The 122,171-nt window shown below is 44.0% G+C and overlaps 1 protein-coding gene across 1 annotated transcript; it reads left to right on the top strand.

Moving 5' to 3' along the window:
* The first annotated feature begins 4,114 nt into the window (after window positions 1–4,114).
* LOC126473748 (alpha-amylase 1-like) lies at window positions 4,115–86,437 on the top strand. Its single transcript, XM_050100998.1, has 11 exons — window positions 4,115–4,342; window positions 18,307–18,458; window positions 32,196–32,364; window positions 49,461–49,576; window positions 59,141–59,271; window positions 68,559–68,681; window positions 71,639–71,763; window positions 78,765–78,981; window positions 79,248–79,363; window positions 81,277–81,432; window positions 86,192–86,437. Exons 1-11 carry the CDS (start codon window positions 4,154–4,156, stop codon window positions 86,330–86,332), a joined length of 1,635 nt encoding a protein of 544 aa, XP_049956955.1. The 5' UTR covers window positions 4,115–4,153; the 3' UTR covers window positions 86,333–86,437.
* Window positions 86,438–122,171: the final 35,734 nt, after the last annotated feature.

The raw sequence follows: 122,171 nt of genomic DNA, 5'->3' as shown, positions 1-122,171 counted from the left end.
AGTAGAATTACCTATAAATATCGTGAACTTCTTGTCAAGTTCTAATTAGGTTACTCTTTTCAGGTTTGGTAACACAGTAGTTTGAAAGCTGATGTTATTTTCGGTGAAACTGCGTATCTGTGTTCTCTTAAATCGGAAAAGAAGAGAATCCAAGTGTTTGAACGTGGAATTGTTTGATGATTTGTAAATTAACTGGCTGAATAAAGTAAGAAATGAGGCAATGCTCCACAGGAACGGTGACTGAAGGAATATGTGCCAGTAAAACACTTATTACAAGAAGGAACATATATTTGTACAAAAAGACTTCGTGGTACTAGAATAATTGAAAAGCAGCTACAATCACTTAGTAGCGGAAAGGCTTAAGGACCAGATGAGGTACCTATAAGGTTCTATAAAGATTATGCGAAAGAATTTGCTCCTCTTCTAGCAGTAATTTATCGTAGATCGCTTGAGCAGCGAAGAGTACCTAAAGACAGGAAAAAAAGCGCAGGTCATTCCCGTTTTTAAGAAAGGCCGTAAGGCGGATCAACACAATTATAGACCTATATCGTTGACGTTAATCTGTTGTAGAATTATTGAACATGTTATATGCTCAAGAATTATGACGTTCTTGGAAAATGAACAGCTCCACTATAAAAATCAGTATGGATTCTGCAAAAAGAGATCCCGCACTGCCGTTTAATGAAAAAAAAAAAAAACCAGATTACGGAGTGTCGGAGCAGACCTGCGACTGGTTTCAAGACTTTCTTGCAGATAGAACTGTACGCGTCGTTCTTAACGGAACAAAATCGACAGATATAAAGGTAATATTCAGAGTACCACAGAGAAGTGTGATAAGACCGTTGCTGTTCACAATATATATAAATAATCTAGTAGGAAGCATCGGATGATCTTTAAGGCTATTCGATGATGATGCTGTTCTTTATACCAGAGTAGCAACGCCAGAAGATAGTAAGAATTTGCAGAACGGCCTGCAGAGAATTGATGAATGGTGCAGACTCTGGCAGTTGGCCCTGAACGTAAGTAAATGTAACATGGTGCGCGTTTATAGGAAAAGAGGTCCACTACTGGACAGCTACACGATTGATGACAAACAGCTGGAGACAGCGTCTGGCGTAAAAATATCTAGGCATAACTATCCAGAGCGACCATAAGTGGAATGACCATATAAAACAGATAGTGGAAAAAGCAGACACAAGACTCAGATTCATCGGAAGAATCTTAAGGAAATGTAGCTCATCCACGAAAGAAGTGGCTTATAAGGCGCTTGTTCGCTTATTCTTGAGTATTGTTCATTTATCTGGGATCCCCCCCCACACACATTGACCGCGAGGAGAAAATTCTAAGAGCCAATACAGAGGCTTACCGACAGTCATTCTTCCCACGCACTATTCGCGAGTGAAACACTGTTGGAGGGATAAAATAATGGAACAGAAAGTGCCCTCCGCCACACACTATTAGGTGGCTTGATGGTGTAGATGTAGGAGATGACAGATATCGCATCATACCCAACGAAGTATCGAAGATGCTGGGTTCAAGTACTAGAGTATCACAAACTGATTGACACTGGAAATGTGATGTTCATAAAATAAGGCAGAAACCTAAAGATACTCGCTAATCTGCATTGCCGAAGTTTTCCAAACTACAAAGACGAAATTGGCGAACACAAGTTTAAATATGTTTGTTGTTGTTGTGGTCTTCTGTCCTGAGACTGGTTTGATGCAGCTCTATCCTGTGCGAGCTTCTTCATCTCCCAATACTTAGTGCAACCTACGTCCTTCTGAATCTGCTTATTGTATTCATCTCTTGGTCTCCCTCTACGATTTTTACCCTCCACGCTGCCCTCCAATGCTAAATTTGTGATCCCTTGATGCCTCAGAACATGTCCTACCAAGCGGTCCCTTCTTCTTGTCAAGTTGTGCCACAAATTCCTTTTCTCCCCAATTCTATTCAATACCTCGTCATCAGTTATGTGATCTACCCATCTAATCTTCAGCATTCTTCTGTGGCACCACATTTCGAAAGCTTCTATTCTCTTCTTGTCTAAACTATTTATCGTCCACGTCTCACTTCCATACAAATACTTTCAGAAACGGCTTCCTGACACTTAAATCAATACTCGATGTTAACAAATTTCTCTTCTGCAGAAACGCTTTCCTTGCCATTGCACATTTTATATCCTCTCTACTTCGACCATGATCAGTTATTTTGCTCCCCAAGTTGTAAAACTCCTTAACTACTTTCAGCGTCTCATTTCCTAATTTAATTCCCTCAGCATCACCCGAGTTAAGTCGACTACATTCCATTATCCTCGTTTTGCTTTTGTTGATGTTCATTTTATATCCTCCTTTCAAGGCACTGTCCATTCAGTTCAACTGCTCTTCCAAGTTCTTTGCTGTCTCTGACAGAATTACAGCGTCATCGGCGAACCTCAAAGTTTTTATTTCTTCTCCATGGATTTTAATACCTACTCCGAATTTTTCTTTTGTTCCCCTTACTGCTTGCTCAATATACAGATTGAATAACATCGGGGAGAGGCTACAACCCGGTCTTACTCCCTTCCAAACCACTGCTTCCCTTTCACGTCCCTCGACTCTTGTAACTGCCATCTGGTTTCTGTACAAATTGTAAATAGCCTTTCGCTCCCTGTATTTTACCCCTGCCACCTTTAGAATTTGAAAGAGAGTATTCCAGTCAACATTGTAAAAAGATTTCTCTAAGTCTACAAATGGAAGAAACGTAGGTTTGCCTTTCCTTGATCTTTCTTCTAAGATAAGTCGTAGGGTCAGTATTGCCTCACGTGTTCCAACATTTCTACGGAATCCAAACTGATCTTCCCCGAGGTCGGCTTCTACCAGTTTTTCCATTCATCTCGAAAGAATTCGCGTTAGTATTTTGCAGCTTAAACTGATAGTTCTGTAATTCTCACATCTGTCAACACCTGCTCTCTTTGGGATTGGAATTATTATATTCTTCTTGAAGTCTGAGGGAATTTCGCCTGTCTCATACATCTTGCTCACCAGATGTTCCCCCCACATACATCTCGCATATCGACCGCGAGGAGAAAATTTGAGAAATTAGAGCCAGTACAAAGGCTTACTGACAATCATTCTTCCCACACACTATTCGCGAGTGGAATAGGGCTGGAGGGATCAAATAATGATACTGAAAGTACCCTCCGCCACACATCATTAGGTGGCTTGTGGAGTATGATGTAGATATAGATGTAGGAGATGGCCGGCAGCTGTGGCCGAGAGCTTCTAGGGGCTTCAGTCCGGAGCCGCGCTGCTGCTACAGTCGCAGATTCGAATCCTGCCTCGGGCATGGATGTGTGTGATGTCCTTAGGTTAGTTAGGTTTAAGTAGTTCTAAGTCTCGGTGACTGAAGACCTCAGATGCCAAGTCCCATAGTGCTTAGAGCCATAACAGATATCGCATCATATACAACATAGTATCGAAGATATTGGGTGCAATTACTAGAGTATCACAAATTGGTTGACAATGGAAGTGTGACGGGCATAAAACAAGGCAGAAGCTGATCTTGGAAAAGAGACACTGGCTTATCTGCACTGCCGAAGCTGCCCAGTCTATAAAGACGAAATAGGCCAACAGAAGTTTAAATGAAACCAAGCATATTTCTGTACACATGTTAACGGCCTCGGAAATTACGAAACTCACGTCTCTAATTTCTAGTGTAATGTCTCAAAATGTGTGAGTAACTGTAAACAATCTGCCGACTAAAGACAATCCTGATAACCTAGCGGTCAGCCTCTGTTCTCCAGACAACCGGCACTTTGCTTCTACTCACTGCATCCGCTAGTAGCGGAACAGCAGCTACTGGAAACAGGGGCCAGTGCGCGAGAGCCGTAGGAGAGGTGAGGGAACAGGCTGAACAAATGTTTGTCCAGGTGTCACGGAGGACGAGGGACTGCATGTAGAGCAGCCGACGCTCGCCGCGTGACAACAGGGGCAGGCTCGTCGCGAAAACAAGGCGGATCCGCCGTTCCCCCTGCGCGCACGGCACCGCCTCGCGCTGCGATTGGTCAGGAGGGGGGCGGCGGTCCGGCGCGCTATTGACAGACCTTCGCGCGTCGGTATAAGAAGACGCGGCCGCGGGCAGAGGACGTCAGCACCTCGGGAGCCCGCCAGCCAGCATGCAGACACCAGCGGCCCGTGGAGCGCTCCTCGTGTTGGCCGCCGTCGTGGCGGCCGCCGTGGCGCAGAAGGACCCCTACTGGCTGCCCGGCAGGACGGCCATGGTGCACCTGTTCGAGTGGAAATGGGCCGACATCGCCGCCGAGTGCGAGAACTTCCTCGGCCCCAAGGGCTTCGGTGGTGTGCAGGTGAGTCGCGGGTTGCCTAAACGACTCCTCACAAGGAGTACGACTCGCCGTTAAGGTTCAAATGGCTCTGACAAGGTAACCTCCCCATCGCACCCCCCTCAGATTTAGTTATAAGTTGGCACAGTGGATGGACCTTGAAAAACTGAACACAGATCAATCGAGAAAACAGGAAGAAGTTGTGTGGAACTATGAATAAAATAAGCAAAATATACAAACTGAGTAGTCCATGTGCAAGATAGGCAACATCAAGGAGAGTGTGCGCTCAGGGGCGCCGTGGTCCCGTGGTTAGCGCGAGCAGCTGCGGAACGAGAGGTCCTCGGTTCAAATCTTCCCTCGAGTGAAAGGTTTACTTTCTTTATTTTCGCAAAGTTATGATCTGTCCGTTCGTTCATTGACGTCTCTGTTCACTGTAGTATGTTTAGTGTCTGTGCTTTGCGACCGCACCGCAAAACCGTGCGATTAGTAGACGAAAGGGCGTGTCTCTCCAATGGGAACCGAAAACATTTGATCGCAAGGTCATATGTCAACCGATTCCCCCACAGGAAAACACGTCTGATATAGTCTATACGACACTAGTGACGGCATGTGCGTCACATGACAGGAATATGTTGTCGACCCCCCTAACTTCTACACTTGGCGAATGGGTAAAAATATTCTTCTACCTTCTACCTGTTTCTATATTTGTTTTGGTGTAACGTCCCCATACTACGGCGCAGTTACCTCGCATCGGACGGACGGACAGATAATAATTGTCTGAAAATAAAAAATCACAACTTTTCACTCCGGGGAAGACTTGAACCAAGGACCTCTCCTTCCGCAACTGCTCACGCTAACCACGGGACCACGGCGCTCCCGAGCTCACATTCTCCTTGATGTTGCCTATCTTGTGCATGGACTACTCAGTTTGTATATTTTGTTTATTTTTTTCTTAGGTCCACACAACTTCTTCCTGTTTTATCATTTGATGTATGTTCAGTTTTTCAAGGCCTATCCACTGTGCCAACTTATAACTAAATCTGACGGGAGGGGGGGGGGGCATGGGGAGGTTCCCTTGTGATCATTATGGGACTTAACAGCTGAGGTCATCAGTCCCCTAGAACTTAGAACTACTTAAACCTAACTAACCTAAGGACATCACACACAGCCACGCCCGAAGCAGGATTCGAACCTGCGACCGTAGCGGCCGCGCGGTTCCAGACTGAAGCGCCTAGAACCGCTCAGCCACTTCGGCCGGCCTCGCCGTTAATGGGTCCTCAACATTTTTCACGTAACACTGAGTATTGCGAAATACATTTGACTATCTGACTATGCTACTGACGGTTTTTCGCACTATATCGAAGAAACCTGTAGAACTCCAAAAATATTGATGCACATTTAGCGGACTGATGGCCTCAGATGTTGTGCCATAGTGCTTAGAGCCATTTTGTTGCTCGTTTAATCTACAGGATGTCCCAGGAGGAATGGACAATATTCAGAGATACGACAGGAACGACCATTCGATGCAAGAAAGTCTTATAAACACGGACTCCTAAATATGTACCTTAAAAGTCTTAATCTTTGATACTATGACACAATTCTCTTCTACGGCAAGCTCTTTGCTTTCCATACTTTGGGAAGAGATAGCATGGGCCAAAAGAGAATAAAAGGGTCCATATACCACGGGCTCTGAAGTGCATACCTTAAGAGCTATGACCACTTGCTCATCTTCGCACAGTGAAACACTTTCTTCTGCTGAACAACTCCTCTTAGCTCTTAAGGTGTGCATTTTATAGCCGACGTTTACTAGACTTTTTTCCTTCGAATAACAGTTCCTGTCATTTGCCTAAATATTGACGATTCCCCCTCAGACACGCTGGCAATACATTTCACCTTGTAGTAGTGATACTGTGCACTGTCGATCACCTCCTGTAGAAAGTGGGAGAAATTCAGTTCGCCCCAGACAAATTTCAGAAAAGAACTGGAAAGGCTGAATGAGAAAATATCAGAATGTGGGTTGGGAGACATACTGGGTAGCTGTAATTACGGTGCATCTACTGACAGAGGTCCAGTCTGGGCTGTAATTATCGTATAGCAGCGAAACTGGTAGATATGTTAACATGTTAATACGCAATCTGTTTACATTGGAAAAAGCAGTTTCAATTTTGGCCACTAGGTGCAAATCTGGCGCTGTACAGCATCTCGTCGACGAGTCCGGTGCTCGTACTGAACAAATTGTGTAAGTGGCAGTTAATAATGAAATCAGCATTATTTCTTTCTCACTTCTTTGACCTTTACTGCCTGCGGCCTGTTCCTAATCCATAGCATATAGAAACATTTCTGTATGTCTTTCTTGCATTCACAGCACCAGATTTGCACCTGGTGCCCGAACTTGGAACTGTTGTTTTCCAGCACGAATCGGTTCCGCCTTAACGCGTTAAAGTATCTACCAAATTCCACTTCTATATGATAATAACAGCGCACAGTTGATCTCTATGAGTATCTCCACTTTAATTGTAGCCACCCCGAATATGAATGCACGATGTGGTACTTTGTAGAGGTGAAAGTTCCTGAATGGTCAGGAAACTCCAAATACTTCGTTGTCGGCAACAGCTTTAGAAGTTAAGGATCATGGTGGTATGAAAGTAAGCAGACATGTTAATTTTACTTGTATCAGTTCTACGAACTGATAAATAAGATGTCAGTTATCCACTGAACAAACATTTTTATTTTTCTGTGTCAGACTTAAGATCATGTAAGTTTTCAATCAGCATGATTTTTATATTTCGTTTGCAACAGTCGTAACTGTAGAGGAGTCCGCCCCCGGTAGCTGAGCGGTCAGCGCGACAGAATGTCAATCCTAAGGCCGCGGGTTGGATTGCTGGCTGGGTCGGAGATTTTCTCCGCTCAGGGACTGGGTGTTGTGTTGTCCTAATCATCATCATTTCATCCCATCGACGCGCAAATCGCCGAAGTGGCGTCAAATCGAAAGACTTGCACCCGACGAACGGTCTACCCGACGGGAGGCTCCAGTCACACGACATTTACATTTAACTTTAGAGGAATATAAAGCACACGTGCGTCATAATTTACGCCGTTCACTTGTTTAATTTGTAATTAATTGTTGTTGTTGTTGTTTACAAATGTGTGCTTCCTTGAAACATTCCCTGGCCCATTGGAACGTTCACAGAAACCAGCTTGTCGGCTCGCTTCACGAGTTAGCATAATTTCTGCTTGTGTTTCGCAAGGCAAGCAAATCAGTCGCAACACACGTCGATATTGACGAATGACGACTTGTTCCATTCTTGGCCTGGTACTTTCCCGCAATATTCAACTTTTAAGCACAATTTTTTTCAAGTTTGCTTAATGGCACTCTTTAACTATTGGCTAGTAGAGAGTGGGGAAGGCTTTCTCGCATGCCGAAGCTGTCACACAGATTAATGTCTGTTGCAAATGCTATCGTGGCAAAGTGTCTACTTCAAGGGCAGATGTTAGTCAGGGCAACTGGGAGTTTTCTCAGTATATAACAACGACTCTTGCCTATATATTTCAATTAAAGCAATAATGCTTTCCTTATTCCAATGTGGAAACATCGGTGGTAACTCAAAGACACTTTCAGGTTATATTCCATCTGAGCACCTCCCTAAGATGGCCGTGCTTGCGGTGAGGCCCCGCCTTCCACGCTGTGACGTCAGACAGTGACAGGTGTGTTGTGAAGACGGTTCCATCACCTCGTGCCAAATAGGTACCAGCCAATTAGCTGGAGGTGTGTGTGATATAACAAACATACAGAACGTCTCAGGATGGTGGAAATACCATGTCCATTATAATTATCCGGGCTGTTATGCCATGGTCGGTTGATGAATTCTGTGTCAATTCCCAACGTTTCGTCCCCGTCTGGGGGAGACATCTTCAAGGGGTTCTGTAGCTCGATGGAAGGTCCAACACACCCACTGGCTCGCTACTGACTGACTGAGCCAGTAGTGAGCCAGTGGGTGTGTTGGACCTTCCATCGAGCCACAGACCCCCTTGATGATGTCTCCCGCAGGCGGGGGCGAAACATTGGGAATTGACACAGAATTCATCAACCGACCACGGTATAACAGCCCGGATAATTATAATGGACATGACATTTCCGACCGTGAAAGTCTACATCTTGGTGGAAATACCCCTCACTGCGGCATGCATGAGGTAATGACAGTTTTGGTCATCACGCAAAGGAGCTCTAAGTGTAGTGAGACTGAATGCCGCCTGGTGGTATCGTCTTTGACGCGATGATGAAGGTACACAACATCTGATAAAAAAACATTCGAGTATTCCTAAATCGGTACTGATGACTAAACGTCATGAGAGGAGGAGACGTCATAAAAGGAGGTGGGGGCGGGCGGTATTGGAGAAGCTCTAATAGCAGAATGGGTTCATCAGCAGACCTCCGTGACTTCAGTCGTAGATTAGTGATTTGACGTCACCTGGGTAAAAAATCGTGCTGAAACATTCTAACCCTTCTGAAGCTGCCCAAGACGACTGTTTGTGACGTTACTGCGAATTGAAAGTACAAAGGATCATCCACGGCTATTCCAAGACCTGCCAGACCCCCTGTACTGATAGAGACGGTCCGTAGAGCATCGCGGAGGGTACTTGTGAAAAATCGCATGAAATCAGAGGAAGGAATCACTCTTGACCTTCGAAGTCTACCAATAACGATTGTGCGGAGAGAGTGAAAAAGAATAATGTACAGTGGTCGAGCAGCTGTTCATAAGCCACATACTTCTGTACTAAACAGACACTGCACGCACTGGACAGTGGGTAACTGGAGTCGTTAAGAGAGACGAATCACTCTGTGCGCTGTGGCAATCCGACGGAAGGGTTTGGGTTTGGCGAATGTCTGGACACCGCTACCTACCATTGCGTGTAGTGCCAACAGTGAAGCACTGAGAAAGTGGCGTTACCGTATCGGGGTGTTTTTCTTGACTGGATTGTGAAGTCCTTGTTTCGCTTAAGAAAACGCTGGAAGGCGAAGGATACGAACACATTTTACAACTTTTGTGTGCTGCGTACAGTTTAGGAGCTATCTGGAAACGGTAATTGTATCAGAATGTCAGAATGAAAACCCACTCTGTCGCAAGCTACTACCTTCTCTGATTTCGGATTTTGAGGAAGAGTAAGTTCAAATGGCTCTGAGCACTATGGGACTTGACTTCTGAGGTCATCAGTCACCTAGAACTTAGAACTACTTAAACCTAACTAACCTAACGACATCACACATCCATGTCCGAGGCAGGATCGGAACCTGCGACCGTAGCGGTCGCGCGGTTCCAGACTGTAGCGCCTAGAACCGTTCGTCCACACAGGCCGGCGAAGAATAAGTTGCCTCTTCTCCACAGGCATTCTGAACCTCATTGAAAGTATCCTCAGCACAGTTCAAGCCATAGTTAAGTCGATCAATGGAAATATTCCATATTAATGTCCGGAAACTTTTGATCAGACAGTATACAAGCGCAGCAGACACGAATAAGTACTCATTCTAGCGATGACAAAGGCTGCAAATGGGGAAATGCACTGACATAAGCGAATCTGATAAATGGAAAGTACTTCTCGCACGGCGCCTGCGAACGACCATCTTGGAGATGTCGAAGCTAGTCGGCTGTTGGAGTGCTACTGTTATGAGCATCTATGGAAAGACGCTAAAGGACGGCGAAGCCAATAGAAGGTGACAAGGTATTGGAGGTCCACGCCTCATCACAGTATGTGCCAGTCAAAGAGCGGTCAGATCTGTAAAAAGCAGGATAGGCGGCGATCTGTCACCGATTTGTCCACTCTGCTGGTGTAGACAGAAGCGTTTCGAAGGTTACAGTGTTGCTCATGCTGCCCAGAAGAAGACGTCTCCTGCATGCTTCCATGTTGACGAAACAGCATTTGTCTATTACGAATGCGGAGGGTACAGGGTCATCGAGACTGGACCGTGATTCAGTGGAAATGTGTCACCTACTCTGTGAATCATGTTTACTTGTTATACTAGGTCGATGGTCGTGTGCATCCAGGCAAACATGCACTGTGTCATGGACGCAGGTCGATGGGGCAGTAATGTGCTATAGGGGACATTCACCTAGGTTGTCAAGGCATCAGTCGTAAAATTGGAAGCACCATGACAACTACGGACTATGTGAACATTACTGCGGACCAGTCGTAGCCCTTCACCCTTGATGTCTTTCCTGATGGCATCTTCCAGCAGGATAACCGTATCATAATGCCAAAATCGTGCTATAGTGGTTTGAGATGCATGACAGCGAGCTCGCATTTTCACTTGGCCACCAAATTCACCTGAACTGAACTCGATGGAACACAACTGGGACGCACGCTGCCATCATGCCCAAAATCATCAGTCCGTACACATGTAGTGCTATATACCTCTAGAAACCTGCCATGAACTTCTCAGTTTCATTTCACACAGCACTGGTCCCTTATTGCGTTCCAAAGGTGGACCAGCACACTATTAAGGAGGTGGTCGTACTGTTTCAGGTCATCAGTGTAAATATGCAGGCATTAGTGACCACTAATATTGTTTATAAAATCTTCTGAGTCGTTATGCAGCGACATATTCCTGTTCGCACTTCTTCGATGCTCGTACGTTTCGATTCCTCTACTGGAATCTTCATCAGGATTCTACTCGTGCCCCTGGATGGTTGAACACAGTCGAAAACCAGTGTCACGCCCACATACGAGGGCTGGAACTTAATTAGTTGCAACTAATTATTCACAACCGATACAAAAGGGTTACATGTTTGTACCTGTTACTGTCCTTCAAAGTAGTCACAGCGTTGTGTAGTACCCGTTGCCAGCGAAGTGGAAGGCGTAGTATACCGTTAGCAGAGCCTGCTCTGTTGATGGTGCGAATGGAGCGGTCTACTGCCTGTCGAATATCTGGAACAGTTCTGAAGCGAATTCCACGAAGTGGTTCCTTCATCTTAGGAATCAAATCAAAGTCTCAAGGAATTACGTCCGGGGAGTATGGTGAATGGCACAGTACTCCCTAGTCCCATCGACCGAAGAGAGCACCCACAGCTTGCGATGTATGCGCCCGCGCATTGTCGTGCAAAATGATGGATGGATTGCGCAGAAAGGGTCGCCGCTTCCTTCGCAAAGCTGGTCACCGGTGATGTTCCAAAAACGAACAGTACTACTGTGGACTGACGGTCTGCCGTGGAAGAACGTAATGCGTTAGGATAACATCATCACAGTCGTACACGAGGATCACCATAACTTTCACTATACTGGGGCTCTGACGCACTGTCGACTTTCGCGGCGACCCATAATGACGCCATTTCTTGTATTGGCGTTTCAGTTTTGGCTCGTACGATGTGGCCCATGTCTCATCCAGTGTTACCATACGGCGTAAGAAAGCCTCTCCTTCGCGCTCATAGCGCTCCAAGTGCGTCTGAGCAGAGTCGTAACGCATCCATTTCTGCAGTTCCGTCAAGTCATACGGAACCCATCGTGTCGCAATTTTTCGCGTGCCCAAGCGTTCCTTCAGAATGAGAAGCACAGTCGTATGTGCTAATCCAGTTTCGTGGGCAAGCTCACGAATCATATGGCGTCGATCACTGTCCACTAACGCGGCAACAGCATGCAGTTCTTCTTCAGAGACGCTAGGATGACCTGCTCGATGCATGTCTGCCACAGTTTGCCGACCTTCGTTGAAGGCTTTTACCCAACGTGCCACTGTTCTGTGCGGCAATGCCGATTCCTCGGACGCCTCTTGAAGACCTTGATAACACCGTCGTGCTGTACGACCTCTGGCACATTCAATCTTTATCCAACTCCGTTGTTCCTGTCCGCCCCGACAGCTGAGTGGTTCGGTCAGAGAGCTGGTTGGCCTCTGTAATAAAAAACTGAGTGGAAGGATCAACAAACGAACTTGAAAGGATGTCATGTGACGTCCGCAACGACCAAACGCAACGATCAACAACGGAAAAAAAAGGATTGCAGTGTTACGGGCCCTGGTTCGATTCCCGGCTGGGTCGGGGATTTTCTCCGCTCAGGGACTGGGTGTTGTGTTGTCTTCATCATCATTTTATCCTCATCTGGCGCTCAGGTCGCCCAATGTGGCGTCGAATGTAATAAGACCTGCACCAAGGCGGCCGGACCTGCCCCGTAAGGGGCCTCCCGGCCAATGACGCCAAACGCTCATTTCCATTTTTTACGTTGTTCCTCTTTCGAAAACATAGTGACACCGTTACGTTAGATCGCTCGCTCATAAGTTACTGTGTTTCCCTCGATTGTGAGCGCGCCGGTGACGTAGTACGGGCGAGTCCTTTTGCTCGGAGGGAAGATAGGTATGTCAACAACTTGTGCTATCAGCGACAATTGTAGATTCCGTTGCATAGTGTCTCAACAGCAATGTTGCCATTATTTAAGTTCCAACCTACGTATAAACGGTTGTCACAGCACATGGAATATCGATGCTGTCAAATATTGAAGAAGCTTGACAGATAATATGACACAATCCCACATCTCAGAAGATTTTCCCATCGATATGAACGATATGCTAATGAACTGTAGATTAAAACTGAAGAAACTGCAAAAAGATGGGAATTTGAGGAGATGGGACCTGGATGAACTGAAAGAACCAGAGCTTGTAGAGAGTTTACGGGAGAGAATTAATGAACGATTGACAATACAGCAGAAGAAGAATGGGTTGCTTTAAGAGATGAAATAGTGAAGGTAGCAGAGGATCAAGTAGGTAAAAAGACGAGGGCCAATAGAAATCCTTGAGTAACAGAAGAGGTATTGAATTTAAGTGATGAAAGGAGAAAACACAAAAATGTAGTGAACGAAGCAGGCAAAAAGGAATAAAAACGTCTCAAAAATGAGATCGACACGAAGTGCGAAATGGCTGAGCAGGGATGCCTAGGGGACAAATGTAAGGATGTAGAGGTGCATATCGCTAGGGCTTGTAAGGTGCCAGGCAAATCCAACACCTTCCATGAAAACCCTGACATGATAAGCAAATCCAGTAGTACGTCACATAGCTCCGAATAAATCGTGACATTAAATTAACCAAAGTAATACGAATAACGAGTGAGCAATTGGAATACCACAGACTAACACAAGAATGCCTAAATGCATGTCATACCTTCCCACCGTGAGACAGACGCAGTTCCGAGGGGAGAAACGAGAACAAAAGCCGAGAGCAGAACCGTGTGAAGCTGGAAGGCCCTACGATAAGGGACTGACGGACACCCACGTCGCCAGCTAACTGCTAGGACCACATCACCCGCAAGTTTTAGCGTGAGACTTTTTCGCGTCTCTGATACGTCAAGACCACCCCCCCAGCCAATCTTAAAAGCTAGAGCCCTCCAGCAGAACGGTATAGATCTTACGATAACGCTAAAAGGACCTCACCAGCTGCAAGTTTTAACTTGAGGCTTTTTCGCGTCTCTGTTACGTTGCAAACTTTATAAACATTGCCCCACCACGAAAAGTATAACGTTTCTCATTGGATAGACAGAATTTTTGTAGGCAGAGCTTAAGGTTAACATTGAGACCCTGATTGGTCAGATGAAAACACAGCCAGATAGTTTTTTTTTTAAACCAATTTCGGTAGATTGTAGTAAGGAGAAGTTAGGACAAGAGTTGCTTCCGAGAGGGCGAGCTGGACGGAGCTGTGCTGGCCGCCGCCCTCTGACGAACACCGACAAGGTAATGAACGCACGCGATGCCGGATTTTTGAGCGCATAAGGCTTCACTCAGAACTGCAGAAGTCTCATCTATTACATCCCCTTTACGTAATACTAGTGTCGATCGTCAATTAAAGCTCATGGTGTTCACATTTGCCACTTGAAGTAAAAATCAAGAAACTCGATGATTTTCCTGTTATATAGTTATTGAGAAGCCACATCAGCCACTGTAATTTACGACAAGTTAGATAAGTAATTAAAAAGATAATTGAGGGTCACTGTAGACCATTTTGATTGTTTTCTCTTTTGTGAAACTTAATTTAAACCTAGATTATGGATGTGATATGGCATAGGTCATCCTTCGATCCATTGTAGAACTTGGAAACCCATTCAGGGAATATTCGTTCACATTTTTGTTTAATGCAGTCGGTTTTTACCATCCTGTATTAAAACATTTCCTTTTATCAATAGTGCAATTTATAAACAATGTTTAGTGAGTAGAATAAAATTTCCAATGGTAAACTTAACTGCTTTGTTGACGTTATTTTACCAGCTAACTAAACATAGTAAAGCCTTGAACCCCTTCCACTAAATTTGGTTAGTATTAAGAGAATGTAGATGAAGATGAAATGGGAGATATGATATTGCGTGAAGAGTTTGACAGAGTACTGAAAGACCTAAGTCGAAACAAGGCCCCGGAAGTAGACAACATTCCATTAGAACTACTGACAGCCTTGGGAGAGCCAGTCCTGACAAAACTCTACCATCTGATGAGCAAGATGTATGAGAAAGGCGAAATATCCTCAGGCTTCAAGAAGAATATAATAATTCCAATCCCAAAGAAAGCAGGTGTTGACAGATGTGAAAATTACCGAACTGTTGTTGTTGTTGTTGTTGTGGTCTTCAGTCCTGAGACTGGTTTGATGCAGCTCTCCATGCTAATCTATCCTGTGCAAGCTCCTTCATCTCCCAGTACCTACTGCAACCTACTTCCTTCTGAATCTGCTTAGTGTTTCATCTCTTGGTCTCCCTCTACGATTTTTACCGTCCACGCTGCCCTCCAATGCTAAATTTGTGATCCGTTGATGCCTCAGGACATGGCCTACCAACCGATCCCTTCTTCTAGTCAAGTTGTGCCACAAACTTCTCTTCTCCCCAATTCTATTCAATACCTCCTCATTAGTTACGTGATCTACCCACCTAATCTTCAACATTCTTCTGTAGCACCACATTTCGAAAGCTTCTATTCTCTTCTTGTCCAAACAATTTATCGTCCATGTTTCACTTCCACACATGGCTACACACCATACAAATACTTTCAGAAACGACTTCCTGACACTTAAATCTATACTTTATGGTAACAAATTTCATTTATTCAGAAACGCTTTCCTTGCCATTGCCAGTCTACATTTTATATCCTCTCTACTTAGACCATCAGCAATTATTTTGCTCGCCAAGTAGCAAAACTCCTTTACTACTTTAAGTGCCTCATTTCCTAATCTAATTCCCTCAGCATCACCCGACTTAATTCGACTACATTCCATTATCCTCGTTTTGCTTTTGTTGATGTTCATCTCATATCCTCCTTTCAAGACACTGTCGATTCCATTCAACTGCTCCTCCAAGTCCTTTGCAGTCTCTGACAGAATTACAATGTCATCGGCGAACCTCAAGGTTTTTATTTCTTCTCCCTGGATTTTAATACCTACCCCAAATTTTTCTTTCGTTTCCTTTACTGCTTGCTCAATATACAGATTGAACAGCATCGGGGAGAGGCTACAACCCTGTCGCACTCCCTTCCCAACCACTGCTTCCCTTTCATTCCCCTCGACTCTTATAACTGCCATCTGGTTTCTGTACAAATTGTAAACAGCCTTTCGCTCCCTGTATTTTACCCCTGCCACCTTTAGAATTTGAAAGAGAGTATTCCAGTCAACATTGTCAAAAGCTTTCTCTAAGTCTACAAATGCTACAAACGTAGGTTTGCCTTTCCTTAATCTTTTTTCTAAGATAAGTCACGGCTGCAAAATACTAACACGAATTCCTTACAGACGAATGGAAAAACTGGTAGAAGCCGACCTCAGGGAAGATCAGTTCGGATTCTGTAGAAATGTTGGAACACGTGAGGCAATACTGACCCTGCGACTTATCTTTACAAATGCTAGAAACGTAGGTTTGCCTTTCATTAATCTATTTTCTAAGATAGAGTTAGAGAAAGCTTTTGACAATGTTGACTGGAATACTCTCTTTCAAATTCTGAAGGTGGCAGGGGTAAAATACAGGGAGTCAAAGGCTATTTACAATTTTTAAAGAAACTAGATGGCAGTTACAAGAGTCGCTGGGCATGAAAGGGAAGCAGTGGTTGGGAGGGAAGTAAGACAGGGTTGTAGAGTATCCCCGATGTTATTCAATCTGTATATTGAGCAGTCAGTAAAGGAAACAAAAGAAAAATTCGTAGTCGAAATAAAAACTTTGAGGTTCGTCGATGATTTTGTAATTCTGTCAAAGACGGCAAAGGACCTGCAAGAGCAGCTGAACGGAATGGATAGTGTCTTGAAAGGAGGATATAAGATGAACATCAACAAAAGCAAAACGAGGATAATTGAATGCTGCCGAATTAAATCGGGTGAGACTGCGGGAATTAGTAAATGAGACGCTTAAAGTAGTAAAAAAGTTTTTATATTTGGGGAGCAAAATAACTGATGATGGTCAAAGTAGAGAGGATATAAAATGTAGACTGGCAGTGGCAGGCAGAGCGTTTCTGAAGAAGAGAAATTTGTTAACATCGAGTATAGATTTAAGTGTCAGGAAGTCGTTCCTGAAAGTATTTGTATGGAGTGTAGCCATGTATGGAAGTGAAACGTGGACGATAAATAGTTTAGACAAGAAGAGAATAGAAGCTTTTTAAATGTGGTGCTACAGAAGAATGCTGAAGATTAGATGGGTAGATCACGTAACTGATGACGAGGTTTTTGAATAAAATTGGGGATAAGAGAAATTTGTGGCACAATTTGACTAGAAGAATGGATCGGTTGGTAGGGCACATTCTGAGCTATCAAGAGATCACCAGTTTAGTACTGGAGGGCAGCGTGGAGGGTAAAAATCGTAGAGGGAGACCAAGAGATGAATACACTAAACAGATTCAGAAGGATGTAGGTTGCAGTAGGTACTGGGAGAAGAGGGAGCTTGCACAGGATAAAGTAGGATGGAGAGCTGCATCAAACCAGTCTCTCGACTGAAGACCACAACAACAACATGTAGGATTTTGTAAGAAACTGTCGTGTTGGTTCTTCCTGTGTCTAAGTGTGGTGTACGTACTGTAAGACCTTCAGTACACACAGCATCAGATTATCCGACTTGTCGCTCTATGCGAGTGTCAGCAACATGTCTCGTGGTCTTATCGTGGCGTGTTTATCTTCTGCCGTTAGGTCAGGCGATAGAAATGTCACTTGCACACTTGAGTAGCAGATTGACGGTGACCAACTTTAAACAGAACTTGATTAATTTTCACATATATTTATTAAAATAATAACAAGCATGAAAATAACTGAACTTGGTTCTGGATGCTGTTTGCAATTGACAACCTGAAGTTCCTTTGGTCGTGGTACGTTAATCTTAATCTCACATATCTCTGATACTTGACAAAGTGTCTGTACATTTATCTTCATGGCTATGTACAGGAATATGATAATCTTATTAGGCGCAGACTGAAACTTGACTGCAGACTAATGCAGACTGATGCAGACTGACTAATCGGAGGTTTGTACACTCGTTGTAATACCTCGAGCGTTCAGGTGTCACTGCGCGAGTGTGATCCGCGAGGAGAAAAGGTTCTACGTTAGCAGCAATCTCATTGGATGCGTGGCATATTAATACGCGGATCGGCGGAAGCAGAATTTGGTCCGTCTCTAAGACAGCGCCATCTCGTAGTGCGGAGACGGACGAGCGCTGCGCCTGCGCTGTTGTGCTTAGCGGGGCGCGCTGTAGTGGGAAAGTTGTGTACGCGCTGACTACGCGGAACTATGTACACAACACTAACATTATTCGATGTATGATGTTGAGTGGAAATTTTTATGGAGTGTGTGAAAGTATTTAGTGTAGAATCGATGGGCTGTAAGAATACGATGTTCCATTTCGTACACTGACGTTCAAATGAAATATGCGAACCTTTTTTCGATGGTCAGACTGTCCGTACAGTGGATTCATAGATCACCTGACGGTATCAACTCTCTGCACACCTGTAAGGATTTCTAGAGTCAGCGATTGGCCGCCTCTTGGGCAGCGCTGTGAGAGGTGGTCGGTGTGTTGCAGGTGTCGCCCCCTACGGAGAACCTGGCCATCACGCAGCGCAACCGCCCCTGGTGGGAGAGGTACCAACCCGTCTCCTACAACCTGGTCACGCGCTCCGGAGACGAGGCCGCTTTCGCCGACATGGTGAAGCGCTGCAACGACGTAGGTGTCAGGTAAGCGCCTACTGTGCACCGAGCATCTATTAGACTGCATCACGTACGTCGCATTTCTCTCTGGAGAACATACAAAGAAAGCCCAGCTTCGTTTATTTTACGACACGAAAAAGTCTCGAGTTTCTCTGTGGATCCCTATACGCAAAAACGTATACTCCTCCATGTTTTATGCAGCGTGACAGTTATTGAACTACATGGAAAAAAAGGTAAACTAGTTACAAACTACGGCTTACTCACACTTTTTCAACGTACACTACTGGGGATTAAAACTGCTATACCACGAAGATGACGCGCTACAGACGCGAAATTTAACCGACATGAAGACGATGCTGTGATATGCAAATGATTAGCTTTTCAGAGCATTCACACAGGGTTGGCGCCGGTGGCGACACGTACAACGTGCTGACGGATCGTGCAGCCACGTCTCGATTCCTGAGTCAACAGATGGGGGCGTTTGCAAGACAACGACCATCTGCACGAACAGTTCGACGACGTTTGCAGCAGCATGGACTATCAGTTCGGAAACCGTGGCTGCGGTTACCCTTGACGCTGCATCACAGACAGGAGCGCCTGAGATAGTGTACTCATCGACGAACCCGGGTGCACGAATGGCAAAACGGCATTTTTTCGGATGAATGCAGGTTCTGTTTACAGCACCATGATGGTCGCATCCGTGTTTGGCGACATCGCGGTGAACGCACATTGGAAGCGTGTATTCGTCATCGCCATATTGGCGTATCACGCGGCGTGATGGTATGGGGTGCCATTGGATACACGTCTCGGTCACCTCTTGTTCGCATTGAGGGCACTTTGAGAAGTGGACGTTACATTTCAGATGTGTTACGACCCGTGGCTCTACCCTTCATTCGATCCCTGCGAAACCCTACATTTCAGCAGGATAATGCACGACCCCATGTTTCAGGTCCTGTACGGTCCTTTATGGGTACAGAAAATGTTTGAGTGCTGCCCTGGCCAGCACATTCTCCAGATCTCGCACCAATTGAAAACGTGTTCTAAATGGTCCGAGCAACTGGGTCGTCACAATATACCAGTCACTACTATTGATGAACTGTGGTATCGTGTTGAAGCTGCATGGGCAGCTGTACCTGTACACGCCATCCAAGCTCTCTTTGACCTAATATCCAGCAGTATCAAGGCCGTTATTACGGCCAGAGGTGGGTGTTCTGGGTAATGATTTCTCAGGATCTATACACCCAAATTGCGTGAAAATGTAATCACATGTCACTTCTGGAATAATATATTTACCCAATGAATACCCGTTTATCATCTGCATTTCTTCTTGGTGTAGAAATTTTAATGGCCAGGAGTGTATAAACATCACTACAGATATTCAGATTTAGGTTGTGACATGTTCGATGTGCCTGCCATCATTGGCGATCATCTGACCCAGACAAATGGCGAAATTCTGTACGACCCGCTGAAGTATCGGAACATCAGTGTTGTCGATGACCTCTAGAATGGCTGTTTTCAGGTCAGCAATGGTTTTGGGGTTATTGCTGTACACCATATCTTTAACACAGCCCCGCAAAATGTAGACGCGTATGTTCAGATCCGGAGAATATGGCGACCAATCGATGCCCGCGCCAGTGGCCGCTGGGTACCCCAGAGCCAGGACGCAGTCGCCAAAGTGCTCCTGCGGGATATCAAAGACTCTCCCGCTTCGATGGGGTCGAGATCCGTCTTGCGTGAACCACATCTTGTCGAAATCAGCATCACTTTGGACGATAGGAACTAAGTCATCTTCCAAAACGGTTTGGTAGTCACCGTGCCATCAAGGAATATCGCACCGATTATTCCGTTACTGGACACTGTACACAACACAGTTACCCGTTGGGGCTGAAGAGACTTGTCGTGAATTCCGATCATGCCCCGCGCCCAGCTGTGCAGTTTGAACGTCTAACGCAAACTGTTCAGAAGTTTAGACGATGTTATTTCATGTAGTATAATAATTATCACCTTTTTGCTACTTTGTTATCTTAACGCTTAATCTTCCATTTCATTTAACTAGAGTCCATATATGCCTTGAGTCCCTAGTAAGAGCATTGTGCAGAATTACTATGTTACGACGGGCCCTTCAGCCAGAAAGCATTCATGTGCTCAGGAAAAACGACTAATCACTTTAGCTAATATACAAAATTAGTCTGACCACTGACTGATAACCCTTATAGTTATTCTTTCAAGTTCTATCATTATTCATTTTCATCATGTAACTGAACCACAGAAAATATTGTATGTCTGTGAAAACGAATGTTGGTGCTTTGAAACCAGCTTCGTCTCCGTTTGCTTGTTCTTTCTGCTATTTTTCCAGTTTTGTCGAGCACACTATGTATAATGCACATTTTATTTTCGTTAAATTTTGTCTCGTCTTCTACGTGAGACTGTAAATCGCTCCCATGCTTTGTCTTTAAGATTTATATAATCTCTGGTTTCTATGTATTCCGTCTTTTTTAAAGAACGAACTTTCCTCTTTCTGATACAATTGGGTCACGGGAGAATACAGCGGTTAGAATCTCAACTTTTCACTAGCGGACAGATAACAGTACCGTTTTTAAGAAGTTTTGTTCACTTGGTTTCTATTTTGACCTCAGATGAGTAGAAAGATCTACGTAATCTTATGCGACTTGAACTGATCGATTTTGTCTTACGCACAAGTTGCTGAACAATACGAAAACATAACAAATGACTCCTCCCCCCCATGAACCATGGACCTTGCCGTTGGTGGGGAGGCTTGCGTGCCTCAGCGATACAGATAGCCGTACCGTAGGTGCAACCACAACGGAGGGGTATCTGTTGAGAGGCCAGACAAACGTGTGGTTCCTGAAGAGGGGCAGCAGCCTTTTCAGTAGTTGTAAGGGCAACAGTCTGGATGATTGACTGATCTGGCCTTGTAACAATAACCAAAACGCCCTTGCTGTGCTGGTACTGCGAACGGCTGAAAGCAAGGGGAAACTACAGCCGTAATTTTTCCCGAGGGCATGCAGCTTTACTGTATGATCACATGATGATGGCGTCCTCTTGGGTAAAATATTCCGGAGGTAAAATAGTCCCCCATTCGGATCTCCGGGCGCGGACTACTCAAGAGGATGTCGTTATCAGGAGAAAGAAAACTGGCGTTCTACGGATCGGAGCGTGGAATGTCAGATCCCTTAATCGGGCAGGTAGGTTAGAAAATTTAAAAAGGGAAATGGATTGGTTGAAGTTAGATATAGTGGGAATTAGTGAAGTTCGGTGGCAGGAGGAACAAGACTTCTGGTCAGGTGACTACAGGGTTATAAACACAAAATCAAATAGGGGTAATGCAGGAGTAGGTTTAATAATGAATAGGAAAATAGGAATGCGGGTAAGCTACTACAAACAGCATAGTGAACGCATTATTGTGGCCAAGATAGATACGAAGCCCACGCCTACTACAGTAGTACAAGTTTATATGCCAACTAGCTCTGCAGATGACGAAGAAATTGAAGAAATGTATGATGAAATAAAAGAAATTATTCAGATTGTGAAGGGAGACGAAAATTTAATAGTCATGGGTGACTGGAATTCGAGTGTAGGAAAAGGGAGAGAAGGAAACATAGTAGGTGAATATGGATTGGGGGACAGAAATGAAAGAGGAAGCCGCCTGGTCGAATTTTGCACAGAGCACAACATAATCATAACTAACACTTGGTTTAAGAATCATGAAAGAAGGTTGTATACATGGAAGAACCCTGGAGATACTAAAAGGTATCAGATAGATTATATAATGGTAAGACAGAGATTTAGGAACCAGGTTTTAAATTGTAAGACATTTCCAGGGGCAGATGTGGACTCTGACCACAATCTATTGGTTATGACCTGTAGGTTAAAACTGAAGAAACTGCAAAAAGGTGGGAATTTAAGGAGATGGGACCTGGATAAACTAAAAGAACCAGAGGTTGTACAGAGATTCAGGGAGAGCATAAGGGAGCAATTGACAGGAATGGGGGAAAGAAATACAGTAGAAGAAGAATGGGTAGCTTTGAGGGATGAAGTAGTGAAGGCAGCAGAGGATCAAGTAGGTAAAAAGACGAGGGCTAGTAGAAATCCTTGGGTAACAGAAGAAATATTGAATTTAATTGATGAAAGGAGAAAATATAAAAATGCAGTAAGTGAAACAGGCAAAAAGGAATACAAACGTCTCAAAAATGAGATCGACAGGAAGTGCAAAATGGCTAAGCAGGGATGGCTAGAGCACAAATGTAAGGATGTAGAGGCCTATCTCACTAGGGGTAAGATAGATACCGCCTACAGGAAAATTAAAGAGACCTTTGGAGATAAGAGAACGACTTGTATGAATATCAAGAGCTCAGATGGAAACCCAGTTCTAAGCAAAGAAGGGAAAGCAGAAAGGTGGAAGGAGTATATAGAGGGTCTATACAAGGGCGATGTACTTGAGGACAATATTATGGAAATGGAAGAGGATGTAGATGAAGATGAAATGGGAGATATGATACTGCGTGAAGAGTTTGACAGAGCACTGAAAGACCTGAGTCGAAACAAGGCCCACGGAGTAGACAATATCCCATTGGAACTACTGACGGCCGTGGGAGAGCCAGTCCTGACAAAACTCTACCATCTGGTGAGCAAGATGTATGAAACAGGCGAAATACCCTCAGACTTCAAGAAGAATGTAATAATTCCAATCCCAAAGAAAGCAGGTGTTGACAGATGTGAAAATTACCGAACTATCAGCTTAATAAGTCACAGCTGCAAAATACTAACACGAATTCTTTACAGACGAATGGAAAAACTAGTAGAAGCCAACCTCGGGGAAGATCAGTTTGGATTCCGTAGAAACACTGGAACACGTGAGGCAATACTGACCTTACGACTTATCTTAGAAGAAAGATTAAGGAAAGGCAAATCTACGTTTCTAGCATTTGTAGACTTAGAGAAAGCTTTTGACAATGTTGACTGGAATACTCTCTTTCAAATTCTAAAGGTGGCGGGGGTAAAATACAGGGAGCGAAAGGCTATTTACAATTTGTACAGAAACCAGATGGCAGTTATAAGAGTCGAGGGACATGAAAGGGAAGCAGTGGTTGGGAAGGGAGTAAGACAGGGTTGTAGCCTCTCCCCGATGTTGTTCAATCTGTATATTGAGCAAGCAGTAAAGGAAACAAAAGAAAAATTCGGAGTAGGTATTAAAATTCATGGAGAAGAAATAAAAACTATGAGGTTCGCCGATGACATTGTAATTCTGTCAGAGACAGCAAAGGACTTGGAAGAGCAGTTGAATGGAATGGACAGTGTCTTGAAAGGAGGATATAAGATGAACATCAACAAAAGCAAAACAAGGATAATGGAATGTAGTCTAATTAAGTCAGGTGATGCTGAGGGAATTAGATTAGGAAATGAGGCACTTAAAGTAGTAAAGGAGTTTTGCTATTTGGGGAGCAAAATAACTGATGATGGTCGAAGTAGAGAGGATATAAAATGTAGGCTGGCAATGGCGAGGAAAGCGTTTCTGAAGAAGAGAAATTTGTTAACATCCAGTATTGATTTAAGTGTCAGGAAGTCATTTCTGAAAGTATTCGTATGGAGTGTAGCCATGTATGGAAGTGAAACATGGACGATAAATAGTTTGGACAAGAAGAGAATAGAAGCTTTCGAAATGTGGTGCTACAGAAGAATGCTGAAGATTAGATGGGTAGATCACATAACTAATGAGGAAGTATTGAATAGGATTGGGGAGAAGAGAAGTTTATGGCACAACTTGACTAGAAGAAGGGATCGGTTGGTAGGACATGTTCTGAGGCATCAAGGGATCACCAATTTAGTATTGGAGGGCAGCGTGGAGGGTAAAAATCGTAGAGGGAGACCAAGAGATGAATACACTAAGCAGATTCAGAAGGATGTAGTTTGCAATAGGTACTGGGAGATGAAAAAGCTTGCACAGGATAGAGTAGCATGGAGAGCTGCATCAAACCAGTCTCAGGACTGAAGACCACAACAACAACAACAACAAATGACTAACTTCAAATTAGTGCCTATTTTATCTTCGAAATATTGAAAGAAGGAAAACTAGTTTTCTCATTTCTAAACCGGCTTTACAGGCGTTAAAGTCCACTTTTTCCTTTGTAATGCTGAAGGGTCTCTATATGAACCTCTTTATCAGTTTGTTTAACATTTAGTTTAATGCACACACCTCAGGCGCCTCAGTTCTGGGCGCAAACTGTAAACCATATGAAAAAAGAGACGGAGCAGCTGAGAGTGTGTATAGTGGCCACAAGGTATATTAGCTTTATTTCACTTCACATTTCACTGAGATTTTTGGTAGTTGTCGGAGCCCCATATGCATATTCATTACGTATACGTGCAGTATGTCAGTATATACATCCTTTCCTCCTCTCACCTGATGAATGAAAAATATGAATGAGAGCGTAGAAGGTACATTTCACTATCCAGATCTGTGGAGTAAAAGTAATCTGCTAGTGTGGCAGAATAGCCAACCCTACGAGGTGCACTCAAGTTCTAAGGCCTCCAATTTTTTTTCTCCGGACTGAAAAGAGATAGAAACATGCGCATTGTTTTAAAATTGAGGCCGTGTTCATTGCCAATACGTCCCAGAGATGGCAGCACCGTATGGCAGATGGAATTTTACCGCCAGCGGCGAGAATGAGAACTGTTTTAAATACTTAAAATGGCGACGTTTTCCTTACTTGAACAGCGTGCAATCATTCGTTTTCTGAATTTTGGTGGTGTGACACCAATTGAAATTCATCGACAGTTGAAGGAGACATGTGGTGATGGAGTTATGGATGTGTCGAAAGTGCGTTCGTGGGTGCGACAGTTTAATGAAGGCCGAACATCGTGTGACAACAAGCCAAAACAACCTCGGGCTCGCACAAGCCAGTCTGACGACACGATCGAGGAAGTGGAGAGAATTGTTTTGGGGGATCGCCGAATGACTGTAGAACAGATCGCCTCCAGAGTTGGCATTTCTGTGGGTTCTGTGCACACAATCCTGCATGACGACATGAAAATGCGAAAAGTGTCATCCAGGTGGGTGCCACGAATGCTGACGGACGACCACACGGCTACCCGTGTGGCATGTTGCCAAGCAATGTTGACGCGCAATGACAGCATGAATGGGACTTTCTTTTCGTCGGTTGTGACAGTGAATGAGATGTGGATGCCATTTTTCAATCCAGAAACAAAGCGCCAGTCAGCTCAATGGAAGCACACAGATTCACCGCCACTAAAAAAATTTCGGGTACCGCCAGTGCTGAAAAAATGATGGTGTCCATGTTCTGGGAGAGCGAGGGCGTAATCCTTACCCATTGCGTTCCAAAGGGCACTACGGTAACAGGTGCATCCCACGAAAATGTTTTGAAGAACAAATTCCTTCCTGCACTGCAACAAAAACGTCCGGGAAGGGCTGCGCGTGTGCTGTTTCACCGAGACAACGCACCCGCACATCGAGCTAACGTTACGCAACAGGTTCTTCGTGATAACAACTTTGAAGTGATTCCTCATGCTCCCTACTCACCTGACCTGGCTCCTAGTGACTTTTGGCTTTTTCCAACAATGAAAGACACTCTCCGTGGCCGCACATTCACCAGCCGTGCTGCTATTGCCTCAGCGATTTTCCAGTGATCAAAACAGACTCCTAAAGAAGCCTTCGCCGCTGCCATGGAATCATGGCGTCAGCGTTGTGAAAAAATGTGTACGTCTGCAGGGCGATTACGTCGAGAAGTAATGCCAGTTTCATCGAGTTCGGGTGAGTAGTTAATTAGAAAAAAAATCGGAGGCCTTAGAATTTGAATGCACCTCGTATAGAGCACGTACCAGGTAGCAAAGATGTTTCTGTTCACCTTGGACGAAGCTCTTGTACAGGTTGGCAGCACACAGTAGGGAGCTCTCTGGGCACTTGTGGAAGAACTGAACGCGTTGGTTCCAAACGAGTTCGCTCTATAGAGTTACGGGAGATGATCCATTTTTGTAGATTTCACCTCAACTCAAAATTAACTGCTCTAATCGCTCGTCGCTTCTTGAGCGGTATACGGAATTGTTCTTCATAATTTCGGAACATTATGAGCAGTTACATTTAGCCGCTCATATTATGCAGAATTTTTCTTTGTGATGATCACGTATTCGGGGCTTATAAGAATCGCTACATGTCACAGTTACTGATTTTCGGAGTAAAACTTCCAAATTAGATTCAGAGCTTCTTCTATGGTGCGATTATTAACAGTTCATTCTTATCGGTGAATTCTTTTTCTTTTCCTTTGTGCACTCAAGACAGGGGAATTACCGTTTGCCAACCATGAGCACGCTGGTGAAGTTTTTCTTCATTCTTATATTGGTCCTAAGTTTGTGTTATATGTGTATGTGTGCATGAATGTAGCGACGGAAAGATTCCTCTGACCTTTCCATAATGAATAATGAATGATAAATCATACAGGGGTCTCCAAGATGCAGTTGTAAATGTGACTTTTTTAATGCAGCTGAGAGTGTTACGAAGAACAGCAACCACCACTCATTGATTAGTTGTTTACCTCAGTATTTTGTTCAGCTCTCCTTGAATAAACGTGATATCTTCACCAGAGCACATGCGTACGTATTCCCTCGCAATCTTCCGTTTTACGTCCTACTGCTGTCCCTTGTGCAACAGATAAATATGGCCAAGTAATTTATTTAATATTTATTCAACTATCTTAATTGCCGCAGATCTTTCAGCGACAGATACCCTTCAATGGTGTCGCGGAAGTATATTTTGAAATATACACTCCTGGAAATTGAAATAAGAACACCGTGAATTCATTGTCCCAGGAAGGGGAAACTTTATTCACACTTTCCTGGGGTCAGATACATCACATGATCACACTGACAGAACCACAGGCACATAGACACAGGCAACAGAGCATGCACAATGTCGGCACTAGTACAGTGTATATCCACCTTTCGCAGCAATGCAGGCTGCTATTCTCCCATGAAGACGATCGTAGAGATGCTGGATGTAGTCCTGTGGAACGGCTTGCCATGCCATTTCCACCTGGCGCCTCAGTTGGACCAGCGTTCGTGCTGGACGTGCAGACCGCGTGAGACGACGCTTCATCCAGTTCCAAACATGCTCAATGGGGGACAGATCCGGAGATCTTGCTGGCCAGGGTAGTTGACTTACACCTTCTAGAGCACGTTGGGTGGCACGGGATACATGCGGACGTGCATTGTCCTGTTGGAACAGCAAGTTCCCTTGCCGGTCTAGGAATGGTAGAACGATGGGTTCGATGACGGTTTGGATGTACCGTGCACTATTCAGTGTCCCCTCGACGATCACCAGTGGTGTACGGCCAGTGTAGGAGATCGCTCCCCACACCATGATGCCGGGTGTTGGCCCTGTGTGCCTCGGTCGTATGCAGTCCTGATTGTGGCGCTCACCTGCACGGCGCCAAACACGCATACGACCATCATTGGCACCAAGGCAGAAGCGACTCTCATCGCTGAAGACGACACGTCTCCATTCGTCCCTCCATTCACGCCTGTCGCGACGCCACTGGAGGCGGGCTGCACGATGTTGGGGCGTGAGCGGAAGACGGCCTAACGGTGTGCGGGACCGTTGCCCAGCTTCATGGAGACGGTTGCGAATGGTCCTCGCCGATACCCCAGGAGCAACAGTGTCCCTAATTTGCTGGGAAGTGGCGGTGCGGTCCCCTACGGCACTGCGTAGGATCCTACGGTCTTGGCGTGCATCCGTGCGTCGCTGCGGTCCGGTCCCAGGTCGACGGGCACGTGCACCTTCCGCCGACCACTGGCGACAACATCGATGTACTGTGGAGACCTCACGCCCCACGTGATGAGCAATTCGGCGGTACGTCCACCCGGCCTCCCGCATGCCCACTATACGCCCTCGCTCAAAGTCCGTCAACTACACATACGGTTCACGTCCACGCTGTCGCGGCATGCTACCAGTGTTAAAGACTGCGATGGAGCTCCGTATGCCACGGCAAACTGGCTGACACTGACGGCGGCGGTGCACAAATGCTGCGCAGCTAGCGCCATGCGACGGCCAACACCGCGGTTCCTGGTGTGTCCGCTGTGCCGTGCGTGTGATCATTGCTTGTACAGCCCTCTCGCAGTGTCCGGAGCAAGTATGGTGGGTCTGACACACCGGTGTCAATGTGTTCTTTTTTCCATTTCCAGGAGTGTAGTAGGACGTGCTGAAAGATAATGCATCAAAATTTTTCATGTGGAAACCCTTAAAGCTTTTTAAATAAAACAAACTTCATTAACATTCTACGCCTTTATTCTTCATATCGAGATACATATTTCTCAACATAGCCACCTTGGTGCCGAAAACATTTCTTGCGGCAAGAGGTCAATTTGTTGATAACGCCAGTATATAGTGGATGAATTCGTTGACAGACCCACAACCTGACCTCTACTTGTACCGCTTGTATCACTATGAAAGTGATACCCCCGAAGGCGTTGTTTCAGTTTTGGAAATACTGCACGTTATTTTTCACACGTTGAGATTAGCACCACTGTTTACTTCTTTACGAGCACAAACAACACAGTGTCGTACATGACTGATATCGATGATATAAACAACGTACATAGCTTTCATTTTTCTACGGATTTCAATCGGAGGCACGTTTTCTGCGATTAGCACGCTGTTTTTACACACCGACATAATTCTGTTACACGCCGACATGTTACACGATACAGTATGGAGCCACCCAGCGGCAGCGGTTTGCAACTTGTGTCAACGAAGGGGGAAAGTCGATCAAGTAATACATCAAGCGATGTTGAGAAAGGAAAAATAAAATGAAGATCAACATTTGGCTCAGAGACACATTCAAGAAGTGTTGTGGACAGAAAGAAAAAGACTTTACTATAAGGTGCTCTGACTTCTTAGTATCGAAAATTCTTGTATATCGGGCTTGCTGAACAAAGAATTTTCTCTCGGGATTATCTTCATCCTACTCCGTACAACAAAGGTGAATGGAAAGGGAATGTCAATCAAGTAGCCTCGTATCTTATCACAGTCTGGAGTTTGGACGTCGCTCATCAGAGAACTTATTTTAATAGTAGCGTACCCCTATTTCTTTTGTTCCCAGAATGTTGCCATTAGACCAAGAGCAAGAAAGGAATATATAAAATCCAGCCGGTTTGGCTGAGCGGTTCTAGGCGCTACAGTGTGGAACCGCGCGGCCGCTACGGTCGCAGGTTCGAATCTTGCCTCGGGCATGGATGTGCGTCATGCCCTTAGGTTAGTTGGGTTTCAGTAGTTCAGTAGTTAGGGGACTGATGACCTCAGATGTTAAGTCCCATAGTGCTCAGAGCCATTTGAACCATTTGAAACTGTAAAGGGCGAAAACAAAATACTTTCTGCTTCCAATACGAGCATCCTTTACCAGCTCATCAAATTCCCACCTCTCCTCACTCAAACTGAACACCGCTAAATAATCTGCACTGTCCGTAAACTCGACAACGACAGTCCTAGTGTGTCCCCTCTCCTTAGCAACCCTAGTGTGCTGCCACGCCTCTACCTACACATTCCACCATACCCTTCACCTGAACAACCTCCACAACCTCTCACAGATAAATTTCAACCGTCTTCCTCTTCCGGGCCACGAACTCCGCCCCAACATATATCCGTCCTACCGACTCCAATCCAATGCTACCCTATCCATACCCTCCCCAATGGCTTCCTCCTCCTCCCCACCACCTACCACACTCCATCCTTTTCTCCTTCCGTGCCACCCCCACCCCCTTTTCATTCTCCAGTCTACAACTCGTTGGCCTCTCTACTTGTCCTCTGCAGCCATCCCTATCATTGTCAAAACCTCTTCCCAGTTCACGAACCTCATCACCACCACCCACCCATCTCTCTCCATACCACACCTTCTTTTCCTCTACAATCTACCGTCCCAGAGCAGGTCCTTTTCCAGTTACAGTGGCAATGCATGTTGCTCTGTTTTTAATGGCCAGTGTCCCTTCTGTCGTGTTCAGAGTTTTTCCACTATTATTTTTCAATTTTTTTCCTGTTCAAGTGTTTCTCACGATTTTTAACTGTGCTATCTTCCCACATTTTAATCACTGTTTTAAAACGATTCATGCTGTTGTTGTTGTGGTCTTCTGTCCTGAGACTGATTTGATGCAGCTCTCCATGCTACTCTATCCTGTGGAAACTTCTTCATCTCCCAGTACCTACTGCAATCTACAACCTTCTGAATCTGCTTACTGTATTCATCTCTTGGTCTCCGTCTACGATTTTTACCCTCCACGCTGCCCTCCAATGCTAAATTTGTGATCCCTTGATGCCTCAGAACATGTCCTACCAACCGATCCCTTCTTCTAGTCAAGTTCTGCCACAAACTTCTCTTCTCCCCAATACTATTCAGTACCTCCTCATTAGTTATGTGATCTAGCCATCTAATCTTCAGCTTTCTTCTGTAGCACCACATTTCGAAAGCTTTTATTCTCTTCTTTTCCAAACTATTTATCGTCCATGTTTCACTTCCATACATGGCTACACTCCATACAAATACTTTCAGAAACGACTTCCTGACACTTAAATCTATACTGGATGTTAACAAATTTCTCTTCTTCAAAAATGCGTTCCTTGGCATTGGCAGTCTACATTTTATATCCTCTCTACTTCGACCATCATCAGTTATTTTGCTCCCCAAATAGCAATACTCATTTACTACTTTAAACGTCTCATTTCCTAATCTAATTCCCGCAGCATCTCCCGATTCAATTCGACTGCATTCCATTATTCTCGTTTTGCTTTTCTTGATGTTCATGTTATATCCTCCTTTCAAGACACTGTCCATTCTATTCAACTGCTCTTCCAAGTCCTTTGCTGTCTCTGACAGAACTGCAATGTCATCGGCGAACCTCAAAGTTTTTATTTCCTCTCCATGGATTATAATAGCTACTCTGAAGTTTTCTTTTCTTTCCCTTACTGCTTGCTCAATATACAGATTGAATAACATCGCCGGCCGGAGTGGCCGAGCGGTTAAAGGCGCTACAGTCTGAAACCGCACGACCGCTCGATCGCAGGTTCGAATCCTGCCTCGGGCATGGATGTGTGTGATGTTCTTAGGTTAGTTAGGTTTAAGCAGTTCTAAGTTCTAGGGGACTTATGACCACAGCAGTTGAGTCCCATAGTGCTCAGAGCCATTTGACCCATTTTTGAATAACATCGGGGAGAGGCTACAACCCTGTCTCACTCCCTTACCAACCACTGCTTCCCTATCGTGTCCGTCGATTCTTATAACTGCCATCTGATTTCTGTACAAATTGTAAATAGTCTTTCGCTCCCTGTATTTTACCACTGCCACCGCCAGAATTTGAAAGAGAGTATTCCAGTCAACGTTGTCAAAAGCTTTCTCTAAATCTACAAATGTTAGAAACGTAGGTTTGCCTTTCCTTAATCTAGCTTCTAAGATAAGTCGTTTGGTCAGTATTGCCTCACGTGTTCCAATATTTCTAAGGAATCCAAACTGATCTTCCCCGAGGTCGGCTTCTACTAGTTCATAAAGACAGTATTTTATTATTTGTGTTTCACCCATTCGCATCACCTTCTCAATTATTTTAGAATTCATAGTACTTGTGTCTCCTTGTTTTTCCGTTTTTAGCATCTGGTTGAAGAGGGGGTTATCTGTACCTCTGCCAGCTCCGCCCCCCTGCTACATGGAGCGAGGGGGCATGAAATAACAATACAGAAAAAATTACTTTCTGCAGGATCTACGCTGACGTCATCCTGAACCACATGACGGGTACCTGGGACGGAGAGGTGGGCACTGGGGGGTCAATACCCGACACCGCTGCCTACAGCTACCCAGACGTGCCCTACACCAAGGACAACTTCCACCCCTACTGCCTCGTCAACAACTACCAGGACGCCAACAACGTACGTAGCCTACTGATTACGTCTTCTCTGTAAAACGAGTCGCCAAAAGGCATGCAAAGCGTTGTTTCATTTGAAGAGGTGCACTCTATGATACTTAAACTTTGCGGCTAGTGCACAAGTGTGGACGTGGTACCCGAAGAGTGCAACTACGAACGTTGGTTGATAATTGGTGTAAGACGCATGGGTCATAGCATATCGGACGTTACACAAGAATTCGGGTTTGCGAGGCCAAGAGCATCTTAGGTGGATCATCAAAATCGCAGCGACAATGTTTCTAGCCGCGTAAACCGCCATACAGGGCGACCACAAAGTGATTTGACGAACGGACGAAACGTCGCCTGCGTAGAGCCGTAAGGGGCAGTCGACAATAGACTGTGCCTCAGATTTCCTGCGTTTTGAATGTGAGGCGTCAGAAACCCTTTTATAGCAGGGCTATATGGAGGCAAATGCACTGCATAGGTTTCAGCAGCCGAGGACCGCCATCACATCCACTACATTCCGTGACGTATGGCCACTCAGAGTACTTCAAAAACGAGTTCTGAAACCTTCTAAATACAAAAATTATTAATTCAAGACTTGATTTCTCTAAACATTCGGATAATGTTACTGTAGATCATTCACGTACCGATTCATATAACAATCAAGTCGTGACTTCACCTTCCTTTCAATATAGGAGGGTAAGTCAATTATTATCTGCAATTTAGTTATATTTTTGTTTATTTTGGAAGTACTGTCGTTTTACGTTGATGACGCATGCTTTGTTTATTTGTTGTTATATCTTTACAATTTTCAAGCTGCTAGGTTAGTTTCGTTATCGCTGCCATGCTGTTAATCATGGCTGCTCCGCTGTCTGTTTACACCAAAGAAGAGTAATCCTTTTCTGCAGTCGGAAGGCATATCAGGGGCCGAAATTCATCGAAGACTTTAGGTACGTACGGGAACAGTGTTTTGCCACAAACGAATGTCTACGAATGGACTGAAAACTTCCGAAATGGTCGCACAAGTGTTACGCACGATGAAGGAGCCGGACGACCGTTTACCGACACAATTCAAGAAACCGTTGAGCGTTCACGTGAAATGATTCTCTTGGACTGACGATTAACTATAGACGAAGTGGCACATTGTCTGCAAATTAGTCGTGGTTCTGCCTAAGAAGTCATCCACAACAGACTTTGGTTTCATAAAGTTTGTGCAAGATGGGTCCCAAAATAACTCACACTGTTGCATAAACAAACGCGCTTGGACATCTGCAAAAAACATTTGGATCGCTATGGTAACGAAGGGCCAGGCGGTGTGGCCGAGCGGTTCTAGGCGCTTCAGTGTGTAACTGCGCTGCTGCTACGGCAGCAAGTTCGAATCCTGCCTCGGGCATGATGTCCTTAGGTTAGTTAGGTTTAAGTAGTTCTAAGTCTATGGGACTGGTGGCCTCAGATGTTGAGTCCCATAGAGCTTAGAGCCATTTGAACCATTTTTGGTAACGCAGGGAACAACTTCTTAGATAGGATCATTACTGATCCATCATTACGAGCCGGAGAGTAAATGGCTGAGTATGGAATGAAATCATCGAAATTCGCCGTGCAAGAAAAAGTCCAAGATCCAACCGTTCGCAGGAAAACTGATGCTTACGGTATTTTGGGACGCACAAGGTCCAGTACTGGAACATTATGGGGAAAGGGGCACAACAATAAACAGTGTACGTTACAGTGAGATGCTTATTGCCAGGATAAAGCCTGCAATTCGAAGCAAGCGCCGAGGATTGCTGTCAAAAGGTGTTGTGTTGTTGCACTACATTGCCCGTCCGCATACTGCTGCCTACACCGCTGAAACGGTCCAGAAACTCAAATTTGAAGTTCTGGATCATCCTCCATATAGTCCAGCTGTTGCCCCTTCTCACTGTCACTTGTTTGGTCCACTCAAACGGGTATTAAATGGCCGTCGATTTGCCTCGAACGAAGCAGTGAAAGAAGCGGTGCATTCTTGGCTCGCAGCTCAAACGAGAACCTTCTTTTATGAGAGCATCAGGAAGCTTGTACAACGACGGAACAAGTGCGTTGAAATGCAAGGAGACTATGTCGAAAAATGATGTTCTTGTAAGTTTCCTATATGATTACAATAAAGTTTTGTAACTACTTTGCGGGTAATAATTGACTTACCCTCGTGTGAAGTTGAAATTCATTCTAAGTTATCGGATAGTCAGATTTAGAATCAATAACTGCCTCTTAAAGGTTTTTTCTCTCTTGTAGGTTCAAATGTTCATTCATTCACTTCAAATGGGTTTAGACGCAAAAGTTGACTTTCGAGGACTGTCGAGTATTTAATACGAATTACAGCTCTGTTAAAATTAAAATTTCAGTATGAGATTTTCACTCTGCAGCGGAGTGTGCGCTGATATGAAACTTCCTGGCAGATTAAAACTGTGTGCCGGACCGAGACTCGAATTCGGGACCTTTGCCTTTATCGGGCAAGCGCTCTACCAACTGAGCTACCCAAGTACGACTCACGCTCCGTCCTCACAGCTTTACTTCCACCAGTACCTCGTCTCCTACCTTCCAAACTTTACAGAAGCTCTCCTGCGAACCTGGTAGAGGGCTTGCACGTGAAAGGCAAAGGTCCCGAGTTGGAGTCTCGGTCCGGCACACACTTGAATAGTCTCATTATACGTAATTTCGACAGTTGTATTTAATGCTGCTGTTGCACTGTCTACTGTAAATCTTTTGTTCTAATTTGCTGTTGACACAGTATACTGAGGTGACAGAAGACATGGAATAGCAAAATGCACATATGCATATGGCGGTAGTCTCTCGTCACCATCATCAGTTTTCTGCTATATTAGCAGGTTCTTTCCATCTCCATTTTCTGCGATCCCTTGCTTCCTCCTTAAGGCTGCTGTATGTTGTACCGTGCATCATGTCATCCAGTATCTGGAATCTCTTCCTTCCTCGCTTCCTCTTCCCTTCTGCATAACCTTCTGAAACTGTTTTTATCAGTCCGTCATTCTTTCTTAATATATGCCCAATCCAATTTCTTTTTCTTCTATTTATTACATCTAGTAACTGTCTTTTTTCTCCCACTCTTCTCAGTACCTCTTTATTTTTTCCTCTGTCCATCCAACTTATTCCTTCCATCCTCTGCCATGTCCACATCTCTGTCTTTCTTCCTCAAAGTCCATGTTTCAGCGCCATACGGATGAACACTCCATACAAGACATATTGTGAGTCTCTTCCTCAGTTCTCTGTCGAGACCGCTGCAGAAAATTCTCCTTTTCTTATAAAATGCATCTTTTGCCACGTGTATCGTGTACACAAGGTATAAAAGGGCAGTGCTTTGGCGGAGTCGTCATTTGTACTAAGGTGATAAATGCGGAAAGGTTTCTGACTTTGAACGCTGGATGGCAGTTGGAGCAAGACGCACGAGACGTTCCATTTCGAAAGTTTTTAGGGAATTCAAGATTTCGAGATGTCATGTGTAAGCCGAGAAAACCACATTTCCGGCAGTGGCCGACGGCCTTCACTTAACGACCGATAGCAGTGGTGCTAGCGTGGAAAATGGTTCAAATGGCTCTGAGCACTGTGGGACTTAACTTCTGAGGTCATCAGTCCCCTAGAACTTAGAACTACTTAAACCTAACTAACCTAAGGACATCACACACATCCATGCCCGAGGCAGGAATCGAACCTGCGACCGTAGCGGTCGCGCGGTTCCACACTGTAGCGCCAAGAAGCGCTTGGCCACCTCGGCCGGCAGCTAACGTGGCGTTGTCAGTACTAACAGACAAGCAACACTGCGTGAAATAACCGCAGAAATCAATGTGGGACGTACGACGAACGTATTCTTTAGGACAATGAGGCGAAATTTGGGATGAAGGGGCTACAGCAGCATACCACAGGCGCGAGTGCCTCTGTTAACAGCACGACACCGCCCTCGACGCTTGAAAAACCGTTTTCTCTTCAGTGAGTTCCGATTCCGGTTGGTAAGAGCTGATGGTAGCCACGAAGAAATGGACGCAAGCTGTCAACAATGCGCTGTGGAAGCTGGTGGTGGCTTCATAATCATGTGGGCTGTACTTACATAAGATGGACGGGGTTCTCTGATCAACTGGACTGATTGCTGTTGTAAATGGTTATGTATGGCTTCCCAGAGACCATTTTCAGCCTTCATAGTCTTCATCTTCCCAAACAATGATGGAAGTTTTAATGATCACAATGCGCAATGTCACCGGGCCGCAGTTGTTTGCGATTGGTTTGAGGACGATTCCGGACAGTTCGAGGGAATGATTTGGCCACCCAGATCGCCCGACGTGAATCCTATCGAACGTTTATGGGACATAATTGACAGGTCCGTTCGTACATAAAATGATGCACCCGAACCACTTTCGTAATTATGGACGGCTATACAGGCAGCATGGCTCAATATTTCTGCAGAGGACTTCCAGCAACTTGTTGAGTCCAGGCCACGTCGAGATGCTGCATCACGCCAGGGAAAAGGAGGTCCGACACGATATTGGGAGGTATCTAATGACTTTTGTGACCTCAGTGAGTTTAATGCTAGTGGATCGGAGACTGATATTTATATACTTACTAACCTCGAAATTTACATTACTGCTGAGAAAAAAACTTCTCTGCATAAAAACCACAGCTGAGACTCTTCGTTTCATGTCAAGGATTTTGTGTCCTGTTGCTTTGTATAAACTGACTGATATATTACACTACTGGCCATTAAAATTGATACACAAGAAGAAATGCAGATGATAAACGGATATTCATTGCACAAATATATTATGCTAGAACAGACATGTGATTACATTTTCAAGCAATTTGGGTGCATAGATCCTGAGAAATCAGTACCCAGAACAACCACCTCTGGCCGTAATAACGGCCTAGATACGCCTGGGCATCGAGTCAACCAGAGCTTGGATGGCGTGTACAGGTACGGCTGCCCATGCAGCTTCAACACGATACCACAGATCATCAAGAGTAGTGACTGGCGTGTTGTGACGAGCCAGTTGCTCGGCCACGACTGACAAGACATTTTCAATTGGTGAGATATCTGGAGAATGTACTGCCCAGGGCAGCAGTCGAACATTTTCTGTATCCAGAAAGGTCCGTACAGGACCTGCAACATGCGGTCGTGCATTAGCGTACTGAAATGTAGGGTTTCGCAGGGAGCGAATGAAGGGTAGAGCCACGGGTCGTAACACATCTGAAATGTAGCGTCCACTGTTTGTCGTTAATCCGAACAAGAGGTGACAGACGTGTAACCAATGGCACCCCAGACCATCACGTCAGGTGATACGCCAGTACGGCGATAACGAATACACGCTTTCAATGTGCGTTCACCGCGATGTTGCCAAACACGGATGCGACCACCATGATGCTGTAAACAGAACCTGAATTCATCCGAAAAAATGACGTTTTGCCATTCGTGCACCCAGGTTCGTCGTTGAGTACACCATCGCAGGCGCTCCTGTCTGTGATGCAACGTCAAGGGTAACCGCAGCCACGGTCTCCCAGCTGATAGTCCGTGCTGCTGCAAACGTCGTCGAACTGTTTGTACAGATTGTTGTTGTCTTGCAAACGTCCCCATCTGTTGACTCAGCGATCGAGACGTGACTGCACGGTCCGTTACAGCCATGCGGATAAGATGCCTGTCATCTCGACTGCTAGTGATACGAGGCCGTTGCGATCTAGCTTGGCGTTCCGTATTACCCTCCTGAACCCACCGATTGCATATTCTGCTAACAGTCATTGGATCTCGACCAACGCGAGCAGCAATGTCGCGACACGATAAACCGCAATCGCGATAGGCTACAATCCGACCTTTATCAAAGTGGGAAACGTGATGGTACGCATTTCTCCTCCTTACACGAGGCATCACAACAACGTTTCACCAGGCAACGCCGGTCAACTGCTGTTTGTGTATGAGAAATCGGTTGCAAACTTTCCTCATGTCAGCACGTTGTATGTTTCGCCACCGGCGCCAACCTTGTGTGAATGCTCTGAAAAGCTAATCATTTGCATATCACAGCATCTTCTTGCTGTCGGTTAAATTTCGCGTCTGTAACACATCATCTTCGTTGTGTAGCAATTTTAATGGCCAGTAGTGTAATAATTCCTGTTTTGCAATTATAGCGTTTCTATGCTAGCTAATGTGATGATTTCACTTCTTTCTTCTTATGCTGTATCATCCCATGTTCCAGATGGCGTTGTTGATATATCAATGCTCTTGTTCAGCTCTTTTTTGTTTGCAATTGACAGGTGGAGTATGTCTGATGTTGCTACAAGAATGAGATGAAGGGCATATACAAGGTGATCCAGCTGCTCCTACCGGTGTATCCGACCCACAATATTGTGTCTGTCCTTGAAAATCGCCGTATAACATTTTCATATTCTCTCGCTCACTACGCGCATACTATTAGCCTTACAGGAAAATGAACAGGATCTTTTCTGTAGGAAATGTAATGCAGTTAATTTTGGTACCGGAATACTTTTTCGCTGGAGGCCACCCTTTTCGAGTAATTCAATAAAAACATACCAAACTGGCCTGCAAACGCACCTCCATCCCCACATTCGTCCCTCCCCACTCACGATTTCTAGAATGTTTCTCGTGGCACACCCTCCTTCCATTGTACAAAAACTTCTAACTACGCGAAATATTCCCGATATTCGACCTTTCTTGGTCTCTATTGATTGGGCTATAATACCAACAGCATAGTTGGGTATTTTGTCGGCATTGTAAACTGAAACATGCTCGTGAGGGTAATAAATGGAAAATGACTTTTTTAAAGCTAATTACGTTGACAATTCGGTCCTAACTTGACTCTTACAAGCAGTGTAGTAAGGCCCGTTAACGAAGACCAAAAAAGGGTCGAATGTGGGAAATAATTCGTGCAGTCTCAAATATTTGTAAAGCAGTAGGAGGGAGTGCCATGAACAACATACTAGAAGTCCTGACGGTGGGGGCTCAGAATTGTAGTGGGTTTGCGTTTGATGGTCACTGTTGCATGTTTTCTGTCAATAACACGAGAACTTCGGCCTTTAACAAAAATGTATTCCTGTACGGTACTTAACTACATTAAATTTGCTACAAAAAGGTCCTACTCATTTTTTCCTTAGGACAAACAGTTTGCGCATAGCATGTAAGAGAATATGAAAATCCCGTTCGTGGTTTTTGAAGGCCGGATGCAACGTTGCAGGTTGCATAAAACGACATCATTAGGAGCGACTGAATCACCCTCTATGTATTTGAAGCGCGGATAGCTGAAAGTCTAAAGTTCTGCTGATGGAGGTATTTCGTAGTAGCCGAGTATTTTAGTCTGTTGAGTCCATACGTAGCGCATTGTTCCCTGAGTTTTTGCATTGAGATTTTCATGTAATGAGCAGAAGGAAAGTCATATCCTACGTCTCCAGCAGTCTGTTGTTAGCAGACATGACCTTCCAAGTTTGATTGGACGGCATTATTCAAGCTTGCATTCCAGATTCATAAATAGGGCGAACGAATATTTTGGACGTAAACAATGACACTGATGGGCCTGAATGACACATTCTGTATTTCACTAGTCGTACTAGGTTTAGTCTATCCTCTTCTTGTCTTATTTTTTCACCATATTAATAGCGACCTACTGGAATAGTAACACGCATATAAAATTCACCTTGACAATTGATAAACTTCTACCTTATTGGGCATTAGGACACCAAACTACGCAGAATTTTTTTAACACTTTTTATTTTCTGCCCCTATTGAAGCCATGATTCGATCAAATTCCAGGCAAACTGGTAGCCGACCAAGGGAAACGTCCTGAAAACCTTGGTTAGAACCGGTGGATCGGGAATATTTATTATTTAGTTCTGCGGCATTACATCCCAAATAAAAATGAGATCCTAGTGTATATCAAATAAAATTTTTCCACGTCTATGACGACTAATCTGTCGCGCGCAGTGAACTTTCCACTAGGCAGTTACTAAGGTCATTCTCACATGGACTGGTGCTAAAACTCACCTACGCCATATTTTCAGTGTACTTCGTAATCAAGACGGAGTTGAGAGAAGTAATTTCACATTCGAGATGCTATCAAATTATTCATGTTAAAACTAAGGTCTCACGGTATAAGCAAATCTCAAACAAGATACTGAATCACGATTGCCGTTCAACTGTAGCAATTGTTATTTTATCAAGGCAGTACACATTCTTCCAAATAGTCTCTAACATAATGCTGATGACATGGTATTAGTGGCAGAAAGTGAACGGACAGTCAATAACATGCTGAAGGATCTGTATGAAGCTTCTGAGGAATATGGGATGCAAAGAAACACAGCAAAAACAAAGAGTATGGTCATCAGTACAAGACGCAGACTGTCCAATATTAAAATAGGACAATCTACCATTAGCCAAGTAAGTGAATTTAAATATCTCGGAAGCACAATAACTGAAGACTTGAGATGTCACCAGGAGGTGAAAACCCGAATTGCCATAGCGAAGGACGCATTCAACAGAAAGAGGAGACTCTTACGTGGCATATTAGATAAAGGACTAAGGAAAAGGCTTGGCAAATGTTTTGTCTGGAGTGTGGCACTATATGGGGCAGAAACATGGACGCTGAGACGAGAGGAAGAAAAAAGGTTAGAAGATTAGATTAGATTAGAGATTAGATTAGATTAATACTAGTTCCATGGATCATGAATACGATATTTCGTAATGATGTGGAACGAGTCGAATTTTCCAATACATGACATAATTAGGTTAATTTAGCAACATACTTAAGTTAATATAACAATTTTTTTGTGTTTTTTGTTTTTCTTTATTTTTTATTTTTATTTTTATTTTTTTATTATTTTTTTAATATTTTTGTTTTTTTCTTTTTTTTCTTAATTTATATCTAAAAATTCCTCTATGGAGTAGAAGGAGTTGTCATTAAGAAATTCTTTTAATTTCTTCTTAAATACTTGTTGGTTATCTGTCAGACTTTTGATACTATTTGGTAAGTGACCAAAGACTTTAGTGCCAGTATAATTCACCCCTTTCTGTGCCAAAGTTAGATTTAATCTTGAATAGTGAAGATCGTCCTTTCTCCTAGTGTTGTAGTTATGCACACTGCTATTACTTTTGAATTGGGTTTGGTTGTTAATAACAAATTTCATAAGAGAGTATATATACTGAGAAGCTACTGTGAATATCCCTAGATCCTTTAATAAATGTCTGCAGGATGATCTTGGGTGGACTCCAGCTATTATTCTGATTACACGCTTTTGTGCAATAAATACTTTATTCCTCAGTGATGAATTACCCCAAAATATGATGCCATATGAAAGCAATGAGTGAAAATAGGCATAGTAAGCTAATTTACTAAGATGTTTATCACCAAAATTTGCAATGACCCTTATTGCATAAGTAGCTGAACTCAAACTTTTCAGCAGATCATCAATGTGTTTCTTCCAATTTAATCTCTCATCAATGGACATACCTAAAAATTTGGAATATTCTACCTTAGCTATATGCTTCTGATTAAGGTCTATATTTATTAATGGCGTCATACCATTCACTGTACGGAACTGTATGTACTGTGTCTTATCAAAATTCAGTGAGAGTCCGTTTACAAGGAACCACTTAGTAATTTTCTGAAAGACAGTATTGACAATTTCATCAGTTAATTCTTGTTTCTCAGGTGTGATTACTATACTTGTATCATCAGCGAAGAGAACTAACTTTGCCTCTTCATGAATATAGAATAAGAACAAAGGACCCAAGACTGACCCTTGTGGAACCCCATTCTTGATAGTTCCCCAGTTTGAGGAATGCGCTGATCTTTGCATGTTACGAGAACTACTTATTTCAACTTTCTGAACTCTTCCAGTTAGGTACGAATTAAACCATTTGTGCACTGTCCCACTCATGCCACAATACTTGAGCTTGTCTAGCAGAATTTCATGATTTACACAATCAAAAGCCTTTGAGAGATCACAAAAAATCCCAATGGGTGGTGTTCGGTTATTCAGATCATTCAAAATTTGACTGGTGAAAGCATATATGGCATTTTCTGTTGAGAAACCTTTCTGGAAACCAAACTGACATTTTGTTAGTACTTCATTGTTACAGATATGTGAAGCTAATCTTGAATACATTACTTTCTCAAAAATTTTGGATAAAGCTGTTAGAAGGGAGATTGGACGGTAATTGTTGACATCAGATCTATCCCGCTTTTTATGCAAAGGTATAACAATAGCATATTTCAGTCTATCAGGGAAAATGCCCTGTTCCAGAGAGCTATTACACAGGTGGCTGAGAATCTTACTTATCTGTTGAGAACAAGCTTTAGTATTTTGCTGGAAATGCCATCAATTCCATGTGAGTTTTTGCTTTTAAGCAAGTTTGTTATTTTCCTAATTTCAGAGGGAGAAGTGGGTGAGATTTCAATTGTATCAAATTGCATAGGTATGGCCTCTTCCATTAACAGCCTAGCATCTTCTAATGAACACCTGGATCCTACTATATCCACAACATTTAGAAAATGATTATTAAAAATATTTTCAACTTCTGACTTTTTGTTCGTAAAGTTTTCATTCAATTTGATGGTAATACTGTCTTCCTCTGCTCTTGGTTGACCTGTTTCTCTTTTAATAATATTCCAAATTGTTTTAATTTTATTATCAGAGTTGCTGATTTCAGACATGATACACATACTCCTGGATTTTTTAATAACTTTTCTTAATATAACACAGTAGTTTTTATAATTTTTGGTAGTTTCTGGGTCATTACTCTTTCTTGCTGTCAGATACATTTCCCTTTTCCGGTTACAAGATATTTGAGATGTGCGTGTGGAGGAGAATGGAGGGAATAAGCTGGATGGAAAGAGTGAGTAATGAAAGAGTATTGGAAAGGGTTGGTGAGAGAAAATGTCTGCTGAAGGTTGTAAGACAAAGGAAAAAGAACTGGTTGGGACATTCATTGTGAAGGGAGTGCTTGCTAGCAGATGCTTTGGAAGGATTGGTTTGTGGGAGAAGACTGAGAGGAAGAAGGAGATACAAGATGATAGACGATATAAAGGGAAAAGGAAATTATACAGACCTGAAGAGGATGGCAGAAGACCGGACAGCCTGGAGAACAACCATGTGAAAACCTGCCCTTTGGCAGAACACTGATGATAATGAACATAATGCATGTTATATATGAAATATTCATATCTATGTGAGGGAAACGCTGTGTGTGCTCCAAAATTGCTTCCTTAGCCCGAAGTTGTAGTGAATGATAGGACGATTAACTCTTGGGTCTGACGAACGTTTATGTTCCATACTTGTAGGGAATTACCTGGTTATCAGTCCGCCCAAAGAAACAGAACTGGCATCTCGTAAACTTGTGAAGTGTACTCTTGCTAACTAGAACCTCGATAAATCGAATTCATTTACAAATCGAAATAGGTTTCCTGTACCTCGAAATAAGCTCGACAAATCGATGCTGTCGTTGGTGCTTTGATACAATCGGTAAATCGAAACGATAGTTGTGAAAGAAAGCCCGACAAAACTCGATAATTCGAAGTTAAAGGCTGCGTAACACTTGGTAATTCTAATCGTTTCGTCACCTGTGTCTGTGTATGTTTCGTCATCCAACTTTTCACGACATTCTACCGTTTCCTCACAACTGCACTCTGTGCTACAGTACATAAATCACTAGTAAACGTGGCTTCAAAAAGAACAAATGAGTGACGTTCGAAGAAAGAGAACAGGCTGTTGAGGCCAAAAATGTGAAGTGGAAAAGGATAAGATGCAGCGAAAACATTCTGGAAACATTCTGGATTACGCCATCAACGCAACAGTCCTGACGCAGGAAAATTAGACAGCAGGAAACATATCATAAGGAGGAAGGAAGCGGACCCTGCAACATCGCTTTTAAGAAGAAGAAGAGACGATTCCATCTGCGACTCCAAAACAGACAAACTCATCACTGGAAACGTTTCATATACACATCCTGAGAACAGATGTACACAGCTGAAAAGTAAAGGGAAAAACACAGACGTGGAAGAGGTAATAAAGTAAAATGAGATCCTAGCGTATGTGAAAAAGTATTTATCCACGTCTACAGAGATCGAAGACTACGACTTGTTTGTGGCTCGCAGTGTGCTTTCAACTACGTAGTTGCGAAGGTCGTTCTTATTTGGACTGGTGCTAAAAATCACCTACGCCACATTTTCATCTTTCTTCGTGATGAAGACAGAGTTGAGAAAACTAATTTCACATTCGCTTTGGACTGGTGCTAAAAATCACCTACGCCACGTTTTCATCTTTCTTCGTCATGAAGACAGAGTTGAGAAAACTAATTTCACATTCGCGATAGTATCGAATTATTCATGTTCACGCTAAGCGCTCACAGGCACTGAGAGGGTATATGACGTAATTATAAATCGAGCGAACTCTACAAAGAACTTGGCAGACCCCTTATCTGTATGAAACCGCGCTCCGTCTGGCCTGGAAGCACTGGCTGTTTGGGAAGGTGACATAAAGTCGTTGTATCCTCCCGTGACGCGCGAGCTGTAGTAACTGGTCTTTGTTATCCTAGATACTGGGGCGGAGTTGATGTCCGAGCTAGTCTTCCACATGTACTGACAGATGCATGTCTGTGGATCTTTCCGCACACGGCAGAACCTCAAAGTCAGACGTGGTCCACAGGAACGCTAAGACCAGTATCCTTGCCATCACGTTTCTAAGCAGTCCAGTATCAGGTAGGTGTCATATCCGAGTGTCCCACAAACCTGGATACTATTCGACCTGCAGGCCAAATGGAAACCCACAATGAGGCCTCTTCCAAATTCTGTCAGGTGCTAATAACGCTTTCTCATACGTGTACGCGGCACCTCCGTGTCCTTCACAGTGATTATTCATTATCTGACGCTGTTCACGCAACTTTTGTACCCTTTGTCTCCTAACAGTACTGAACAAGAAGAAGACTAACGTTCACTGGTGGACGTTATACCTGTTACAGAGAACTGCAACTCTCAACATTCAGTTACCCGTCGAAGCTATGTATGTGTACGAAGTTACATTGCCTTCCGGCCATATCTTTATGATGTATCACATTTTTTGTCGCGCAGTGAGGTCAATTAAGCAGAAATAGGTCACTGATGTCTTTGCAAAATAAAATATTATATTTCATATGTATGTACGTTTGGAACGTTAAATAAAAGCTAACGAAACATAACAAAATCTGTTTAGAGTTCTACTTGTTATTTTGTAAAGAGATACGAGTGTTACTGAAACAGCAGAAATATTTATGAAGGGGACGCTGTTGCACTAGTGCTCAAATTAAAGCAACAAACTACTATTTACCCGTTCTGTGTCTAATTCGCAATATAATCACACAAACTGTCAACAGACGTTCGTACGATCGCGTTCCTCACGGAAGGTGGCATTCCGGTCAATGGACTACCACGCCAACGATCTACATGTACATCTACGTCATAACTCTGCTATTCACAATAAAGTGCCTGGCAGAGGGTTCAATGTGCCACCTTCATGCTGTCTCTCTACCGTTCCACTCTCGAACGGCACGCGGGAAAAACGAGCACTTAAATTTTTCCGTGCGAGCCCTTATTTCTCTTATTTTATGGTGATAATCATTTCTCTCTATGTACGTGGGTCCCAACAGAATGTTTTCGCAATCGGAGGAGAAAACTGGTGACTGAAATTTCACGAGAAGATCCCGCCGCAACGAGAAACGCCTTTTTTTAAATGATTGGCACTCCAATTTACTTATTATGTCTGTGACACTATCTCCCCTATTTCAGGATAATACAAAACGAGCTGCCTTTCTTTGTACTTTTTCGATGTCATCCGTCAGTCCCACCTGATGCGGATCCCACACCACACAGTAGTAATCTAGAATAGGGCGGACAAGTGTAGTGTAAGCAGTCTCTTTGGCAGACCTGTTGCACCTTCTAAGTGATCTACCAATGAATCGCAGTCTTTGGTTTGCTCTACCCATAACATTATCTATGTGATCGTTCCGATTTAGGTTATTTGTAATTGTAATCCCTAAGAATTTAGTTGAATTTACAGCCCTCAGATTTGTGTGACTTACCACGTAATCGAAATTTAGCGGATTTCTGTTAGTGCTCATGTGAATAACTTCGCACTTTTCTTTATTCAGGGTCAATTGCCACTTTTCGCCCCATACAGATATCTTATCTAAATCATTGTGCAAGTCGTTTTGATCATCTGACGACTTAACAAGACGGTAAATGACAGCATCATCTGCAAACAATCTAAGACGGCTACTCAGATTGTCTCCTATGTCGTCAATATAGATCAGGAACAATAGGGGGGTCATAGCATTTCCTTGGGGAACGCCGGATATTACTTCTGTTGACGTCAGGGCACCTATCAAACGGCGTAGTGTTTGCCGGTAGGCCCTGATCCACAACTGCTGTGTACACAGTCACAGAGGGTGCAGTATGGAACAGACCAGACGCGTACCAGACTCTCTGCGATGGAGGGGTATGGGAAGTATGGAACCAGGACAGTCCCAAACTGTTGTCGCCGACGGGTTAACGTGAAACGTTCTGTTGTTCCCGGATGTGGTGACAGTTTATAGAGACTGAAACTGTATCCCGCAGGCCAGGTCAGCGCCGGCCGTCAATTTGTGACATCAGAAAGAGAGAACCGTTATCTGGTGTAAGGGCACGACGGCACCACCTCAGTACCGCAAGGTAACTCGCATCTGACCCTGCAGCATCCATTGGACATATTGTACGAGGTGCATTCAAGTTCTTATTTTTAAGGCCTCCGATTTTTTTTTTCTAATTAACTACTCACCCGAAATCGATGAAACTGGCGTTACTTCTCGACGTAATCGCCCTGCAGACGTACACATTTTTCACAACGCTGACGCCACGATTCCATGGCAGCGGCAAAAGCTTCTTTGGGAGTCTCTTTTGACCGCTGGAAAATCGCTGAGGCAATAGCAGCACGGCTGGTGAATGTGCGGCCACGGAGAGTGTCTTTCGTTGTTGGAAAAAGCCAAAAGTCACTAGGAGCCAGGTCAGGTGAGTAGGGAACATGAGGAATCACTTCAAAGTTGTTATCACGAAGAAACTGTTGCGTAACGTTAGCTCGATGTGCGGGTGCGTTGTCTTGGTGAAACAGCACATGCGCAGCCCTTCCCGACGTTTTTGTTGCAGTGCAGAAAGGAATTTGTTCTTCAAAATATTTTCGTAGGATGCACCTGTTACCGTAGTGCCCTTTGGAACGCAATGGGTAAGGATTACGCCCTCGCTGTCCCAGAACATGGACACCATCATTTTTTCAGCACGGGCGGTTACCTGAAATATTTTTGGTGGCGGTGAATCTGTGTGCTTCCATTGAGCTGACTGGCGCTTTGTTTCTGGATTGAAAAACGGCATCCACGTCTCATCCATTGTCACAACCAACGAAACGAAAGTCCCATTCGTGCTGTCGTTGCGCGTCAACAATGCTCGGCAACATGCATCATGGTCAGCCGTGTGGTCGTCCGTCAGCATTCGTGGCACCCACCTTGATGACACTTTTCGCATTTTCAGGTCGTCATGCAGGATTGTGTGCACAGAACCCACAGAAATGCCACCTCTGGAGGCGATCTGTTCAACAGTCATTCGGCGATCCCCCAAAACATTTCTCTCCACTTTCTCGATCGTGTCATCAGACCGGCTTGTGCGAGCCCGAGGTTGTTTTGGTTTGTTGTCACATGATGTTCTGCCTTCATTAAACTGTCACACCCACGAACGCACTTTCAACACATCCATAACTCCATCACCACATGTCTCCTTCAACTGTCGATGAATTTCAATTGGTTTCACACCACACAAATTCAGAAAACGAATGATTGCACGCTGTTCAAGTAAGGAAAACGTAGCCATTTTAAGTATTTAAAACAGTTCTCATTCTCGCCGCTGGCGGTAAAATTCCATCTGCCGTACGGTGCTGCCATCTCTGGGACATATTGACAATGAATGCGGCCTCATCTTAAAACAATGCGCATGTTTCTATCTCTTTCCAGTCTGGAGAAAAAAAATTGGAGGCCTTAGAACTTGAATGCACCTCGTATAGAGACCAATGGTGTACGTGGGACTTCAGTGAAATGTACCTGTGTTGCGTGTTCACAGAAGGGAACTTCTAGAGTGGAGTCGTCAACGTGCCACCTAGACGGTTGAACAATGGGCCAATGTTCTTTTTACAGATGAGTCCCGATTTTGTCTGGAGAGTAATACTCGTCGGATTCGTATCTGGAGGGAACGTGGAAGTCGATTTCGGGGTCCAAACACTTTGGACTGAGACTGACATTGAGGAGGATCCATAATGGTGTGGGCACACGAACACCTCTTCACGAAATTGTACGAGTGAATCGGCAAGGTTTAACTTCTGTCGGGTATTGTGACGAGATCTTAGGACCTCATGTGCAATTGTTGCGAGGTGCTTTGGGCTCAGACCCTGATGGACAGTAGTGCTCGATTTCATAGAGCACGAGTGGTTGATGTTGTCTTGGAAACAGAAGATGTTGCACGCATGGCGCAGCCTGTTCGCTCTCCCGATCTGATCCCATAGAGCATGTCTGGGATGCACTAGAGAGACAGGCTGCATCATGTCAGCTTCCAGCAACCACTCTCCAAGACTCGCGAGCAGCTCTGCTGGAGAAACGGGCGTCATTGCCCCAACATGAGACTGATGACATCATTCGCTGCATGCCCCGTCGTTGTCATGCCTGTATTGCTGCCAGAGGTGGTCACTTCTAATACTGAGCGCATTAACCAGTTGTCGGAATGTGTGTGCGAATCCGTTAAGAACATTTTTGTCTATCTTTATGCAAGTTGTAGTTGTTTACGTTCTGTATTCTTGACATTATTTCTACTTTACTATCACCTGTGTAGACGGCTTTGAGGAAAAATGAACGCAGCCTTGCAAAATTTTCCTTTGTTGCTTCAATTTCGAACACAGTGTTTTTCATATTTTCCTTAATTCTTCTTTGACCAGTCACGCTTTTGTTAAATCTAACTGAATTGTTCGTACTTTTTCTGGGATCCTTCGTACTCTGGATTATCGAGAATCGTCTTTAGCACAGGATAACGTCCCACGTTGTTGCAGATAAGGGACTGCGAGCTGGTGGAGCTGCACGACCTGGACCAGTCGCAGGAGTTCGTGCGCCAGAAGCTGTCCGAGTACCTCAACCACTTGGTGGAGCTCGGTGTCGCCGGCTTCAGGTGAGCAATGCGTACAGTCTGTGGCGGTCGTACAGAAAGACGTACCTCGTGTGTAATGCTCCTCTGACACCTCAGAGCAGATTATTTTTGGAGGCTGTTACAACTTGACAATTAATGAGATTTCACTCTGCAGTGGAGTGTGCGCTGATATGAAACTTCCTGGCAGATTAAAGATTAAAATTGGGTGTCGGACCGAGACTCGAACTCGGGACCTTTGCCTTTCACGGGCAAGTGCTCTACCAACTGAGCTACCCAAGCCCATCTCACGACCCGTCCTCACAGCTTCAATTCTGGTAGAGCACTTGCCCGTGAAAGGCAAAGGTCCCGAGTTCGAGGGGCGGTCCGGCACACAGTTTTAATCTGTCAGGAAGTTTCATATCAGCGCACACTCTGCTGCAGAGTGAAAATCTCATTTTGGAAACATCCCCCAGGCTGTGGCTAAGCCATGTCTCCGCAATATCCTCTGTTCCAGGAGTGCTAGTTCTGCAAGATTCGCAGGAGAGCTTTTGTGAAATTTGGAAGGTAAGAGAAGAGGTACTGGTAGAATTAAAGCTGTGAGAACGGGTCGTGAGTCGAGCTTGGGTAGCTCAATTGGTAGAGCACTTGCCCGTGAAAGGCAAAGGTCCCGAGTTCGAGTTTCGGTTCGGCACACAGTTTTAATCTGCCAGGGAGCTACAACCTGATAATGATCTACCCTTATAACTCAGGGCGCAGCGCGCAGCCTTTGAAGTCTGATCCAGAATGAATCCGTACGACACATGGCGACCAAAGGTCTGGTACAACACCCACAATGAGATTGGTTTTTAGGTGGTTTTTCACGGCGGTTGAGACAAATTCCGGGGTGGATCCCAGTCTCCACCTCAGAAAATGCAATACATAAACAGTTAAAACAAGTAGAATGAGATTTTCACTCTGCAGCGGAGTGTGCGCTGATATGAAACTTCCTGGCAGATTAAAACTGTGTGCCCGACCGAGACTCGAACTCGGGACTTTGCCTTTCGCGGGCAACTGCTCTACCATCTGAGCTACCGAAGCACGACTCACGCCCGGTACTCACAGCTTTACTTCTGCCAGTGCCTCGTCGTAGAGCACTTGCCCGCGAATGGCAAAGGTCCCGAGTTCGAGTCTCGGTCGGGCACACAGTTTTAATCTGCCAGGAAGTTTCATATCAGTTAAAACAAGTGTTTAAACAACGGAAAATCCAGGATGTAATAATGACAAAATGATGAAAAGCATAGTTGCTACTCAGAGGTGCTGAGTCTCAGACAGGCACAACAAAAAAACTGTTAGCAAGCAAGCTTTCGGCCAAAAAGGCCTTTATCAGAAATGGATAACATACGCACACGCAATCACGCAAACGCAATTCACACACACATGACCACAGTCTCTTGCTGCTGAGGTCACCAGAGACAATGTGTGTGTGTGTGTGTGTGTGTGTGTGTGTTGTCTGTTTTTGATGAAGGCCTTTTTGGCTGAAAGCTTGCTTGCTAACAGTCTTTTTGTCGTGCCTATCTGCGACACGGCACTTCTGCTATGTGGTGAGCAGCAACTACTCTTCTCATGATATTGTTAAAATACGTTGTTGATAGACATTAAGTCTTGGGCTGTCAGTGACTGTAACTTCTAGGTTAGGATGATACAATGTACGCTTTTACGGCCGGTGTTGTTTTCACTTAAAACGTCCGGGCTGATACGGCGTGGGCGATGTACGATTCTCTCCCCTGACTTTTCGTCTCCGACTGCGGGAGACATCCTCCGACGTAAAGCGGCGAACTGCGAAGAGAACTCGAGGAAGCGTTGATTATATAGGCAGTCCAGAGGGCGCCACTGTCCATCACGTGGCGGTGCAACGCTGACATCCAAATTTTATCCAGTTGAACAGCTTCGTCTTTCCTGTTAAAATTATTACGGTATTTATCAATCTCGGTAGCCTGTCTATACATGAGAGCATAATAATGCGAGGTTTGAGATACGACGTTCGTGTCGCTGAATTTTATTTCATGATCACAGTCGGAGACGAAACGTCAGGGGAGAGTTTTATACATCGACCATGGCCCATCAGCTCGGAAGTTTTATGTTCTAGGTTAGGAATTACTAATTAACGTCCATAGCCATAAATTTTATTTTCTATTTACGTTGTAACGTGTTTCGGAGCCACAATTCTATTTTGAAAGACCGTATCGACGAATTGGACGTTATACATCTTCAGTTCAAAAAAATGGCTCTGAGAACTATGGGACTTAACTTCTTTGGTCATCAGCCCCCTAGAACTTAGAACTAATTAAACCTAACTAACCTAAGGACATCACACACATCCATGACCGAGGCAGGATTCAAACCTGCGACCGTAGCGGTCACGCGATTCCAGACTGTAGCGCCTAAAACTACTCGGCCACTCCGGCCGGCATACATCTTCAGTGTTTCACCTAACAATTGTTATATTCAACAAGATCAACTGTAGCTCAGGAGGTATAAAGGCACCCAATACACTGACGGAAATGAGAATTGTTACACCATGAACTCGTTGCCGAACACTACCAAACTTACGCTCCAGCGGCAAATACACTTCTCAGTGTTGCCGCCGGATCACACTGTCCAAATCCAACAATATGTCGTCGACACAACTGTTCGTCATCTTCAAGTTGGCCGGCCGAAGTGGCCGTGCGGTTAAAGGCGCTGCAGTCTGGAACCGCAAGCCCGCTACGGTCGCAGGTTCGAATCCTGCCTCGGGCATGGATGTTTGTGATGTCCTTAGCTTAGTTAGGTTTAACTAGTTCTAAGTTCTAGGGGACTAATGACCTCAGCAGTTGAGTTCCATAGTGCTCAGAGCCATTTGAACCATCTTCAAGTTGTGGTATTTGCTTTTGTAACAGCTACAAGACTCGATTGATAATAACCAGGCGACAACGTCGAAATTTATCAGATCGCGAGCAGACAGCACATGTGCGTGGGAAGACGCTCGTAGTTGGAGGAAAGTCGCGCTCACAGTGTCAAAAGTCAAATTAAATCCTGTTCTAATTTAATTCCAGGCGCCACTTAACTGAAAACTTGCATCACTGTTGATAAATCGCCCTCTTTAAGAGGACAGTCGAAGAAAAATGACACTGACAAGGGAACCTCCCCATCGCACCCCCGTCAGATTTAGTTATAATTTGGCACAATGGATAGGCCTTGTAAAACTGAACATAGATCAATCGAGAAAACAGAAAGAAGTTGTGTGGAACTATGAAAAAAATAAGCAAAATATACAAACTGAGTAGTCCATGGGCAACATAGGCAACATCAAGGATGACGTGGGCGCAGGAGCGGCGTGGTCCCGTGGTTAGCGTGAGCAGCTGCGGAACAAGAGGTCCTTGGTTCAAGTCTTTCCTCCAGTAAAAAGTTTAAATTTTTATTTTCAGACAATTATCAGAGTTCAGGCACTCACACATAATCAATTTCGCTCTCCAAAATTCCAGGACATGTTCAGATTTGCTTGGACATATGCAGGATTTGACGGTCTACACACGGCAAAATTTGAAAACGTTAAAAACATATGTTCTGACAGAGCACAGAGAAAACTGTGCGACTGGGAAACTGTTGTATTCATTTGTTGCAGTTTATGTGACACACTCTTATGTTTCCATCACTTTTTTGGAAGTGATTATCACATCCACAAGAAAACCTAAATCGGGCAAGAATCTTTTTACCCATTCGCCAAGTGTGGAAGTTAGGTGGGTCGACAACATATTCCTGTCATGTGACGCACATGCCGTCACCAGTGTCGTATAGAATATATCAGACGTGTTTTCCTGGATCAAATGTTTTCGGTTCCCATTGGAGAGGCACGTCCTTTCGTCTACTAATCGCACGGTTTTGCGGTGCGGTCGCAAAACACAGACACTAAACTTATTACAGTGAACAGAGACGTCAATGAACTAACGGACTGATCACAACTTTGCAAAAATAATGTAAGTAAACTTTTCGCTCGAGGGAAGACTTGAACCAAGGACCTCTCGTTCCGCAGCTGCCTACGCTAACCACGGGACCACGGCGATCCTGGGATCACACTATCCCTGATGTTGCCTATCTTACGCATGGACTACTCAGTTTGTATATTTTGCTTATTTTTTTCATAGTTACACACAACTTCTTCCTGTTTTCTCGATTGATCTGTGTTCAGTTTTTCAAGGCCTATCCACTGTGCCAAATTATCACTAAATCTGAGGGGGGTGCGATGGGGAGGTTCCCTTGTGAGAATAAAACTTCAGTCTTCCCACAAATCATGCGATCCCCCGTGTCCAGGCGACACTCAGCTACCGCTGATTTATCAGCTTATCCAAGGCGTGTATGACGACGGTGTTCAGATTAACGTTCTTCCATGATTCAGCTCGTCCTAGATATCACACAATGGCATCGGATCTTACGTACTCACGTCTCTTAAGGCTAAAATCATCTTTGACCGAACATAACAAATACCTCAATTTTGCTGCAAGCCGAGTATCGTGTCCCTTGGGGATTCCATCTGTTAGTGAAGACATACCGCCAAAATACGACAAGAACGCCGTTACACAGGATGCCCTTGCATCTTCATCTGACTACCTGCTATGAACTTGAATAGAGCGAAATGCATGGCGTATCTGTCTGTCAGAATAGTCATTCTGTTGGGAGATCGTACTTAGGTACTGTAGCTCACGAGGCAGACTGTCGGTATCTGAGACACTCCAGGGTTCCATCACTAGGGGATTTACTATTAAATATTTTGCTTCTCGAGGTTGTTTTCAGCATTTTCTGTAGAGGAAAAAGTCACATTTACATATGAGGAATGGCGTGAGTGATTAATGGCAATTGGATGCGTCCACCGTTACTGGAACACACCATGCCAAGACTACGTGTACGTGCAGTTTATCGTCATCTTTCGGACTTCGAGAAAAATCGAATCACTGGCGTGAGGGCCAATGGGAGTGTCATACCGGCAAATATCACGGGCAGTGGACTATAGTATAACGACTGCCGGCCGCGGTGGTCTAGCGGTTCTAGGCGTTGAGTCCGGAACCGCGCGACTGCTACGGTCGCAGGTTCGAATCCTGCCTCGGGCATGGATGTGTGTGATGTCCTTAGGTTAGTTAGGTTTAAGTAGTTCTAAGTTCTAGGGGACTGATGACCACAGATGTTAAGTCCCATAGTGCTCAGAGCCATTTGAACCATTTTGTAACGACTACCTCGCTTCCCACGCCCGGGTTCCCAGGTTCGATTCCCGGCGGGGTCAGGGATTTTCTCTGCCTCGTGATGACTGGGTGTTGTGTGATGTCCTTAGGTTAGTTAGGTTTAAGTAGTTCTAAGTTCTAGGGGACTGATGACCATAGATGTTAAGTCCCATAGTGCTCAGAGCCATTTGAACCATTTGAGCCATTTGTAATGACTACATAACGAGTGCTGATTAGATGGACATCCAAATCGAAAGAAGAGTAGGCGCAGGCCCTTCCAGAAGGACGACTTCGCGATATGATTGTAGGATTGTTTGACCGGACCTGGCGGTTAGACGTATGGCGACAGATGAAATTCGGGCAGACGTTACAGGGAGAGTTACATCACCAACCGTCGGGAACGGACTGCTGGAAGCTGGCTTCAGATCTCGCATTTCGATGTGTTGCTTACGGGTGGCATTGTACACAAGGAAACGAATACTGGTGTGTTGTAGAGCAAGATTCAAGTGGAACACTGCGTGTAAAATTGTGCTCTGCGAAAACTACTGTTCGCTAGTTCTGGTACAGTACATAAATGACGTAGTAAATTGTACTATTACCGGTAGTTCTGGTAGCATTTCTAGGGGACTGGTGACCTCAGAAGTTAAGTCCCATAGTGCTGAGAGCCATTTGAACCATTTTTGGACTGGTAGTATTGGTAGGGAAGGAAACATAAATCAATTTATTAGGGAGAAACCAGCAGCCGACGACTTCTCGCTGCTTTTCTGTCTTTTGTTTGTTTGTTTGTTTCAGACATAATTACAACCGCACATCTTTCAATGTTAGTTCATTGTGTATTTTATATCCTTAAAAAATGTAAAATTAATTTTATAGTTCAAAAAATTAGCTGATCGCATAACTTCTGTTCTTTTGTCAAACCAAAGCAATTACTTTTGATGAAAGTACAGTTCACATGTACAAGCACCAAAAAGTCTGTATAATTATTGTTGTTATATTGTACTTCGTCTAACGCTCTTCCGCATGGTCAGAGAATAAAGCGTCCCGTTATTGCTGGGAAGTGCGAAAGTTTTTTATGAATTACAGAAGCATGTTTTATTTAAGCCCGACAAAATATTGAAGAGATGTTTGATACGTTTTTGTTTTGCGGTTTTTCTTAATTTTATCTTTTTTCCACGAAGTTCCGTTTTGTAGCGCTACATTATAAATCCGTATTTATCTCGCTACAATATTCCTTTGTTTCGCGTTACAAATCAACAATTTTCGTTTTCGAATAAATCCTGAGCTAAAAATTGACAGTTTCAATTTTTCTGTATATACTGTTCATTTTTAAGTAACAGACAGGGAGAAAACTATGTAGAGCAGAAATATTCCGTATCTAATGCGGCTCTTTATATGTCTTCTAGTTTCTAGGGGAATCTACTAAGACACTGATCGCATGCGCAAACAAGTGATCGAAACGTGCTGACAACCGACTGGTATGCAGCAGACCTAACGCACAGGTAACGATGTAACGGGGATACGGTCTCAACTGACCAACTCTACTACCGTAGTCTACGCTTACTTATGACCGTCTTCCGCAGTCTATGGTAGTTTTGCAACTCTTATCGTGCGGCATTTTGTGTTGTTCAGTAATGAGTCTCACCTGTGTTTGTGTCGGTCATATTGATGCCAACGTGTCCATAGATGATCTGGTGATAGGCTACAGGAAGTGGTGGTTCTCGAGACCCACATCTCTCCAACTACTGAAACAATGGTATGGGAGCTATCGGATGTGACATCGGAATGAGATGCTAATTGTTAAAAGAAGGCAGTACATGGCAAGAATGGTAAACCCTGTTGCATACCCTTCATGAGTAGCGTGCTAAATGTCGTTTTCCAGCAGGATAATGCAAATCGTCACACTGTAGCTCCACCAAAAACGCCCCCCAGGCGTCAGTCTTCATAAAATAACGCAGCCTGTATTTCAGGAATGGCAAGATACCCCTCAAGATTCCATTCGGAGGCTGTTTGCCTGGAAATGCTAGAAACGCTGCAGGCTGTTTGCTTCCGCGGAACAGCAAATACAAGAGAGGTTTCGTGTCCTTGTAGATCTTATCTCATACTGGTGGTGGTGACAGACATCAGTTTCAGATGGAATGGAAGTTTAATCATTTCATACCTATTATGTAATAAGCATCTCCGCTAAGTTTGAGAATTATGTAACGGGTGCTTCATGGCGTAACGGTGCCATATTCGTCAGGGTATGAGACCAATCACAGAGATAGAACAGTACTAGATGGTTAAATGTGGTCTGTATTTCCAGTTTTTATCTAGAAGTGCACAACCCTTTGTCTAAGACAAATCTCAGACTCCATTCTAAAATCAAAGTCCGACCCTGGAATTGCAAAGGTGGCTGTTTATTCTAGTCCAATGCGCCTGAAACACCGCTAGTCGTGACATGTTCCTTCCATTCCAAACCTCATCATTGCTCTTCTCCCATTTAGGAACGCCTCTTTAGCTGGAGGTAGTACAGTCTTTCAACGTTATTTGTAACTGACAAGCAATAGTACCTAGGCTGGTTTAAGAACGAGCAATACTAAAATCATCCATAAATAGTTACGGGTGGGACTTCTAAACGTGCGTAATATATCGTTAATGACAATGGAGTGAACAGTGAATATTAGGTGACGTACCTTAACGACACAATTCACCACCAAAATGCGAACTATTTCATACATCATTTGTCTCCTATAAGATTACCCATTTACACTGTGGGATCTACGAGTATAATGCGATAGCTGCAGTATATGGAAACTGCACGATCAACTGCTGTTTAAAAAAACACTTGAGGGTGTATATTTCTCCTTCTCTGAAGCTCCCAAACACTTTTTGCTATTCGGAAGTTTCAGAGTTTCTGTTGCAATGACATTTTATACCATTCGTTCTGTATAATATATCGCGGCCGGAATTCATTTCACGACTCTTAAAACAGTTGGTAATTTATTGCAACTATTACATTTTCACAAGTTATTCAAGGATGTTAATGAACAGTTGTATCGATCCGCTATCCCCTTACTGAAAGAGCAGCTAACAAAATCAACAGGTTGTTCGGTATAACGTATGCGTGATTACTGTTTTAAGTGATTTAAAGATGAAGAAAATAGTTTGTTCTACATTTCTCTGTTCATTGAAGATTTACGAAATCATATTTGGGGAGTGACGCAACTTGTAGGGGAAGTATTTTCAGAATTCAGAATTGTATTATAAAAGTTATATCTGGCGTTAGTTTTAGAGCGACTTGTAGGTGTATTTTGACATTTGCTTCACAATATATATATACATCCATTTATTTCCTCTGTCATAACCAATACTTCCATTTTCTTGAAAGATAGTAAAAAGTATGAATATAACAGTAGGACGGAAAACAACCTCCATAATGACATCACAGGTCTAAGATTAGTACAGGAAGGAGTCGAGTATATGGGTGTTCATGTTTTCTGCAATCTGGCAGAGAATATTAAAGCCCATATAGGTATTGTGGTAGGTTCTGAGATTATATTAAGGATTTTTTTATTGGGCAACCCCCTCTGCCCCTTCCCTTCTGCAGCGAACAGTAAAGCAACGTTTCAGGTTATTTCGTAATTAGTAGTAACACTATTATTGAGTAATATTTAAGTAAAATAAAATCATTGACTTCTAATGCACATCCCACGGTCCATTCTCTAAGCGAATCACCGAATACGAATGATACAGTGTAACGCCAGACTGTTACTGTACGAATCCAAGAAATGGAGATAATCGAACAAGTCTCGTAATCGTCAAGTATAAAATCACGAACGCTGTTTCTGACTAACATAATATACAACAGAAAATTACACAGAGCTCATATAAATACTATGTAGAGGGTAAGCTTATGACAAGCTTATAAGGAAACCGAATAAGCACGTCAGTTTAGCGACGCATAGTTGGTACAATTGTCAGTACGTGTATAACTTATGGTGATTCACCAGTTTTCTTAGAGTGGCATTTGTTCCTCATTCGACTTCGGGTACAGAGCAGAGAAAACGGACCGTGGGCACGATGTTCCACGTCACACACATATGCTGTTACGTATCCATTACAGCCAAGACAGCGATGGGCAAATGATTATTATGTGCTGCTTCCACGAAATCTGAGTGCCTGAAAGTCAAACTGCAGCTGCTATATAGTGTCACAGAGGTCACCAAAATGTGTGCAATATCCAAACGTGATATGAACACAGGCTGAATAAATTCCTTCCCTTGTAATTTTATAAAAGAAAGTGGATCTGTGTGACCTGTACTTTCGGGATGTATTTGCCGAACTTCCCAAGTCCAGTAAAGCAGTGACGTGTGTTTAAGTACAGCATTTTCCTTGACAGGGTGGACTCTGCTAAACACATGACGCCCTCGGAGCTGAAACTCATCTACGACGCTGTGAGCGACCTCAACACGGACTTCGGCTTCCCCGAGGGCAGCCGCCCCTTCATCTTCCAGGAGGTCATCGACTTCGGTAAGTTAGAACCTTAGCTGCTTCATCCATGCAGAAACCTTAAAACTCAATTCCTTTCTTTCTGTGTTACATGAATTCTGCTGGTACGGTTAGTAAGTTAGTTTTAAACAATACTTTTCTTAGAAAATAAACTGAAGAACGGTAAAAGTAAGTTTTCACCATTTGTAAATTTAGAGGCAGTATTTAGACATAGCAGTGTTGACTACAGTAAACTCTTTCGAATTCTGGAGATAGCAGGGATAAGGTACACCGAACGAAAGATTATTTATAACTTGAACAGAAACCAGACTGCAGTCATCTGTTGTAGGAATTGAAGGACGTGAAAAGGAAGCAGTGGTTGCTAAAGAAGTGAGACATTATTCAATCTGTACCTTGAGCAAGCAGAATTGGAAACCAAGGAATAAATGTGAATGGAGAAAGTAAAAACTTTGGATTTGCTGGTAACCTTGTAATCTGGTCATAGGTAGCGAAGGACTTGGAGGAGCTGTTGGGCGGAATGGATAGTACTTCGAAAAGTTATTGTGAGCGTGTGGGTGCTATTCTGTCATTCTACGCAACGGATTAATCTAAGATGTACCCTTTACCCTGTGGCTCCCGCAAGATTCAATTTCCACCCCCACACTACTACAGAAGTCAGACAGACGCTCCTAACGTTCTAAAGAGAAATGCCTGAAAAACTTTCAGCAATAAATATCTTCTGGTGTCGTCCGCTGTAAGGAAATGACACAAAAATTCACAAAACTTCTTATGTAACTAGTGGGATACTTGGGTACTAGAGTAGTGCTAGTTACTGTAAGAAAAACAGGAAACTAACGTAAATTATTATTTTATTTTGCAAAAATTCTGCGAAATCACGATGGCACTTTTAGTTATGAACTGAACAAGTTATTGCTGGGTTCCTTTCGGAATGTGGATAGGATTCGCTAATGAAATTTCTATACAAAGTTTAAGATTGTTATTGACTTGGCAGAATGGCTGAGAGCCACGCCTACTCAACTTCAATAATTATCCGTTAGAATGTTGCTAGGTACGGTCGAGGCTGTCACGTGTGAAATGCAGTGAAGTGTACTGTTGTGGAGGAAATATGGGGCTCGCAAGAGCTGTAGTGCACAATACCGTAAGTTGCGATGACTGCTGTCTGCGCCTCTCGCTGCTGACAAATATGGTAACTCTCGTTCTATCTGGATTGACCTTCGCCAATCAAACTCTCCTTATGCCTTGATGAAGTCAAGGACTCCTATTCGCCCCTAGTCTAACTATTGATGTGGTACACCGGTCAGATAACCAGTCCACCGCGATCCCACTCAAATATTCGCTCGTAGGCGTTTAACTATAACTCTGTCCATTCACACCGCACAATAAGTGTGGCAACGCTTAATCGCAACGACTCAATATAGAGTCACACTCCGATTCGCTCTCGACACAGGTGCTCTCCCAGTGAAGTACTGAGGAGAGACTTGTTCCTCGCTCTTTGAATACACGTACGAATGCACACGCTCTCGTTATTTGTTCTTGCTCCAAGAGTGACAACGGAATGGCCCCTCTCCACACCAACATGAAGGGGTATATCTTTCGGTCTCTTCCATTACTCGTTCAGCTCAAGGCGTCAGGAATATCGTCTACCAATCAGTATTGCTCTTCTAAAACGGGAGAATGGCGTTTCGTTTAAGGCGACCAATCCGGAAATCTGTAGCATCGGCGTTTGGCGTTTGCTGTCTCCCAGTGAAAACCTCTGAAACTGCGTGCTATGTTTGTAAAGAATGCGTAGGCTGGGCGCTCCCACACAATGTAGCGGAATTTGCTTCTAAACCGAACACAGGGTCGTTCTCCCTTTCACTCGGGCAAATACTGTTTGCTCTACGGGCGGTCGCCGGACGACATAGATAGGTTGACTCGTCCTCTGAAGGGACTGGCATCCTGGCGTGCGGTCTGCCTCTCCCGAACTAAAAGCTCATGTGACTGTCGTGTCTGGAATGTGTGTGTGTACGCCAGCCTCGAGTATTTCAATCTCGGTGCGCATTTGCGATTTACTAGTTATTTGCCTATCGTTTACATGAATTCATACAACATTGACTTTATCTTATCGAGTTTGGGCTCGAATGAAGCGTCTTGATGTGCGGAATATGATTGTGAGGGCGGAATATGTAAGCAATTAAGGTCAGGAGACCACGACGTCTTACAGTATTATAAGATGATATTACAGAAATATCAAAAGTAAAACAAGGGCAGTTGAGTGTAGTTGAATTAAAGGGTGGTGCTGAACGATTTCGGCTCGGAAATGTGGTGCTAAAGATAGCAGATGAGCTTTACTATTGGGGTAGCAAAATAACTGGTAATTGCCGAAGCTGAGAGGATATAAAATGCAGACGAAAAGCATTTCTGAAAACTTGTAATATAAACTTAATTCACAAAGGAAACGGCTGTGACGGAGCGTTGAATTAAATCAATGGGAGAAGTTGAAAATTTGTGCCAGGCCGAGATTCGAACACGAGTCTGCTTCTTACGAGACAGATGCTATGACCGTTAGTCCATCTGGACACTGTAATTATCGCAACTGCACGGCCTACCCTAGCACCCCTCACGTCAAACCCAAGTTGTCAATTATCCACACACTATTAATTAGTGCACCTTGTCTATTATCCTCATAACTCACGGCATTTCGCCGATTCCCGTAAGAGTTGGAGATTAGTGTATATCTGCAGTGAAGGGATCATTGGCCGTCCTCGCCTTCTTTATATGTGGTGTCTACTCTTTCTAACATGCCCGAAACAACAGACACCACACATAAATTTAAGTGTGCGGGAGTGAAACGTGGACGATAACGTGAGCAAGAAGAATAGGACACCAACGAAAAATTTAGAAATCGAATAAATGCTAATAGAGAAAGTAAAACCTTTGGTTTTGCTGGTGACATTGTAATCCTGTCAGAGGTAGCAAAGGACTTGGAAGAGCAGCTGGACAGAATGAAGAGAATATAAGCTTTTCAAGTGTGCTACTACAGTAGAAGGCTGAATAATGGGTGAGTGTGACCAGTAACTAATGAGAAATTTACCGCGAACTTATTTAAAAAAGGCATTCGATGACAGGAGTCTCTAAGGCATTAATAAATCGTCAGTTTGGTAAAGGAAGGGAGTGTATGCAGGAAGGGAAGGTGGGGTGGATAAAAATTGTAGAGGGAGACTTAAGCATGAATATAGTAAGCAGGCTCGAAAAAAAAAAGGATGTTGTTTGCAATAGTTATGCACTGATGAAACAGTTTGCAAAAGATAGAAAGCGCAGAGAGCTGCATCAAACCAGTTTTCATACTGAAGACAGAACAACAACAACAAATTTAGGAATTAAAATTTGGTCGACGAGTGGTAGCATGGGACCACACCGCCAGTTTCTATCTATTTGTAATATATTTGTCCTGTTCGTTGTTTCTGTACGAACGTTGTCATCTTCTGTGTATTAGAGTTTTGCTTCGGTCTACTTTTTGTTTCGATCTACTTTTTGTTTTCTATCGTTACTCATTCGTCACATATGGCCCTACCAAATCTTATAAAATTATATGGAGGTTATACCCGATATTACTGCAAGACTTCGTAAGGTTATAGCTTGGTCAACACTGAACATAAACAGAAAAATTACCGTCTCGAAGAAGTTTGAGCTTATTTTGGTGAAGTCTTACCGCGGCTATGTAAAATGTCACGTCAGACATTACTCTGAAATCTTGGCGAGAACAGGGTTATTGCGTATCCGCTTCTCTTCTTACACGTGCCTAATACATCTACGGTGCGCGTAAAAATGTGAAACATACCTCTTTGATATACTTTTCATATCTAATAATTGCCTCTCACAATGCAGGGCTTTGAAATTGTTCAGTAATTTGTGGACACCGTGTGTTTTTCCTAGTTTCAGTTAATATTTGGCATCTTCACCTCTAACAAGTTCCACATTCGTCCTCTTGTTTTCTGTTGTCAAGCTCACGTCTGAACAACTTTACCTGCAATACCGGAATTTCACTAACCTCCTACTCTTTTATGGTGTGTGTTTTCCATTCGTAAATCGATATACGTAATCCCTGAACTTGCACTTCAGTGGGTTCTCTAATCAATAAAAGGACTCTTGACGGGTCGTATTTACTATCGCTTACTTAGTTTATCTGTGTAACGTGCAAGATTTCAATTAATGTTTGAAACATTAGAGTCGCATTGCTTTTGTATAAGGATGTGATAGTGTAATTAAGAGAACATAAAACCCCACATGCTAGTAATCCTGTTTCTACTCGACATTCGTTATTGTCCATATTGGTGTCTTAATAAGACGATATTCTTCATGTTGGCATTTGAAATCCCTTCTTCTGAATCGACTTAGGCACCTGGTAGTCAATGTCTCGAACGTGGGATATTTTTTCTGAAATGAAAACGTGCTGTCTATTTTTGTGTGTTGCATCAAGTTATTGTTTTTTGAATAAAATATGGTTACAATGATTTTTAAATGGAAATGACGGATTAAACAGTCTGCAATCCAGTTTCATGAGAATTAAAAAAAAATTGCCGAAACAAAAATCGCAATCCATTGAAAATCAGGTGAGGCAGAACTCAGTAGCGATGTTGAATTCTGTCAACGAAGTGCAGGAATTAAACAATACAGAGCACCGAGGATGAAATAAAAAGTAGACCAGCCCTAGCAGTGACTTGCTGATCTCGAAAATGACCCTAGAATGCTAGAAGTGGTTAACTGAATATACCCCTAGGGCATAGCACTGTGAAGAATTAAAGTAAAGCTGCAGATCGACCAGGAAAGGAGAAACCGTAATTATTTTGTTATTGGTGCAACAGAAGTATGTTAGAACTCCCTGAATATACCTGCTGTGAAGCAATTATTGATAGAGTGGGAAAGAACAATCGTCTATTGGAAACTATGAGGCGATGATAACAGCTGATGAAACAGATGCATTTCATCCCGAATTTAAAACAGATGCAACGGCGGAAAATGAGAGATGGTCACCACTCAGACCAGTAGAACATATCCTGTGGCTTATATGTACCACTGTTCCTCAATACAGTTTCCTACTGAATAAGTAACGACCTTGGAACTTCTGTATGGAATAATAAATTACTGACAGATCTTTACCACTCACTTTATCCTGGAGCTTCCTGGCTGCACGATAATCTCGAAGCGAAAAGTCAGGCGTTACATTTGAGGCATAAGGCCTGACTGACCGTTCTCCGTTTCTTATATGTTTGCAGAAATAATAACTGAACAAAAGCAAAGAACGGTCCTGGTATCCCTGCACGATGGCGGAAGATCTATAGTCAACGATACAAAGAAACGTAGCGCATATTTCATACTCTTATTTACTGAAAGATGGTCATTATGTTCTGAAATACTATCTACGGTGCAAGCCATACTTTTTTCTGTGAATTTGCGAAGACTTTCAGTAAAGTATACGCAAAGAGACAGATACTGAAATAGAACAGACGGAAGAGGAACGCCTTAAACTAGCCGAAAACCGGTTACTAAAGAAGTAGGCAATCAAAACGTAGACAGCTGGAATACATATTTCCGTGAACTATGGTTGCTACTTGTGAAGCATCTCTTGCGAAGTGAAATATGCACAGATTGGAGTGTACAAGCTTACAGTGGAAGATCGCTTCAAAACAACTGGAAAGCCAGTCGATTAAAGATGATCAAGTCTTGGATACCACCAATGACCTTCCCGCTCATTAAAAATTGTTCTTTGACCTTGTCTGAATTTTCAAGATATGACACACATCATCCAACGACGAGATGTTCAACCATCAGAAGATGTTCTTTCAGAGCCCCCACTCCACAGCAGACCAGTCTTGTAAATCGTACTTCGTCCGTGAAGCGAAAGGATTAGTGTATGCAGCAAAATACACCGAAGCGCTACAGGAACTGGTTTACGCATGCGTATTCAAATACAGGGATACGCAAACAGGAAGAATATGGCGCTGCGGTTGGCAATGCCTATGTAAGACATCAAGTGTCTGGCACAGTTGTTAGCTCGGTTACTGCTGTTACAATGGCAGGTTATCAAGATTTAAGTGAGTTTGAACGCGGTGTTATAGACGGCGCACGAGCGATGGGACACAGCATCTCCGAGGTAGCGATAAAGTGGGGAATTTCCCCTACGACCGTTGCACGAGTGTACCGTGAATATCAGGAATTCGGTAGAACATCAAATTTCCGACATTGCTGCGACCGGGAAAAGATCCTGCAACGACGGGAACAACGACGACTGAAGGGAATCGTTCAACGTGACAGAAGAGCAACCCTTCCGCAAATTGCTGCAGATTTCAGTGCTGGGCCATCAAAAAGCGTCAGCGTGCGAACCATTCAACGAAACATCATTGACATGGGCTTTCGGAGCCGAGAGTCCACTCGTGTACCTTTGATGACTGCACGGTACAAACCTCTACGCCTCGCCTGGGTCCGTCAACACCGACATTGGACTGTTGATAACTGAAAACATGTTGCCTGATCGGACGAGTGTCTTTTCATATCGTATCGAGCGGATGGACGTGTACGGGTATGGAGACAACCTCATGAATCCATGGACACTGCATGTCAGCAGGGGACTGTTCAAGCTGATGGAGGCTCTGTAATGGTGTGGGGCGCCTGCTGTTGGAGTGATATGGGACCCATGACGCGTCTATATACGATTCCGACAGGTGACACGTGCGTAAGCATCCTGCATCCATACATGTATATTGTGCAGTCCGACGGACTTCCAGCAGGACAATGCAATACCCCACAAGTACAGGATGGCTCTAGGAATAGTCTTCTGATTTAAACACCTACGCTGGCCACCAAACTCCCCACACATGAACATTATTGAGCACATGTGGGATGCCTTGCAACGTGTTGTTCACAAGAGTTCTCCACCCACTCGTACTCTTACGGATTTATGGACAGCCTTGCAGTATTCACGGTGTCAGTTCCCTCCAGCACTAATTCAGACATTAGTCAAGTCCATGCCACAAAGTGTTGCGGCACTTCTGCGTGGTCGCGGGTGCCCTACACGATATTAGGCAGGTGTACGGGTTTCGTTGGCTCTTCAGTGTATTTGAAAAATTCGGTCACCAGGATACCGGCCCAGATCCACGTTTCGTGAGAACGACAGTTTCACTTTTCTTTTATATTAATATTACTGTGGAGGTGTTAGAGCGAAACAGGCTGCAGTGCACACGTTACAGACAAATGTATGCTCGTTTTTTGAAACATCTAATTGCATCTTCCGTGAAGAATACTACACATATAAAAAGAGCGTCCGGCTGTGTGTCTAATAGAAACCATCCGGCTAGCACACATTCTCTCTTCCGGAATCTCATAACAAGACCAGAGGGCAACTGCGACAATATAACTTGCTCATTCCGTCTTATATCGTGAAACGGGTTCAAATGGCTCTGAGCACTATGGGACTTAACTGCTGAGGTCATCAGTCCCCTAGAACTTAGAACTACTTAAACCTAACTGACCTAAGGACATCACACACATCTGTGCCGGAGGCAGGATCCGAACCTACGACCGTAGCGGTCACGCGGTTCCAGACTGTAGGGCCTAGAACCGCTCGGCAACTCCGGCCGGCTGTCGTGAAACGGAATTTTCATTTTTACTTACTTGAAGGTAAGACGTCGAGCTACGTCGCTCTCTGAAAAGAAAGTCGTATTCGATCCCACTTCAGTGGAATATGGCTCTCCGATTAAAGAATTAATTACTTACAACGACAGCAAACTCCAGAAATTATTTTCTCCTTCAAAGCTGTAACTAAAGTAGGATTTTAAGAAGAGACAGCAGGATACAATCTGTAAAAAGAAAAACATAAGTGCTTTCGGTAAGTTACTCTGTATTGCAGTCTGGAATGAATTTCAATTCTCATTTGCCGGCCGTTGTGGCCGAGCGGTTCTAGGCGCTTCAGTCTGTAACCGAGTGACCGCTACGGTCGCAGGTTCGAATCCTGCCTCGGGCATGGGTGTGTGTGATGTCCTTAGGTTTGTTAGGTTTAAGTAGTTCTACGTTCTAGGGGACTGATGACCATAGATGTTAAGTCCCATAGTGGTCAGAGCCATTTGAACCATTTTTTCAACTCTCATTTATATCACCTCGAAACAATTTTCAGCGTCACTTTAGTTTTAACCTCCGAACAAATCTTTTTCGATGTCCATATCCTCCGATATCTCTCACTCCTTCTCCTCAGTTGTTCACAAAAAATCTATATTAATCCTATTCTGACGTAAACAAAGAAATTACAGTCTTTATATGCCTTCTCACATTTAAATCTCGCTGCTCCTGTTCCGAGTTCATGCCACTCACTCACAGATGGCATTCACGTCTGCTGTCAGTGGTTTTCTAACTTTCAAAGCCAGATGGCACTCGTCGCTGCTACTGCTCACAATTAGACAGTCTATACTTTTTCTGCGCGTTTCTTTCTCCAGAGTGTACACCAAACATTTTTTGCGCCATTAAAACACAAAAAAAACAATATTTAACATCTACTTCCTCCTTTCTCAATAGTTTAAAAACATTTTACTTAAATTTTGATTTCAATTTGGACCCTCCTCGGCCCTCAATCAGCGCTCCCCCCATCTCATCCCCCTTTCTCTCCCCTCCTCCTGGCATCTTTTTCCCCTACTCCCTTTTCCCTTGTCTCACCCCTCCCCCCCCCCCACCCCGGCAGATCCTACCAGGTTTTTATTAGTTATCAGTGTGATGCGTTAGTATTTTTTCAGTGTCCTCTAGTGACGTGGTTTTAATTGTGTGCTCGACCTGTTTTTCGTCCATGACTACTCGATGCTACACAGTGCATCAAGTGGCTGTTTCCATCGTTCTACGACTTTTATGCTCCGGCCGTAATTTGCCTGGTGCCTTTTAAACTAGTGTGTGTTTTTTGTGTAACATACTTTTTTTTTATATTTTTATCTCCGGTTTACAGTCACCGCTTTGTATGCTTTCTTTTCTTCTGTTCCGCCCCTTGTTGTTTCCGTATTCCGCCATGTTTTCTTCTTTGTATGGTTTTACATGTCTTCCTGTCTATTTATGTCTCTCGGATGAAGAGCAGCGCTTATGCTGCTGCCGGCCCGCCCCTGATGGGGAATGGAAATTACGATAAAGGGGAAAAAAAAGAATTCAATTTGGTGCTCATAAAACAATCTGCTTTGTTTTATGGGACAAAAACACACAGCTTGTGAACAGAGTCGCTAATTCTACGAGTGAAAAATGTGCACGAAAAAGTGCTACTTTACAGCGTGCCTTTGCCAATCCACTTTCTCTGCTAACAGGTAACGAGGCAGTGTCCGAGTCGGAGTACACAGACATGGGCCGTGTCATCGAGTTCCGCTACAGCTCAGAGATCGGCAGAGGATTCCGCCAGAACAACCCGCTCAAGTGGTTCTACAACTTCGGTAAGTGCCTTACTCATTCACAGAACTACTTCCTCTATGACTTTACAGCACCTGAGAACACCTTCATGAGCCCGTGAGAGCTGAATCAGTTCTATCAGAGTAGTCAAGTAAACGACAGAATGAAAACTTGATATTTGGCTTCGTCTTGATGTTATGCAGTATAATGTACACTCCTGGAAATTGAAATATGAACACCGTGAATTCATTGTCCCAGGAAGGGGAAACTTTATTGACACATTCCTGGGGTCAGATACATCACATAATCACACTGACAGAACCACAGGCACATAGACACAGGCATCAGAGCATGCACAATGTCGGCACTAGTACAGTGTATATCCACCTTTCGCAGCAATGCAGGCTGCTATTCTCCCATGGAGACGATCGTAGAGATGCTGGATGTAGTCCTGTGGAACGGCTTGCCATGCCATTTCCACCTGGCGCCTCAGTTGGACCAGCGTTCGTGCTGGACGTGCAGACCGCGTGAGACGACGCTTCATCCAGTCCCAAACATGCTCAATGGGGGACAGATCCGGAGATCTTGCTGGCCAGGGTAGTTGACTTACACCTTCTAGAGCACGTTGGGTGGCACGGGATACACGCGGACGTGCATTGTCCTGTTGGAACAGCAAGTTCCCTTGCCGGTCTAGGAATGGTAGAACGATGGGTTCGATGACGGTTTGGATGTACCGTGCACTATTCAGTGTCCCCTCGACGATCACCAGTGGTGTACGGCCAGTGTAGGAGATCGCTCCCCACACCATGATGCCGGGTGTTGGCCCTGTGTGCCTCGGTCGTATGCAGTCCTGATTGTGGCGCTCACCTGCACGGCGCCAAACACGCATACGACCATCATTGGCACCAAGGCAGAAGCGACTCTCATCGCTGAAGACGACACGTCTCCATTCGTCCCTCCATTCACGCCTGTCGCGACACCACTGGAGGCGGGCTGCACGATGTTGGGGCGTGAGCGGAAGACGGCCTAACGGTGTGCGGGACCGTAGCCCAGCTTCATGGAGACGGTTGCGAATGGTCCTCGCCGATACCCCAGGAGCAACAGTGTCCCTAATTTGCTGGGAAGTGGCGGTGCGGTCCCCTACGGCACTGCGTAGGATCCTACGGTCTTGGCGTGCATCCGTGCGTCGCTGCGGTCCGGTCCCAGGTCGACGGGCACGTGCACCTTCCGCCGACCACTGGCGACAACATCGATGTACTGTGGAGACCTCACGCCCCACGTGTTGAGCAATTCGGCGGTACGTCCACCCGGCCTCCCGCATGCCCACTATACGCCCTCGCTCAAAGTCCGTCAACTGCACATACGGTTCACGTCCACGCTGTCGCGGCATGCTACCAGTGTTAAAGACTGCGATGGAGCTCCGTATGCCACGGCAAACTGGCTGACACTGACGGCGGCGGTGCACAAACGCTGCGCAGCTAGCGCCATTCGACGGCCAACACCGCGGTTCCTGGTGTGTCCGCTGTGCCGTGCGTGTGATCATTGCTTGTACAGCCCTCTCGCAGTGTCCGGAGCAAGTATGGTGGGTCTGACACACCGGTGTCAATGTGTTCTTTTTTCCATTTCCAGGAGTGTATGTGACACCCCATCTGGCTGCGATAGGAGTATTGGCTTACAGCCACGCTGGATGCAGAGTTCATGCCACCGCACTACTAGGTTGTGCAGAGGTCTGTTGACACTGCAACGATGTCTCCGTCAATACTTCACAAACTAACTAACGGTGTGTGCCAGAATATACTTCCTACGTTTTACTACAGTTAACCCTCCCGCATCTTCTTCCTTACCTCCTCAGCCCCTTATAGTTTCACAGTTTCTTGTCCGACGAACAATTGTTCACTACGAGCTCAAATTTCTATAATTATTCGGACATGATTGTACGCTGCAAGGAAAGGTAACTTGAATGCAATACTATTCGAATGGAAGAGGAAGTAGAAGATAATGAGGTGTGTTATACGGAACACTGAAAATAATTTGACAGAGGACTGTAGGACTTGATTTTTGAGTCTGGTTCCCGGTTGTGCACCACTGTGGTTGTACAGTCCCAGCTGTTGTGAAGATAACAGAGTCTGCAGTGGCCACCATCACCAGGACATGAATTGTCTCTTTCGCATCATTACATTTTCAATGAATAAAATATGAGATTGTTCTATGATATTCTCGAGAATTTGCTAAAGTTTGTCGTATATTCTAGAATATCCTCGACTGTTATGCTATGCAATTTCGTAACAGCATATATCTTAACGAGTAGTACAGCGTAGCAAAGACAGAGGAACAACTCATCGAAAGGGTGTATTCCCTTGTAGAGAGAAGCTTCGTAAACAGATGATGATTGTACGAGGGACCAATTTTAGCAACAAAAAATGGCGTAGTTCAACAAACATATCACTGAGTGTGGTATAAGGTACCGGTGGAGAAAAACATTAAAATCTATTGCTGCAGTGATAAACCAAGACAAAATCCTAAACTTCCCGACAGAATTCCTAAATTCTCTCAGTGTTCCCTGTATACCCAGGCAAAAAAGTTTCTAAACAATGTTACAGGTGCGGCAATATTTCGCGGAAAAGAAATAGGCAGGTCAGTATTCATACCACGAAATCCACTCATTTCAGCTAACTTACCATTCAGCTTTAAAAAAGCTCCAATTTCTGGTAAGATTAGCGTGCAGTTCAACTATAGATAAAACAGAAAGGCAAACATTCCAAACTTGCGGTGTGAATTTAAAAGTGTCGCGTTTCTCGTACGGACATCCACACGTAGGGTGTTTGCATGTTAGACAACCACGACACGTATTCCTCTTTGCACACGAAAGCAAAAGACTAAATGCATTTTATAAGAATATCATTAATCACACCTTTTTTTTTGTAAACCCGACAACACATGATGAGAACAGAACAAGCGTAGAGGATCCCTTACAGCTAATAACGATAAAATTTCCCTGCAGGTGAAGCCTGGGCTATGGAGTCCGACGAGAACGTCGTCGTCTTCGTGGACAACCACGACAACCAGAGAGGACACGGAGCTGGAGGTGACCAGATTCTGACCTACAAGGTGCCGCGCCAGTACAAGGTTCGTGGTTGATATTAGCTGACATATTGGCCTTACGCATTAGTCATTCTTCGACCAAAATGGCGATTTACAGTCAACCAAAGAACAGTATAGTTGTAAGTCTTCAGGCTTTCCCGGCGAGATCTTGACATATGGAATAATCGGGTCTACTGCCGGATGTTTGTGTCGCTCTGGACAATATTGGGGCCACGTCACTCGTTGCCTTCTTCAGGTACTACCCGAAGAAGGCAAAGAGTTACGTGGCCGAAATATTGTCCAGAGCGACACAAACATCCGGCAGTACACCAAATTATTCCACATGTCAACAGTATAGTTGTTAAATAACATATGTTTGGATCTTCAAGCTTTATTTTTGGCGTACACACTGCGATCCCGCTTTCTCACTCTCCCAAACACAAGCGAAACGAACTTACCATCTAATTTACAGAGAAACTAAAACATAAGCATTATTTGCGCTAATATTCATGGTCGTGACTCGCTTGTCGTATTAACGCTCATCTTTTTTGTAGCTACACTTACGCCGAGCTGCCACCATGAGGACATTACTTCGATGTGTACTTTCGTACAATTAATCAGCAATGGTAGATAGTTTGTCTGGACACTTCCAATATTGTTCTTGGTTCTGGCACACGTTGGTCAACATAAAGTACTTGGTCCTCTCACGTTTTTTGTTCAGTGACTCTCCTTTGAACTGCTAACTACATTTTTCTGTTTCATTCTAGAAAATAAAGGAAAAGATAGTTGATGGGCTAAAAAGAGCAGTTATACTAGAAAATACAACCATGTATAATTTAATCGTGTACCGTAAATATCACGAAGAGATTCGGACTGGACGGCGTTGAGCAACAGTTGCCTCTCCCTGGAATAGACGCTACATGGAATACATTTTGCGTTTGTTGTTCAGTTCGCTACGGCTTTGCATCGATCGATATCGAGAAACAGAAACAGGAATCGCGTTACTGCCGCAAGAATAAAGATTCTAGTCAGTGTGTTGTCCCATGTTCCGAATCGTGTAATGAAAATATAATATTATTGAAATGTGTACCTTTTACTTAATTGTAAAGTTATGTTTGTCTCAACAGATCAATAAACAGGCCACGGAGTGGTGAGAATTAAGCAAAAGCTAATGGTGTGATTTCAGCATAGCGGGGGGCGGGCGGAAGGGACCCGCGAATCTGAAGTCTACCATGAGCTAGATTGACCTCTGGTAACAGCAGATTTCATTGCGGGCTTGTTTAGCTAGGACGAGACCTTCACAGTTACGCCTTTCCCATTCCTGTGGCAATGAGGAGTCAGGCGTCACGGAATTACAAAAACGCGAGTTACAAGATGTGTGAAACAACGTACTGATTCCTTCCTCGTGTATAACTCGAACTGATCAGGATTGTAAAAATAAGAAAAAATTGAATTTCAAGCATATTGTTAGCGACAATCGTTGTCACTGTGCATGATTGACGAATGGAACGGGATAGGCGGGAAATGAGTGTGGTAGAAGAAGTAGCTTCATCCGGAAATGTTTACTGTTCAAACTCCAAGAACGTGAGTTACAAGATGTGTGAAACAACGTACTGATTCCTTCCTCATGCATAACTCGATCTGAACAGCATTGTAAAAATAAGAAAAATTGGACGTCAAGCATATTGTTAGCGACAACCGTTGTCACCGCACATCATTAACGAATGGAACGGGGTAAGCGGGAAATGGGTGTGGTAGATGAAGTATCCTCATCCACGCGCATCAAGATATCTTGTGGACGCTATACGTAAACGGAGATGTAGATGTTGATATCAATGCACATGTAGATGTAGATGTAGGTGTATCTGCAGAGGTAGATGTCCTGGGTTCTTAGATAAGTTCGTAGCGCTTTTCCATAAGTGCACATAACAGAGACTTTTGTCATCAATAATATATTCTCCTTCACAATTTAAACACTTTACCAACGCTGCGGTAACTTTCCGATTCCGCGGCTGCAGATATCACGTGGTTTTGAATCGACGAACTCGCCGAGACATGTTCGGAACGCATTTTCATCCGGAAAGGAAGTTCCTTGAAGGTTGTTCGATAGAGATGGGAAACGGTTAAAATCTGAAAGCGCAAGATCAGGTGAATAAGATGGGTGCGGAATAACTTCCAAAACGAACTCGTGTATAGTGTTTTTTGTCAGTGTATCTGAATGAGGGCGGGCGTTATCGTGGAGTGCCATCACTAACGCAGTCTTCCTGTTCGCTGTTCTCGGACTGCGCCTGCAAGACGCCTCAATTGTTGACAATAAATGTCAGGACTGGTGGTAACACCTCGGTGAAGCAATTCATAGTACACCATACCGTGACTTTTCCACCAGATGCATAACATCATCTTTTGTGGATGCGCGCAGGTCTTTTTTAGGGAGAGATACTGCTTTGTTCGGGCGAAACAACTCCTTTCTTTTCCTAATGTTAACATGGAGACACCGTTTCTCGTCAGTAGTAACGATACCGCATTGGAGTGGTCGGCGTTGTTCGTGAGCTGATTGATGATGACTAAGCAGAGACGCACACAGGCCATCCGCTGATTTTTGTGATTTTGGCTTAGAGCATTCGGTAGCCGTACACCAGATTCTTGAACCTTCCCCACTACATGTAAATGTCGAACGATGATGGCATGATCACCGCTCGTCACAACTGCCAGATATACAGTTCACTGATGTGGATTATTGCGGATAAATACAGGGCTATTACAAATGATTGAAGCGATTTCATAAATTCACTGTAGCTCCATTCATTGACATATGGTCACGACACACTACAGATACGTAGAAAAACTCAAAGTTTTGTTCGTCTGAAGCCGCACTTCAGGTTTCTGCCGCCAGAGCGCTCGAGAGCGCAGTGAGACAAAATGGCGACAGGAGCCGAGAAAGCGTATGTCGTGCTTGAAATGCACTCACATCAGTCAGTCATAACAGTGCAACGACACTTCAGGACGAAGTTCAACAAAGATCCACCAACTGCTAACTCCATTCGGCGATGGTATGCGCAGTTTAAAGCTTCTGGATCCCTCTGAAAGGGGAAATCAACGGGTCGGCCTGCAGTGAACGAAGAAACGGTTGAACGCGTGCGGGCAAGTTTCACGCGTAGCCCGCGGAAGTCGACGAATAAAGCAAGCAGGGAGCTAAACGTACCACAGCCGACGGTTTGGAAAATCTTACGGAAAAGGCTAAAGCAGAAGCCTTACCGTTTACAATTGCTACAAGCCCTGACACCCGATGACAAAGTCAAACGCTTTGAATTTTCGGCGCGGTTGCAACACCTCATGGAAGAGGATGCGTTCAGTGCGAAACTTGTTTTCAGTGACGAAGCAACATTTTTTCTTAGTGGTGAAGTGAACAGACACAATGTGCGAATCTGGCCGGTAGAGAATCCTCACGCATTCGTGCAGCAAATTCGCAATTCACCAAAAGTAAACGTGTTTCGTGCAATCTCACGGTTTAAAGTTTACGGCCCCTTTTTCTTCTGCGAAAAAAACGTTACAGGACACGTGTATCTGTACATGCTGGAAAATTGGCTCATGCCGCAACTGGAGACCGACAGCGCCGACTTCATCTTTCAACAGCATGGTCCTCCACCGCACTTCCATCATGATGTTCGGCATTTCTTAAACAGGAGATTGGAAAACCGATGGGTCGGTCGTGGTGGAGATCATGATCAGCAATTCATATCATGGCCTCCACGCTCTCCCGACTTAACCCCATGCGATTTCTTTCTGTGGGGTTATGTGAAAGATTCAGTGTTTAAACCTCCTCTACCAAGGAACGTGCCAGAACTGCGAGCTCGCATCAACGATGCTTTCGAACCCATTGATGGGGACATGCTGCGCCGAGTGTGAGAGGAACTTGATTATCGGCTTGATGTCTGCCGAATCACTAAAGGGGCACATATCGAACATTTGTGAATGCCTAAAAAAACTTTATGAGTTTTTGTATGTGTGTGCAAAGCATTGTGAAAATATCTCAAATCATAAAGTTATTGTAGAGCTGTGAAATCGCTTCAATCATTTGTAATAACCCTGTACATTTAAGCGATGTTCATCAAGCCTCGAATGTCTTCCTGAACGTGGGGAGTAATTAACGTCGAAACGATTCTCCTTAAAACGAGGAACTACTTTCTTCCCAAGCTCTGCACAAAGGCGTTATTGCCATACATGTGCAAATATTTGTGGCTGCCTTTGTTGCTATCACCCTTCTAATGAACTCATACGGAAGAATACGTTAGAAACGTTCCGATGTCTCCATTTGGCACTCCATTCTCTAGCATCCACAGCTCCACTCTCTATCTCCAAATCATAAAACAATATGTATAAGTAGGCTGTTTAGGTTTTTAGGTTTTTATGTTGGTAACGCCACGTAGCGCTCTGTATGAAAATCACTGACTGTGCTGTGTACAGTCTGTGGCTGGTTGTACTCATTCTTGAAATATTCACTAGTGTAGTGTTGGGCAGATTAGATTAGATTAGTACTTGTTCCATAGATCATGAATACGACACTTCGTAATGATATGGAACGTGTCAGGTTAATAAAAGGTGTGTATCCAAAATATTACATTACACAAAATAGTACATGACACATAATAATTTTTTTTTTTGGAGATGGGGAAATTATCCACTTACTATATCCAGCAGATATACACAGCATATGGATGTGAACAGCACGTAGCGTTGGGCAGTTGGAGGTGAGCCGCCAGCGGTGATGGATGTGGAGAGAGAGATGGCGGAGTTTTGAGAGGTTACTATAAGCGGACGATCTGGACGTGTGTCCGCCAGAAAAAGGAAATTTGTAAAGATGGATGTCACGAATTGATAGATGTATATATGATGACTTTTTAACATTATTAAGGTAAATACATTGTTTGTTCTCTATCAAAATCTTTCATTTGCTAACTATGCCTACCAGTAGTTAGTGCCTTCAGTAGTTTGAATCTTTTATTTAGCTGTCAGTATTGGCCATCACTGTATTGCAGTAGTGCGAGTAACGTAGATGTTTGTGAGGTAAGTGATTCATGAAAGGTATAGGTTATTGTGTTACTTAGGGCCATTCTTTTGTAGGAATTATTGAAAGTCAGATTGCGTTGCACAAAAAATAATGTGTGTCAGTTTAGTGGTGATCAGAATAAGTAAAGAGAAAACTGTTTGAGTACGTTGAGTTTTGCTCAGCTGTTTGAGTATCAAATAACGTAGAAGTTTACCAGCACAGTCATTCATAATTTTTCAAAGGGGACGTTTCAATGCAAACTTATTGTCAATGTCAATGAAATTCACAAACAGCCGTGTAGCTTAAGATTTTACTTTATTTTATTTTGAAGGCTACCAGTTTCAGCATTTCATTATGCCCCGTCTCGAAATAAACGTAAATGTTATATAGAGCCATAAATCTCTGGATGTCGTGAATTCATTCGTTACAATAGTGCTTAGTTTTTGCGTAATTCTCACCACTGCATGGCCTGTTTATTGATCTGTTGAGACAAACACAACCTCACAGTTCAGTAAAAGGTACACATTTAAGTAATCATATTTTTTCATTAGACGATTCGGAACGTGGGACAACACACTGACTAGAAACTTTATTCTTGCGGCTGTAACGTGATTCCTGTTTCTGTGTTTCGTTAGCGATAGATGCAAAGCCGTAGCGAACGGAACAACAAACGCAAAATGTATTCTATGTAGCGTCTACTCCAGGGAGAGGTAACTGTTGATCAACACCGTCCAGTCCGAATCTCTTCGATATAAGTACAGTACACGATTTGTACATGGTTTTATTTCCTACTATAACTGCTCTTTTTAGTCCATCAACTATATGACTCTATATGACTCCATACGACATTTTAGTTTAATTGGAGAGATGCGTATGCGGCCTGAAGATGGCATAATGAAATGCTGAAACTGGTAGCCTTCAAAACAAAATAAAATAGCATTTTAAGCTACACAGCTGTTGGTGAATTTAATTGACATTGACAGTTACGTAACCAGCCGATGTCCCCCGTCCATGGCGGAGACTATATGTAAGCCCGCATCTCGTGGTCGTGCGGTAGCGTTCTCGCTTCCCACGCCCGGGTTCCCGGGTTCGATTCCCGGCGGGGTCAGGGATTTTCTCTGCCTCGTGATGGCTGGGTGTTGTGTGCTGTCCTTAGGTTAGTTAGGTTTAAGTAGTTCTAAGTTCTAGGGGACTTATGGCCACAGCAGTTGAGTCCCATAGTGCTCAGAGCCAGCCAGACTATATGTAAACTTAGATAGCAACAGTGAACTACAAATAAAAAATGTCAATCCACAAAAAAAAAACATAGCAACCGGAATTCTATTCTATCGCTTGAGCCTTGTCACGCAGTTACGCAGGATCAGCCATCGTTAATCGCATTTGGCATGTTAATGTTTAAGGGGTGGCCAGATGCCCTTGCTGCCGCCACCCCGTACCCCCCGGGACGGAATTAGTGTACCCCCAACTGTCTGCGTCGTGTGTAATCCATGGAATAGCGCGAAAGTGTTCAGATGTCTGCGAGCCGTGTAACTGAGGCGGAACATGGGGACCAGCCCAGTATTCGCCTAGCGGGATGTGGAAAACGGCCTAAAAACCACATCCAGGCTGGCCGGCACATCGGCCCTCGTCGTTAACGCTCTCTGCTACCCTGGCGGGTCCATAGCAACCGGAATACCAACATGCAAAATAAAAACACTACTAACTTATGCATCAACCTAATATTTGTAGACGAGTACGATTCCTGGCGGGGTCAGAGATTTTCCCTGCCTCGAGATGACTGGGTGTTGCTGTGTCGTCTTCATCATCATCATCATTCACCCCCATTACGGTCGCAGGAAGGCAATGGCAAACCACCTCCGCTAGGACCTTGCCTAGTCGGCGGTGCGAGTCTCCCGCATCGTGCCTTACTCTCCTCGGAGTATGGGACCTCATCATCATCATCATCATCATCATCATCATCATCATCATCATCGTCATGTAAATGTCTGGTTCTTTATAGATGGCGGTCGCCTTTATGCTGGCGTGGCCCTTCGGCGCACCTCGTCTCATGTCCAGCTTTGCCTTCACGGACACCGAAGCTGGACCACCCATGGACGAAAACCAGAACACCATCTCGCCCACTTTCAACGAGGACGGCTCGTGTGACGAAAACTGGGTGTGCGAGCACCGCTGGCGACCCATCTACAATATGCTCACCTTCAGGATCGCCACCGAGGGTTAGTTCTCTTTTATGTGTGAAACTATCACATTAAAGTAACTTACTCCCGCCTTGCAGTACTCATGTTCGCGTCTTGGATGTCAGACACTCTTCTAGTTCTTCCGGCTGTTTTTAGCTACAAACACTGCAAAACGATTTACAACTCGTCGTACTAGTAATTCTTACTAAGGATCTTCTGCTTTTATTTATGAGCTGTCACTGGCGGAGCCCTACGTTGTGCTGTACGAGAGACTGAGCAGAGCGCTACGGCCTTTGGTGTTTCAGGAACGAACGCCACCAACTGGTGGGACAACGACAACAACCAGATAGCTTTCTGCCGCGAAGACAAGGGATTCATCGTCATCAACGACGACAACGTGGACCTTCAGGAGACGCTGACGGTTAGTAACTCATCCTTGATGCATGGTCGGCGCGTTGAAAAGGAATTGTCGCATCACCATCCCTCACAAAATTTCAGGACTATTATGTGTGGCTCTGACTATGAACTACGTGACAATGAATTCAATGAACGTTGTGGTTCGTACTTGTGTGTACTCATCTGTTTAAAACACAATCTTTGGTGCTTTAGATCGGAGTAACAAATGAAAGTCTCTCATGGGATAATGAACGCAGATATCACAAGCACATGTCGTTACCCTTTTGTATATATGGGTCCACAACCGCTACAAATTTCTTCAGGGAAATCATTCTCTTGATTAGTCTCTTCCGTTTTTGAAATAATAAATACTTTATTTCTCAACTTTTTGGTATTAGCAATGTAACACCCTTAGGCATATTCAAGCTACGAAGTCCTCTAGGGGGCGAAATTCTCTAATAGCGAAAGACCACTAAATAAAGTATTTATTTCAAAAGTTAATTAGAACAGGCTCAGGAAACAAATATTCCAGTAGTTCTGGAAAAAGAAATAGACAATAGCATCTATTACAGAAATAAGGAAAGATCTAGAAAGAAAGAGTATAAACGAATCGGAAACGCTAGACATAAACATTTTTAAGAATGAAATATTAAATTTGGAAGGCTTTCAGGACAGAAGAAATAAGAAATCTGGAACAACATAGGCAGAAGAGAGGAAAAGACAACATGAGGAAAATATCAAGAAGCACTGGAAAAATAGAAAACAGCTAGGAAAGAGGAAGAATTGAGATTGTTAGATGATCCTAGCTGATTAATAAGAAAATAAAACACTCTACGCAGGACAATTACTGCCCTGAAAAGACATGTTGTGCTCCTCGAATCGAAGACTGGCGTGATACACCACTCCAAGCTGCTATAAGCTGTACAAGTCTCTTAATCTCTTCGTAAGTAAAACAACCTACATCCCGCTGAATCTGCCGACAGTAGTCGAGGCATGGTCCCCCTCTACAATATTTTCCCTGATCCACCATTCCCTCCATCACAAATTAACGGATACTTCATATTCCAGGATGTGTCTTATCACTCTACCCCTTCTTTTAGTTAAACTCTCAAGTAAGACACTTTTTTTTCTATTTTCATACAGTATTTCCTCAGTAATTCCTTGATCTACTCAGTAATCTTCAGTATTCTTTTGTAACACTATATTTCAAATAGTTCAATTCAGTGGTGTTTTCTGTTTGATTTATAGTCCACGTTTCACTACGAGCCAAATATTTTCAAAAAGAGATTTCTTAACATTTAAATTTATATTCGACGTCCAGAAAGTTCTCTTTTTCAGGAACGCTTTTCTTATTGATGCCATTCTACATCTTACATCCTCTTTGCACCTGGCGTCGTTATTTTGCTGCAACTACGTTCAGCATCGTATTTATTACGATAATTCGTTCAAGTTATCATCGTGAAAATATCTCTTGCGAAGAACAGTAGCCAACACACGCCGTTAACGGAATGCTTCATAAATGTAAAACCAATCAGTCAGCCGATAGTTTGCATCTACTTATTTCCCGATATTAATTTTGTGGTGTTGATGACAACATTACCTGGAATATATCACTGGTTCTGTTACAGCGTTGCTTTAAAGTATGGATAAATTCTTCCAGTGAAATTCATAGTATTTTTATCTCGCAGTTTGTGCCCTCTAAGGAAGATGATAAGATTTTTCTGTTAACTTCCAAAACACGTCACATCTCTGCATTCGTGGTGCCATGCGTTAAATCGGTTTGCATTGTGAATCACTATGCCTATTCCACTGAGCTCTCTTCTACGTGGGAGCTGTTCCCAGTGTTGGGCTTTGAGACTGAAATAATAAGCAAACAACTTGGTTATACGAAAACTGTACAATTTTTCTTGAAGCGTGTCCGTCTTTGCTAATTTTCAGACGTGCCTGCCTGCTGGAGACTACTGTGATGTCATCTCTGGTGAGCCGACGGACACGGGCTGCTCGGGCAAAACCGTCACCGTCAACAGCGACGGCACGGCCACCTTCGAGATCCTCACCACGGACGAGGAGGGCACCATTGCCATCCACGTGAACGTAAGTGCGACGTGCTGCCCGGTAGACCGTCTCCGGTATCTGAGTGGTCAGCGCAACAGAATGTCAATCCTAAGGGCCCGGGTTCGATTCCCGGCTGGGTCAGAGAATTTCTCCGCTCAGGGACTGGGTGTTGGGTTGTTCTAATCATAATCATTTCATCCCCATCGACGCGCAAGTCTCCAAAGTGGCGAACGGTCTACCCGATGGGAGGCCCTAGTCACGCGACATTTATTTACTGCCCCGTAGACCCTTCAGTCCTATACACCGAGCTTGGCGCAACGGTTAGCACACTGGACTTGCATTCGGTAGCATTTTGGTTCAAACCTGGATCCGAGCGTCAATATTTAGATTTTCGGTGATTTCCCTAAATCACTCCATGCTAATGCCGGCATAGCTCCTTTGGAAGGGCGCAGCCTTACGCTCCGTCTCTAATGGCCCACATGTCGACGAAACATTCAGCCTTTATCTCTCTTTGTCTTCCTTCAGTTATACACGCTCGCCGCAGTAAGTCACTTTGTCTAGGACGTTGGATTCATTTGTTACTGAATCAGTAGGTTCTTTCTCAGTGAGTAGTTCCTACTCGGTCCGTTTCACGGCGCGTTTCATTATTTTCATTTACTGTTTAATAAGCTGTTGTCATAAATTTTTAATCATCACCTGAAAAATATCAAGCTGCGACCCCGAAAACTGATGATCGCGAGAGACTTTCTATACATGTACATATTCACCCTACCTAGTGAGTCGTTGCTCACAATGATGTATGACTTGCCGGAGACTTTTTGGTTGTAGAAGCCTGCGTTTCGGCTGCTACGGAAAGGTTTCATCTTCGGAAATCACCTCGTCGTCACTCTAGAAACGCATACCACTCTGTAGCATCTTCATCCGAGAGTAGAGGAATATATCATTCGGTGTCACGCCAGGAGAATACGAGGGATGAGGCAAATTTTAATTGACCAAAGAAGCGGCGTGAGCCGGCCGCCTTGTCCTAACATGTTTGTGTTTCACTTTTTGTGGTGAATCCACACGTTTACACCGCTTGCTTTGCTGAAACGTCTCTGGATCACAGGGCTGCATCCAGCAGTCGTTGACCGTGATTAGGCGGCTCAAGAGGCCACCTGGATTAGCTTGACACACCTAGGATAATCCGGCTGATGCCTCTCGGTTTGATGGTGCTTCTGAGTGGATGTGGCCAGTCACGGAGCCCATCCGGTTGACTTCGTGTTCAGTATGTTGAAAAGTATACCCTGACTGATTTACGCTTTTTCCGCTACCGCCTCCATTGTGATACGCCTGTCTTCGGTCAATAGGATCCATAATTGTCTGGCGATTCCCGTCTATTCAAAGAGAGATCGTCTGCCACTTCGTTCCTTGTCATTCATACTTGTCTGATCTCACTGGAAGCATCTGCGCGACCTATCCACTGTGCCTTAAGATTGTCCATCGATACTGTGCATTACCACATTTGCAGATTTGATCTCAAATGCAGAAAACGAATGGTCCTCCACTTTATCAGTGGGTCGCGCTATTTTGTTTCGCTCTTGTAACGGCCACTTGTAGTATTGTAGCGTGGGGATTTTTGTATGTTTCTGGACTTCACATACGTGCCAAGAGAAATAGTAAATAAATTACGTACTTTTATTTTTTAGAGGTGGTAATTAAAATTTTATGATTTTTTCTGTTACGGTCTTGATTCTGAAGACATGTTTGATGCAGCTTTCTGGGTTCCTCTATCCTGTGCAAGCCTCTTCATCTTCGACTAAGTGCTACACACTACATACGTTTGGAGCTGCTTACTGTATTCGTCGGTTTGTTGCCGTCTGCAGTTTTACCCTCGCTTTTGCAATCTTTGCAAGACGGCAATTGAGAGATATATACCACATAAATTAATAAGTGATGGTACTGATCCCACATGGTACACAAAACGGGTCAGATTACTGTTTGCAGAAACAACGAAAAAAAGGGTGCCAAATTTAAAAGAACGAAAAATCCCCAAGATTTGCAAAGTTTTGCTGAAGTTCGAAATATAGCGTGTACTTCTATGCGAGATGCTTTTAATAATTTCCAAAACGAAACTCTGTCTCGGAATCTGGCAGAAAACCCAAAGAGATTCTGGTCATACATGAAGCACACCAGTGGCAAGACCAATCAATTCCTCCACTGTGCGATAACAACGGTGGAGTCACTGATGACAGTGCCACTGAAGCAGAGTTATTAAACACGGTTTTCCGAAACTCCTCCAAAGAAGACGAAGCAAACATTCCTGAATTACAATCAAGAACAACTGTCAAGATGGGAAACATAGAGGTCGATATTCTGGGTGTAACAAAGCAGCTAAAATCGTTTAATAAAGCTAAGGTCTCGGGTCGAGATTGTATACCAGTCAGGTTCCTTTCAGAGTATGCTGATACAATAGCTCCGTATTTAGCTATTACATACAACCGCTTACTCACAGAAAGATCCGTACTTAAAGACTGGAAAATTGGTCAAGTCACACCAATATCCAAAAAGGAAAAAGGAGTAATCCGCTGAATTACAGGCCCATATCACCTAACGTCGATTTGCAGTAGGGTTTTGGAACATATACTGTGTTCGAACATTATGAATTACCTCAAAAAAAACGATTTATTAACACACAGTCAGCACGGATTCAAAAAATATCGTTCTTGCGAAACGCAAGTAGCTCTTTATACTCATGAAGTAATGAGTGCTATCGACAGCGGATGTCAAATTGATTCCATATTTTTAGATTTCCAGAAGGCTTTCGACACCGTTCCTCACAAGCGTCTTCTAACCCAACTGCGTGCCTACGGAGTATCGACTCAGTTGTGCGACTGGATTCGTCATTTCCTGTCAGAAAGGTCACAGTTCGTAATAGACGGAAAGTCATCGAGTGAAAAAGAAGTAATATCCGGCGTTTGCCAAGGAAGTGTTATAGGCCCTCTATTGTTCCTGATCTATATTAACGACATACGAGACAATCTGAGTAGCCGTCTTAGAATGTTTGCAGATGACGCTGTCTTTTACCGTCTTGTAAAGTCATCAGATGATCAAAACGACTTGCAAAATGATTTAGATAAGATATGTGTATGGTGCGAAAAGTGGCAGTTGACAATGAATAAGGAAATGTGTGAAGTTATTCACATGAGTGATAAAAGAAATCAGCTAAATTAATTACACGATAAGTCAAACAAATCTGAAGGCTGTAAATTCTGCTAAATACTTAGGGATTACAGTTAGGAATAACCTAAATTGGAAGGATCACATAGTTAATGTTGTGGGTAGAGCAAACCAAAGACTGCGATTCAATGGCAGAACACTTAGAAGGTGCAACAGACTGCTTACACCACCCTTGTCCGCCCTATTCTGGAGTATTGCTGTGTGGTGTGGGATCCGCATCAGGTGAGACTGACGGATGACATTGAAAAAGTTTGAAGAAGGAAGCTCGTTTTGTATTATCGCGAAACAGGCGAGATAGTTCCGTAGACATAATACATAAATTGGAGTGGCATTCATTATAACAAAGGCGTTTTTCGTTACAACGGGATCTTCTCATGAAATTTCAGTCACCAGTTTTCTCCTCCGATTGCGAAAACGTTCTGTTGGCACCCACCTACATAGGGAGAAATGATCATCACCATAAAGTAAAAGAAATCAGGGCTCGTACAGAAAAATTTAAGTGCTCGTTTTTCCCTCGCGCCGTTCAAGAGTAGAACAGTAGAGAGACAGCTTGAAGTTGGTTCATTGAACTCTCTGCCAGGCACTTTATTGTGAATAGCAGAGTAATTACGTAGATGTAGATGTAGACTGTCCATTCCTCCACACCTCAAGGCGTCTCCTATTAACCGATTCGTTCCATTAGTCAAATTATTCCACAAATTTTTTTTTCAATTCTATTTACTACCTACTCATTAGTTACTCTAACTGTCCATATAAAATTCTCTAGCACCATGTTTGTAAAGCTTCTACTGTCTAACTCTTACACTTACATTTGCCTCCAGAAATGATCTTCGTGCTATAGTTAGTCTGAATTTTACATCCTTTCCCTTTCGACCACCTAGTAAAATTCATGTATTGCTTTTAGTGCCTGATTTCCTAATCTCAGTCCCTGGACATCGACTGATTTAACACGACTGCATTCAATTACCCTTGTTTTATTTTGGTGGACGTGCTTCTTATAGCGTCATTTCAACTCACTATTCATTCCATTCCACTGCCGTCGCAAGTCCTTTGCAACCCGTGACAGAATTAAATTATCGACGGAAAACCTGACAGTTTTTACTTCCTCTCCCTGAACTGCAATTCGCTTTCCGAATTCCTTTTTGGCTTCGTTTACTGCTTGCTCGGTGGACAGATTGTATAAAATGCGGGTAAGCTACAGCCCTGTCTCTATCCCATCTCAAGCACTGCTTGTCTTTCATGTCATATGACTCTTGTAATTACTGTCTGACTTCTGTACAAGTTGCAAATAACCTTCTACTCTCAATACTTTATCCTTGCTGACTTCGGAATTTTAACGAATGTATTCCAGTATAATTTATGAAATGCTTTCTCAACTGTAAGCGTAGATATCTTTTGAGTACTACCTGTATATCAATGCCCCCAACAACACACTGTATTTCCACGCCATGTCCTTAGATATTCACTTTTCAGATCCCACAAGAACAGCTCCTCCCGCCATCTCCTAATAGCATACCTGACTGACTGAGCATTAAGTTCATCTCTGGCCAGTGACTGACACAGACCTGTCTCCTTGTTACAGGCTATGTCTGGATCCGGCGGCCTGACTACAGCTGCGCCCACTGGATCCACCAGCGACAGCGGCCACACGACGGACCCCTGCGGCTGCGAGTCGACCACCGAGGTCACCACCACGACCACCACGGAGAACCCGTGCCGCTAACCAGACACCCCTGTGTTGCTCCACCTTGCATAAACCATTGATCACTGTGAACTGTATCATTTACTAGTCTGTGCACAATAAAGTCTAGTTTTTACTGCATTGAAATGCGAAGTGAAAAACTGTTTCCATGAGCTTGGTATTCATGACACTTTGCCATATGTATTGACTCCTTCTACAACTTTTTATGATACTGCTTCTTCGACAGACTAGGAAAACTCAGTTGTACTGTAACGTCGCAGCTATTTACATGGCTGCATAGCTTTGCAGTAAGTTTTATTCCGTTAGGTAAAGGTGTATTGGAGGCTGGGAATGAAGTCACCAGCCCTGGCCATTGTGTAGTAGGCTGCTGGCGTCATAATCCTGTCTGTCGCAGTGTGTGCACCGTGAGAACTGTTCTGTGTGGAGCGTACTAAGGCCGGTATTACACTATCAAATTTCTTTGTCCAATATGTTTGTCAAATAAATTTGATGGTGTAATAGGGAACTTTGTCAAATGTCGTCAAATATTTGATCAAATCTAGGGCCTCGCTGTAGAATTGATCAAAGAAGTTGCTTGTCTTCAGTTCAATGCAATGTGAAATGTTACCACGTGGAGCCCTAGCATTGCTGCAGCGTTCTGTCATCTGCAGTGTTTTTATAAACATTGCCGGTAAATACAGGGTTATTACAAGTGATTGAAGCGATTTCACAGCTCTACAATAACTTTATTATTTGAGATATTTTCACAATGCTTTGCACACACATACAAAAACTCAAAAAGTTTTTTTAGGCATTCACAAATGTTCGATATGTGCCCCTTTAGTGATTCGGCAGACATCAAGCCGATAATCAAGTTCCTCCCACACTCGGCGCAGCATGTCCCCATCAATCATTTCGAAAGCATTGTTGATGCGAGCTCGCAGTTCTGGCACGTTTCTTGGTAGAGGAGGTTTAAACACTGAATCTTTCACATCACTATGCGTGAAACTTGCCCGCACGCTTTCAACCGTTTCTTCGCTCACTGCAGGCCGACCCGTTGATTTCCCCTTACAGAGGCATCCAGAAGCTTTAAACTGAGCATGCCATCGCCGAATGGAGTTAGCAGTTGGTGGATCTTTGTTGAACTTCGTCCTGAAGTGTCGTTGCACTGTTATGACTGACTGATGTGAGTGCATTTCAAGCACGACATACGCTTTCTCGGCTCCTGTCGCCATTTTGTCTCACTGCGCTCTCGAGCGCTGTGGCGGCAGAAACCTGAAGTGCGGCTTCAGCCGAACAAAACTTTATGAGTTTTTCTACGTATCTGTAGTGTGTCGTGACCATATGTCAATGAATGGAGCTACAGTGAATTTATGAAATCGCTTCAATCATTTGTAATAGCCCTGTACAATTGGTTATACCGACAACTACAAAATTATTAGAGATAAAGCTGATGAGGCACTTTACAACGTGAGGCACCCTGAATACAAAAACAGATTAAAAAGATTGGAGATGTAACCTAACCTAACCCTCTCCTGTAGGAAGGAATCGGAGTGTTACAGTGAGCCTGTCTTCTGAAGATGTAGCAGTTCTTAAGTGAATATTGTGCTTTGTGATATGAGGATACACTTCACTGAGCACATACAGAAATGTATGCTCATCCATTCTTAAGTAACTGATGTCCTCCACTATAAGCACACGTAACAAGTTTTGTTGAATGCTTTTATCGTGTCGTCATAAAACCCACGGCTTCACCCAGATACCTTTCCTTTTTTCTCCCGCTTCTCTTCCGCATGTGCACACAGTGTAATTCTGGTACATGCAACTGCTGCGGTTAATAACAACTTTGACGAAAAATATGATGACAGTGTAATGCCCCTTCTAGCGCTACGTCAAAGATCTTTGTCAAATATATTTGACAGAACATTTGATCACGTCTTTGACAAAGAAATTTGGTAGTGTAATACCGGCCCAAGATTATTTATTCATCTCACCTAAGAAACTATAATAAATATGATCTGTTTGTTTTCAAATTTGGTATAGGAACTTTTATAATTTAGAAGAATAGTGTGTAAAATTTTCATGCAGATAACTTTAATATTTTTGAAAATATAAAAAAAACTATTAAAAACTACTTTTAGTAAAGTAAATTTAGATAGGAATCAGGACAGTTTAAGTTTCTTTGTCATTTGAAAATACTAACAGCACTCTCAGTGCGCAGAAGTTATTTTTAAAGAATTTTAATTCTAAACTTTTAATAATTTTGCTTTCGTAATGAAAATAATAGTTTAAAAGTTGATATTTATATTTTGTGTTAGGATGGGAGTAGATGAGAGTGAATGTGAGTGTGTATGTGGGTACATATGTCAAATTTTCAATTTTATAATGTATTACACTATCCGTAACTAGCAAGTGTTACGTATCGAGGATGTCCTGAAAACGGTGAATCCACCTAACTGGTGGATGAGGTTTGTCTAACAGCATTTGCTTTTGTAATAAGGCAGCCAGAAAAATAGTAAGGGAATACTTAGTTCTAAAGTATATTTCAAACATAGTTTTCTTTTCACTTTCGTTTGGTTTGGTTTTGTGCAACATTTTGTGAAATTTTGCAATATGAAATGACGTAGATGCATCTGCGAATGCTGATTGGAGTAAAGCAGGTTGCGTTCGAAATTGATCATGAAAGGTTAATCTGATTGGATGATCATTTTGATCAACCAATGAGAGAGAAGTCTTTCCCGCGAAATTGAATGAGTTATATGCCCTGTGACCGATGGCGTTCAGTCAGTCCGAGGAAATTATCTGTAAGATGAAGAAATGACGGTTAAATCGCGCTCGGTTTATATCGCCGTGCTAGCAGAGGCAATTACGGACATTTCGGTGAAGTTTTGAGAGGTTTTGGAATGTTGGTTGCAGAATAAACCGTGTGTGAAGCTATCGGCCTTTGTGAATATTCTGCGTGGCGTGTTCCGTATGAATGCACAGAACATTTTGGCGTGAGTCTTCTTTCGAAGAATCCACTGAAAAGGACCGAATGTGAACTCGTTTTGTAACAGTGTGTTGGCTGTGTGAATCTCGTAATATTTCGGGCTGAACTTGGGACATTTCTGGCTGTCTTACGTGTGATATAAGCTGCACGAACTAGTAGTAGATGTACTACCAACGTAAATGTGGGCTTCGTGACATAATGAAAAGGACCATGATAAAACATCAGTATCTACAAAGAAACATTTTCAATGAAGGGAGGAAGCACCCAATTTGCCAGTTATTAATAGAGATTTACAGGTTTATTCTTGTTACTGGAGTTACGCGGAATTTGTAATCGTAACTATGGACGGTGGTTTTCTTCAACGATGCTTTTCTCGTCGTCCACATAGTACCTACGAATGCAGAGCAAATGGTGGTGAATGGACACCATACTGAGTTGGGCGGACATTACATAAATCGCAAAACGAGTCCCGCCAACCCCACCCCGCCGCAGTGTAATGCTCAATGCTACTATTAACTTTGACATTTTAGTAATGCAAGCAATTCAGAATAAGCAAACAAATTAAAATAAAACTTGAACAATTTAGAAAAGCAAAACTTTTAAAATAAAACTTTAAAAACACCAGTTTAATACTGATTTCATAAAATCTAATAATTGTAGGCCTGACTATCTTGAAATAGATGGGCTTCAGTAAAATCAGCCCCGTTTTGCAGTGATGTGACGGAAGTCATAGGACAGCTCCTAGGATCTTGTCGGACTTCTTTTTGCCCGGCATAGTGTAGTAGCCATGAGGCCTCTACAGCCGCCCGTAATTGTAAAAGTGTTGCCAATGCAGGATTTTGTGCACGAAGTGACCTCTCGATTATGTCCCACAGATATTCGATGCTGGGAGCAGGTGGCCAAATCATTCGCTCGAATTTTCTAGAATGTTTTTCAAACCAATCGCGAACAGCCGTGGCTCAGTGAAATGGCGCACTGTCATTCATAAAAATTCGGTCTCTTTAATGGCTGCAAATTGTCTCCATTTATCTGAACATAACCATTTCCAGTCAACGATCGGTTCAGCTGGACCGAAGGACCCAGTTCATTACATGTAAACACAGGCCACACCATTCTAGAGCCACCATCAGCGTCCACAGCGCTTTGTTCACAATCTTGGTGCAAGGTTTTGTGCGGTCTGATGGCGGGCGAACGCTGTCATTAGCTCTTAGCGACTGAAATCGGGAATCATTTAACCAGCCATGGTTTTCGAGTCGTCTATGGTACAGCCGACACGGTAACGAGACCAGGAGAGCTCTGCAGTCTATGTCGCGCTGTTAGCAAAGGCAATCATGTCGGTAGTCTGCTGCCATAGCCCATTAACGGCAAATTTCACCGCACTGTCCTAGCGGATACGTTCGCCGTACGTCCCACACCGACTTCTGTGGCTGTTTCACGCAGTACTGCTTGCTTGTTAGCACTGAGGTGCATTCCTTTAACAAACGGCTGTTTTGACTATTTTTAGCCCTCGCCAAGCCTTGTGTCCCACTTTCGCCTGGTCTCAGCCCGATAACCTGTTTCCGACTGCCTCATAGCACTCGTTTCCTCATTTATTTGATCCGCTCCGTTACATTGTTGGCCGAAGTACGTCCTCATTACGATTGCAGTGGGCATCGAATCATCGATGTTGGGAGGTGTATGAATGGAAACGTGTGCCTGCTCAGGTTGGTTAAGTTTCTTGCTACACCAGGTCGATGGACTTGTCCCAGACGCTGTCATCCATGTTACTCGAAACATGCACCGCACTTGGGATGTAGGCTGGTGGTGGGCAGTATTATACCATGAGAGGCACTGATCTGAGCCTCCGTGGTACCTGTGCTAGTAACCGAAGGTACCATGACAGCTGTGAACTTAACGAACATTAATACAGAGCACCCGCATACCTTCATTCTTGGTTTCTTCCCAGACAGGGATGGCATCTTCGAACGTGACAGCTGTCCATGTAAGGAGCCCAGAATCTTACTACCTTGGTTTGAAGAGCATGATAGTTAGTCTTGATATAAACATCACAAAAAGTTTTGCATCACCTCGGTTTGGAGATTTCCGGAATCTGTACAGAAAATTGCAATAGAGATCAACATAAACATCATTTACCCCATTTTTATTGCACATGAAAACCACACATTGCATGTTGTACCACCATACAGCGACACCTCCAGAAGTGGTGGTCCAGATTGCTCTATACATCGGTACCTCCAATATCCAGCAGCACGTTCTCTTGCATCGATGCATGCCTGTATTCGTTGTGGCACACTATCCGTAAGTTCATCAAAACACTGTTGGTCTAGATTGTCCCACACCTCAACGGCGATTCGACGTAGACCTCTCCAAGTGGTTGTTGGCTCACGTTGTCCATAAACAGCCCTTTCCAATCTATCCCAGGTATGTTCGATAGGGTTCATCTTTGGAGAACATGGTGGCCAAGCTAGCGAGCAGTGTCGTTATCCTGAAGGAAGTCATTCACAAGACGTGCACGATGGGGGCGCGAATTGTCGTCCATGAAGACGAATGCCTCGCCAATATACTGTCGCTATCGTTGGACTATCGGTCGGAGGATGGCAGTCACGTATCGTACAGTCGTTACGGCGCCTTCCTTGACCACCAGCGGCGTACGTCGGCCCCACATAATGCCACCCCAAAACAGCAGGAAGCCTCAACATCGCTGCACTCGCTGGAAAATGTGTCTAAGGCGTCCAGCCTGACCGGGTTGCCTCCAAACACGTCTCCGACGGTTGTCTGGTTGAAAACATATGCGACTCTCATGGGTGAAGACAACGTGATTACAATCCTGAGCGGTCCATTCGGCATGTTGTTGGGCCCATCTGTACTGCGCTGCAGGGTGTCGTGGTTGGAAAGACGGACCTCGCCATGGAAGTCGGAAGTGAAGCTGCGCATCATGCAGGCTATTGCGCACAGTTTGAGTCATAAGACGATGATCTGTGGCTGCACGAAAAGCATTATTCAGCATGGTGAGGTTGTTGTCAGGGTTTCTCCGAGGCATAATCCGTAGGTATCGGTCATCCACTGCAGTGGTAGCCCATGGGCGGCTTGAGAGAGGCATGTCATCGACAGTTCCTGTCTCTCTGTATCTCCTCCATGTCCGAACAACATCGCTTTGATTCACTGCGTGACACCTGGACACTTCCCTTGTTGAGAGCCCTTCCTGGTTCAAAGTAACAATGCGGATGCCATTGACCGTCCACGCATGGTTGAACTACAGGCAACACGAGCCGTGTACCTCCTCCCTGGTGGAATGACTGGAACTGATCGGGTGTCGGACCCCCTCCGTCTAATAGGCGCTGCTCATGAATGGTTGTTTACATCTTTGGGCGGGTTTAGTGACATCTCTGAACAGTCAAAGCGACTGTGTCGGTGATACAATATCCACAGTCAACGTCTGTCTTCAGAAGTTCTCGGAACCGGGGTGATGCAAAACCTTTTTTGATGTTTGTATTTTGGTACCCAAATCGCCTGATTTGTACCAAGTGGAACACATTCAGGATGCTGTTGGTGATCGGGTCCGTGTGCAAAACCCACCGGCCTATAATTTAACTGCATGATCTATACCTAGAAATGTGGTGCCAGATATCTCTGGAAACATACCAAGGTCTTGTGGAATGCATGCCACGTACACTCGCTACTGTGCTGCAATCTGTACGTGGACAGCGCGCTATTAAGCCATAAGTTATAACATTTTGCATCTTATACTCCTCAACCGAGTTTTTGAGTAACATGTGGGGAATAATACTACAGGATCACCGAGACGTTAGTGCCTAGAGGAAATTCTGGCATAATTGCTCCTTATGTTCTCTATCATAGATTTACAGTTATAAACAGTTGTAGCTCATGTGTAGACCATTATCACTAGAGGGAAAAAAATTATTTTGCTAACCCAATAGCAGATCTTGGTGAGAATTATTGAGAATTTATTGATCATAAATTAACTGTAAAATCACTTCGTCAGCGTCGGGAATATGAAGTCGCAAGTTAGAGGTAAGAAACAATACAGCATTAAAACCTCCAGCAGATGTCGAAGGCGGCGCCACAGCGAGGAAAACGCCATTCGCCACCCACAAAGCAACAGCGATGTTGCACGTCGGATTGCTTTGTAAAGTGCTAGAGGCTGCGAGACTGCTGTAGTGAGAGTATAAAACAGTTAGGGTGGCTGACAGGCGTAGCCGTCGGCAATAACAGGTTAGCTCCTGTACAGCAATGACGCGAATGAAATGCATCATGACAGTATCTTCCACTTCGACTTGTTTGTCTTCACAGGATATCCACAGCTGTTGTATAAATTATCCATGACTGATAACATACGCCAGCCGGTGTGGCCGAGCGGTTCTAGGCGCTTCAGTCTGGAACCGCGCCACCGCTACAGTCGCAGGTTCGAATCCTGCCTAGGGCATGGATGTGTGTGATGTCCTTAGGTTAGTCAGGTTTAAGTATTTCTTAGTTCTTGGGGACTGATGACCTCAGATGTTAAGTCCCATAGTGCTCAGAGACATTTGAACCATTTGATAACACACGCATACAGATGTATTAAATTTTATCCACACATGCAAAAGTTGATTTTGTGTGTGTGAGTGTGTGTGTGTGTGTGTTTTCCACAGTTCCTACTAAACCACTGGACCAATTTCTACCAAAATTGGTACACATGTCCCTAACTGTCAGGCAAAAACCGCTATGGGGGCAAGAACCACCTACCTACACTATGTGATCAAAAGTATCCGGACACCTGGCTGAAAATGACTTGCAAGTTCGTGGCGCCCTCCATCGGCAATGCTGGAATTAAGTATGGTGTTGGCCCACCCTTAGACCTGATGGCAGCTTCCACTCTCACAGGCATACGTTTCAATCAGGTGCTGCCCGTTCTTCACGGAGTGCCGCACTGAGGAGAGGTATCGATGTCGGTCGGTGAGGCCTGTCACGAAGTCGGCATTACAAGACATCCCAAAGCTGTTCTATTGGATTCAGGTCAGTATCCTGTGCAGGCCAGTCCATTACAGGGATGTTATTGTAGTGTAACCACTTCGCCACAGGCCGTGCATTATAAACAGTTACTCGATCATGCTGAAAGATGCAGTCGCCATCTCCGAATTGCTCTTCAACAGTGGGAAGCAAGAAGGTGCTTAAGACATCAATGTAGGTCCGTGCTGTGATAGTGCCACGGAAAACAACAAGGGGTGCAAGTCCCTCCATGATAAGCACGACCATACCATAACACCACCGCCACCGAATTTTACTGTCGGCAAATGACGTTCACCGGGCATTCGCCATACCCACACCCTGCCATCGGATCGCCACATTGTGTTCCGTGATTCGTCAGTCCACACAACGTCTTTCCACTGTTCAGTCGTCCAATATTTACGCTCCTTACACCAAGCGAGGCGTCGTTTGGCATTTACCGGCGTGATGTGCCGCTTATGAGCAGCCGCTCAACCATAATATCCATGTTTTCTCACCTCCCGCCTAACTGTCTTAGTACTTGCAGTGGATCCTGATGCAATTTGGAATTCCTGTGTGATGGTCTGGATAGATGCTGCCTATTGGACATTACAACACTCTTCAACTGTCGGCGGTCTCTGTCAGTCAACAAACGAGGTTCGTCTGTGCGCTTTTGTGCTGTACGTGTCCCTTCAGGTTTCCACTTCACTATCACATCGGAAACAGTGGATCTGTGGATGCTTGGGAGTGTGGAAATCTCGCGCATAGATGTATGACACAAGTGACACGCAGTGACCTGACCACGTTCGAAGTCCGTGAGTTCCGCGGAGTGTCCCATTCTGCTCTCTCGCGAGGTCTAATGACTCTTGTGGTCGCTGATATGGAGTACCTGGCATTAGGTGACAGCACAATGCACCTAATATGAAAAACGCATGTTTTTGGCGATGTCCGGATACTTTTGATCCCATAGTGCATCATAGTTCAGAAGATACGACGTCATAAGCAATGAGATGCATGGAAAACTGCCGCATCACGCATGACCTTTAAATTTTTTACTCCTGTGATACTAAGTCTACTCGTAACATATTTCACAGACAGTATTGACATACCCCGCTGAATCTATCTACACAAACAGATCATTATAGGACTCATAGTTTAAGAGATATGACATCATAAGCATTGAAATGCGTGAGAAACGCCGTATCGTGCGTGAGTTTCAATACGTTCATTCTTTACTAGTAAGACACTCCTAAAGTCGAGTCAGCTTATGGAAATCTCGGACGCCTGCAGCGCTTTTGACAAATTTCAATTGCAGAGCGCCAACGGCTGTAGGCGAAGACAATAGACGTCTATAGAGAGCCATAAAGAGGCGTTGCCATAAAGACGTTATAAAACGGCGTTGTAGACATGCAAAGCAGCTGCGTCCAGCTTGCAGAAACTGTTCAGGATACTGTACTTATACTTTTGTACATTATGCATATTTTTTTATATGACGTTTTCATAATTTCAAAGGCGTTTTCACGAATATACTGAAAAGAAATTTTTTCGATATCAGACTACAAAGACATTCTGTTTTCGTTTTCGTTTCCAATATAAAATTGGCAAAATGAATACCCGAGCGATACCGGGTTTGTCAGCTATTTTTCAAATAAGAAGGGAAGCACAATCAACTTTCACAACTGTCAAATATTCGGCTGCACCTGGAAAACTACAGTTGAACGTAACGACTGTATGTACACTACTGGCCATTAAAATTGCTACACCAAGAAGAAATGCAGATGATAAACGGGTATTCACTGGACAAATATATTATACTACAGCTGACATGTGATTACATTTTCACGCAATTTGGGAGAATAGATCCTGAGAAATCAGTACCCAGAACAACCACCTCTGGCCGTAATAACGGCATTGATACGCTTGGGCATTGAGTCAAACAGAGCTTGGATGGCGTGTGCAGGTACAGCTGCCAATGCACCTTCAACACGATACCACAGTTCATCAAGAGTAGTGACTGGCGTATTGTGACGAGCCAGTTGCTCGGCCACCATTGACCAGACGTTTTCTATTGGTGAGAGATCTGGAGAATGTGCGGGCCAGGGCAGCAGCCGAACATTTTCTGTAGCCAGAAAGGCCCGTACACGACCTGCAACATGCGATCGTGCATTATCCTGCTGGAATGTAGGGTTCCGCAGGGATCGAATGAAGGGTAGAGCCACGGGTCGTAACACATCTGAAATGTAACGTCCACTGTTCAAAGTGTCGTCAATGCGAACAAGAAGTGATCGAGGCGTGTAACCAATGGCACCCCATACCATAACGCCGGGTGATACTCCAGTATGGCGATGACGAATACAGGCGTTCACCGCGATGTCGTCAAACACGGATGCGACCACCATGGTGCTGTAAACTGAACCTGGATTCATCCGAAAAAATGACGTTTTGCCATTTGTGCACCCAGGTTTGTCGTTGAGTACACGATGCCAGGCTCTACTGTCTGTGATGGCCCGCATCTCGTGGTCGTGCGCTAGCGCTCTCGCTTCCCACGCCCGGGTTCCCGGGTTCGATTCCCGGCGGGGTCTGGGATTTTCTCTGCCTCGGGATGGCTGGGTGTTGTGTGATGTCCTTAGGTTAGTTAGGTTTAAGTAGTTCTAAGTTCTAGGGGACTGATGACCATCGATGTTAAGTCCCATAGTGCTCAGAGCCATTTGAGCCATTTGTCTGTGATGCAGCGTCAAGGCTAACCGCAGCCATGGTCTCCGAGCTGATAGTCCATGCTGCTGCAAACGTCGTCAAGCTGTTCGTGCAGATGGTTGTTGTCTTGCAAACGTCCCCATGTGTTGACTAAGGGATCGAGACGTGACTGCACGATCCGTTACAGCCATGCGGATAAGATGCCTGTCATCTCGACTGCTAGTGATACGAGGCCGTTGGGATGCAGCACGGCGTTCCATATTACCCCCCTGAACCTACCGATTCCATATTCTGCTAACAGTCATTGAATCTCGACCAACGCGAGCAGCAATGTCGCGATACGATAAACCGCAATGGCGATAGGCTACGATCCGACCTTTATCGAAGTCGGAAACGTGATGGTACGCATTTGTCCTCCTTACACGAGGCATGACAACAACGTTTCACCAGGCAACGCCGGTCAACTGCTGTTTGTGTATGAGAAATCGGTTGGAAACTTTCCTCATGTCAGCATGTTGTAGGTGTCGCCACCGGCGCCAACCTTGTGTGAGTGGTCTAAAAAGCTAATCATTTGCATACCACAGCATCTTCTTCCTGTCGGTTAAATTTGACGTCTGTAGCACGTCATCTTCGTGCTGTAGCAATTTTAATGGCGAGTAGTGTATTATGAAACTAAGAAAACCATATAACTTGTAGTACATTCTGAAGTGGATATCACAGTATGTACGGGGCAGCCGTACGAGTCAACGAAAAGGGAATAACGTACTGATTATTTGGTACATGAAATATAAGTAAAAATTTCATATAAGAATTTTTAACATGATACAGCCCTGTCAGCAACTGTGATAAATTAATATATCAAAAATCCGCCTCAGTTGCGAAATGTTACTGGTCGTTACCCAGTTTCAGGCTAGAGTAATCTAGCTTCTGAAGAAGGCTAGATTACTCTAGCTGGAACCTGGGTAAAGACCAGAAACATTTCACATCTGAGGCGGATTTTTGATATATTTAAGAAAATTCATCTCAAATATTCCATGGCCGCGGGAAAAAACCTGTCGAAGGAACTCGGCCTGCATACAAAATACGAGAAGATCTTTCAGATGATTCAAATGGCTCTAAGCACTATGGGACTTAACATCTGAGGTCATCAGTCCCCTAGACATAGAACTACTTAAGCCTAACTAACCTAAGGACATCACACACAACCATGCCCGAGGCAGGATTCGAACCTGCGACCGTATCAGCAGCGCGGTTCCAGGATGAAGCTCCTAGAACCACTCGGCCACAACGGTCGGCGAGAAGATCTTTGACCCAGATAAGTGATGCAAGTGATTTGTGTATCTTTACCTCAGAATAATTTCCATAACAAGCTTTAATTGTTTTAACATTGCGAAGTACTTCTCTTGACTAACCATCTTACAAACTTTTCCACTTTTTCTTTGCATTTTACTTTTTCCTCACTTTTTCCTTTTTTTTTTTTTTCTTCTGGTTCTAGGGTGACCTTTCCGCGGTGGCACTGCGCACTTCTCTACAGACCACACGCTACATGACACGTTTTCGACAATACAGTGATCTCTCCAGGAACCCACGCCGTTGCCGAGCAACAGTTTGAAATGAGTCAAACGGCGAGCAACATGAGCGTTCCCGTCTCCACTCACAGATATCTTAACACAAACGTGAAATGCAGTACAAGCGCGGAGCAACGATAGCAATCGGAAGGTAAACCGTCGACAAATATTTTCGTTCTGCCAATTAATTGCACCCAAAAGCACATGCATCAGATCGGTTACACATTTCTGCGCACACAAAACAGAAATACTCACAGGCCTATATCGTTCATGAATATGGAGATCTTTGGCACGGCAGTTATATTCATGGTAATGTGATTTCACAACGCACTCACCTAGTTCTAGACAGTTTATCGCCGGCTGGGGTGGCCGAGCGGTTCCAGGCGCTGCAGTCTGGAACCGCGCGACTGCTACGGTCGCAGGTTCGAATCCTGCCTCGGGCATGGATGTGTGTGATGTCCTTAGGTTAGTTAGGTTTAAGTTGTATGGGACTGATGATCTTAGCAGTTAAGTCCCATAGTGCTCAGAGCCATTTGAACCATTTTTGAACAGTTTATCAAGGTTCGTCTGAGGAAGTTTTCTGGGTCTAGTGGAGCAGCGGATACAACCCGTCAGCTTTGCCCAATGACGTTATACATTATTCATAGATAATAATGTCTTCACTTTCAGCTGTTCTGTGTTCCGGATAAGCGCTGTCATTGTACATTAAAGTATCTGAATGTTATTTTAAAAGAGATCGCTACATATTGCTCAAAATGTTCTTCGAGTGCATTCATTTAAATAATTGGTTGTTTGCGATTCATTCGCTACTTAATTTCATTCTTAGCGATACTGAGGTAATTTGGAATATTAGTCTGTTATTTTAGGACAATTTTCAGTATCTCATTTTCGTTTGTAGGTATGGATTTATCTGTTCCGATGAACCTGCGTGATTTGAGAGAAGCTATGGTCGTAGACATGTTGATTTGTATTTTACAAATGTGTGGTCTCGTTGCCGAGTATGATCGATGTCGTGAGTGCGGCGAACATAAGCGCCTCACAAGTGTATCTCGTCGCCGTACTCACGACTTATTTCTATGGCCCTGCAGCAAAGATAGGCTGCGGCGATCCATTAGACGAGGGAGGTGGTTCGAAAAATCTAAGCTCGCCTTGAGAGACATTATGAAAATCAGGTGCTGTTCGTGTCTGAGATATCCTATGTGGCTGTGTGTCCATGAATGTCGTGTGAGTAAGCGTACAGTTGTAGATTGGAATTCTTTTTGTAGGGAAGTTTGTTGTGAGGAATACATGAAATAGAGGGGATGGTTGGGCCGTAAGGCCGTTGGGGGTGGGGGGGGTGGGGGGGGGGGAGTGTTATGGTCGAAATGACTAGTCGCATTGTGGCCGGCCGCGGTGGTCTCACGCTTCTAGGCGCGCAGTCCGGAACCGCGCGACTGCTACGGTCGCAGGTTCGAATCCTGCCTCGGGCATAGATGTGTGTGATGTCCTTAGGTTAGTTAGTAGGTTTAAGAAGTTCTAGGGGACTGATGACCACAGCTGTTAAGTCCCATAATGCTCAGAGCCATTTGAACCATTTTTTGAACTAGTCGCATTTTGGCAGAAGGAAGTGTACAACGGAGAGGGGGGGGGGGGGGAGGTCCGGTGGGATTATGGGTTTGGGGAGCTGTTGTTTCAGGTCAAGAGTGTGACGATGTAATGTTTAAAGTAGTACCCAAACGAAGGAAGGAAGTTTGGGTCAGCTCAATTGAAGATCACGTTGCAGTGGGTTCCATTGTAATTTCAGACGGTTTTTCGTAACATAGGGATTTAGGGAAAAGGGGTTATCAGCATCTCGCAGTTAATCACAATATTGAGTTCAGATCATTATCCACAAGGGCTTGCACAAATAGCATAGAGGTTTATTGCTCAGCGGTGAAATCTCTTGTAGGGAAGGCGAAACGCCGGATTCTCACACTTCTAAGTCAGAAAAATATTCGTGGAGGCGTGGTATTTCCCCAAACACACTGCCCATTTAAATGTTTAGTTAAACGTGATGGGCAAACATACCGTCCGAAATATGAGTATGTTAGCTACTTTCACATTAGGAAGGGGGGTGAGGGGTGAATGTGTATGTGCGTGTATGTGTGTGTGTGTATTCGAAATGTTGTGTTTGTTGTGTATGTGATTTTTGTTTATGTCTTTCTAGGCGAGCTTCGGTTCTTTTAATAAGTTCCCGTTTGGTAAGTTCACTTTTTCCATTTCTTTTATTTTACTTCATTTGACTATTTGACGTATTTCATTGTTGTGTTACACCATTACGTATGTTTTCGCGTACTCCAGTAAGTAATAGAAATTTCGCAGCTGTCGTTCTTCTTTCGTTTCCTAGCAGTAGTATCAGGTGGATTTTTTCGAATCTGTACTAGCAATATTAAAGGCGGAACGCCCGACACAACTAAAATTTGTATCCCGTCCTTGAGTTGACCCTTACCACTGACACTACCTATTCGAAAAAAAACGACATATGTAACATTGATGAGACTTATCTGCATATGTCAACTGGAGAGCAGGATAGAAATGTTGTGTATACAGGGTGGTCCATTGATAGTGACCGGGCCAAATATCTCATGAAATAAGCATCAACCGAAAAAACTATTAAAGAACGAAACTCGTCTAGCTTGAAGGGGGAAACAAGATGGCGCTATGGTTGGCCCGCTAGATGACGCTGCCATAGTTCAAACGGATATCAACTGCGTTTTTTAAAAATAGGAACCCCCATTTTTATTACATATTCGTGTAGTACATAAAGAAATATGAATGTTTTAGATGGATCACTTTTTTCGCTTTGTGATAGATGGCGCTGTAATAGATTCTGATAATCTACTTCTAAACATATATCGTACTTGTGTAGTAGAAGTAAGAGAGATTTTCCTCAGAACCATCGGTTGTCGTGGGCGAGGCTTCAGCACGAAAGCGAAGTAACCAACAGATGCTCCCAAAGCTAACGAACGGCAGCAGCTGGGAGATGTTTGCTCGTGTTTGCGCTGCGCCTAAAGGTTTTTCGGATCGTGCCCAGTAGCTTTGGGTATCACGCGGCAGATGGCACCACCGACAGTGTGGTACGCAGACAGTATGTAGTTCACAAGATTGACGCCAGATGCCGCGCAGAGCGTTAAAACAGCAAACCGTGTCTTCTTCACACACCACTGTCACATAATTATTTCTCTTTTGTAAATATTGCCTAGTGCGTACGTAAATGTTGAAGGGTGGCGATATCTTTATGTTACCCTTCTTCTGATTTTCATTACATAATCAACTACAGAATGAGTTACGAATATCTGCGTTTAGAATAAGCGGAACTAATGCAGTCTGTCACGAATCGCCGGCCGCGGTGACCGTGCGGTTCTGGAGCTGCAGTCCGGAACCGCGAGGCTGCTACGGTCGCAGGTTCGAATCCTGCCTCGGGCATGGGTGTGTGTGTGATGTCCTTAGGTTAGTTAGGTTTAAGCAGTTCTAAGTTCTAGGGGACTTATGACCTAAGATGTTGAGTCCCATAGTGCTCAGAGTCATTTGAACCATTTGTCACGAATCTTAATAAAAATATTTCGTTTGGGCTCAAAATATAAAGTTCGTAGTATATCAATATTGAGTCTTTGTACATAACAACAAAATGAATTCCATATCGCAGCATGTCAGTGCTGAGTGTGTATGTGCCTATATGGATACATTAACGACTGTGGTAGTAAACATTTTCTTCAGTTGATGTAGAATGTTCCTACTTCTTCATCATTATCAGTCTATCGATTGATTGGCAGCTATCCATCTGGATATACTAGAAGCCAACTTCTTCATTTCTGCATTGTTAGAGACTGCTGAATCATGTAGCCTATAACTTGTTTTGAAAATACCAACCACTGTCTCCTTCGGAAAATCTGACCATGAAACGTTCCCCCTAGGACAGTGATCGACAAACTCATTAGTCAAAAGACCCAAATATCGACAATGCAACGCCCGAGATATATTTTGAGAGCTAATTTTTTAAATTTAAACTTTATAGGTAGGTACATTCTTATTAACTTAATTGGATGCACTAGATGCATCCCCAATTTGACTCAGGTACTTTCGCTGAGGTCGACCCCTTCCAACTCTCCCACCCACACTCGTCTTGTGTACTTGCTTTGTCTATCTCTATATGTCCTCACCTTTCTCAATACTCTACACTGCATCTTCTTCCACTTCAGAATACTACCAAAATTCAGTGTATATACGTTAATTAAATTTTTGGGTTGTATAAAACTATAAATGTGTTGAATGAAACTTTATATCATACTTAATAATGGTATTGTACATTGATAAAATTAAATTTGTAAGGTACGCATTGAATTAAATCACTTGTCTCACACCTTGGAAAATTTGTTTAAGTCAAATTTGTGTTTAATTTTTAATTTTAGGCACGATTCCAGGTTCTCATCAATAAGACATGTCAATTTACTCTTCATAGCCCGCCTCGGTGGCCGAGCGGTTCTGGGCGCTTCAATCCGGAACCACGCGACTGCTACGGTCGCAGAATCGAATCCTGCCTGGAGCATGGATGTGTGTGCTGTGCTTATGTTAGTTAGGTTTAAGTAGTTCTAAGTTCTAAGGGACTGATGACCTCATATGTTAAGTCCCATAGTGGTCAGAGCTATTTGAACCATTTTTTTCTTTTACTCTTTACAAAGCTGACACTTGAAAATGATTATTCTCGTGAATATGTAGACCTGAATAGGGAAGGAATGGCCAACTAAATTTTTGAAGCTGATTGTGTAAGCCGGAAATACTATCCCAGGCGTTAAAAGTCAACATATCTTTCTTCTTTAGATCTTTCAAAGAAGACCACTTGTGCTGTCAGCCAACAAGTAGATTCACGTTCGCTTTTCTCCAGTTTTCGCATATAAGCACAAAGACGTTTACATTTGTATCTCCAAAATTCGTTGCTTTTTTTAAATCCAACAATCTTAGAAAGTGAATCAAAGTTTCGCTTTCAAAATGTACAACAAAAAGAAAGGTATGTGTTCGAATGATTTAACTCGTTGTAACATCGAAACAATTGTGTTTCCTTTCTCCTGTACTTTAGGATTATGGTGATTTAGATTCACTGATCGTTCGTTGATTCTAGACACTGAAAACCGAGAACCGTGTGACTGCTACGGTCGCAGGTTCGAATCCTGCCTCGGGCATGGATGTGTGTGATGTCCTTAGGTTAGTTAGGTTTAAGTAGTTCTAAGTTCTAGGGGACTGATGACCTCAGATGTTAAGTCCCATAGTGCTCAGAGCCCTTTGAACTGAAAACCGATGTGAAGGAGATATGCTTTAATTACTGTTAATGAGGAAGCAACACACCTCCTGTTGATAACTTACGTACCTTGTTAAGTAGCAGAAGATCTGCGTATTCACTCTGCAGCTCACCTAAAAATTCTTCAAATTGGCTGTGGGCAGGGGCTTTAATCCTGTATGCTGGCGCCCTCACGTGGTGTTTCCTGAAAGAGCCACGATGTGACTCGCGAGCCGCCGTTTGCTGACCACTGCCCTCGGACATTCAGGAGGAACTATTGTCTCGTTGTGTGACCAAACCACTCGTGTTATTCGCTCTATTGTTCTCCTAAGTCATATTCCTTCAAAAATCCTTTGCATGGCTTCCTGGCAGCTGGTTTTGTCTGGCCACTTTATTCTTAAAAGGTCGGGCCTGGTAGCATTGAAATAAAGCGCGTGTCTGGAAACTGGAGAGGTCGGGGATAGAATCCCGGTGGGATCACGGAAATTGTCCGTCTGCCTCCTTTACTGTAACCTTTACCTCTTAATGATGTCAGGAATAAAACTACTTTGAGACACGTCTGCAGCACCATGCCTCAAATTCTTTAAGAGACTTCATATCATTTTTGCTTATTATCAAAGTTTTACAGCCATAAAGTACTCATTGTTAATGCATCTCTTGACCACCGCTTTCCTTACTTCATTATTTATGTTTTTTGAACAAATGACTTTTCTTTTAGTTTTGATAATTGTTTTTGTTTCTCGAATTCTTTGTTTTATGACTTCTTTGTCTTTTTCCATCTTCAAGTATTTTATTTTCTAAATGCTGGTGTGATCTAGTTTGTTTTATTTCCTATTATTTTAATGTTTATTTCTTCTAACTTCTTGGAGGATTTTTGTCTGTTTTTATTGTGCAGCCTACACACCCCTTAGTACTGTATCTATAACTTCTAAGATTCTTTGGAAATTTCTTTCATCTGGAGCTATCACAGCTACGTCATCCTCATACTGAAGCACCCACTTTCTTTTTCCATTTATTCTCGCACCTCTGCAGTATCCTTTGCATTCGTTTATTGCATATTCTTTGGAGGACAGATTGTAACTCCAGCTAGCGCTTTTAATTATATCAACTTGTTTCATATATTCGTTATCTTTATTGTTATCCTTGTTCTTGTCCTCCAGTTACTCATCCGTCTCTATAGACTAGTTTAATCATTTCTGGAATTTCCATTAACTTGTTCCAGTTGACAGTGTCGAATGATTTCCTGAGTTCAAATTTTCCTCTTGTTCCTAAGACCTTCTTCAGTTATACTGCAAATGGATAGGATAGATTCTCTTGTACCTCTGCCATGTAGGAAGTCAAAATGGTATCCACCTTAATTGCTTCTGATCTTAATGCGTCAGTATACTGAGGTGAACTATTTCCTTTTTTAAGTGGTGCAAATTTTCACAGACGCAGACGGATGAGTTTTATTGTTGTCAACTGTGTATATTAAAATAAATCAGCGATAACAGATCCACGTATTAAAAAATGTGGATGTTAATTTCTCGCTCCAGGCATTTAGAGTGCCAGGTACGTTAAGGTGTTCCATTTATTAACACGTTAAGGAAAACATCACTATCTGTGTCTGCGATAAATGAAAACACAAAGTAAGGATGTATAGGGCTACTGCAAGTGAATCGTTCGTCTTCAAATTTCTGTGTTTTCCAAAGTAGAAGCAGCAAATAGAAAATTAACGCACACTTAACCTGACTACGTTGTAAAACAAATGTGTTGTGCAGAGCTCGTGACTTTTGCGGGAGCTTTTTAAAGAATTGGTTGAGGCAACGCTTCATGACAGTCTCGTTCTGTAGGGACGGAGGCTAGATGCTAAGTTCCGGTGGAAACTTGCATTAGTGGCTGTAGGCTGAGGGAACGCCCAGCGGTTGACGATCCGCAAGTCTGGGCAAGAATGAATATGCCGGGATTCGAATGGCGGTCCTCTTCCCACCACGGGATGCCGAACTTCGCGCCAGGCGGAAGGGTGGAGCGAGGCAGCTACCGCTTCGGTGTATACATATAAAAGGTCACTTAATTTTGAAACATCACCAGTAACACTCATCAACACGTAGCTGAATTTCAGTGCAGCTAGCCAGATTAAAGCCCGAGAAGATTTCGGCAGTAGTATACGCTGGAAAAGTCTACATACACATACCTACAACTTATCTTATTAAATGGATCAAAGAAAGGATACATTTAGAGCATTTGTATATTTACAGAATGTTTTTGTTAATTTTCACTGGAATACATTCTGAAATTCTTAAGGTAACAAGTGTAAAATATTGGGGGTGAAACGTTAGTTAAAACTTGTACAGAAACCAGATTGCAGTTAAGAGAGTCAAAGGACGTGAAAGAGACCCACTGTTGAGAAGGGAGTGAGGCAGTGTTGTACACTGTCACCCATGTCGTTCTGTTTCCACTCTGAGCAAGCATTGAAGAAAGCGAATGAGAGATTTGCGAAGGGTTAATAAGTTCAGGGAGAAGAAATAAAAGTTTCAGGCTTGCAAGTGAGACTGTGGTTCTGGCAGAGGCAGCAAATAACTTGGAAGAACAGTTGATGGGAATGGACAGTGTCTCGAAAAGAAGTTGTAATACGAACGGAAACAGAATTAAAACAAGGGAAGTGGAATGCAGCCGAATTAAATCAGTCGACAGTGAAGGAATTAGACTGGAAAATGATAGGCTAAAAGTAATAGATTGTCTTTGTCATTAGGCCTTAAAACAGTTTGTGGCCGAAGTACAGAGGATATAAAATACAGACTTACAGTAGAAAGAAAAGACCTTCTGAAAAAGAGAAACTTTTAATATTTATTATAAATTTAAGTGTTATTAAGGATTTTGTATAGGTATTTGTCTGGCATTTAGTTTTGCTCGAAAGTGAAACGTGGACACTAACCAGATAAAAAAAAAGAAGAGAAGTTTTTGAAATATATTGTTACAGAAGAATGATAAAGATTAAGTGGGTAGATCGAGTAATTAATAAAGAGGCACTGCATCGAACTGGAGGCAAAAATTGTGCCGCAATTTGACTAAACGAAGGGATCGGCTGACAGGACTCTTATTGAGGGATCGAGAAATAGTTAGTTTGATAATGCAGCGAGTATGAGAGGTAAAAATTACAGAGGGGGGTTAAGGGATGAATAAAGTAAGCAGGTTCGAATGTATGTACGTATCAGTAGTCATCTGGAGAGGAAGAGGCCTGCGAAAGCTGGACTAGGGTGGAGAACCCAGTTTTCGGGGTGAAGAAGTCAACAAGAAAAATATGAGCAATATGCCAAGGTATGTTTTATTAATATGTAGGTATGGCTGGCTTCCATGCTCGTAGTGAAAGAAGCGAAAGGTGGTCAGACTTCAGTAGAGGAAAACTGAAGAGAAGCCCAAGCCTACCGTCAGATTCCTGCCGTACCGAACAGCTTAAAGTGTCTCACGTGATTCATGATAATATAAAATATTTTTCTCTTTCTTTTTATATGAATGTCGTTATTATGTGGTGAGCTTTTCTCAAAATTAATTGCTAATTTGGTTATTAGTTCAATTTTGATTTTTTCTTTGATTTGAATGAAATTGCTTTTTGTAAGACGGTTTGTTCAATGAAAGTTAATCCTTAGTAAAAGCATTAATCACGTTAATAATTGTAAGACACACTGATCTTGTAGCACGTTACATATAAGTTGAAAAATGAAACAAACTTTGTTAGGTTCTTGCCTCGGCCAAACGTTTCTGCTCAAACATGAGATCTCTGATTATTATTTGCATTTGCCCACACACGCGCGAGGGAATAATTTCTCGCCAATTTCATTCTTAACGCATTGTAGTCTGAGTCGTGACTATGGATCTCGGCTGTTAAACCGAAAATAAACATCTTAAGGCTATGTCTTCCGTTGCAGCGGTTGGCGTCTGTGAAAAATCTGTGTATTATAACTGAAGCGGGTGATTAATTCGCTTCCGCTAGTTTCATTAATTAAAATTGTCACGTAATGGCGGCTGTGGCTGCAACGGCGGCTGCAATTGTTGCGCTGAAAATAGCTTGAATTACTGATATTCAAAGGAAGCGGGCATGATATAGGGCTCATCTCTTACAATTAAAAGTGAATAATAGCATGAAACTAATATATTATATGATTACAAATACAATAATGCTTACATTCAACAGCACTCGCCAAGATGTCCGACTACTCGCATCGAAGACAAGAGAGAGATAACGGATGAAAGATGACAAAAGATAGTTCCTTTTCTATCTACGTGATCCAATATTGTCGGAGTGCATCTTTTATATTCTTTGCACTCGAAAATGACGCACAGAATTTTATATGATAATTATAATAATAATACACATGGGAGAAAATTACGTATCGCCCGAGTGATTAAAGTTCACGTATAATCGAATATTAATTTTTTTTTCGAATGCCACTTTCAGGTTTTTGTAATATTTCTGCTTGGGATGGTACAAGTGGTTTACAAAATTTCAAAATCCACGAATGTGGTTAAAGGACTACACATAAAGGACTTGAAAAAGTGTTACAGATTGAAATAGTATTTCTCTCACTCTCCAACGAAAATTTATTCCAGCATCGGAGCTCGAACTATTGACAGAATGCTGAAGCAGCGTGGACGTCTGAGGCCTTACCGTGTCGTAGTTGAAGCGTGATGTCGTCGTAACTGCAGCTGCTATTATCCAGCGCGCCTGGCCGCCTTCGCCAAAGAAAACAGTGTAAACTGAACTTGACAATTCTCGTTGCTAGACATATAAACCAATTCAACACAGACCCTATAACAGTGTAAGATGTGTAAACACTGATCATCCAGAACATTGTGACGACCTACGAGATATCCGGTGTGTCATTTGGCACGGATGACAGAGGTGTCGTGTCGGACACCACGTGTGCACACACGTCACCTAATACCCGTACATTCCGTGGAGGGGAGCGATGAGCTCTGAGGACACTTTCAGGCACATCCCAGATGCCACGTCTGGCTACTTGGGGGGGGGGGGGTGGGGGGGTGCAACACATTAATTGGAACTCGTGGAACTCGCCACTGTGTTCTTCGAACCACTCCATCACACTACTGGCGTTGTGACAAAGCGCGTTATTCTGTCGGAAAATGACACTGTCATCGGGTAAGATGATAGTCATGAAGGAGTGTACGTGATCTGCAACCAGTGTACGATACTACTTGGCCCTCCACACGAACCCCACTGGACCCATGGACATCCACCTAAATGTTCCCCATAGCGTAATGGCATCGCCACCAGTGGTGTACATGTCCCGCTTTTAACCCGCCCATGCTTGCCCGGTGGCCAGGCGGGCAGGCCGCCGCGCGTTGTCAACAGAACGGGCAGGCTGCTTCACTCCCAGCCAAGCAAAGCAGAACCCAACCCGGGCAGGCTGCGGGAAACTTGCCTGCCTGTCCATAACTACTGATGAGCTGCACTACGCAGCCGTTTAGACTGCGCGTGTCATTGTCGTATTACGAACGTTAGTTAAAAGTTTTTATTTTACCTGAGCACCAAAAGACAAACCCCAATATATGTATTAATTTCAGATCAAAAAATATTGGGCTTTGTTTGTACATTCTTCCTTTACGCATATATTTCGGGCTTACTATCCATATAAATAAAAATGAATTGCCAAATGTGTCGATAATCGTAAAACTCGAGAACGGCTGGACCAATTCGGCTAATTTTTTTGCTGTGTTCGTAATTCTCAGGACAAGGTTTTTATGAAATAATATTTTTGGAAAACTGAAAGTGCGTTTTCATTGTGCCCGTGTGTTTGTATTGCATACAATCTTGATGAAAGTTTGCACACTATATCTTGAAACCATAAAATTTCGTAGGGTGCATGGCAGAGCTTACTTCACCAAACGGAATTCGACAAATTGTAGATTTTTATTCCAACCTTGATGAAATTTGGCACACTTGATACTATTTTTTGTTTTAGTGGAACGCAATGCAGTCTGTGTTGCAGGTTTCAACACTGAAACGGATGGATATTTGTACTAAAGAAGTGAACCTCCACCCTCCAAAAAGGAGATTAGTCTCCTACCCAGAAGAATAAATTATCTATGCCCCTGATAACCATGGTACTGCAATGACAACCAAATTAAGATTTTGGAAGTCTAGATTCTTTAATTTTAGTATGTTTCAGCCAAATATGGCACCAGTTATACAAATATTTAACTACTTTTCCAGGATGTATTTTACTGGTTCTGTGAATTCATTCGAAGTTGGCAAAATCATTCTAAATTGCCAAAATGCATTTTAACAAAATCGAAGCACTTTTTTCGTATCCTGTTCGTCTAAAAACCATAGTGCTGGGAATACAATGGAGACTCTGAGCCATTTTTCGCGGCGTCTACGTTTCCGTCATGAGAGTCCACAGCGCAACCTGTTGTCAGGCGCAGCAAGTTGAGCGGGTCCCGTGAAGCTTGGCACGCCTGCGGGAACCCAGGTGGCCCGGGCTCGCGGGAGCGCATTACCTACTATGGCCTCAGTACACGCGTACTCTTGTGTTTACGTCGCGGCAGGCTGACCTGCATGAATGGTTGCAGAGGAGCTAGGGGCAAGCAGGCTGCAAGTGGAATTTGTACACCTCTAATCGCCACTAGCTTGTCTCTGTTCCGCCAGTACAGGTGTCAAGGAGTTGCTCCCCTGGAAGATGGATTCGCGCTCTCCCATGGGCGTGATGAAGAAGGTATTGGGATTCTTCTGACCACGCAATGCTCTGCTACTGCACCAACGTCAAGTGCCCATTTTACTCCTAGTTGCCTATGTCGTAGTGTTAGCATTGGCACATGCATGGGTCATCATCTGTGGAGGCCCATTGGTAGGAGTGTTCGGTGCGCTATTTGTTCAGACATACTTGTTCTATGCCCAGCATTAATGTCTGACTGTAGTTCCGCTGCATTTCGCTGCCTGCTCTATTTTACCAGTCTGACCGGCCGATGGTGTCAGACGTCTGTAATGAGGTGTGACCGCCCAACTCCACAACGTCTGGATGTAGTTTCACGTTGGTTTCGCCACGTGTTGAAGACATTCACCACAGCACTCCTCGAACACCCGACAAGTCGTGCAGTTTCAAGAAATGCTCGTGCCATCACGGTTTGCCCTCGGTCAAACTCAGATACGAGGGCAGTTCAATAAGTAATGCAACACATTTTTTTCTGAAACAAGGGTTGTTTTATTCAGCATTGAAATACACCAGGTTATTCCCCAATCTTTTAGCTACACAACACTATTTTTCAACGTAATCTCCATTCAATGCTACGGCCTTACGCCACCTTGAAATGAGGGCCTGTATGCCTGCACGGTACCATTCCACTGGTCGATGTCGGAGCCAACGTCGTACTGCATCAATAACTTCTTCATCATCCGCGTAGTGCCTCCCACGGATTGCGTCCTTCATTGGGCCAAACATATGGAAATCCGACGGTGCGAGATCGGGGCTGTAGGGTGCGTGAGGAAGAACAGTCCACTGAAGTTTTGTGAGCTCCTCTCGGGTGCGAAGACTTGTGTGAGGTCTTGCGTTGTCATGAAGAAGGAGAAGTTCGTTCAGATTTTTGTGCCTACGAACACGCTGAGTCGTTTCTTCAATTTCTGAAGAGTAGCACAATACACTTCAGAGTTGATTTTTTGACCATGGGGAAGGACATCGAACAGAATAACCCCGTCAGCGTCCCAGAACACTGTAACCATGACTTTACTGGCTGAGGGTATGGCTTTAAACTTTTCCTTGGTAGGGGAGTGGGTGTGGCGCCACTCCATTGATTGCCGTTTTGTTTCAGGTTCGAAGTGATGAACCCATGTTTCATCGCCTGTAACAATCTTTGACAAGAAATTGTCACCCTCAGCCACATGACGAGCAAGCAATTCCGCACAGATGGTTCTCCTTTGCTCTTTATGGTGTTCGGTTAGACAACGAGGGACCCAGCGGGAACAAACCTTTGAATATCCCAGCTGGTGAACAATTGTGACAGCACTACCAACAGAGATGTCAAGTTGAGCACTGAGTTGTTTGATGGTGATCCGTCGATCATCTCGAACGAGTGTGTTCGCACGCTCCGCCATTGCAGGAGTCACAGCTGTGCACGGCCGGCCCGCACGCGGGAGATCAGACAGTCTTGCTTGACCTTGCGGCGATGATGACACACGCTTTGCCCAACGACTCACCGAGCTTTTGTCCACTGCCAGATCACCGTAGACATTCTGCAAGCGCCTATGAATATCTGAGATGTCCTGGTTTTCCGCCAAAAGAAACTCGATCACTGCTCGTTACAGACGCCATTTTAACAGCTCCGTGCAGCGCTGCCACCTGTCGGAAGTCAATGAAACTATACGAGACGAAGCGGGAATGTTTGAAAATATTCCACAATAAATTTCCGGTTTTTTCAACCAAAATTGGCCGAGAAAAAAAATGTGTTGCAATACTTATTGTACTGTCCTCGTATATCGCACGCGTTCCCCATTCTACACGCGGACAGCACGCTTTCTGATACTACATGCACTGTGCATATGTGTGACTAGCAGTCATTGCTCGCCAGATGACAACGCTATCGCCTGGACGGGTTTACATCGATAGTAGGTCTGTGACCATAATGTTCTGGCTGATCAGTGTTGATGAGGCTGCAGCGGTGTCTAGGATAAAAAGAAAGTTCTCCTTAGAGAAATTCTAAGAATGAATTCTGGCTGTCTCAGTTGGCAGTACTGCGACCGTAAGCACTGAAAACCCATCTATGGTGATATAAGCGTAATATTAATATATTAGATCGTTACAATATAGTTGATATAGTCACATAAACTTTTCTTCATGCGGTCGACCACGAACTGGTATGGAAATGAGCGTCTGGCGTCATTGGCCGGGAGGCCCCTTTCGGGGCAGGTCCGGCCGCCTTGGTGCAGGTCTTATTACATTCGACGCCACACTGGGCGACCTGCGCACCGGATGAGGATGAAATGATGATGAAGACAACACAGCACCCAGTCCCTGAGCGGAGAAAATCCCCGACCTAGCCGGGAATCGAACCCGGGTCCCATAGGACGGCATTCCGTCACGCTGGCCATTCAGCTATAGGAGCGGACACCACGAACTGCTGAAAAATTAGTTACCACCAAAAACGTAAAATTTTTGTAATTAATACTTACGACGGTGCAACAGACTTCAAGTGTCTTTGTAATAGAAGACACAGCAGTTCTCCCAGAAGTTAAAAACTGCATGTAACTTGACTTCGCTTGTAACACTGTATTAAATCAAAAATTCTTATTTACACCTTCATTAGTAATTACAAAAACAGAACACCCCATTATTTTCATTCAAGCAAAGAAAAACTTAAGACACAAAGTTTGTTCACCGTGAACTTCAGTCATTTTTACGCACAGTCTTGTTGAATATTTCGTCACCAGCGGACCCATGCTAAACTTTCGCACTTTTATATCTTTAAGTGATGACGGTATTTGAAATAAGTGTAGTCGTTGAGACAAGGGTAATTGTTGAACTAAAGAGAAACCATCTTTAAAAATGAACCAAACTACGTGAAATAGCAATCATGAATTTATGACACATCCTTGCATATATATTCCCATGTGTCCAAAAAGGTGTTTTGCATCCGGAATGCTTGTTCCGGCTTGCACGACGGGCAGAGAACAGAGACTGTCATTAGAGCCACATAACATATGATTTTAACTCGACAAATAATTTCTACTACAGTAAACACGAGAGGCAATAGGTAAATCACTATTCAAGATGACAATGACATACGTGTTCATCGTTTTGGAAAGTATATTCGTTTACAAAATTCATTCTGTATGACGGACAGAGTTAATGGACTACCAAAATGGTCTCGGTTTTACTTATGATAATACTGTATACAAATTATACAGTTAACAAATACTTTCAAACAAATAAAATGGTTTTTGTAATAAGACATGTAATACAAATAGTATAAAAAGTGAGTCTCTTATTGCTGATGAAAAAGTTATCTTCGCAAAATATATGTATGTAGCTTGGCATCCATGATGCCCTTTTGCCTACGATCATTAAAAACCTCTTTTATGTCAAAATTTTCCATAGATAGTAAGTTTTAGTGCTAAATCGGTATTCAGTATCAGAAGCCGCTTAAGAAACCTTTCAAAGGACACCTCATTCATCCCTCTACTATTATTGTGTGTTGAGAAAAGGGGATGTTGACTTGAGAAATGATAAATAGGATACTCCACTTAATGGTTTCAGCGCAAATATCTCTGCAACAACAATAGATATTGAAAACAGACGGGTATGGATGTAAGACAGGGACTGATGAAAGGCTGCGCGGAGTGGCAAAAAGAATGGCGTTGGTTGCATCGCAATACGTTAGTTCTAGCCCTGTTGGTTGTTTGTTTAGCGCTCTGACCGGTACTGTTCCATAGTGTGTACGTAGGTAAATAACACACGCAAGAGGGAAACCGTTATGTACTTGTCAATGGTTGTGGCAGGAAGCCGTATTATAATTTTCGGCCCTCGTGATAACAGTGAAGGTAAGATTACATACGTCAATTACATCGCGATTGTGAGCAACGTGCAGTTCACACTTACGTCTCGGGATGTACAGTAGCGGCGTGTTTCGTTTGTTTCAAGCGTCGATTTCTCTGTATATAAGTAGTATTGTTATGTAGCCAACGCCATCCTTTTTGTGATTTTTCACGTCGTTGATTGCGTAAGAAATAGTACGAGGTGTCTTTTATTAAAAAAAATTGTTTTAAAACTAATATTTGCTTACGTTTGAGAATGTCTCACAGTACTTTCACGAGATCCCACCTTACATTCATACCCGCGAAAAGTCATTCTTCAATATCTACTGTATTTCTAGAGATACCTGCACTGAAACGTTTAAGTGGGGCCACCCTGCATATGATTACCAGTTCAGTTCTCTGTTCACGTCTCGTATTAACTGCATATCAGAGACCGAAGACAAAACAATAGCTAAGACACACATCAAAGTTAAGATGGTCCCATTCTCAGTAGACGAGCTCAGCGGAGCAGACTCAGGAATCTTGCATCGCCATTCTAGGCGAAGTCCTAGTGGAGGTGCTTTCCCATTGCTTTCTTCCGACCTGTTACGAAGTCTCAAGTACGTATCTGTGTCGTGTGGGTGACTGCGATCAGTGCCTGTGCAGAGTAGTGCTGGCTTTGGGTTGTTATGGATGAAGACGAGGGAGAGGGCGAACCCGGTGCTGATGCACAATTTACTCCCTCGCAACCCACCAAAGGGGCCGATGGGCATACCGTCCCCATACGACGGACGGATCACGATCAAAAATGTTACAGATCTGCATTTGCGTGTGCGTAGATACCCTGTAGGCCACCATACGGTGCGTGGCGGATGGTACCCTCAACCATTACTACACTCCTGGAAATGGAAAAAAGAACACATTGACACCGGTGTGTCAGACCCACCATACTTGCTCCGGACACTGCGAGAGGGCTGTACAAGCAATGATCACACGCACGGCACAGCGGACACACCAGGAACCGCGGTGTTGGCCGTCGAATGGCGCTAGCTGCGCAGCATTTGTGCACCGCCGCCGTCAGTGTCAGCCAGTTTGCCGTGGCATACGGAGCTCCATCGCAGTCTTTAACACTGGTAGCATGCCGCGACAGCGTGGACGTGAACCGTTTGTGCAGTTGACGGACTTTGAGCGAGGGCGTATAGTGGGCATGCGGGAGGCCGGGTGGACGTACCGCCGAATTGCTCAACACGTGGGGCGTGAGGTCTCCACAGTACATCGATGTTGTCGCCAGTGGTCGGCGGAAGGTGCACGTGCCCGTCGACCTGGGACCGGACCGCAGCGACGCACGGATGCACGCCAAGACCGTAGGATCCTACGCAGTGCCGTAGGGGACCGCACCGCCACTTCCCAGCAAATTAGGGACACTGTTGCTCCTGGGGTATCGGCGAGGACCATTCGCAACCGTCTCCATGAAGCTGGGCTACGGTCCCGCACACCGTTAGGCCGTCTTCCGCTCACGCCCCAACATCGTGCAGCCCGCCTCCAGTGGTGTCGCGACAGGCGTGAATGGAGGGACGAATGGAGACGTGTCGTCTTCAGCGATGAGAGTCGCTTCTGCCTTGGTGCCAATGATGGTCGTATGCGAGTTTGGCGCCGTGCAGGTGAGCGCCACAATCAGGACTGCATACGACCGAGGCACACAGGGCCAACACCCGGCATCATGGTGTGGGGAGCGATCTCCTACACTGGCCGTACACCACTGGTGATCGTCGAGGGGACACTGAATGCTGCACGGTACCGTCATCGATCCCATCGTTCTACCATTCCTAGACCGGCAAGGGAACTTGCTGTTCCAACAGGACAATGCACGTCCGCATGTATCCCGTGCCACCCAACGTGCTCTAAAAGGTGTAAGTTAACTACCCTGGCCAGCAAGATCTCCGGATCTGTCCCCCATTGAGCATGTTTGAGACTGGATGAAGCGTCGTCTCACGCGGTCTGCACGTCCAGCACGAACGCTGGTCCAACTGAGGCGCCAGGTGGAAATGGCTTGGCAAGCCGTTCCACAGGACTACATCCAGCATCTCTACGATCGTCTCCATGGGAGAATAGCAGCCTGCATTGCTGCGAAAGGTGGATATACACTGTACTAGTGCCGACATTGTGCATGCTCTGCTGCCTGTGTCTATGTGCCTGTGGTTCTGTCAGTGTGATCAAGTGATGTATCTGACCCCAGGAATGTGTCAATAAAGTTTCCCCTTCCTGGGACAATGAATTCACGGTGTTCTTATTTCAATTTCCAGGAGTGTAGTTATTCCCTCCCCTGTTCCACTCGCAGATAGAGCGACGGAGGAACAATGACCTGCACGCCTCCGTGTGAGCCCTAATTTCTCGAATCTTATCTCCGCGTTCCTTACGCGCAATGTATGTTGGCGGCAGTAGAATCGTTCGGCAGTCAGCTTCAAACGCCGGTTTTCTAAATTTTCTCGGCAGTGTTTCTCGAAAAGAACGTCGCCTTCCCTTCAGGGACTCCCATTTGAGTTACCGAAGCGTCCCCGTAACACTTGGGTGTTGTTCGCACCTGCCGGTAACAAATCTAGCAACCCTCCTCTGAAAGTTTTTTTTTTCTTTTATTGTAATTTTTATACCTACACAGAGGTAGGCTGGCACCAGCATTCTACGCTGCTCTTCAGCCTTCCAGTCGACAATGAGAAAAACATGACGAAGATACATAGTAGATATAGTGATGGGCAAAAAACAGTAGACACAGAAAGACAAAACGTGGAGCCGTACACACTTGACGAAAATTACACTGAAACACGTTGGCACGGCGCACAAACACTGATGATTCGACAGCACAGGTGAACGTTGGAGTGTGACGGTGAACACTAAGACAAACACGACAGCGCACACACGAGAAACTGATGGCGATGGTATCCGGCGCGCGAATGTCCACGTAGCGTGTGCGAGTCCGGGGACCTGCCAAGAGGGGAAGAAGGGGCAGGGGGAGAGAGAGGGGTGAGCAAAGATGCCAGTGGCAGAGGAGACGGGAGGAGGGGCGGAGGAATGGGGGTAGGGGTAGCCTGGGGGAGGAGTGGGGAGAAAGGGGGAGGGAGGGAAGGGGGAGAGGGTGCCCATAGGAACAAATCACAGGAGGAGGGAGGGAGGATCAGAGTTGGTAGGAGGGGTAGATGGAGGGGAGGAGGGCATCATCAGGGAGGGGGAGCTGGCGGAAGCCACCTTGGGAGAGGGTATGGAGAGTGGAGAGATGGAGAGCAGGTGGGACGTGGAAGTGCAGGCTCGGCAGCGGACGAGGGCGGGAGAGGATGGGAGAGACCAGCGGGTGTGGAGGATTGAGTTTACGGCAGGTGTAGAGGATCCGTATTCGAGGAAAAGGAGGAAGTGGGGGAAGGAAATAAGGTCATACAGGATCCGTGTGGGGGAGGGGAGACGGGTGCGATAGGCGAGGCGAAGAGCATGGCGTTCTAGGATCTGAAGGGGTTTGTAAAAGGTAGGGGGAGCGGAGATCCAGGCAGGGTGGGCGTAGAAAAGGATAGGGCGAATGAGGGATTTATAGGTATGGAGGATGGTGGAGGGGTCCAGACCCCAAGTACGACCAGAAAGGAGTTTGAGGAGACAGAGTCGGGAGCGTGCCTTGGCTTGGATCGTCCGGAGGTGGGGGGTCCAAGAGAGGCGACGGTCGAGAATGACACCGGCGCATATCGAGGTCATGTTTAGTTCGTAGCATCTGTAGAAAGAACGCATACCAAGTTTCAGCCATATCGGTCAATTTTTTTGTGTTAGGCATTCGTGTGAATCAAGGAAGTCGAGAAAATCCAAAAATGGACAAAAAAAATTCGTGTGGTGATTAAACATTACTTTATGACAGTCAAAACGCCTCAGGAGACTAAAGAGAAGCTTCATAAACATTACAGTGACTCTGCTCCTTCGATTAGAACAGTTTATATGTGGTTTAAAAATTTTCAAATTGGCCATATGGGCACAAGTGATGCTGAACGTTCTGGACGCCCTGTGGAGGTTACGACTCCAGAAATCATTGATAAAATACATGATATGGAGATGGATGACAGAAGACTTGAGGTGCGCGAGATTGCTAGTGCTGAAGGCATCTCGAATGAACGGGTACATAATATTTTGCAAAAACATTTGGACATGAGAAAGCTATCTGCAAGATACGTTCCGCGATTGCTCACGCTTGACCAAAAACGGATGGTTTACCGCTGTTCAGGAAGAATCAGTAGGACTTTAAGCGTCGTTTCGTCACTGTGGAAGAAACATGGATACATTACTATACTCCTGACACCATAAAAAATCTAAACAATGGGTTACCAAAGGAGAATCTGCACCTAAAAAAGCGAAGACAATTGCTTCGGCCGGGAAGGTTATGGCGACTGTCTTTTGGGATTCACAAGAGATAATCCTCATCGACTATCTGGAAAAGGGTAAAACTATTACAGGTGCATATTATTCATCGTTATCGGATCGTTTAAAAACCGAGCTGCAAGAAAGACGCCGGCGATTGGACCGCAAAAAAGTCCTTTTCCATCACGACAATACACCAGCGCACACCGCTGCAGCTGTGGTCGCAAAATCACTGGAAACAGGACTGCAACTCTTTTCACATCCCCCCTATTCTCCAGACTTGGCTCCCTCGGGCTACTATTTGCTCCCCCAATTTGAAAAAATGTCTGGCAGGACAAAGATTTTATTCAAACGAGAAGGTGATTGCAGCAACTAATAGCTATTTTGCAGACTTGGAGAATTCCTATTATTCTGAAGGGATCAACAAATTAGAACAGCGTTGGACGTAGTTGTGTAAGTCTAAAAGGATACTTTGTCGAAAAATACAAAAGGTTTACCCCAAACACGTAAGTATTTTTTACTTTTGCACGGACTTTTCAAACGCCCCTCGTATCTGCACATTACAGGTTTGATCTTCCTACTCATCCTCATTAAGTTACATTTTTCCACATGTAGGGCAAGCTGCCATTCATCGCATCAACTAGAAATTTTGTCTATGTCGTCTTGTATCCTCCTACACTCAACTTTGACACCTCACCGTACTCCACAGCGTCATCAGCAAACAACAGCAGATTGCTGCCCACCCTGTCCGTCAAATCATTTCCGTATACAGAGAACAACAGCAGTGCTACTACACTTCCCTGGGCCGCTCCTGGCGATACCCCTGTCTCTGATAAACATTCGCCGTCGAGGACAACATACTGGGTTCCGTTACTTAAGAACTCTTCGAGCTACTAACATACCTGTGAATCTATTCCATATGCTCCTATCTTCGTTAACAGCCTGCAGTGGTAAACCGGGGCAAACGCTTTCCGGATATCTAGAAATACGAACTCTGCCTGTTGCACTTCATCCATAGTTTGCAATGTCATGTGAGAAAAGGGAAAGCTGAGTTTCGCACGAGTTATGCTTTCTAAAACCATGCTCATTCATGAACATAAATTTCTCAGTCTCAAGAAAGTTTATTATGGTTCTCACTTCATGGGTCAATGCGTAGAAAATGTCCAAATGTGTGTGAGTTCCTAAGAGACCCAACTGCTGAGGTCATTAGTTTCTAGACTTACTCACTACTTAAACTAACTTACGCTAAGGACACACACACACACACACACACACACACACACACACACACACACACACCCATGCCCGAAGGAGGACTCGAACCTCCGGCGGGAGGAGCCTCAATGCGTAGAATGAAATTAGAATTATATTAATACCTTCGGCTGCTGACGGACGTTGATATATATCAACAGGGACAAGCGAAAATGAGTGCCACGACCGGGACTCGAACCCGGGATCTCCTACTTACATGGCACAAGCTCTATCCATCTGAACCACCGAGGGCACAGAGGATAGTGCGACTGCAGGGGACTATCTCGCGCACAGCTCCCCTGAGACCCATATTCTCACCTTGTATGTCCACACGCCACATTCGTAGTGACCCACCCCAACACACTCATTACTCATGGAAGACATTCTTACCAAGTCCCGTAAGAGTCCGAAAGAACAGACACCATATCCGTATTAAGTCAATGCGTAGGGCTTTCCAAGTTAACCCAGGACGTTAGCACAAAAACTGGTAAGGAACCTTACGCCACCCTCTCTCCTATATTTGTCGGCCAAATACTGGAGCTGAAAGTTTTCTACCAGTGGTATTGGAACAGGCTTATGTCTGAATCGAGCGTGTACCTTAGCGACCTTGACTACATTCTTTTACTCACGATATATTATTAAACGTGTTTTTCCCTTTTTCCCTCTTCTTATTCGTTAATCTTAATTCTTGAAATTAAATTTCTCAATGTGCAACATAAAATGTATTCCTTCTTCGGGATTAGGATAGTCTTCCCTGTCCAGTAAGAACCATTAGCGCTCCAATAGTGCCGTTGCTCCTTGTTGAATTACAACTTGTGTTCCTCTTCAGTACAAACCAAGACAGATGATAAAAAATTTTTGTAACCGCTCAACATATTTCCTGCCGCAACTTGCGCCGCATGATCAAATGTTGTTGTTGCAGATAAGACTCAAAGTCTAATATGTCTGCAGCAGTTATGGTTAACAGCTATGGAGGGATGTAGCACATGAGCAGCAGTCAGTAAGTAGGGGAGAATGCTCCAAATTTTTGGGTGTACAAACTGATCAAAACTTGAACTGGAAGAAGCATGTTACTGAGCTTATCAAACAATTGCGTTCAGCTACTTTTGCTCTTCGTACAATTGCTCATCTTGGAAACGAACGTATTAACCTCCTGACATATTTCGCATATTTCCACTCAATAACGGTACATTTTGCTAGGGTAATTCATTACTTTGAAAGAAGGTACTGAATACACAAAAGCGAGCAGGAAGAACAATATGTGGTGCTCACGAACGGACGTCATGTAGCTACCTCTTCAAGGACATAGGCATCCAACTGTGCCGTCACAGTACATATATTCGCTAATCAAAATCGGAATAAATAATGTATCACTATTTGGGAAGAGCTATTTGGGAAGAGCGTGATGTACATACCCTACAAAACTAGAGGAAAAACTTATCTTTATTCATATTTTGAAATCTGTCACTCTTAGAAAGGAGTTCAATATGAAGCATTAAAAATTTTTGGTATTTTGCACTATACCATAAAATGTCTGACAGCCCGCCAAGCAAGTTTTAAATCTAATTTACAATTATTTTCCCTGGACAACAACTTCTATTGTATTGATGACTTTCTACTTAAAAACTGATAGCCAGAAAAAAGAATAAAGTGCAGCTCCACGAGTAGGACTACAAATAATAATGTATTCATCAGTGTTAACACTAATCGTACACGTGTCCTGAAACTGACTAGTTCCATATTATTTCAATAAAAGAATTGTTAAAATGAATTATGGAACGTGTAACTATCTAACTAAATAACCAAGACACGACATTACGTTCCATTCATTTTTCACAACCATTGTTTTCGACATGATTTCCGTGAGTAGCAGGCTGGTCTGGAAGAGTTTGAAATTTCCGCTTTCAGGTCATAATTTAAACTGTCCCCGGTGCTGTTCCATGTTGGCGTAATCCACATCTTTCTTTCGTGATATTACTCATAGAGCGTGCTTCCATCGACACTGTAAAAAGTTTCTCGTCACTCCGCGCCAAATTAGAGTCATTTACAGATAAACAGAAAACAATCAATTTACTTCCATTTGCACCACTTACTCTTATTTAAACCAACTTTATTACGTTTCCGTTTTAGTATCTTATTTACCATTTCCGACGATATCAATTTGGAACTGTTTCCTATTTGCGATGAATGCACTGGATGAAAGAAAGGAAAATGACGTTGCG

The sequence above is a fragment of the Schistocerca serialis genome, chromosome 4 (genome assembly GCF_023864345.2).
Source record: "Schistocerca serialis cubense isolate TAMUIC-IGC-003099 chromosome 4, iqSchSeri2.2, whole genome shotgun sequence".
In the NCBI taxonomy this organism is placed as follows: Eukaryota; Metazoa; Arthropoda; class Insecta; order Orthoptera; family Acrididae; genus Schistocerca; species Schistocerca serialis.
This window is presented reverse-complemented; position numbering and strand designations above follow the sequence as displayed.

Coding starts and splice junctions, on each gene's coding strand:
- LOC126473748 (XM_050100998.1), top strand. CDS start 4,154: ATGCAGACACCAGCGGCCCGTGGAGCGCTCCTCGTGTTGGCCGCCGTC. Junction 49,577..59,140: donor CTCGGTGTCGCCGGCTTCAG/GTGAGCAATGCG, acceptor TTTCCTTGACAG/GGTGGACTCTGCTAAACACA. Junction 59,272..68,558: donor CCAGGAGGTCATCGACTTCG/GTAAGTTAGAAC, acceptor CTCTGCTAACAG/GTAACGAGGCAGTGTCCGAG.